Consider the following 113,014-nt stretch of genomic DNA (forward strand, 5'->3'; position numbering starts at 1 on the left):
CTATGCTCTTTTTTTTTTTTACAGTGTACAGCTCACAGTGCCCATGTGAATGATTTCTTAGGAACTTATGCTTGTCAAATGTATAAATTTATTTAATTACTTTTAAAGGAATGCACAACTTCATTATATGGTGTTTGTTTGAGATCCGCCTGACTTTTAGATTTAAAGCCACTTTTTGCCTTCGTTGTACAGTGGCGTTTCAGGCCTTTGTGTGGATTCTGGCTATAATTCATCAAATTCAATTAATCCTGAAGAGGCATATTAATGCACAATGTCTCTGAGGATGTTCTTCCAATTAGCAAATAATTAGCTGATGTGAGAATGTATTATTACATAAAATAGTCCACCCAGCACTTGGAGGTAATTGGGGCTCCAGGCGAGTCTCCTAAAATTGGATGGTCTAAAAAGGAAGCGGCCTTTTTTTTAATCGTACCGTTTTCAATAATCATTTTTGAATCCTAGCGTCCCTCTGTCATATGTGAGATCTATACAATGACCAACCTTTGTACAATTGAAAATTAGAATAATGTTTTTCCTAAAGTGTAAGATACTGTATATGCACATTTCCAGTAATGCTTTGATATGGGTGGGTTTCAGATGGACACTCGTTGCAACAAAGGACTTCATAAACCACAATGTATTGTTCACAAAGGACTTCAATGACGTCTTTGAAAACCCACTTGAGATAAATTAGCAGAGTAGAGTTGCGGTTAAACCGCCTCATGGATAATAGCAAGCTATTGGCCTTATATGCAGTGTGAAAATATTTGAAGTTTATGTCCTGTAAATCCATAGCTATTTTTCGGTATATCTGAGGTCATATCTCGCTATATACAGTTGTCTTAATGCTGAAATGTTATCTGCGTATATTTTGCTTTCCCTGTTCATCCCTCTCCATTTCCTTCATCGACATGCGAACAATATTATTAAATAAAACCTGTGTTCATTTTATACCTTATTTTAGGCTCAGTGACATCATCACTAGGTCTCTATGCTTTTCTATGGCAAATCATGGCTGGTAGGAGGGGCCTGCAGGGTGCTGTACATAGCATTTGGAAAACAGAAAGCTGTGTTAACCACTTGACCTCCGGAAGATTTACCCCCCTTCATGACCAGGCCATTATTTGCGATACGGCAGTGTGTTACTTTAACTGACAATTGCATGATCATGCAACACTGTACCTAAATAAAATTTAAGTCCTTTTTCCCCCACAAATAGAGCTTTCTTTTGGTGGTATTCGATCACCACTGCATTTTTAATTTATTGCGCTATAAACATAAAAAGACTGACTATTTTGAAAAAAAAAACTATATTTTTTTACTAAAAAATGTATTCTGCTACATATTTGTGATTTGTTTTTTATACTAGTATACTAGTATAACTATTTTTATACTAATAATGGCAGCGATCAGCGACTTATAGCAAGAGTGTGATATTGCGGCAGACAACTGGACACTAACTGACACTTTGTGGGAACCAGTGACACTAATAGTGATCAGTGCTAAAAAAATATGCACTGTCACTGTACTATTGACTCAGAATACCTAATTAATCCCAAAGGGAAATTATTGCAACACATACCACACTCAACAAAGATAACACAAGATCACAAGACTACCACCTCTTTACCCACTGATAGACCCCCGCTCCCAATTACAGACCCCCCCCAACTACCACCCCTCCACCAACTAACAGACCACCAACAACAACTATTGCCCCCTCCCCCACTGACAGACCCCTCACCCAATTACAGACCCCACTCCCCCAACTACCACCCCCTCCTCCCACTGACAAACCCCCGCTTTCATTTACAGACCCACCCCTCCCCCAACTAACAGACCACCCCCCCCAACTATTGCCTCCTTTCCTCACTGACAGACTCCCCCCAACTACCACTGACAGATCCCCCACACTAGCACCCCTTCCTCACACTGACAAACCCCCGCTCCCAATTACAGATCCCCCCCCCCAACTACCAATCCTCCACCAACTAATAGACTACCAACCCCAACTATTACCCCCTCACCCAATTATAGACCCCCACCCCCCAACTACTACTTCCTTCTCCAACTAGGAAACCTCAACCCCAAACTACCGCCCCCAATTACAGACCCTCTCCTCTCCAACTACCACCCTCTGCCCCAACTAACAGACCACCAACCACAACTATTGCCCCCTCCCCCACTGACAGACCCCTCACCCAATTACAGACCCCCTTCCCCCCAACTACCGCCCCCTCCTCCCACTGACAAACCCCTGCTTCCATTTACAGACCCCCCCAACTACCACCCCTCCCTCAACTGACAGACCACCACCCTCCAACTATTGTCTCCTTTCCTCACTGACAGCCTCCCCCCAACTACCACTGACAGATCCCCCATACTACCACCCCTTCCCCACACTGACAAACCCTGGCTCCCAATTACAGATCTGCACCCCCCAACTACCACCCCTCCACCAACTAATAGACCACCAACCCCAACTATTGCCCCCTCCCCCAATTACAGACCCCCACCCCCCCAACTACCACCTCCTTCTCCAATTAGGAAACCCCAACCCCCAACTACTGCCCCCTCCTCCTGCTCCCAATTACAGACCCTCACCTCTCTAACTACCACCCTCTGCCCCAACTAGCTCCCCCTCCTCTCACTGACAGACCTCCACTTTCAATCACAGACCCCCCACCCCGCCAACTACCACCCCCTGTCCCAACTATCTCCCCCTCTTCTCACTGACAGATGCCCCTAACTACCACCACTTTCCCCCTGACAGAACCCTGCTCCCAATTTCAGACCCGACCCTCCTAACTACCACCCCTTCACCAACTAACAGACCACCAACCCCAACTATTGCCCCCTCCCCCACTGACAGACCCCTCACCGAATTACAGACCCCCAACTACCACCTCCCCAACTAGGAGACCCCAAGCCCCAACTACCAACCCTCCTCCCACTGGCAAACCCCCGCTTCCAATTACAGCCCCCCCAACTACCACCCCTCCCCCAACTAACAGACCACCCCCCCAACTATTGCCCCCTTTCCTCGCTGACAGCCTCCCCCCAACTACCACTCACAGATCCCCCACACTACCACCCCTTCACCCCACTGACAGACCCCCCGCTCCTAATTACAGACCCCCCCAACTACCACCCCTCCACCAAATAACAGACCACCAACCCCAGCTTCCGCTCCCTCCCCCACTGACAAACCCCCCACCCAATTACAGACCCCCCACCCCCCCAAACTACCACCTCCTTCCTAAACTAGGAGACCCCCAACTACCGCCCCCTCCTCCCACTGACAGACCCCCACCTCTCCAACTACCACCCCCTGCCCCAACTAGATCCCCCCCACTGACAGACCCCCACTCCCATCTAGACCCCACCAACTAACAGGTCACCAACACCAACTATTGCCCCCTCCCCTACTGACAGACCCCTCATCCAAATTACAGAGACCCCCCCAACTATCACCTCCTTCCCCAACTATCGCCCCCTCCTCTGAGTGAGAGAGCCCCATCTCCCCCCCAAACTAACAGACCAACAACCCCCAACTATTGTCCCCTTCCCCACTGACAGCTCCCCCAACTGGCAGACACTTCTCCCAATTACAGCCCCCCAAAAACCAACCCTCCCCCCACCTATCAGACCACCACCCCCAACTACCGCCCAGGGGCGGATCCAGGGGGGGCAACGGGCAATTGCCCCCTCCGAGAAATGCGGGTGAGTCAGAGAGCCGGCGGGCGGCTCCGTAAGTGAGAGAGCCGCCGGGCGGCTCCATAGGTGAGAGAGCCGCCGGGCGGCTCCGCAGGAGAGAGACAGCGGGCTGGCCCGGCGGCTCAGTTGGTGAGATGTGCCGGCGCCGCTCGATGTGTTTGTTGGCTGCTGGCCAATCAGGGAGTCGGCGGGCGGGGGAGCAGAGAGATGACATCATCTCTCACCGCCCGGCGCCCGCCCTGCATCCCTGCAGTTCCCCCCTGACCATGCAGGCAGCTGCGGCAGCAGAGAGATTACATCATCTCTCTGCTGCCTGTCTTAGCAGGTGGCAAGTGACAATCTTCATCTGGTGACAAGCGACCTGGCAAGTGACAATCCGTAACATGTGGCAGGCGACGTAGCAAGCGACAATCTTCATCTGGTGACAGGCGACGTGGCAAGTGACAATCCGCAACATGTGGCAGGCGACTTGGCAAGTGACAATCTGCATCTGGTGACAAGCGACGTGGCAAGTGACAATCCGCAACATGTGGCAGGTGACGTGGCAAGTGACAATCTGCATCTGGTGACAAGCGACGTGGCAAGTGACACACTTGGGGCTCCCACTGATTCTGCATTATGGTGAGTTAAACTATTTCATTTTTTATAACAATGTAATAATAGTAATAATGCGCTTCAATCATCCTGACACCATAACAACCATGGTGCCGTGATGATTGAAGCACCAACACCAGCCATTTCCCCAATAGATGTACCCCAAAAAAATATATTTTCTGGCAGTGCCCCTTCCGAGACTAGACTCTGGATCCGCCCCTGCTACCCGCCCCTCCCTTCACTGAAAGCCCCCCCCCCCCCCCCCCCGAAAAAAAACTAGGGCCCTGTTTCGTCAGATCAGGCCACCTGTCACATTTTGTAACAGAAGTGATGTTACATCATGGCCATCTTGCTGCACTCATCCACAGTAATGATACAGTGAGAAGGCGGCAAGCGGACCTCTTGTTACACCCACCGGAGTCTGGCATTTCACACTTATTTTTAACAGTAAACAGAGCTTATATAGTGAAATACAGTATTTAAAAATCTGTCTGACTGTTTAGATGTTGAATTTTAAAAGCTGCGGCAAGCCTGCTGATCTAACAGGTTTGCTAATATGACAGAACACCGTTGCTTTGAAAAATACTGTGTTGTTGTCCAGTGATCTAAAATTTTTCTTGACTTATAAAAAACCTTGACCGCGTCACTTTTCAGGGTCCAGAAAAATGTTAGACTCGAGCGGCGTGCAGCCACGCCCCCTAGGTGGATCTGCTAACCTCTACAGAAGGAAAGTGGGAGGGGGAGATAGAGCGGTGCTATAGCAGCAGTGGGAGGAGTGGAGGTTGAGAAAAATTAGAGAACACAACAGGTCCAGTCACAATCAGCTGGCGTGTATGCACAGATAGGTAATAGGCAGAATTATTATTATTTTTAGAACACCGCAGCCCTGTAAATACATGCTGAGAGCTTGGCGGGACACGCATGCACAGGCTAGAGCAGATGACACACAGGCGGAATTAACCACACGAATGCCGAATATTGAGTACTTAATCCCGGGGATTTCAGTGGCGGGGCAGTAGTTGGGAGTGATGGGTGTCTGGCAGTAAGCAGCAGTAGCTGGGAGTGGTGGGGTTCTGGCAGGGGGGAGCAGTAGTTGGGGGTGGTGGGGGTCTGGGAGTGGGGAGCAGTAGTTGGGAGTGGTGGGAGTCTGGCAGTGGGGAGCAGTTACTACTGCTCCCCACTGCCAGACTCCCACCACAGGGAGTGGTGGGAGTCTGGCAATGGAAAGCAGTAGTTGGGAATGGTGGGAGCAGTAATTGGGGGTGGTGGGAGTCTGGCAGTGGGGAGCAGTAGCTGGGAGTGGTGGGAGCTGATATTTGTGCTGTCCAACTACTGCTCCCCACTGCCAGACTCCCACCACCAACCACCACTCCCCACTAGGGATGAGCCACCGAACACCCCCCCCCGTTTTTTTTTTAAATGGTGTAGGGGTCCCCTCCAAAATCCATACCAGACTCAAAAGGGCCTGGTATAGACGGGGAAACCATGCCCTTTTTTTCTTAATTCTGTCATAGGGCTCCCCTTAACTACTTCAATACACTATATTATATATTGTACACTGCACTATATACCTTGCACTGTATTATATATACACATTACACTGACTGCACTATATACACTGCTGAAAATTTGGGCCTTAGGTGTTGGCAGAACACGGTAACCCTTCACAGTTACTCTTGTTGGGCGCAGGAATGGGCCCTGCTGTTAAATATTTTTTCAAAAATTGTAATTACATGCCCCTGTTAAACAGGGGCAGAAAAATTGGGCCTTGGGTGGTGGTGGTGCCCTAAACCAAAAATATTGTTGGAAGCTAGCATCACCATGATTGAGAATGAATAGGATAGGCAGCATAGGCAGTCTTCAAGGGATCCCAGATCCATAGCAAATTCAATCAGTTACATCAGCATCAGGTGCTTGATTAGCTGCTGATCCAGGACTGATTCATTTTTATGAATGTGAGCCTATCAACAGAGTCTGTGGACAGGCGAACTCTTTGATCCATTACAAACCCTCCTGCAGCACTGAATGTGCGTTCAGAAAGCATGCTGGATGCAGGACAGGCCAGTATCTCAATTGCATATTGAGCAAGTTCTGGCCAGTGGTCCAACCTCAAGACCCTGTAACTCAGTGGATGCTCTGTTGGAAAGGTTTTCAAGTCTGCTCTTGCCCCTAGATATTCCTGCACCATATAATGCAGATGCTGGCGATGGTTGCTGGAACCTATCAGACCTTGGGGCCGAGGACTGAAAAATTGTTTAAAGGCATCGGTCAGCTGGCCACCTTCTCCACCATTCTTCCTCTGACCGAACAAAGCCTCAGAAACACATTGTCCAGCACCAGGAAATGGTAACCTCCCATGATCTGGAAGTGCATTACACAAACTTTTCTTTAAGGCCTCCTGAAGATGTTTCATCCTCTGCTCCCTCTGCGAAGGCAGAATGAGTTCTGCAACCTTACCCTTGTAACGTGGATCAAGAAGGGTTGCCATCCAGTAATGATCCCTCTCCTTAATACCATGAATCCTAGGGTCTTTTCACAGACTTTGCAGAATCAGGGAGGCCATGCAGCATAAGTTTGCAGAGGCATTTGATTCTGAGTCCTCTGGGTCACTAAGGATCACATAATCCATAACTACCACCTCCCAGCCACGTAAAACTCCTCGGGTTTCTGGGGACTGAAAACCATCCCTTGAAGACTGCTGTGTGTTATCCTCGACATCCATTCTGACACAATCCTTCTCCTCCTCTTCTTTCTGTGTGTTTGGCGGACCCGCGGGAATGATATCTGGATAAAGGGGGCCTTGAGAGGAAAGGAAGACCTCCTCTTCCTCCTGCTGATCTGCCTCAATGGCCCTGTCCATGATTCCACGAAGCGTGTGCTCCAGCAGGAAGACTAGAGGGACAGTGTCACTGATGCATGCACTGTCACTGCTCACCATCCTTGTGGCCTCCTCAAATGGTGACAGGACAGTGCAGGAATCCTTGATCAGTAGCCAAAGCGAAAAGAAGCCAAGCTCCCCTGATCCTGTCCTGGTGCCATACTCGCATAGGTACTCATTAAAGGCCCTCTGCTGTGTGAGCAGCCTCTGCAGCATTGCCAATGTTGAGTTTCACCTGGTGGGCATGTCACAAATGAGGCGGTTGATGGGTGAGGTTGCATTCCCTTTGAATGTCAGCCAGCCGAGCACTGGCATTATATGACCGGCGGAAATGACCACAGACTTTTTTGGCCTGCCTCAGGAGATCTTGTAAACCTGGGTGCCTGTTCAAGAAACGTGCACCACCAAATTCAGGAGGTGTGCTAAACATGGAACACGGGTCAAGTGTCCCCGTCGAAGGGCGGAGAGAAGGTTGGTGAAGCTGGCGTGGCGTCAACCACCATTGAGCCTGCCCTTGCAGAGCTGACAGAAGCTCTGTCCCAATGTGGCTTCTGTCCCCTAGGCAGACCAACTCAAGCAACACATGACATCTTTTTGCCTGACCGCTTGCGTAGCCCCTTGAGCGTTTAGGGAGCACTGCTGGTTTAGAGGACAATTCTGCAGAAGAGGCCATAGAGGAAGAAGAAGAGGAGGGAGGGGAGCATACAGATGTTGTGGCAGAATCGCCACTAGCTTTTTGGAGGAGTGGTAGCGGAACAAGCTCCAATACTGAACCCTGTCCTACATCCTTCCCAGCTGCCAGCAGAGTTACCCAGTACACCGTTGAGGAAAGGTTCTAAAAAAAAAAAAATCCCTCTATCACCTATCTGCGCATGTACGCCAGCTGGTCGTGAACACCATGCTCTATGATTTTTCTCGACCTCCGCTCCCCCCACTACTGCTAAAGAAAAAGGGGGGCTGTGTGAAAACACAGGTGGGACTTTGAATGAGGCACATGCCCTGTGTGCCTCCATCCCTGGTACAAAATAGTAGAAAAGGGGATTTGGGACTTTGAATGAGGTTCTAGACATGGTGGGGGTGTGTTTAAAAGAACCACAAGTTTATTAACATGGAAGATAAATAAGTATAAATATCTGGGTCATAGGATTGCACATGAAAATACATATATATCATGGACATCAGAGACATACAATCATATCAACTTGGAAACTCATGACAATATGGCGAATACATATATATAACATGGTACATCAAGGATACAAAAGGGTATTACCTTAGAAGCACGTCAGTAACGAAAATCGGTGAGCAATTCCCATGAATCCATATATGTACACGGTTCTTAAGGCGGCACAGTGCAATAAGTGGCATAGTGTAGATGGATAAAATCACGATTGCTTTTGGGACGATAGACTTAATTGGTTCTGATCATGGTGTGTGTTGGCATCCTAGATTGCCCAATGCGCTTCGTGTTTGCACACTCATCAGGGGCGGATGCTCCCAAATATCTAAAAGGATTGGAATGTATTAAGTCTAATGTATTACTAAGAATATCAGGAAGAGGCATATATGCCAGTCCTGGGTACTTACATGTAAAAAGTAGATGATGGGGGTGTGTTGGATGTGGGACCAGGGCCAACAAGAAGGTGTCCATCCCGGAAGCTGGGGTATAGTGGAGCCGTGTAACTGGGGCGCACTGCACAGAGTTTCCCAAAGAGAAAGTAGCCACTCTAAATCATGCGCCACAATGATAGGGGGATGATGAGAACTGCCACAAGATCTAAAATAAATAGATAAAATCTATATTAAAGAGGAGTTCCACCCAGGGGGTCCAGTAAAAAAAATAAAAAATTAAAAGTCAGCAGCTACAAATACTGCAGCTGCTGACTTTTACTTACTTACTTACCTGTCCCTGGGTCCAGCGATGCGGGGGATCAAAGCCCCGCTCGTCTCCCCCTCCGTTCAGCGGCGCCGGCATTGCAACTGTGGGCGCCGGGCTGTGGCTTCACAGCCTGGCACCCACTGCGCATGCGCGAGCGGCGCTGCGCGCCGTGATTGGCCGCTCGGTCACCTGGGACCTGTAATGGGTCCCAGATGATTGACAGGAGGGAGCAGAGCGGAGCCCTTCCTGTGCCGAGGGGGAAGTGATGTCACCAGCCCAGGCACTGGAAGGGGCAGACAACGAGGGACCCCTTAGCAACAGGCATTTAGAGGTAATTTAAAAAAAATATATCCAAATGTTTTTTTTTGTTTGTTTTTTTTAGGATTTTTCATGTATTTTTGTGGTTTTGGGTGGAACCCCACTTTAAGTATTTGTCAGAAACCATGAATCAGACCGAGACAGAAGTACAGTTTATCACACTTGTTTAATAATAATAAAAAGGTAAACAGAGTAAGCATAGTCAATACATAGCCAGAGTTCAGTAACCAGATCAGGTAGTCAGCCAATGCCAATATCAGAGAGCCAGAGATCAACGTAGTAGTACAGCAAGCAGGATCAGGAGCCAGAAGGGACGTCAGCCGAGCAAGTCTTCAACAGGAACGCAGGAGAAGTCTCTGAAATGTGACCAAAGGCGAAGGCAGAGATGAAGTGAGCTGGACGGCTTTAAGCAGCCAGGACTGACGAGCAGATCATCAACAGCTGAGTCACTGTGGAGAGAAAGGAGCTGGCAATTAGCTGACAGCTGAGCGGCCAGCTCAGAGAAGGAAGGGCTAAGCCCAGACCTGACAGTACCTCGGACCGTACCCCTTCCAATGCACTAGGTACTATATGCGCCCACGGGAACCTACGGGAGTCAACAATGGATTGTACTTCATACTCCTCATGGTTCTCAACCTGTATAGGGTGAGGACGTGGCACAGAGGTGGTAAAGTGGTTGCAGACCAAAGGTTTCAATAAGGAGACATGAAACACATTAGAGATGCGCATACTAGGAGGAAGGTCCAACCCGTAAGCCACTGGGTTAATCCTGCGAAGGATACAGAAAGGCCCAATAAACCGAGGTGCGAACTTCAAAGAAGGAACACGAAGTCGGAGGTTGCGAGACGATAGCCAGACTCTGTCCCCAACCTGGTAGGAAGGCGCAGGCAGGCGTCTGCGGTCAGCACGGAGTCTGTACCTATTGTTAGCATGTCGCAAAGCCTCCTGGACTTGGGTGGAACGAAGGCCACGGAGATGCTCCTCTAACGCAGGAATACTCTGCGGAACAAACGAGGCAGGCAACGCGAAAGGTTGGAAACCATAGTTTGCCATAAACGGGGACAAACGGGAAGCTGAATTCAAGGCACTATTGTGAGCAAACTCCGCCCATGGTAAGAGGTCTGACCAGTTGTTATGTTGATGGTCAGAAATATAGCAACATAGGAATTGCTCCAAAGACTGATTGGCTCGTTCTGCGGCCCCATTAGACTGCAGGTGATACGCAGAGGAGAAAGCAAGCTGAATACCCAACTGTGCACAAAAGGCTTGCTGGAACCAGGACACAAACTGACTACCCCTGTCTGAGACAATCACCTTGGGTAGGCCATGTAAGCGGAAGATCTCCCGAGCAAAAATAAAAGCCAGTTCCTTAGAAGTAAGCAACTTCCTGAGTGGAATACAATGCGACATTTTCGAGAACCGGTCAACCACCATAAGGATAACCGTGTTGCCCTGGGAGTTGGGTAACTCCACAATGAAATCCATAGACAGGTGGGTCCAGGGCCTCTCTTCATTGGGTATGGGTTGTAGGAGGCCCACAGGAAGGTGTCGTGGAGTCTTACTCTGAGCAGGCAGCTACGAAGGCGGTTACATCAGCATGTAGACTAGACCACCAGAATTGTTAGGAAATGGCCCAAAAGAGTTGATTCTTCCCAGGGTGGCCAGCAGCCTTGGGAGAATGTTAAGTCTGGAGCACAACAGTACGGAGACTCTCAGGAACAAAGCAGCGGTCACAAGGTTTCTCAGGAGGAGCATCGTCCTGAGCAGCAAGAATTTTGTCACCCAAAGGAGAAGACTGGTGCGAACCGTAGCCAGAATACGATCAGGAGGAATCACAGGAACCGGAAACCGACTCCATCTTGGAAGTGGAGGAAAATTGTCGTGACAAGGCATCAGCCCTTACATTCTTAGTACTGGGTAAGAATGAGACAATGTAATTAAAACTCAACAAGAAAAGAGCCCATCGTGCCTTTCTGGGAGAGAGGCGCTTAGCCTCAGGCAAGAATGTGAGATTCTTATGGTCAGTAAGAATGAGAACTGGCACAGTGGTGCCTTCAAGGAGATGTCTCCATTCTTTCAGGGCTAAAATGATCGCCAACAGCTCTCTGTCACCAATCTCGTAATTGCACTCTGCCGGTGACAATCTCTTGGAAAAGTAGCCACACGGATGCATAGCGCACTCAGAGTTAGGACGTTGAGACAGAAGGGCGCCAACTCCAGTCTCAGAAGCATTAACTTCTAGGATAAAAGGCAATGTAGGATCAGGGTGTGCCAACACAGGAGCAAAAACAAAGGCAACCTTGAGACTCTCAAAGACCTTAATGGACTCCGGAGACCAACTCTGTGGGTTGCCGTCTTTCCTGGTCATATTAGTCAGGGGCTTGACCAGAGACGAGAAGTTACGAATAAACTTCCGATAATAGTTGGCAAAGCCAAGAAAACGCTGCAGAGGACGTAAACGCACGGGTTGAGGCCACTGTAGGACTGCTGAAAGTTTCTCTGGGTTCATCGAAAAACCAGCAGTGGAAATGACATAGCCCAGGAATTTAACCTGTTCACAATGAAATTCGCACTTTTCCAATTTACAATAGAGATTGTTCTCTCTTAGTCTCTGAAGCACACGACAGACATCTGTGTGGTGGCTCTCCAGGGACTTGGAAAATATGAGGATATCGTTGAGATAAACCACCACACATAACTGCAACAAATCTCGGAGGACATCGTTAATGAACTCCTGGAAAACTGCCAGAGCGTTACAAAGGCCAAAAAGCATTATGAGATACTCATAATGACCTGATCTGGTATTAAGCGCAGTTTTCCACTCATCGTCCTCCTTAATCCTGAGGAGATTGTATGCCCCTCTCAAATCAAGCTTCCTGAAAACCGTTGCTCCCTTGAGGCGGTCAAATAACTCTGTAATCAACGGAATTGGATAGGCATTCTTAATCGTGAAACGATTGAGACTCATTGACATGAGGGAACAAGTCCATGACCTAAGTCTACAAATGTCTACAAAAGCCCCCCCATGTCTACAAATGTGCACACTGAGAAAGTTGTATGAATTGCTTACATTTTATTTGCAGTTTATTAATATGTTATTTCTATTGCAGACAAAATCTTATGGCGGTGCAAGCTTCCGTGCCGGCCAGTGGGACATTATCACCGCCACCTTTGTAAAAGAACAATTATACGCAGGGTGTATATGGAAAGACATTTATTGTTGTGTGAAGTATCTGCAGTGCCGAAATGAGCACTCCCTTTACCCTCTCCAGTGCTGATCCCATCATCCACTGCACCCTCTCTAGTACTGATCCCATCATCCACTGCACCCTCTCCAGTGCCGATCCCATCATCCACTGCACCCTCTCCAGTGCCGATCCTATCATCCACTGCACACTCTCCAGTACTGATCCCATTATCCACTGCACAATCTCCAGTACTGATCCCATTATCCACTGCACCCTCTCCAGTGCCGATCCCATCATCCACTGCACCCTCTCCAGTGCCGATCCTATCATCCACTGCACCCTCTCCAGTACTGATCCCATCATCCACTACACACTCCCCAAGAACTGATCGCTTCATCCACTGCACCCTCTCCAGTGCCGATCCCATCATCCACTGCACCCTCTCCAGTACCGATCCCATCATCCACTGCACCCTCTCCAGTACCGATCCCATCATCCACTGCACCCTCTCCAGTACCGATCCCATCATCCACTGTACCCTCTCTAGTACCGATCCCATCATCCACTGCACCCTCTCCAGTGGCGATCCTATCATCCACTGCACCCTCTCCAGTACCGATCCCATCATCCACTGCACCCTCTCCAGTGCCGATCCCTTCATCTGCTGCACCCTCTCCAGTGCCGAACCCATCATCCGCTGCACCCTCTCCAGTGCCAAACCCATCATCCGCTGCACCCTCTCCAGTGCCGATCCCATCATCTACTGCACCCTCTCCAGTGCTGATACCACCACCCGCAGCACCCTCTCCAGTGCCGAAACCACCATCCACAGCACCCTCTCTAGTGCTGATATCACCATCCGCAGCACCCTCTCCAGTGCTGATACCACCGCAAGCAGCACCCTCCCCAGTGCCGAAAACCATCACCCGCAGCACCCTCTCCAGTGCCGATACCACCACCCGCAGCACCCTCTCCAGTGCCGATACCACCACCCGAGGCACCCTCTCCAGTGCTGATACCACCACCTCCACTGTCCTCCACATCTTTGCTAGAACACACATATATACACTATGAGGAAAAACAGAAAAACACTGCGCTAAAATAAATACATAGAGCAGCTACATACGATGTGACAAACAACAATAAATAATGTGAATATAAAATGTAGCGCATAAACGTGATAAATGTTCTCCACAAAACACCTCAATGGTGAAAATCGTGTGTGATTAATATCAAAGGCAAACAAAAAAATATAAGTGAAGAAAAAGTCCATATAAATGAACTTAGAACACATAAATGTCTCTGCAGATGTGTATAAACAGAATTGCTGGCTGTGAGAAAGTTTGTGATTTAAATAAAAAACTGGGTGGGTCAACACATGGATGCGACTTCCGTCTAGTAGAAGACCTATGGGTCGAAACATGTCGGGCTTTTTTACCTTCTCTTAGGTTGCCCCATATATATATTTTTTATTCAGTGATCACTTTGTTTTTATGTATCTTGTTTTATTACAATAAAAAGATACCGTTTTATCTGCACTATGGAGAAGCTCTTTTTTTCTTTCCACATATGATTGGGAGAGGATTAATATAGCCCATCATGGCTATACATTATACACTTCAGTCGCCAGAACTTCGCTTATATCCACTACAAGGATTCGTTTGATGATCCCGTGAGAACCTGGGGAATCGACACTGATGACCCTTGCTGATCCGGATATCGATCTACAGGCCTGGTGTGGTGAAACGCTTACATGACCCCATGTCATACGACAGGGGAGTCCACAAGAGTCCAGCATATATACACTACCATCTGTACCGGCCACAGTCGAAGTATATGAGAAATTTGTGAAATACCCTCAGTGTAGCCTTCGTCTTCTCAGGAAAAACTTGAAAGTACACACGTTGTGAAAGCAAGCATGCAGATGTGGCACAAGATATTACCCAGGCCTGTCATTTACAGAGTGTAAATGTTGATGAGACAGATGGCATATTTGCTGTGCAGAGAAGTAAGCATGGATTTTTTGTGCCAATACATGTGCAGAGGAAGAACTGGGGGAAGACTCATGTAGTCCAATGTGAGTTGCAGGAATGTCTGCAAAATCAGTTGTTGGCTCAGCTGAGGTCAGCTCAGCTCAGCTGTCTGACCTACAGTTTGTGAGCAGTCACCTCCGCTTACAAGATTACTGTACAGGAACTGTTGCAGAGGTATTCCTTCAAGAAGATATCCTGGGGGAAAAGATGCTCCTCAAATTCTTTGGAGAGGCAAAGGCTGTAATGCCCCGTACACACGGTCGGACTTTGTTCGGACATTCCGACAACAAAATCCTAGGATTTTTTCCGACGGATGTTGGCTCAAACTTGTCTTGCATACACACGGTCACACAAAGTTGTCGGAAAATCCGATCGTTCTGAACGCGGTGACGTAAAACACGTACATCGGGACTATAAACGGGGCAGTGGCCAATAGCTTTCATCTCTTTATTTATTCTGAGCATGCGTGGCACTTTGTCCGTCGGATTTGTGTACACACGATAGGAATTTCCGACAACGGATTTTGTTGTCGGAAAATTTTATCTCCTGCTCTCCAAATTTGTGTGTCGGAAAATCCGATGGAAAATGTCCGATGGAGCCCACACACGGTCGGAATTTCCGACAACACGCTCCGATCGGACATTTTCCATCGGAAAATCCGACCGTGTGTACGGGGCATTACATGTGTAAAGAGGCAAAAAGCGGCTCAGGTGGGACATGTTCCACTTTGTGTGATTGTGGATTTTGGTGGCTCACCATTACAGATGCGTCTCTCCATTCATGAGCCTGAAATACACAGTTTTTGCCATCTTGGCAGAATAGTTGTGACCTACAATAGACAAAAGAACACCTGGCAATGTGCCTGTGCAAAAATGAGAAAATCATGTCCTCACAAAAATATTTCAAAATGGCATATATTTCAAAGAGAGATGTCCTCAAGGGTATCTGGCTACTGACTGGAGCTCCACTCTCAACAGGAAACATGACTTCCACTCACACAACTCGAGGACGTGGAAGTCAAATGTTTCCTGTCTAGAGTGGAGCTCCAGTAGTTCCAATCTGTGACATGGGCATAACTGGCACATTCTTTCAAGAGGAATGAACTGTTTCCATGTTTACTTCTCTGCACAGCAAATATGCCATTTGTCTCATCAACATTTACACTCTGTAAATGACAGGCCTGGGTAATATCTTGTGCCACATCTGCATGCTTTCTCAACATGTGTATTTCAAGTTTTTCCTGAGAAGACTTAGGCTACACTGAGGGCATTTCACAAATTTCCCATATACTTTGACTGTGGCCGGTACAGATGGCAGTGTATATATGTGTGCTCTAGCAAAGATGTGGAGGACAGTGGACTTGACACTGGACAGGATGCAGAAGGTGGTTGTATCGGCACTGGAGAGGGTGCTGTGGGTGGTGGTATCGGCACTGGAGAGGGTGCAGTGGATGATGGGATCCGCACTGGAGAGGGTGCCGTGGATGATGGGATCCGCACTGGAGAGGGTGCAGTGGTTGATGGGATCTGCACTGGAGAGGGTGCCGTGGATGATGGGATCCGCACTGGAGAGGGTGCAGTGGTTGATGGGATCTGCACTGGAGAGGGTGCAGGGGGTGGTGATTTCGGCACTGCAGAAACTTTACACAACAATAAATGTCTTTCCATATCCACCCTGCATATAATTGTTCTTGTCCCACTGGCTGACACGGAAGGCTTCACCGGCATAAGATTTTGTCTGTAATAGAAATAACATATTAATAAACTGCAAGTAAAAAATATAAGAAATTCATACAACTTTCTCAGTGTGCACATTTGTAGACTTAAACCTTAAAATCTTCCTCACTATCTCTTGTGAAAAAAACAAAAACCTTTCTGCTAAAAAACATAACAAAAAAAAATGTATTCATAAATATTGTCCTAAATATATTCTGCTACATGTTTTTGATACAGAAAGAAAAATTCCCAGTAAGTGTATTGGTTTGCTTGAAAGTTATAGTATCTACAAACTATGGAATATGTACCCGATGTTTTATTTGTTTTGTACTACAAATAGCGGAGATAAACGACTTATAGTGGGACTGTGATAGTGCAATCTGACACTGACTGCCGCTGGGGGGAACTGACATCACCAGTGACACTAATACAGTGATCAGTGCTAGAAATATGACACTGGCTGGGAAGAGGTTAAATATGTTCCTTACCTAGGTGTAATATGTGCACAGTGTACAGAGCTCTATGTTGAATTTCAACACAGAGCTCTGGGCTGTGATTGGACACAGCCGATCTGCAGGTCCCGGGTGTGAATCATTGGCTGGGATGCTGTGTACAATCACAGCCGCAGCAGGGTAGGGCGGGGAACATGCATGCGTCCTAAACCTGGGAGTAGGCAGATTCGTACCAGCACATCGCTTTGCCTACAGCGCCCCCCCCGTCCTCAGTACAATGTGGACAGGCGGTCGTTAAGTGGATAATATTTGCACCAGAACATGTATGATTATCAAGATGAGGTTAAATACCGACATTCCATTGTACCGTAAAACATTTTTTACATGGAGATCAATGTGTGTCTCATTCTTGGCCCTGTTAGTTGTCATGAAGGTGGGGCAAAAAAGGACAATGAGGTTGTGATTAGACATGGATTGTATTCTTCTTCCAACATAAACATGAACTTCCATCATTACAAAAAAAATAATTGGTAAATAATAAACTATTGCATTTACAAGGAGAACACTTTAACAGAAAGTACAAAACCTACCAAAAATATCTTCTTGTATTTGTGCAAATCTCAGGCTTTGTTAATAGTAACAACAGAATGGCTCAGTATGTGCTGCAGACTGCAGTCACTGGAGCTCCACTCTACACAAGAATCATGTGTCCTCCGCTTCCTGTAGTGGAGCTCCAGCTGCAGATATTCGCAATAAAGTTCAGAAAAAAATGTAAAAAAGAAGTGGAGTGGAGGCCACGTGCTTCCTGTCATCTGTGGAGCTCCACTCTGCAGCCAGACCCCTCTCAGAAAAACATGTATGCTTTCAGGGAAGTCTTCCGCTCGAGTTCGGCGCTCGGCTTATTTCCCTAAGAACTTCACGTCTGCGCATGCGCACTTTCAGCAGGGGAATTTAATTGGAAGCCGAATTTCATGCTACACCGGGAATAGCTACGGTTCGCTTTTAAAACTGCCCATGTGCAATTCCGAAGCCGGTAGAATTCTCCACTATTGACAAGTTCCAACTTCTACTCCTCTCGCCCCGCCCAGGTGCCAACGGCGCGGAGCTCGAGTGTGCTGGTAGTGGAGAATGGAGTCTTATTCTTCGGACTGGACTGTAGACTGGACTGTAGACTGGCCTGTTCCTGATTCCCGGACAGAGATTAGGACGGCCACACCCCATAGGTGAGGACCCGCTCCCTGGTGTATCCGTGTTATCATCCCGGGGGAGGGGGCCTCCCAGACCGGCTGTCCATTTCATGGTATAGGAACAAAGGACTTCCCTACTGCTATTGGGGAACTACAACACCCAGCATTGTCATAGTCATTACTCCCACTCACCATACCCATCATCATCCCCCCCACCATACCAGTCATTACTCCCACTCATCATACACATCATCACCAGCCCACCACCACCATACCCATCATCACCCCCCCCCACCATACCAGTCATTACTCCCACCCACCATACCCATCATCACCCCCCTACCAGTCATTACTCCCACCCACCATACAGTTCATCACCAGCCCCCCTCCCCCACAACCATACCCATCATCACCCCCTACCATACCAGTCATTACTCCCACCCACCATACAGTTCATCACCAGCCCCCCTCCCCCACAACTATACCCATCATCACCCCCCCACCATACCAGTCATTACTCCCACCCACCATACAGTTCATCACCTGCCCCCTCCCCCACCATACCCATCATCACCCCCCCCCCACCATACCAGTCATTACTCCCACTCACCATACCCATCATCACCAGCCCACCATACCAGTCATTACTCCCAATCACCATACCCATCATCACCCCCCTACCATGCATTACTCCCACCCACCATACAGTTCATCACCAGCCCCCCTCCCCCACAACCATACCCATCATCACCCCCCACCATACCAGTCATTACTCCCACCCACCATACAGTTCATCACCAGCCCCCCTCCCCCACAACCATACCCATCATCACCCCCCCACCATACCAGTCATTACTCCCACCCACCATACCCATCATCACCCCCCTACCATACCAGTCATTACTCCCACCCACCATACCCATCATCACCCCCCTACCATACCAGTCATTACTCCCACCCACCATACCCATCATCACCCCCCTACCATACCAGTCATTACTCCCACCCACCATACCCATCATCACCCCCCTACCATACCAGTCATTACTCCCACCCACCATACCCATCATCACCCCCCTACCATACCAGTCATTACTCCCACCCACCATACCCATCATCACCCCCCTACCATACCAGTCATTACTCCCACCCACCATACAGTTCATCACCTGCCCCCTCCCCCACCATACCCATCATCTCCCCCCACCATACCAGTCATTACTCCCACCCACCATACAGTTCATCACCAGCCCCCCTCCCCCACAACCATACCCGTCATTACTCCCACCCACCATACAGTTCATCACCTGCCCCCTCCCCCACCATACCCATCATCACCCCACTACCATACCAGTCATTACTCCCACCCACCATACCCATCATTACCCCCCTACCATACCAGTCATTACTCCCACCCACCATACAGTTCATCACCAACCCCCCTCCCCCACAACCATACCCATCATCACCCCCCCCCCCCACCATACCAGTCATTACTCCCACTCACCATACCCATCATCACCAGCCCACTATACCAGTCATTACTCCCAATCACCATACCCATCATCACCCCCCTACCATACATTACTCCCACCCACCATACAGTTCATCACCAGCCCCCCTCCCCCACAACCATACACATCATCACCCCCCTACCATACCAGTCATTACTCCCACCCACCATACCCATCATCACCCCCCTACCATACCAGTCATTACTCCCACCCACCATACAGTTCATCACCTGCCCCCTCCCCCACCATACCCATCATCACCCCCCCACCATACCAGTCATTCCTCCCACCCACCATACAGTTCATCACCTGCCCCCTCCCCCACCATACCCATCATCTCCCCCCACCATACCAGTCATTACTCCCACCCACCATACAGTTCATCATCAGCCCCCCTCCCCCACAACCATACCCATCATCACCCCCCCACCATACCAGTCATTGCTCCCACCCACCATACAGTTCATCACCTGCCCCCTCCCCCACCATACCCATCATCACCCCACTACCATACCAGTCATTACTCCCACCCACCATACAGTTCATCACCAGCCCTCCTCCCCCACAACTATACCCATCATCACCCCCCCACCATACCAGTCATTACTCCCACCCACCATACCCATCATCATCCCCCTACCATACCAGTCATTACTCCCACCCACCATACAGTTCATCACCAGCCCTCCTCCCCCACAACTATACCCATCATCACCCCCCCACCATACCAGTCATTACTCCCACCCACCATACCCATCATCACCCCCCTACCATACCAGTCATTACTCCCACCCACCATACAGTTCATCACCAGCCCCCCTCCCCCACAACTATACCCATCATCACCCCCCCACCATACCAGTCATTACTCCCACCCACCATACAGTTCATCACCAGCCCCCCTCCCCCACAACTATACCCATCATCACCCCCCCACCATACCAGTCATTACTCCCACCCGCCATACTCATCATCACCCCCCTCTACCATACCTGTCATTACTCCCACCCATCATCACCCCCCTACCATACCAGTCATTACTCCCACCCACCATACAGTTCATCACCAGCCCCCCTCCCCCACCATACCCATCATCACCCCCCACCATACCAGTCATTACTCCCACCCACCATACCCATCATCACACCCCTACCATACCAGTCATTACTCCCACCATACAGTTCATCACCAGCCCCCCTCCCCCACCATACCCATCATCACCCCCCACCATACCAGTCATTACTCCCACCCACCATACAGTTCGTCACCAGCCCCCCTCCCCCACAACTATACCCATCATCACCCCCACACCATACCAGTCATTACTCCCACCCACCATACAGTTCATCACCAGCCCCCCTCCCCCACCATACCCATCATCACCCCCCCACCATACCAGTCATTACTCCCACCCGCCATACCCATCATCACCCCCCTTACCATACCTGTCATTACTCCCACCCACCATACAGTTCATCACCTGCCCCCCTCCCCCACCATACCAGTCATTACTCCCACCCACCATACCTATCATCACCCCCCCACCACCACCACCACCATACCAGTCATTACTCACTGCCACCATACAGTTCATCAACACCCCCATAATACCGGTCATCACTACTCCCCCTCCCCACCATACAGGTCAGTCATCATCACTCCCCCCACCATACAGGTCTGCATCCCTCCACCATACCAGTCATTACTCCCACTCACCATACAGTTCATCCCCCACTATACCGGTAATCACCCCCCCCCTCCACCATACCGCTCATTACCACCACATCCCCACCATACCGCTCATCCCCCCCACCATACAGGTCAGTCATCATCACCCCCCCACCATACCCATCATCACCCCCCTCACCATGACCATACCGGTCATCATCATCCCCCCTCCGCCATACAGGTCATACCCCCCCCCCACCACCACCATACTGGTCGCTATCACCCCCCACCATACCAGTCATCTCACAGCCAGTGTTCCTTCATACTATATTATCCATGACCTAAAACACGGATTATCCCAATTATGGGTGGAGGGGATTGTAGCTACGAAAATACAAACGACTAGTGTCCAAGGAAACGCCAAACAATAGTACAGATGTGAGTTGTGGTAGTTGCGTGCTATTACAGTTGTGGTAATATGGATTAATAAATTTATTTACTGATAAACTTCTATGAATAACACCTTGTGATAATAAACTTTGCAATACAGAAGAATTCCTGTGTACAAAATACTGCATCTGCTACTATTGTGCTCCCACAACAATCAATGTAAACTGGTATAAGGTGTAGCAGCGCTGTATAAATAATATATGTGAACACAAATAAATATATCAAAAAATGTCCAAAAAAGCATGAAACAAAATGTATTCCACGTTGTGCAAAAGATGAATTGTGTGGTGAATCTTCAAAACAAACTCCGAGGAAAAAGTGATCCCACCACCACATAAATTGCTTGCTCACCTCCTTGAAGTGACCCAAAAAGGGTCAAACACGCCTTGCACTCTGCGTACATCCCCCTCAAGGGATCGTCATAACAAAGGGGAATCAACAGCAGGCATGTACTCCTTCCGCAATAATAACTCCAAACTTTAGATCCTCAGTGACTACCGGCAATGCAGCAATACATGTCAAATACAAAAAGAAAGTGCCTCCTATAGTGCAGCATCCGAGGGATTAACAATAAACCACTCTGCCCCAAGCTAGCATTAAACTCACATTTATTAAGGATAATATAGGCATATATAAGACATGACAGTCTCACTCAATAGTAGGGAATCCACCGCCAGGCTCCACATCGATCAGTTTCGCAACCTTCTCACGTGGCTGCCTCCTTATTGCAGAAGGAGTACATACCTGCTGTTGATTCCCCTTTGTTCTGACGATCCCTTGGAGGAGATGTACGCACAGAGTGCAAGGTGTGTTTGACCTTTTAGGGTCACTACAAGGAGATGAGCGAGCAATTTATGTGGTGATGGGATCACTTTTTCCTCAGAGTTTGTTTTGAAGATTCACCACACAAGTTATCTTTTGCACAACGTGGAATACATTTGTTTCATGCTTTTTTGGACTTTTATTTTATGATATTTTAATTGATATATTTATTTGTGTTCACGTATATTATTTATACAGCTCTGCTACACCTTATACCAGTTGCCAAACAATAGTAGATATCATAAAATGCATCAATTATCAATTGAGTTATATAGTTACGTTGAAAAAAAAGACACCAGTCTATCTAGTTCAACCATAAAAATAAATCAAATAAAAAATATCATACAATACTATATACACAATCCTATACTTACAGTTGATCCAGAGAGAGGCAAAAAATCCCAGCAAAGCATGAACCAATTGCTACAGCAGGGGAAAAAACTCCTTCCTGATCCCCCGAGAGATTCGGATTCTCCTTGGATCAACTTTACCTATAAATGTTAGTACCCAGTTATATTATGTACATTTAGGAAAGAACCAGGCTTTTCCTAAAGCAATCTACTGAGCTGGCCAGAACCACCTCTGGAGGGAATCTATTTCACATGTTCACAGCTCTTACTGTGAAGAAACCTTTCCGTATTTGGAGATGAAATCTCTTTTCCTCTAGGCCAGTGGTTCTCAACTCCTGTCATCAGGACCCACCAACAGGCCAGGTTTGCAAGATAACAGATATACATCACAGGTGAGATCATTTGCTGCTCAGTGATTGCAGTTTTCTAGTCTGCATCTCCCCAAGATAATACTTAAAATCTGGCCTGTTAGTGGGTCCTGAGGACAGGAGTTGAGAACCACTGCTCTAGGCGTAAAGAGTGTCCCCTTGTCCTCTGTGTTGACTGTAAAGTGAATAACTCAACACCAACTTCACTATATGGACCCCTTATATATTTGTACACGTTGATCATATCCCCCCTTAATCTCCTCTTCTCAAGAGAGAATAAATCCAGTTCCTCTAATCTTTCCTCATAGCTGAGCTCCTCCATCCCTCTTATCAGTTTGGTTTCTCTGCACTTTCTCCAGTTCCCCGATATCCTTTTTGTGAACTGGTGCCCAAAACTGAACTGCATATTCCAGATGAGGTCTTACTAATGATTTGTACGGGGCAAAATGATATCTCTCTCTCTGGAGTCCATACCTCTCTTAATACAAGAGAGGATTTTGCTCGCTTTGGAAACTGCAGCTTGGCATTACATGCTATTATTGAGCTTATGATCTACCAAAACCCCCAGATCCTTCTCCACCACAGATCCCCCCAGTTGTACTCCCCCTAGTATGTATGATGCATGCATAGTCTTGCCCCCAAGTGCGTAATTTACATTTATCAACATTTAACCCCTTCCTGCCGAGCGTACGCAGATGTGCGTACTTGGCTTTCGGGGGTTATACCAGGATGATGCCTGCAGCTGCATCCGGGTACTGTTTTTTTTTTTTTTTTAGAGCCGGTGATCGGCTTTCCAGGTATAACAACCGATGCAGCTAAAAGCCGCCCGGCTGTCATACCGGAGGAGCGGGATGGCACGTCATCCCCCCCCCCCCCCCCCCCGCCGCTCTTACGGGGCCTCCCGATCACCAATCCGCCGCCTCCGCGGCTAGTGACAGTCCGGCACGAAGCCGTAAGTGACTTCGTTCCAGCCTCCTAATCGTAAACACGGAAGTGACGTCATGACGTCACTTCCCGTTTACTCGGCTGCCAATGGTGCCAGTTTAAAAAAAATATACAGTATTCAGAATCGCCAAAAATGGCGATCTGAATACTTTGAAGTGCAAAGGATGAGTTTACCACAAAATGTAAATATTGCAGAATATACAGCTTCATGCTACATAACTAAGCTCCATTTCATGCTGAATAAACTCAATTATTAATGTATCTTAAATAGATGCAATGTTCCAGGTTGCCAGTAAAAAAATGTGCTGTCAGTAAATTCTTCATGTTTTGTCAAAAAGGCGCTGAGGGTTGGCAACCCTGGATATGAGGAATGGTGTCCCGACAGGGCAGCGCTTTAATCCTGCTGGGAGCTACTGCACAGCCGTTAGTCCCGACAATGAGCGACAACAGCACCAAGCCCCCGGACAGCATGAAAAATCCGGGCTGAGGGAGGGGATGAGGCAGAGTTTTGGGGAAGGAGAGAGGGCAAAACACTGGGGATGAGTGGGGAGAGGAAGAGGTACTAGAGCAGGGGTCTCAAACTGGCGGCCCTCCAGCTGTTGCAAAACTACAAGTCCCATGAGGCATTGCAAGACTTGGTAGTTACAGGCATGATGGGACTTGTAGTTCCGCAACAACTGGAGGGCCACCAGTTTGAGATCCCTGTGTAACTAGAGGAATGTGAGTGGTAATGGGGTGGATGGAAGTGGCGAATGGTGCACAGAGTCTGGGACATGGAGCGCCTGGATCTGTCTGCACAGGGAAAAGTGTATTTTACTTCCCACGTGCCTGCCCTATGCTGGCACCAGCTCTGGGCTTGTGCTGGACAGGGGCGAGGACCTGTTGTTGCACAAGTCTCCACCCGTCTAGTCGCATACTTCTAACACACTACAGAGGCTGTAATGGGTGCTAGAGCAATTGCGGCAAGCCACTGAGCTGAACTCATCAACGCATCAAACCCAGAGGAAGAATGCCAGGAGGCAGCCGCCTAATGTCATCCATAGCTCTCCACTCTGGCTGGCAGTTTAAGATTCTTTGTGTTCTGTTTTTTCAGCTCTCAGAGTGGACTCGTGGACTTAGGCAACAGTTCTGATAAGCCGGTGTTGCTAGGAGATGAAAAAGGGGACAGCTCCACAGATGATGAGGATGTCGAATATGCTGCAGAGCCAGGTATATCTGAGCAGATTGCCCATTTTTTAGCTGAATCACAACCCAATTAAGCCAGCCATAGATGGTTCATATTTTGGTCAGTTCAGCAGGGACCAGCCGAGATTCAAGCCATGTATGGGCAGGCTGATTGTCGATCGATTAACTTGAGTGCAACCAGCATTTTAGATTTTTCAAGTGATTATAGCCAGTGCCTATAGCAGCTAGCAATAATCCTGTGTTCTTCCAGCAGAGACGGCTCCCCGCACCTTCTCCCCCGCCAATAACTCCATGGGAGGGATTCATAATAGCTCCCTTGGTTACAGGAAAGAAAATCACACCATCTATGGCCAGCTTTATTCTCTTGATGATAAATCCAATAAGTGAATACCACCTTTTTGTCTATGCCTTCACCAATTGCTTACCGCGCACTGTAGCTTTACTGCTACAGTGCGGGCCAGCTGTGCAGAATCACGTATATTTACGTGATTCTGCATTTCTGGGGATAGGTGCTGCCAGTGGCTCCAGCACAAGCCTATCAGTGGGTCCCAGACAATAATTCATGGTGGAGCGGGTGTCAGGAGAGAGCTCTGTGTATGTAAACAACACAGAGCTCTCTACTGACAGCATAGATGTGGCGGTTTTTGTTTCCCTGCAAAGGGAATAAAACCGCCACATCCCTTTATTAAAAGCAGCACACAGTACACATGTTACACAATACTAGGCACACCGTTAACCCTTTAATTGCCCCAGATGTTAACTCCTCAGCCAGTGTCATTAGTGTCAGTGTATATTGTTAGCACTGATCACTGTATTAGTGGCTGTATTAGTGGCAGTTAGCCAGTCTCTTTCATGTGTATTCAAGAAGAATAAACGCTGCAACACCCTGTGACAGGTCTTCAATAGGCAAGGGACACTGTGAATCCACCACCACACAGAATGAAGGCTTACCAGCTATACAAGCTGTAATGGCTTGTCACTTATACCCAGCCTGGGTTATTATGATCCTCCCACCGCAGCAAATGGCTAGCAAGCCTTGCGTTCCTGGAGATCCAGCCTGGGTCCTCTGATCATCCCAAAGTGTCAGAAATGGCTAAACGCGGATGTTACTGGAGACTTGATGTTAAATCAGCAAGGAAAAGTGGCAGGGGAGATGGCCTCAATGGATGGATGTGACCAAAGGAAGAAAGCAAAAAAAGGCCACAATCGGTAAAACCAGATAATTTATTGTAAAAAATGTCTAAACTACCATCTGACTCAAAGCATCATTAAGAACAAACAAAAGCCGGCCGGCAAATATTAAAAAGCACGCCCGTGTAAGGCGGAACGTGGAAAAAGCGCGATGACGGCAGCACGTCACTCAGCCTACGCGTTTCGTCACACAAAGGACGTCTTGGGGCACAAGAGACTACGTCCTTTGTGTGATGAAACGCGTAGAGTAAGCGACGTGCTAACATCACTGCGCTTTTTCCACATTCGGCTTTACACGGGAGTGCTTTTTACTATTTGCCGGACGGCTTTTGTTTGTTCTTAACCACTTGCCGACCGCCTCACGCATATATACGTGAGCAGAGCGGCACGGGCAGGCAAAATCACGTACCTGGTACGTGATTGCCTTCCCGCGGGCGGGGGGTCCGATCGGACCCCCCCCCCGGTGCCATCGGCGGTCGGCATTTGGCTGGGAGAGTTGAGAGACGAGGGGGAGACCATCCGATCGTGGCCCCCCCCCCTCGCGATCGCTCCCAGCCAATGAGAAACATCCCCTGCCTCTGTATAGTACACAGAGGCAGAGGATGTGATGTCATCTCTCCTCGGCTGGCCAGTTTCCGTTCCAGCACCGAGGAGAGAAGACATGTAAGTGCACAACACACACACACAACACAGTAGAACATGCCAGGCACACTAAACACCCCCGATCCCCCCCCGATCGCCCCCCGATCCCCCCCCAATCACCCCTCCCCCCCCCCCTGTCACAAACTGACACCAAGCAGGTTTTTTTGTTTTGTTTTGTTTTTTTCCTGATTACTGCATGGTGTCAGTTTGTGACAGTTAGCAGTGGTAGGACAGTTAGTATTAGCCCCCTGTAGGTCTAGGGTACCCCCCTAACCCCCCCTAATAAAGTTTTAACCCCTTGATCACCCCCTGTCACCAGTGTCGCTAAGCGATCATTTTTCTGATCGCTGTATTAGTGTCGCTGGTAACGCTAGTTAGGAACGTAAATATTTAGGTTCGCTGTCAGGGTTTTATAGAGTCAGGGACCCCCATATACTATCTAATAAATGTTTTAACCCCTTGATTGCCCCCTAGTTAACCCTTTCACCACTGATCACCGTATAACTGTTACGGGTGACGCTGGTTAGTTCGTTTATTTTTTTTAGTGTCAGGGCACCCGCCGTTTATTACCGAATAAAGGTTTAGCCCCCTGATCGCCCGGCGGTGATATGCGTCGCCCCAGGCAGCGTCAGATTAGCGCCAGTACCGCGAACACCCACGCACGCACCGTACACGCACCGTACACCTCCCTTAGTGGTATAGTATCTGAACACATCAATATCTGATCCGATCAGATCTATACTAGCGTCCCCAGCAGTTTAGGGTTCCCAAAAACGCAGTGTTAGCGGGATCAGCCCAGATACCTGCTAGCACCTGCGTTTTGCCCCTCCGCCCAGCCCACCCAAGTGCAGTATCGATCGATCACTGTCACTTACAAAACACTAAACGCATAACTGCAGCGTTCGCAGAGTCAGGCCTGATCCCTGCGATCGCTAACAGTTTTTTTGGTAGCATTTTGGTGAACTGGCAAGCACCAGCCCCAAGCAGCGTCAGATTAGCGCCAGTACCACTAACACCCACGCATGCAGCATACGCCTCCCTTAGTGGTATAGTATCTGATCGGATCAATATCTGATCCGATCAGATCTATACTAGCGTCCCCAGCAGTTTAGGGTTCCCAAAAACGCAGTGTTAGTGGGATCAGCCCAGATACCTGCTAGCACCTGTGTTTTGCCCCTCCGCCCGGCCCGGCCCAGCCCACCCAAGTGCAGTATCGATCGATCACTGTCACTTTTTTTTGTAGCGTTTTGGTGAACTGGCAAGCACCAGCGGCCTAGTACACCCCGGTCGTAGTCATACCAGCACTGCAGTAACACTTGGTGACGTGGCGAGTCCCATAAGTGCAGTTCAAGCTGGTGAGGTGGCAAGCACAAGTAGTGTCCCGCTGCCACCAAAAAGACAAACACAGGCCCGTCGTGCCCATAATGCCCTTCCAGCTGCATTCGCCAATCCTAATTGGGAACCCACCACTTCTGCAGCGCCCGTACTTCCCCCATTCACATCCCCAACCAAATGCAGTCGGCTGCATGAGAGGCATTTTCTTTATGTCCTCCCGAGTACCCCTACCCAACGAACCCCCCCAAAAAAGATGTGTCTGCAGCAAGCGCGTATATAGACGTGACACCCGCTATTATTGTCCCGCCTGTCCTGATAATCCTGGTCTTTGCATTGGTGAATGTTTTGAACGCTACCATTCACTAGTTGAGTATTAGCGTAGGGTACAGCATTGCACAGACTAGGCACACTTTCACAGGGTCTCCCAAGATGCCATCGCATTTTGAGAGACCCGAACCTGGAACCGGTTACAGTTATAAAAGTTAGTTACAAAAAAAAAGTGTAAAAAAAAAAAAAAAAACACAAACAAAAATAAAAAAAAATAGTTGTCGTTTTATTGTTCTCTCTCTCTCTATTCTCTCTCTGGTGTTCTGCTCTTTTTTACTGTATTCTATTCTGCAATGTTTTATTGTTATTATGTTTTATCATGTTTGCTTTTCAGGTATGCAATTTTTTATACTTTACCGTTTACTGTGCTTTATTGTTAACCATTTTTTTGTCTTCAGGTACGCCATTCACGACTTTGAGTGGTTATACCAGAATGATGCCTGCAGGTTTAGGTATCATCTTGGTATCATTCTTTTCAGCCAGCGGTCGGCTTTCATGTAAAAGCAATCCTAGTGGCTAATTAGCCTCTAGACTGCTTTTACAAGCAGTGGGAGGGAATGCCCCCCCCCCCCCACCGTCTTCCGTGTTTTTCTCTGGCTCTCCTGTCTCAACAGGGAACCTGAGAATGCAGCCGGTGATTCAGCCAGCTGACCATAGAGCTGATCAGAGACCAGAGTGGCTCCAAACATCTCTATGGCCTAAGAAACCGGAAGCTACGAGCATTTTAGGACTTAGATTTCGCCGGATGTAAACAGCGCCATTGGGAAATTGGGAAAGCATTTTATCACACCGATCTTGGTGTGGTCAGATGCTTTGAGGGCAGAGGAGAAATCTAGGGTCTAATAGACCCCAATTTTTTCAAAAAAGAGTACCTGTCACTACCTATTGCTATCATAGGGGATATTTACATTCCCTGAGATAACAATAAAAATGATTTAAAAAAAAATATGAAAGGAACAGTTTAAAAATAAGATAAAAAAGCAAAAAAATAATAAAGAAAAAAAAAAAAAAAAAAAAAAAAAAAAGCACCCCTGTCCCCCCTGCTCTCGCGCTAAGGCGAACGCAAGCGTCGGTCTGGCGTCAAATGTAAACAGCAATTGCACCATGCATGTGAGGTATCACCGCGAAGGTCAGATCGAGGGCAGTAATTTTAGCAGTAGACCTCCTCTGTAAATCTAAAGTGGTAACCTGTAAAGGCTTTTAAAGGCTTTTAAAAATGTATTAATTTTGTTGCCACTGCACGTTTGTGCGCAATTGTAAAGCATGTCATGTTTGGTATCCATGTACTCGGCCTAAGATCATCTTTTTTATTTCATCAAACATTTGGGCAATATAGTGTGTTTTAGTGCATTAAAATTTAAAAAAGTGTGTTTTTTCCACAAAAAATGCGTTTTGAAAAATCGCTGCGCAATTACTGTGTGAAAAAAAAAAATGAAACACCCACCATTTTAATCTGTAGGGCATTTGCTTTAAAATAATATATAATGTTTGGGGGTTCAAAGTAATTTTCTTGCAAAAAAAAATAATTTTTTCATGTAATCAAAAAGTGTCAGAAAGGGCTTTGTCTTCAAGTGGTTAGAAGAGTGGGTGATGTGTGACATAAGCTTCTAAATGTTGTGCATAAAATGCCAGGACAGTTCAAACCCCCCCAAATGACCCCATTTTGGAAAGTAGACACCCCAAGCTATTTGCTGAGAGGCATGTCGAGTCCATGGAATATTTTATATTGTGACACAAGTTGCGGGAAAGAGACAAATTTTTTTTTTTGTTTTTTTTTTTTTTTTTTTGCACAAAGTTGTCACTAAATGTTATATTGCTCAAACATGCCATGGGGATTTGTGAAATTACACCCCAAAATAAATTCTGTTGCTTCTCCTGAGTACGGGGATACCACATGTGTGAGACTTTTTGGGAGCCTAGCCGCGTACGGGACCCCGAAAACCAAGAACCGCCTTCAGGCTTTCTAAGGCCGTAAATTTTTGATTTCACTCTTCACTGCCTATCACAGTTTCGGAGGCCATGGAATGCCCAGGTGGCACAAAACCCCCCCAAATGACCCAATTTTGGAAAGTAGACACCCCAAGCTATTTGCTGAGAGGTATAGTGAGTATTTTGCAGACCTCACTTTTTGTCACAAGGTTTTGAAAATTGAAAAAAGAAAAAAAAAAATTTTTTTTCTGGTCTTTCTTCATTTTCAAAAACAAATGAGAGCTGCAAAATACTCACCATGCCTCTCAGCAAATAGCTTGGGGTGTCTACTTTCCAAAATGGGGTCATTTGGGGGGGGGTTGTGCCATCTTGGCATTTTATGGCCTTCAAAACTGTGATAGGTAGTGAGGAGTGAAATCAAAAATGTATGCCCTTAGAAATCCTGAAGGTGGTGCTGGGTTTTCGGGGCCCCGTACGCGGCTAGGCTCCCAAAAAGTGCCACACATGTGGTATCCCCATACTCAGGAGAAGCAGCTGAATGTATTTTGGGGTGCAATTCCACATATGCCCATGGCCTATGTGAGCAATATATCATTTAGTGACAACTTTTTGTAAATTTTTTTTTTTTTTTTTTTTTTTTGTCATTATTCAATCACTTGGGACAAAAAAAATAAATATTCAATGGGTTCAACATGCCTCTCAGCAATTTCCTTGGGGTGTCTACTTTCCAAAATGGGGTCATTTGGGGGGGGTTTGTACTGCCCTGCCATTTTAGCACCTCAAGAAATGACATAGGCAGTCATAAACTAAAAGCTGTGTAAATTCCAGAAAATGTACCCTAGTTTGTAGACGCTATAACTTTTGCGCAAACCAATAAATATATACGCTTATTGACATTTTTTTTACCAAAGACATGTGGCCGAATACATTTTGGCCTAAATGTATGACTAAAATTTAGTTTATTGGATTTTTTTTATAACAAAAAGTAGAAAATATCATTTTTTTTCAAAATTTTCAGTCTTTTTCCGTTTATAGCGCAAAAAATAAAAACGGCAGAGGTGATCAAATACCATCAAAAGAAAGCTCTATTTGTGGGAAGAAAAGGACGCAAATTTCGTTTGGGTAGAGCATTGCATGACCGCGCAATTAGCAGTTAAAGCGACGCAGTGCCGAATTGTAAAAAGTGCTCTGGTCAGGAAGGGGGTAAATCCTTCCGGGGCTGAAGTGGTTAATGATGCTTTGAGTCTGATGGTAGTACAGACCTTTTTTACAATAAATTATCATCTGGTTTTACTGATGACAGCCTTTTTTTGCTTTCTTACCTTGGTCACATCCATCCATTGAGGCCATCTTCGCTGTCACTTTTCTTTGCTGGTTTAACATCAAGTCTCCAGTAACATCCGTTTCTGACACTTTGGGACGAGCAGAGGACCCAGTCTGGAGCTCCAGGAACGCAAGGCTTGCTAGCCATTTGCTGGGGTGGGAGGATCGTAACAACCCAGGCTGGGTATAAGCGACAAGCCATTACAGCTTGTATAGCTGGTAAGCCTTCATTCTGTGTGGTGGTGGATTCACAGTGTCCCTTGCCTATTGAAGACCTGTCACAGGGTGTTGCAGCGTTTATTCTTTTTGAATACACATGAAAGAGACTTTTTTTGTTATTTTGTATCCGTTATGTTTATTACACTAATTTATTATCTAGTTGTTTTATTTCACTTGTGAACACATTTGATGATTCATTGAAGACCTGTCACAGGGTGTTGTAGAATTTGTTCTTCTTGAATACACATGAAAGAGACTTTTTTTTGTTATTTTTTATTTGTTGTGTTTATCACATTAATTCATTAATATTATCTAGTTGTTTATTTCACTTGTAAACACATTCTATGATTTATTATTAGCGCAGCTTCTTATGTTATTATTTCTGTCAGTGTGTATATCACTTTTGGGTTGCAGCTTGTTTTTTTTTTTAGGCGAAATAGCGCAGTTTTTCTTTTAACATTTCCCTGTTCTGCCCAGCAACATGACAGGGATCTACTGCACCTTGTCATCGAGACATGAGACCATTCCCTAGGGCACACTTAACCCCTTGATCGCCCCCTAGTGTTAACCCCTTCCCTGCCAGTGTCATTTACACAGTAATCAGTGCATTTTTATAGCACTGATCGCTGTATAAATGACAATGGTCCCAAAATAGTGTCAAAAGTGTCCGATGTGTCTGCTGCAATGTCGCAGTTACAATAAAAATTGCAGATCGCCGCCATTACTAACAAAAAAATTAAGAATAAAAATGCCATCAATCTATCCCCTATTTTGTAGACGCTATAACTTTTGCGCAAACCAATCAATATATGCATATTGCGATTTTTTTTTTTTTTCTTTTACCAAAAATACGTAGAAGAATACATATTGGCCTAAACTGAGGAAAAAATTCATTTTTTTATATTTTTTTGGGATGTTTATTAGAGCAAAAAGTAAAAAATATTGCTTTTTTTTCAAAATTGTCGCTCTTTTTTTGTTTATAGTGCAAAAAATAAAAACCGCAGAGATGATCAAATAACACCAAAAGAAAGCTCTATTTGTGGGAAAAATAAGGACGTCAATTTTGTTTGGGTGCAACGTCGCACGACCGCGCAATTGTCAGTTAAAACGACGCAGTCCTGTATCGCAAAAACTGCTCTGGTCAGGAAGAGGGTAAATCCTTCCGGGGCTGAAGTGGTTAAATAAATAATTATGGGTTTTATCCAGTTAATCCTATGTTATATCTGCCATTGCTGCCTTCCTGTCCCCTCCCCTTCTCCCTCCCTTGTCCCATCCCAATTTTCCATTTTTTCTTTTTTTCCTTGCGACTAATTTCTTAATTTTAATGTTGATATTGCAATGTTTGTTGCACTACAATATAGTTGTCCCCATTTATAATTTTATGATTGTTGGCTTGTTTAAGACTTAATCTCAAACTCAAGCTTTGTTTAATAATCCAAAAAGTACTGCTTGTTTACTATGTATTATCTACCTGATTTATTTTTTTGTCTGTTTTTTTGCCCGCCGTGCTCATTGTATCACCCGCAGCCCTTTTTTGGATTTCCCATAGTGCTTCTGTTACATGCAGGTACTTTGGAGGTTTGGCTTCTTTGGGTTATCACACATATGTCCTTCTTTATGTATTTCTCTTTTTTATCTTTTCCCACTATTGAGTGGACTCTCATTGTCATTTGCATCTTCTGCTCGGTGGTCTGTGTGGAGCCAATAGACGCACGCCCACTGATTGGGGTATGTCAGCTCCCGCTGAGTCATCTCCTCCGCTGGGCCGCAGTGCATTATGGATCTTGTAGTATATGGAGCTTCATGCATGCGCAGTAACCTCCGCACGTCCTTACTCGCCCTGTGACGTTAGACGCCGGCCGAGCGCCGTGTCTTTATAAAAAGATCACTCATGAAAGCAATTGTGATTCATCAAGGGTGACCATAATTTGCTGGAGAATTATATTAGGTAAAACTTTACCACAAAGCAAGCTGTTATTTTACTTCAGTACTTCCCATGTTCTTTTGAACTTTATAGCATTCCTTAGTTATAATCTCTTCTGATTGTCACTTGCTGCCATCTTTTCAATCTCCTCTATTTGTAGGAGACAGATGATTTGCAGCAGTCATTTTATCTGTGGGTATTTGTCAACTTACAGACTTATAGATATTCCTTTAATTGCTTAGTTCTCTATACATCTATATTTATTTGTAGTTCTCTAGTAATATTTTTCACTGCAGAAACCATAATCAAGCTTTATTTACATCAAGCTTGTATCAATTCTATTGTCATTTATTTTTCAATGCTTTTTCAGCCCCTTTTTCCATCTGCTTTATATTTCACAATCAGTGGTTTCTAAACACCACACCACACCCTTGACTTGTCTGCACATCAACAGCTTGTGCAGTGAGTATACTTTTTGCTCCTTATGTGTCTTCTTAAATACCTAGATACTTTTTATATGTTTTTATTCGTCCATCATTGTTCACCATCCCTAGGTTAGTTGAACATATAACTAATTGCAGCTTTATTAACCTTGTAGTTTGGTACACTTGGGCCTCTTTTGGCTGCTCTGTGTGCGCCCCCTGGAGCTTACCACTTTGGCCTTGGCCAACACTTGGAGCCTCTGGGAGCTGGAACTGGGTAAGTGGTGGCCAGTTGAGTATGGCGGGCAGTGTTCTGATTCTCTAAATCATGTCTGTTATTTTAGTATTATTTGTAAACATGTCTTAAACGTTTTCTGTTCTATATCTAGTGACGTATACCATGTTATTAAATATATCCCCTGAGGAAGCCCATGGTGGCGAAACATGTCAGGATAACTCCAATATTGTCACCTTCTACACGATAAGATACTCCCATACTACCGTTAAATTCTTAAACAGGTTGTACTGATGTCAATGTTTGTTTACTAAGAACAAACTTTTTATTCATTATCTCTGTTTATTAATAAAAACTATCTATTTTTTTAATCAACTTTTGTCTTCAATATCTCAGCACCTGAAAAATCCCAAATCATCAAAAAACCTCTCTGTATCTACTGTCTATTCAGGGATGTTGATGCTTGCTTTGAATTTGTTACCAACCCATATCACCACCCTTTCGTTATATATATATATATATATATTATTTTTTTTTAATTTTCAGTCTTTTTTTCATTTGCAAAAATTTAAAAACACAGTGGTGATCAAATACCACCAAAAGAAAGCTCTATTTGTGGGATAAAATGATATAAATTTTGTTTGAGTACAGTGTTGCATGACCGCGCAATTGCCAGTTAAAGAAGCGCAGTGCCAAATAGCAAAAAATACCCAGGTGATTAATTGGGTAAAACCTTCCAGAGGGCAAGTGGTTAAACAAGCCTTTCTGGATCCCTTATAATGAGATTATTAAACAAATAATAAAAGCAATGCTAATAAATATAGATCTAATGTATTCAAAACAGAAAGGAATGTTTGTTCTTAATCAAGTATAACAAAAATAAAGTAAATCATATAACTTAAAATTAATTAAATTTACAAATGGAAATACCATATGTTACTAATGGAAAGGAACAGTTAGAGGAAAAGAAAGTTACAAACAAAGGTAACTAAATAATGGTGTTACTTTATGCTGACATCCTTATGTTTCATTATGTGCCCAGAGAGAGAGGATAGAGTTGTGTCATAATTATATATACACTTTGAGATACCACCACTTAATCTCACCCATCCAGGTAGAGACACACGATTTACCAACCTCATATATACTGCGCAAAATTACGTACCTGTGCGTGATTTTGTGCACGTGGTGTAGGGGGCGCACGTGCGCCGCTGGAGCACCGCTCCCGCTCTGATTGGACACAGCGGGAGCCAATCAGCGGGTCCGGCAGCCACGACCCGCCGATCGTTCAGTGGAGAGTCGGAGCAGTGGTCTGCCTATGTAAACAAGGCAAATCTCTGATCTGTCATGGAGTAAAAGGGAGATCTTGTGTTTCAGCTAAGCTGAAACACCGATCTCTCTTTTGCTCCAGTGTATTCGTCCCTCACACAGTAAGTACCTCACAGGGACACACTTAACCCTTTGATCGCCCCTGGTGTTAACCTCTTCCCTGCCAGTGTCATTTATACTGTCACTGGTCCCCAAAAAGTGTCACTTATTGTCCAATTTCTCCTCCGCAAAGTCGCAGTCCCGCAAAAAAAAAACGCTGAACGCCGCTATTACTAGTAAAAACAATAAAAAGTCCCTAAATCTATTCCATAGTTTGCGGAAGCTATAACTTTTGCGCAAACCAATCAATATACACTTATTGGGATGTTTTTTTACCAAAAATATGTAGCAGAATACATATTGGCCTAAATTGATAAAGATTTTTTTTTTTTTTTTATTGGGAATGTTTTATAGCAGAAAGTAAAAAATATTGTTTTTTTATTCAAAATTGACGGTCTTTTTTTGTTTATAGCGCAAAAAATAAAATCCACAGGTGATCAAATGCCACCAAAAGAAAGCTCTATTTGTGGGGGGGGGGGACATCAATTTTGTTTGGGTACAGCATCGCACAACTGCGCAATTGTCAGTTAAAGCAACACAGTGCCGTATTGCAAAAAATGGCCTGGTCAGGAAGTGGGTTAACCTGATTTGGGTGCTCGTCAGGAAAGGGGAATCTCAGGCTGTCTTAACGCTCAGCAGAAGCACATCTGCTGAGTGAGTAAATGAGGTGCCGGCTCCAATGAGAGAAAAACTGTTTTCCTTCAGGTTACCCTCACACACGGAAGCACTTGTGTGCTCAGAACAAGTGCATGCTGAGCAGCCAAATCAAGCTCCGCTGTCTGTTCCAGTAAAGGTTAAGTTCACCTTTTAAAAAAAATGAAATATGCACATTTTCTTTTTTTGCAGTTAAAAAATGTGCATTTACTATTTTTATTTTTTTTTTAGTATCACTCCATCGGTCCAGGGATTTGAAACGCCAGCTCATCTTCTCTGTCTGCACTTGTCTAGAATGGACCAGTTAGTTTCTGATTAGTCAGCACCAATTAGATTCCATTTTGTCCACCCTGAATGCACAGACAGATAAAAGGAAGAACAGCAGTGATTTCAAAATCCCTTCACTGATGCAGTGAGTGTAGGGGGTGCTGACAACTCTGCTACCCCAGAGGTAAGTGCAACAGGAACCAGGTGGGAGAGGTAAAGGGTGTCTGGTGTTGTTATATCTTTTATATTGTGTGTGTGTGTGTGTGTGTGTGTGTGTGTGTGTGTGTGTGTGTGTGTGTGTATATATATATATATATATATATATATATATATATATAATTTTATTTTTTTTTTATTTTTTGAAGTAACATTTTAAATGCCCTCTCGATCGATATCTCTCGGTAACTTTCTCTTCCTCCCTAATCTCTATCTCATTGTAGGTAATTGCCTGAAATTGTTTTTTTTTTTTTTTTTTCTTTTTTTTTTTGTGAATGGTGATTTCATTTAAAATATTACAGTAATCATCATAAAAATTAACATATAAATAAACGATATTGGTTTAACAAAGTATTGTGTGTTTTTTATCTATATATTTATATATCTATTTACTCTAGGGTTTTTGTGAAAATGGGTATGACTAAATCAATAAAGATGTGTACTTATTTAGCAGGGAAATTAAAGATATCTGCTCACCCAGTTCTTCAGAAGTACATGAGCAGATTTCAACATAAGCAACACCCTATGGTGTGGATTTACTAAAGACAAATACTCTGCAAAATGCTGTTGCACTTATTTTCCTTAATAAGTGTAAATGTTGTAAAGCTTCAGTTTTTAACCACTTGAGCTCCAGAAGGTTTACCCCCCTTTATGACCAGGCCATTTTTGCGATATAGCACTTTATAGTTATTTTAACTGACAATTGCGTGGTTGTGGGACGCTGTAACCAAATAAAATTTGTGTCCCTTTTTTCCCACAAATAGAGCTTTCTTTTGGCGGTATTTGATCACCTCTGCAGTTTTTAATTTTTGCGCTATAAGCAAAAAAAAAGACAGAGAATTAAAAAAAAAAACAATATTACTTTCAGCAATAAAACACATCCAATAAAAGAATGGAAAAAAAAATCAAATTTCTTCATCAATTTAGGCCAATATGCATTCTGCTACATATTTTTAGTAAGAAAAAAAAATCCCAATAAGTGTATATTGATTGGTTATAGCGTCTACAAACTATGGAATAAACTTATGTAATAATATATATATTTTTTTACTAGTAATGGTGGCGATCACCGACTTAGACTGGCACTGCGATATTGCGGCGGACAAATCGGACACTAAGTGACACTTTTTAGGTACCAGTGAAACTAATACAGTGCACTGTCACTGTACTAATGACATTGGCAGGGAAGGGGTTAACATCGGGGATGATTAAAGAGTTAACTGCCTTACCTGTGCTTGTACTATGGGAGGGCAGTAATCTATGTTCATGCTTCGCAGGAACACAAGATCACAGCCTTCCCTTTTCACAGAACGGCAATCTGCCTTGTTTACACGGGCAGACTGCTGTTCTGCCTATGTCCCAAAAGATTGGCGGGTCACGGTGGACATTGCACCTGCTGATTGGCTCCCACGGTGTCCAATCACAGCGGGAGCGGGTCGCTGGTGGCACACGTGCACGCCCCAGACCTAGGAGTGCAGGATCACGTATTAGGTATGTGATCCTGCCCAGGAGAGCCGCCTTGCCACCGTATATATACTGTATACAGTATACGGTCAGCAAGCAGTTAAAGAATACCCAATCAAGTACAAGGAAAAAACTTGCGTGCGCATTATGAAAAGACCTTAAGCCCTGGTTCACACTGCTGCGATTTGACATGTCAAATCGGCCGGAATTGCCGGCAATGACACCGTCCTAATCAGTGCGAAACCTGCACACATGTCTCTGTAATCGCGGCCGAAATCGGGACTGCCCACAGCCCAGTGTGAATCTGGGCTAACTCCAAGGAAAGTGAGTGCAACTGCAACTATACTGAACCCTGCACTTTGTGCATATAGCATTAATGAACCCTGCAGTCTCTACGTAAAGCTATACTGTATCCGGTAATCTTTGCAGTAAAATACTTAAACATGCACTCTGTGCCTAAAGCTTAACTGGACCCTGCACTCTGTCCGTAAAGCTCTGTAAAATCCTGCAGTGTGTGCAAAGCTGTACTGAACTTTGCACTCTGTGCATAAAGCTATCCTGAACACTGCAGTGTGTGCGTAAAGCTGTACTGAACATTACACTCTGTGTGTTGCACACTCCAGAACCCTGCCACCCTGTTTGAAAAGCAAAAGAAAATACGCACAATCTGCCTAATGAAGTCCTGAAAATTACAATATGTGCGCAAGGCCCCTCTAAGAGTCTCACACTGTTAGTATACTTTATTATCTTGTTCTGTATATATGTTATTTATCCCTTTATATTAATAAAACAATATAAATACATTTTTTGTAATTAAATATTTTCAAATTTAATTCATTGACATAAACACTTTTAAATGAATAAAACCAAAACATTATATTACACAAAAGAGCTAGAAAACAATATTGTTGGTAGGCGGAATAGAGCAGTCAGGGCTTTATTTGCCCACAGTTAAAATGGCTGTATACAAGTAAGAAAAAAAGGCAATTTTTTACCTGAAAAAGAGTAAAGTTTATTAGCAAGAAGCTGCATGCTATTACCTGGTTGCAGTTCCTGGGTTCACCTACCTGCTCATGGGGCTCATATTGAAGCAGTAGGCTGACTGAAGAGAGGTTAGCCAAATAGTCATTGTGCTACCTAACCACTTGACCTCTGGAAGATTTTACCCCCTTCACGAACAGAGCATTTTTTTGTTATTCAGCACTGTGCTACTTTAAAGTGTTACTAAACCCACAACAGTAAAATCTGTCTGTATATGCAGCATACCATGCTTGTTATACTCACTGTGGTACTTTAATCCTCTGCATTGTGTAAAAAGGCTCTTTTATCATGTATGCACAGATCCTTCCCTTCTTGCATTGTCAATCTTGGGAAGGCCAGTAGCCAACCTGCACATGCTCAGTTGTGTCTTTTTATGCTGGTGAGAACAGTTACATATTCTTTACCTATTCTCAGAGATAGCCAGGTCACATGATATTGGCATCACACATGTGGGCGTGTATACAGGCTGCAGTGTAAATCTCCTCCTTCCTGAACTCTCAGCACTGGTGAAACTGTGCAGTTTTTCACTGACGGTGATATACAGATCAGCCAAAAAGGTAAATATTTAATGTAAAAAGAGGGGGGGAGGGCAGATGAACTATTTTTTTGTATTGCTGGGTTTAGTAACACTTTAACTGGCAATTGCACTGTCATGCAACACTGTACGCAAATAACATTTTTATATATCTTTTATTTTTTTACACAAAAAGCTTTCTTTTTGGTGGTATTTATTCGCCACAGTTTTTTTTTTTATTCTCTTATTATATAACAAAAAAATTATAGAACATTTTGAAAAACAAATATTTTCTACTCCCTGTTATAAAACATATCCTATAAAAAAAAAATCAAATGTCTTCATAAATTTAGGCCAAAATGTATTCTGCTACATGTCTTTGGTTAAAAAAAAAAAAAAAATCCCCATAAGTGTATTAATTGGTTTGTGTGAAAGTTAAAGCATCTACAAACTATGGTATATGTACTGGAATGTACACAGCTATGATGCTATACTGGCAATGGCGGTGATGAGCAACTTATAGTAGAGCTGTGATATGGTGGTGGACAATCTGGCACTAACTGACACTAATACTGTGATCAGTGATAATATTGTACACTGACACTGCACTAATGACACTGGCTGGGAACGGTTAACATCTAGGGGTAATCAAGCAGTTAACTGTGTGCCTAGCAATGCTGTTTTTTCTCCCTGCTTTTCAGGAAGGAGAAACACACAGAACTCTGTGTGATTGGACCCAGAAGCAAGCTAACAACATACAGGTACGCTGTCTGGCCTGCCTGTGCCGCTCGCCCGCAGTAAAACTACTGTGGGAGGGTGGCAAGCAGTTAAAGTAATTAAAGACAAGAATATTAAACAAAAAGAAAAGAGAGAGAAGGATAATAAAAACAAGCCAGAATAAAAGGGTACGGATTTAATGCTGCTTTAACTATAATTTTTTGGCTTGCACATTTCACTTTAAGTTGTAAAAGAGCATTGGATCTGTATTCAGTTTAAAAAAAAAAAAAAAAACAATACATAGTTTCTCAGAAAACTGGGCAACTTTTCAGTGCTTTAGAAAAAAAAAACATTACAGCTGCTGCAGGGCATCTCCTCTCCCACACTAAAGATGGACAGGTGAATAAATCCCTTTATGATTTAAGTCAGGTAAACAAATATTAACCATGTCCCGCCCAAGGCCATCATATGACATCCTGGTCTTTGAGTGGTGATATCTGAATAATGACTGCAGCTACAGGCATCATTCATATCTTCTTTTTTTTCTACGCGCGATTACCTGAACCGTAAGAGCAATCGTAGCGACTGTTCAGCCGCCTGATTGTTTTTACAGTCTGCAGGAGGGTGCGTCCCCCCCTCCCGCTGCCCTCCCGCTGCCCTCCGGTGCTTCTACCGGCTTGCCCGTGCGATCAGCGAGCCATAGAAGGAATCTGGCGGCCGCAGAAGTTTATCATAGAGAATCTCTATGACCTTCGGAGGCTCGGGCGTGACGTTATGACGTGATGGCCGGCCTGGCAGATGCAAACACTTCTGTGTACTTGACTGAAAAAGCTGAGAATTGTATGCACTTTTTTTTTTTTTTATCTTGGTCTTTCCAGGCTAGAGGAGCAATGTGGGGTCTTATAGACCCCAGATCTCTCCATAAAGAGGACCTTTCATGCCTTATTCCTTTTACAAGGGATGTTTACATTCCTTGTAATGGGAATAAAAGTGATAAAATAAGTTTAAAGGTAAGGTGTATAAATAAAATAAACAAAAATTTTTTTAAAGCGCCACCTTCCCCGTGTGCTCGCATGCAGAAGCGAACACATATGTACATTGTGCCCACATTTGTAAATGGCGTTCAAACTACACATGTGAGGTATAACGTTCAAGCAAGAGCAACAATTCTAGCCCAAGACCTCTTCTGTAACGCTAAACTGGTAACCTGTAAACATTTTTAAAGTGTCGCCTATGGAGATTTTCAGGTACCGAAGTTTGGCGCCATTCCACGAGTGTGCACAATTTTAAAGTGTGACATGTTAGGTATCTATTTACTTGGCGTAACATCACATTATACAAAAAAACTGGGCTAACTTTAGTGGGTTTTTTTTTATTCATGAAACAGTTTTTTTCCACATAAAAAGTTGCAATGGCGGCCATTTTATTCCCCAGGGTCTCTGCTAAAAACAAATATATATATCTATATATTTATATAGATATATAAATATATAGATATATATAATATTTGGGGGTTCTGAGTAATTTAGTAATTTTCTAGCAAAAAAATTATGATTTTTACATGTAGTGCCAGAATAGGCCTGGTATGGAAGTAGTTAAAAAGGAAAGAGTAATAAACTGTTATCTTAAAACTTTTAGAATTTAGTTAAACCTGACTGCACTTCAGAGGCCTCTCCCTAAAACAAAACAGAAATCAAAACTATAACTTAATTTTCCTCTAACTTTATATCATTTAGGGTTCACTTTTTTTTTTTTTTTTGTTTACATTACAATTGGTGTCAAGGGGGAGGATTGATCGTTTTTAAAGACTTTTGGTCATGCATCTTAGTGAACACAACATACAGGGATATGGGAACTTATTATCGACATTGACACACATACACCTACACATGTTGAACTGGATGGACATATCCGTGCCGTTCCTTCAGAGCCCTGTGCCATAAACAGTGACAGCATCATGGCTCAGCCATTCATATCGCCAAAGTCCACAAACCTGGAATAAAGAACTGGTGAAGATAGAAGTGCCTACAGTGGTGACAGCGTGCAGCTGGAGGGCCTCATTTTCAGGTAAGGCTGCCATTCTGCATTTCACTACCGCTTTAAGACCAGGCCTTTTCTGACACCTTTCATTTACATGTAGAAATCAGTATTTTTTTTTTCTAACGCCCGAACATAATAAATATATATATATATATATATATTTAGTATCTGACAAAAGTGAGTACACCCCTTACATTTTTGTAAATATTTTATTATATCTTTTCATGTGACAACACTGAAGAAATTACACTTTGCTACAATGTAAAGTAGTGAGTGTACAGCTTGTATAACTGTAAAATTGCTGTCCCCTCAAAATAACTCAACACACAGCCATGATGTCCTAAACTGCTGGCAACAAAAGTGAGTACACCCCTAAGTGATAATGCCCAATTAGCCCTTTTCCCTCCCCGGTATCATGTGACTCATTAGTGTTACAAGGTCTCAGGTGTAAATAGGGAGCGGGTGTGTTAAATTTGGTGTTATCACTTTCACTCTCTCATAATGGTCACTGGAAGTTCAACATGGCACCTCATGACAAAGAACTCTTGGAGGATCTGAAAAAAAGAGTTGTTGCTCTACATAAAGATAGCCTAGGCCAGGGATATGCAATTAGCAGACCTCCAGCTGTTGCAAAACTACAAGTCCCATCATGCCTCTGACTCTGGGTGTCATGCTTGTGGCTGTCAGTCTTGCTATGCCTCATGGGACTTGTAGTTCTGCTACAGCTGGAGGTTCGCTAATTGCATACCCCTGGCCTAGGCTATAAGATAATTGCCAAGACCATACAGCGGAAGAAGAAAGAAGTTGCGTGCACATGCTCAGCGTCATATCCAGAGGTTGTCTTTGGGAAATAGACGTATGAGTGCTGCCAGCATTGCTGCTGAGATTGAAGGGGTGGGGGGGGGGGGGTCAGCCTGTCAGTGCTTAGACCATACGCCGCACACTGCATCAAATTGGTCTGCATGGCTGTCCTCCCAGAAGGAAGCTTCTTCTAAAGATGGTGCACTAGAAAGCCCGCAAACACTTTGCTGGAGACAAGCAGACTAAAGCATCATACACACAATCGGATTATCCGACGGGAATTGTGTGATGACAGGCTGTTGGCGGAAAATCCGACCGTTTGCATGCTCCATCAGACAATTGTTGTCGGATTTTCCATGGACAAATGTGGGATAGCATGCTTTAAAATTTTCCACCAACAATTGTGTGTTGTCGGATTTTTGGAGCGTGTGCACACAAGTCCGTCAGACAAAACTCCAAAGTACAAACGCATGCTTGGAAGCAATGCTCACCATAACACAACATTAGCAGAAGTTGCCCAAAGGATGGCGCTAAAGAACTGAAAAACCACATAGTTTCGTGTTTGTTGGCCGACAATTCTTTGCCGTTTGTATGCAAGACAAGTTCCTGGCCAACGCTCTTTGGACAAAAGTCCTACGCTTTGTCCAATGAAAATCTGATCGTGTGTATGAGGCTTAAGGACATGGATTACTGGAACCATGTCCTGTGGTTTGTTGAGACCAAGATAAACTTATTTGGTTCAGATGGTGTCAAGTGTGTGTGGCGGCAACCAGGTGAGGAGTACAAAGACGAGTGTGTCTTGCCTACAGTCAAGCATGGTGGTGGTAATGTCATGGTCTGGGGCTGCATGAGTGCTGCCGGCACTGGGAGCTACAGTTCATTTGAGGGAACCATGAATGCCAACATGTACTGTGACATACTGATGCAGGGCATGATCCGCCTCCCTTTGGAGACTGGGCCGCAGGGCAGTATTCCAACATGATGATGACCAAAAACACACCTCCAAGACAACCACTGCCTTGCTAAAGAAGCTGAGGGTAAAGGTGATGAACTGGCCAAGCATGTCTCCAGACCTAAACCCTATTGAGCATCTGTGGGGCATCCTCAAATGTAAGGTGGAGGATCGCAAGGTCTCTAACATCCACCAGCTCCGTGATGTCATTATGGAGGAGTGGAAGAGGACTCCAGTGGCAACCTATGAAGCTTTGGTGAACTCTATGACCAAGAGTATTAAGGCAGTGCTGGAAAATTAATGGTGGACACACAAATTGACACTTTGGGCACAATTTGGACATTTTCACCTAGGGGTGTACTCAGTTTTGTTGCCAGCGGTTTAGACATTAATAGCTGTGTGTTGAGTTATTTTGGGGGGACAGCAACTTTACACTGTTATACAAGCTATACATTACTTTACATTATAGCAAAGTGTCATTTCTTCAGTGTTGTCACATGAAAAGATTTAATAAAATATTTACAAAAATGTGAGGGGTGTCTCACTTTTGTGAGGTACTGTATATGTGTGTGTGTGTGTGTGTGTGTATATATATATATATATATATATATATATACATACACACACACACACAGTGCTCAGCATGAGTATACCCCTTTTGAAGAGTAAGATTTTAACCACTTAAGGACCAGGCCATTTTTTGCGATACGGCACTGCGTCGCCTTAACTGACATTTGCGCGAACGTGCAATGTTATACCCAAATAAAAGTTATGTCCTTTTTTCCCCACAAATAGAGCTTTCTTTTGGTGGTATTTGATCACCTCTGCAGTTTTTATTTTGTTGCGCTATAAACAAAAAAAATCGACAATTTAAAAAAAAAAACAATATGTTTTACTTTTTGCTATAATAAATATCCCCCCCCCCCAAAAAAAAATTTTTTCCTCAGTTTAGGCCGATATGTATACGTGGTGCGATCGCTGTTACGTATGACCAATAAATGCCTTTGCGTATGAGCACAGGGGACGGTGCGCTTTAATTTTTATTTTATTTTATTATTTGTTTCATATTTTTTTTAATTTTTACATTGTTTCTAGAGCCTAGAGAAGCAGCAGTGAGGGAGGTGTGACCCCATCCAACAACTGTAAAAGCTATCCAGAGGCTAATTAGCTGCTAGGATGGCTTTTACAAAAAAGCTGATTGCCTCCTGAAAGAAACAGTACTGGTATGATGCCTGTAGCTGCAGGCTCCTGGTATACCACTTGAAATCTGCAACGTATTTGTACGTTAGGTGGTCTTCAGGAGGTTAATATTTTGGAATGGGACCCACCATCTAGACTTTTGCTATTACACCTGCGCCACGTTCCCCGGTGTGGTGAGTACACCTCCATATCACATCAAATTGTTCTGTATGGATTTTGTTTCACTACCTTTCCACCAGAAGAGGGCAAACCAAATCTTGCAATGTGGCCAAATAATCCACGTGTAACATTTTAACTTTTCTAAAGTGGTACAGCATCTCTTCACAAAAGGCTTTGTTTTAGATTGAGAATATTCAATGGCTAAACTTGATTAGCAACTTTTTCTGGCAGCTTACGAAATAAAGTTTTACAATTGCTCCGACTTTCCAATGATGCATTTATACTGGCACAAATACTAGAAGTGGATGATTTACCACTAAATTTTGAAATGCCCAAATCAGTTGCATTAATATCTACTCTATGTGGAAAATTGGCAATCTTCTTCTGGCAAGATACAGACCATTATCGTTTAACTACATTCTCTATATTTTTCAACCTTTGCATAAGATGATCAGTCTCTTTCTGTAATCTTATGTTTCTCCCTTGTTAGCTGCTAGTGGTTAGCATCAGAATTTGTCACAAACTTTTAAACTACTTATTTTGTTATTGCAAGTGCCTCCTTTAGGGATTCATTTTGCAACTTTAAGGCCTCATGCACACGGGATGTTAAAATAACGTTATGAAAACGCCAGTATCTTTGCAGTGATTTTTTTTAAACTTTTTTCAACGTTTTTGCAATAGGGTTTTTTAACGTTTATTAGCGTTTTTCTGCGTTAGTGTTTTTTAGCGTTTTTTTTTTTTTTTTTTTTTCAATGGATCAAAAACCTTAAAAAACGTTGGTGAACGACGTTTTTGAGGGTATATCAGCATTAAAGCGTTTTAACAGCTGAAAAGCGTCTCTCAGAACCCACTGGTCCTGGGTTTTTTTTACAGCTTAAAAACGCCTATGCCATTTGCAGCTTAAAAACGCCTGTGTGGGCATGAAGCCATAGACTAACATAGACAGGCGTTTTTAAGCTGCAAAAAACGCTCAAAAAAGCGGCTGTAAAAACGTCCTTGTGCATGAGGCCTTAGTGTTCATATTGCTTAGCCATCCAACAGGCAGCAAAAGATTAGCAGAGTCTTTCCCTGAAATTGCCCACTAAGCTTATATTTCATATCATTGGTACTTGGGAGACTTTTCTCTCTTAAAGTGGATGTAAACCCAATGTCATCCTTTCTAAACTACTGCCATAGGGGTTATCTATAAGGATATACATGCCTCCTGTATGTATCTTTACCTGTCAAATGTCTCCCCTCTGTCTGTTATGAGAGCCGAAAAACTGCATATTCTGTGGGTGGGTCTGTTGTCTGGAGCTCGGTGGGTGGAGTTGTGATGTCACTAGACTCCCCGCCCACCTCTACACTCCCCTTGTCAATACAGTATGCATTTCTAACACTGAACTTCTGCTATGATCTCTAACATCCAGTGAAAAGACAGGAAAGTAACCACATGACTTCAGCATGCCAAATCATGCTGAGGTGTGGAACAGCCAATCCTTGCAGAGCTGCTGAAGAAAGGAGTGGGGGAGGGAATTAAAAAATAATGCATGTCTTAGGCTAGTGCATGAGATGTAAATCACCTGTCACTCACGGCAAGGGGGAGTATTTGACAAAGTTTTTCTCAGTTTGTCAAGATTTATCTCACTGAACAATAAAAGAGGATTGCTCAGAGATGGGTTAACTCTGTGTGGCAAGACTGGGCTCAAATGGTAGGAAATCTTATACTCTACAGTATGATAAAAAAAAAAAAAATTGGGTTTACATCCACTTTAACTCAAACATGACCTTTCCCTGCCTTTCTGCTCTCCCTCTCTCTCCTTTTGTTCTTGTGCCTCTGTGATTCATCTGGGGTTTTAACTGGAGTATCAAAATTGGCAGCATTTTGTGACCTTCCTTTTTGTCAGCTGCTGAAAGCTGAAAATTTGTTTGAGTTTTTCGCCAAGGGCTGAGCGACTGCATAAGGCTCCAATCCTGATAATTCCTCATCATCCCCTTGCAACTTCTGTGGGGTTTTGACTCTTATGGCTGTTCTCATTTGTCTCTATAGCTAAGTGTCGTTTGGACTGATTTTTCCTGAGCCCCGAATTTCCGTGGGCACCCCCCCCGTCGCTCTCTCCACGGGTTCCCGGCTCTTGAATGGATAATTGATAGCAGCAAATCCATTGGCTCCCGCTGCTGTCAATCAAATCCAATGACCCGGGGCCGGGGGCGAGTCATACATTCGGCATCCATAGCCGCCGAATGTATGATTTGCCCCCGGCCCCGAATGACTCAGGAGCGCACCTGCAGGGTAACCCCCTCGGGAGAGCACTTCCCAGAGGGGGTTATCTAATGTGGGGAGGAGCCGCGAGAGCCACCGTGTGACCCCAGAACAGGTGGATCTGGGCCACTCTGTGCAAAACGAACTGCACAGTGGAGGTAAGTATGACATGTTTGTTATTTAAAAAAAAAAAAAAAAGAACCTTTAGTGTCACTTTAACCACTTCCGGACCGCCGCACGACGATGTACGTCCAAACTTTGAAGGGGGATACCGTTGTTATGGCAGCAGCTAGCTGCCATAACCCCGGTATCCCCGTTTTCATGCGGCGGCCGACTTTCTGATAAAAGTGGTCCCTGTGGCGGATTCGCCACGAGATCACTTTTATCGGTGGCGGGAGAGGGCCCCCCCACCCACCGCGATCCGGTGCCCTCCGCCGCTTACCGGTGCTGTCGGTAGCGGCAGAGGCGATCGCATCCGTCTCCGTCCTGTGCCTGGAGACGAGTGAGGCTAAGATGGCACCCACTCGTCTCCATGACACTGCTGGGCGGAAGCGACGTCAAAACGTCACTTCCGCCCGCGGCTCTTAAAGGCATATTTTTTTAAATGTCATTTTTTTATGACTTTTTTTTTTTTTAATTGCATTTTAGTATAAATATGAGATCTGAGGCCTTTGTGACCCCTGATCTCATATTTAAGAGGACTCATCATGCTTTTTTCTATTACAAGGGATGTTTACATTCCTTGTAATAGGAATAAAAGTGACACAATTAAAAAAAAAAAAAATGTTTTTTTTGATTATTTATTTTACTTTTATTTTTTTTTACACTGTTTAAAAAAAAAAAAAAAAAAAAAAAAAAATGTGCCACTTTTATTCCTATTACAAGGAATGTAAACATCCCTTGTAATAGGAATAAAAGTGACACAATTTTTTTTTTTTTTTTTAAACAGTGTAAAAAAAATACAGTAAAATAAATAATCAAAAAAAATTATTTTTTTTTTTAAAAACCCCCCCGTCCCGACGAGCTCGCGCGCAGAAGCGAACGCATACGCGAGTAGCGCCCGCATATGAAAACGGTGGTCAAATCAAACATGTGAGGTATCGCCACGACTGGTAGAGGGAGAGCAATAATTCCAGCCCTAGACCTCCTCTGTAACGCAAAACATGCAACCTGTAGAATTTTTTAAACGTCGCCTATGGAGATTTTTGAGGGTAAAAGTTTGACGCCATTCCACAAGGGGGCGCAATTTTGAAGCATGACATGTTGGGTATCCATTTACTTGGCGTAACATTATATTTCACAAAATAAAAATTGGGCTAACTTTACTGTTGTCTTATTTTTTTATTCAAAAAAATGCATTTTTTCCAAAAAAAAGTGCGCTTATAAGACCGCTGCGCAAATACGGTGCAAAAAAAAAGTATTGCATTGACTGGCATTTTATTCTCTAGGGTGTTAGAAAAAAAAACAATATATAATGTTTGGGGGTTCGAAGTAATTTTCTAGCAAAAAAACCTGTTTTAAACATGTAAACACCTAAAATCCAAAACGAGGCTGGTCCTTAAGTGGTTAAGGATATCAGACCATGAAATAATTCCCCAACCATACGTGGTTGTCCCCAGCAGTAGCTAATCTCTGGCCAGTGATTGGGTTGACAGGTACTGCCCCTATCATCATTGACTGTTTTACTACATGTTAGAGCAAACTTTTCTTTCTTTCCTGTTCTGGCTATAGCCCTTCAAGCGGCCTAAGGATCTCCCAAACTTGAGTTCAAATCCCCCTCATGGGCTTTTCCGAGGTATTCTGCAAAACTGCTTAAAATAGAACTAATGCTCCTATTATTTCAAGAAGAATGAGGGCAAACTTAGATGATCAAAAATATGAGTGCATGGTGTCAAGCAGACAGTAGCAGCTACAATGTAACAAGTGTTCGCTGGTCTATACTACAAGCTTAACCACTTCAATACCAGGCATTTACACCCCCTTCCTGCCCAGGCCAATTTTTAGCTTTCAGCTCTGTCGCACTTTGAATGACATTTGCGAAATCATGCTACACTACCCAAACAAATTTTTTATAATTTTATCAAATAGAACTTTCTTTTGGTGGTATGTGATAACTGCTGGGGTTTTTATTTTTTGTGCAACAAATAAAAAAAAGACTGAAAATTTAGAAAAAAAATTTTTTTTGTTTGTTATAAAATTTTGTAAATAAGTACGTTTTCTCCTTCACTGATGGGCACTGATGAAGTGGCACTGGTATGCGGCACTGATAGGTGGCACTGGTATGTGGCACCGATGGGCACTTATAGGTGGCACTGATGGGCACTCCTAGGTGGCACTGATGGGAACTCATAGGCGGCACTGAAAGGCTGCACTGTTGATTACTTATGGGTGGCACTGATAGTCACTGATAGGTGGCACTGACAGGGAGACATCTGGCAGGCATTCACAGTGGGCATGAATGGCACCATTTGTGGGCACTGATTGCCATCTTTTAGGGCACTGACTGGCATCCCTGGTGGCCATGGGGGGCATACCTGCTCATCCATGTGTGGCTGTTATCCCTGGTGGTCCTGGCGGCATCCCTGGTGGTCCAGTGTGGGGATAAACAATCAGCACAGACCCCCCATGTCAGGAGAGCCGCCGATCGGCTCTCCTCTATTCGCGCCTGTCAGACACGAGTGAGGAAAAGCCGATAAATGGCTTTTCCTGTTCACACTGTGATCAGCTGTGATTGGACACGGCTGATCACGTGATAAAGAGCCTTTGTCAGAGGCTCTTTACCGAGATCAGTGTATTGGTGTATAAGACTGACACACCGCACCACCGATCGCCACGCTGCGTGCCCCCACGAGCGCGTGCGATCACGGCTTATTTTGCTGAACGTCATATGACGCCCAGTCAGGATAACCGAACCACTGCCTGGCTGTCATTTTGCTATAGGCCGGGCGGGAAGTGGTTAAACCCCATTAGTAAATTACAATGAGGACAGATCATACACAACTAGATTATTCAATGTGATTTAGGCCTACAGGTGCATTTCAATAACAAAGGAGTGTCTTGATCTAATCTAATTCAAGGGTTAATTGTTTTTTTTTTGTCAGATCTTATTTTTTTCACTGACTCCAGTCAGAGTCCCTTCATTCACACTCACACCCTGCTGCAATAACTGCAACCAAGCAGTTTGGTGTTTTACTGTACAGTCTGGAGGAAAGAAGGGAAAAGGGAGATATGATTGAAACTTGTAAATACATCAAGGAGGTATATAAGGTTCAGGAGGGCAGTTTTTTCAACATCAACAAACCAAAAGCAAGATCACGGAGACATGACCTTAAACTAAGTGGAGGAAAGTTGAAAACTAGTTTTAGAAAGCATTATTTTACTGAAAGGGCAGTTGATACATGGAATAAACTTCCAGCAGAGGTAGTAAGACAGTCAACAGTAAATGGCTTCCCAAATGCTTTGGACAAACATAGATTAACTTAAAAAACAAAAAAACAATAACCCCCCCCCCCCCCCCGAAAAAAAGGGCAGACTTGATGGACTACTGAGTCTTTTTTTTCCCTCTCTTTTCTATGTTTCTCATACACTCTCAGTATAATTTTATTTTAATACTCAGTCTCATCAAAGTATTAGTACAGACAAAAGGTTAAAAGAAGGTTCAAACAAAGCTTACTGGTCCAGAAAATCAGACAGATGAAAGCGAACAAAGAAGTAACGGTTTCTGTTTTTGGCATTAGGATTGTTTACTTCAGCTCTTTTTTCCGCACAAGAAGTAAAGCTGACCATATATGATACAATTTTCTTTCCTGAAACCTGTAATCACTGGATTCCCCCATCAACACAATCAGTGCTGATGGGGGGAATGTCTTCAGCAGAGCTATTGTGTTCACTCGCTGTCGCTGCTGGGAGAATACAGTGATTTTTGCAAACGACTATAGCCACTGGCAATAATTTCACCCTAAAAATCCGACATGCTGGTTGTACCCAAGTCAATTGATGGATTGAGTTTGGTACAATCAGCCTGCCTCTGCATGGTTCGAATCTCAGCTGGTCCCTGCTGCACAAGTCAAGATTTGAATAGTGTATGACTTGACTTAACATTCATCTAAACGGTCAGATTTCATCACAGAAGGGCCACAAAATGTTTTGGCTGAAATACAACCTCACTTATCATATTGATGATAAACCTAATACGCGAATACCACCTTTTGACTATGTCTTAAAAAGATTTGTAAAGATTTTTTTTTTTAAATAACAAACATATTATACTTCCCTGCTCTGTGCAAGGGTTTTGCACAGAGCAGCTCCGATCCTCTTCTTCTGGGGTGCCCAGATGGAGAGCCGTTTTCCATGGGGGCACTCGTGGACGCGCTCACGAGTCTCGCTGCTGCATCCTTTTTACTTAGACAGCAGGACTCAGCCCCACCCCGCACTCCTGTGTCACTGGATTTGATTGACAGCAACAGGAGCCAATGGCCCCTGCTGCTATCAATCTATCCAATGAGGATGGAGACAGCAGCTGGAGTCCTTGGGCTCGTGCACATCGCTGGAACGGACGGACTCGGGTAAGAAACAATGGGGGCTCTGGGGGCAGCTGCATAGAATGCATTAAGGTGAAAAACCTGGAGACTTTACAACCTCTTTAATCAAGCCTTTCTACATGCCTTATAATGAGATTATTAAAACAAATGATCAAAACAGTTCTAATAAATATAGATCTAATTTATTTAAAACAGAAAGGAATGTTTGCTCTTAATCAAGTATAACAAAAATAAAGTAAATGGTATAACTTAAAATGAATGAAATTTACAAATGGAAATACAAATGTTACTAATGGAGAGGGTCAGTTACAGGAAAAGAATGCTACAAAGTGAAAGAAATAATAGTTTGTTTCTCGAACATCACGGGACACAGAGCCACAGTAATAACTGATGGGTTATGTAGGTACCACTAGGTATTGGACACTGGTCACACCCTAAGCAGGAAGTTCAACCCCCTATATAATCCCTCCCCTTACAGGGATACCTCAGTTTTTACGCCAGTGTCTTAGGTGATGGACGTGTAAAGATGTCCTGTGCTGAAGCTCCAAAGGGAGTATCCTGATATCCTATACTGGGGCAAGCCAGGTGAACCGGATCCATTCAAAGTGTCTTTTCATGGCCGAATTGGATGGTACCTGGGCCTCGTGTCCGAAGAAACAAGGTTTTACCTGTAACGCTTCTCTTTTTACAGAGCTGGACCCCGCATATCAGAAAAGGGTCTTTAACACCTTATTTCTGGCTGGGTGCTTTACAGGGCCAGAACTGCAGGATCCCCCTATTCGTAGGGGGCCCCAGTCTCTGACGGTTTTTTCAAACGGAGACCACCATGAGAGGTGAAGATTGGGTCTGTGTATACAGAATCCTGCGGCTGGATAAGGCAAGAGGAGATTCCACAGAATTTTTGAATTCTAGTAGGTTTTCTCCTTTAAGGTAAATGCATGCTATGCCTATTGTGACCACCGGGGGCTGCCAAGAGCACATACCTTCTCATGCTGATCTGTCTCAGCGTTTGACGCTGCACAGCTCCTCCGGCCCGGCTCCAGGTAGGATGGGATGGGGGGTTTTCTCCTCTGGGATATTCCCCCCAGGCTAGGGGGAGGGTACAGATGGGCTGTAAGGCGGTTTTAAACCGCATGGTCACCGCCGCTGCCACCGCCGCCAGGCCGCCATTGCACATGCAGGCCCCATCACTGCTGGCCTCCTCCTTCTTCCTCCACCCCCAGCCTTCCTCCAGGCTTGTCCCGGAAGGGTCGGCTCGCGCGGGCAGCGCTCGTTTTTCAAAAACGAAGGGGGGGGGGCGGAGCGTCAGCACAGCGTCAGCGTGCTCAGACGCCCACAGTGCCAGAAGCATGGCTATTTAAAGCATACTTTACAGGTGCTCTGAGCCTTTGGAGGGACACAGAGCTGACGGTCGCATGTAAGGTGGGACACAGGCATTCTCCTAGGCTGCATTTACTAAGGGAACAACAGGCTGGGCATTTGGTAGCAAGGCTTTGCCGGACTACATCGCTCAGCAGTCAGTGTTCATTTTGGATACCTCACACCTTGTTCCTTTGCACTATGGGTAGAAGAGGTTCAAGTACCCCCAGAACCAGAGACACTAGGGGATCTCGTTCAGGTTTTGCGGACTCCTTGTCTGCTACATCCTCCCCCCCTGAGGGGCCAGGGACGGCTAGCCAGGGAGAGCCGTTGGGGTCAGGGGCTGTACCTGCTTCTGGCACTTCAGCCCCTGTATACATTACACAAGAGGTTTTTTCCTCAACCATTACTGGGTTAGAGGAAAGATTAATGGCCGTGATTACATCTTCACTCAGTGGAAGAAAACGTACCAGGCCTTCCTCTGTTTCCCAAGACCCTCAGGCAGAGGAGCTCTGGGATAAAGGAGATGAATCCCTTTCAGAGGATCAGGATGGGACAGATGATTCCTCTTCTGAGGAATCAGGGGGAGAGGGACCCTCTTCGGCTTCCCAAGAGGAGAAAGTCTTAGTACAGATCCTTACTGGATTGGTCCGCTCCACATTTAAGTTGCCCGTACCTGAATCTGTTAAGGAATCCTCTTATTCTTTGGGGTCGCTGAAACCTTCTCAAACAGCACATGCTTTTCCTGTTCATAATTTGCTTGAAAAGCTCCTTTATTCTGAGTGGGATCACCCAGATAAGCGATTTCTTCCGCTGAAAAAGTTTTCAACACTTTATCCTACGGAAGAAAAATTTATTAAGATGTGGGGAATGCCGGCCATTGATGCGGCCATTTCCCCTGTAAATAATAGTCTGACTTGTCCTGTAGACAACACTCAGATGCTCAGGGATCCTGTGGATAAAAAGATGGAATCCTTATTAAAGGATGTTTTTTCCTTGGCAGGATCAGTGGCTCAACCTGCAGTAGCAGCGATTGGAGTCTGTCAATACTTAAGAGACCATGTTAAGCAGGTCATCAAAGTTCTACCTGAACAGCAGGCCCAGGGGTTCGCTAACCTTCCAGCGGCCTTATGTTATGTTGTTGACGCCATCAGAGATTCTATCATGCAAACCTCTCGTCTTTCACTTGGGTTGGTGCATATGCGTAGAATCTTATGGTTGAAAAATTGGTCAGCCGAAGCACCATGTAAGAAACTGTTGGCTGGGTTTCCTTTTCGTGGTGCAAGGTTGTTTGGAGAAGACTTGGATAACTATATCAAGAGAATCTCTTGTGGGAAAAGCACTTTCTTACCTGTTAAGAAGAAGAGTAAGGGTCCCTCTTTCAAACGGACTCTTTCCCCAGCACCAGGGGCTTCAGCCTCCAGGCAGTCACGGCGGCTGCTCCGTCTGGGGCAAGAAACAAGAGTCAACCCCAGGGACAAAAGAAGTCCTGGGGGAAGAAGTCTTCTAGACAAGACACTAAGGCCTCTTCATGAAGGGGCGCCCCCGCTCGCTCGAGTGGGGGGAAGACTGTTACAGTTCTCAAAGCTCTGGCAGGAGGACTTCCAGGACAGATGGGTAATCTCCATGGTAACCTTAGGGTACAAGCTGGAGTTCCAAGAATTTCCCTCTCCTCGTTTCCTCAGATCAAGTGTCCCCAGAGACCCAGAGAAGAAGCAGTCGCTCCTTCTAGCGTTAGAGCGACTTTTGTCGCAAGAGGTCATTATGGTGGTTCCCACAAAGGATCAAGAATTGGGCTTCTATTCCAACCTTTTTACGGTCCAAAAACCAAATGGGGATGTCAGACCCATTCTGGATTTAAGAGATCTGAATCAATTCCTAGGGATACAGTCCTTCCGCATGGAATCAATTCGGACAGTAGTCTCCATCCTGCAGGGAGGAGAATTTTTGGAATCGATAGACATCAGAGATGCATACCTACATGTGCCCATTTTTCCAGCTCATCAGAAGTTTCTGCGCTTCGAGATAGGAGGGCGCCATTTCCAGTTTGTGGCTCTGCCTTTCGGGATAGCCACTGCACCTCGAGTGTTCACAAAGATCTTGGCTCCTCCTCTGGTCAGATTAAGGGCTCAGGGTATAACTGTCATACCTGGACGACCTGCTCTTGATAGACCGGTCGGTAGCTTCCTTGAACGGGAACTTGAGGACCACGATCAAGTATCTGGAACATCTAGGTTGGATCCTCAACCTAGAAAAATCTTTCCTAAAACCAGTAAGAAGATTGGAGTATTTGGGTCTGATCATAGATACAAGCCAGGAGAAAGTACTTCTTCCTTAGGCAAAGATCACTGCTTTAAGTGAGCTGATTCTGACAGTCAGGACCAAGAAGGGTCCTTCTGTCTGCCTTTGTATGAGGCTGCTGGGAAAGATGGTGTCTTCATTCGAAGCAGTTCCCTATGCTCAGTTCCATTCAAGACTACTGCAACACAGTATTCTGTCGGCCTGGAACAAGAAGGTTCAGGCATTAGACTTTCCGATGCACCTGTCGCATGCGGTGCGTCAGAGCCTCAATTGGTGGCTCATACCCAAAATCCTGCAGAAGGGGAAATCCTTTCTACCGGTTACCTGGACGGTGGTAACAACAGATGCCAGTCTGTCAGGTTGGGGAGCAGTTCTGGAACAGTCTGTGATCCAGGGGCTATGGTCCAAGACCGAGAGGACCTTACCCATCAACATTCTGGAGATCCGGGCGGTATACCTAGCCCTAAAAGCCTGGACTATCAGGCTACAGGGTTGCCCGGTCAGGATCCAGTCCGACAATGCCACAGCAGTGGCTAATGTCAATCATCAGGGAGGCACCCGGAGCCGAGCTGCTCAAAAGGAGGTGAACCAGATCCTAGTCTGGGCAGAGATGCATGTGCCATGCATATCGGCAGTTTTCATTCCAGGGATAGAGAACTGGCAGGCGGACTATCTAAGTCGCCAGCAGTTACTCCCAGGGGAATGGTCTCTGCATCCCGACATCTTTTGGGCCATATGCCAAAGATGGGGGGTCCCAGATGTAGATCTCTTTGCATCCCGATTCAACAAAAAGATAGACAGATTTGTGGCAAGGACAAGGGATCCTCTTGCATGCGGGACGGATGCGTTGGTGATTCCGTGGCATCGGTTCTCACTGATTTATGCATTCCCGCATATTCTGCTACTGCCACGACTCCTTTGCAGGATCAGGCAGGAAAGGAAGTCAGTACTTCTGGTGGCCCCCGCTTGTCCCAGAAGGACTTGGTATACAGAAATAGTAAGGATGACGGTGGGTTCCCCGTGGACCCTACCGGTACGCCCAGACCTGTTATCTCAAGGTCCAGTGTTCCATCCTGCCTTACAAACGCTAAATTTGACGGTTTGGCTATTGAGACCCACGTTCTGAAGAGTCATGGGCTTTCAGGTCCTGTCATATCTACCTTGATCAATGCAAGGAAGCCAGCTTCCAGAATGATTTATCATAGAGTCTGGAAAGCTTATGTATCCTGTTGTGAATCCAGGGGTTGGCATCCCAGAAAATACGTGATAGGTAGAATTCTTGATTTTCTACAATTAGGATTAGAGATGAAGCTGGCCTTGAGTACCATCAAGGGCCAGGTCTCGGCCTTATCAGTATTGTTTCAACGGCCACTTGCTTCGCATTCTTTGGTCCGAAACTTTATGCAGGGGGTGATGCATCTTAATCCTCCCGTTAAGGCGCCCCTAAACCCCTGGGACTTGAACTTGGTTCTGTCGGTGTTACAGAAACAGCCTTTTGAACCAATACGTCAGATTCCTTTGGTCTTGCTGACAAGGAAACTAATTTTTCTGGTAGCCATCTCTTCTGCTAGAAGAGTATCAGAATTAGCAGCTCTTTCCTGTAAAGAGCCTTATTTGATTGTACACAAGGATAGAGTGGTATTGCGCCCTCATCCTAGTTTTTTACCGAAGGTGGTTTCAGATTTTCATCTAAACCAAGACATTGTTCTGCCTTCCTTTTTTCCAGATCCCTGCTCTCCGGAAGAGAGGTCACTACATTCTTTGAATGTAGTAAGAGCAGTCAAGACCTATCTGGAAGCATCTGCTCAAATTCGCAAAACGGATGTTTTGTTCGTGCTGCCAGAGGGTCCCAGTAGAGGACAGGCAGCGTCAAAAGCTACCATTTCTAAATGGATTTGACAATTGATTATTCAAGCTTACGGTTTGAAACAGAAGATTCCTCCGTTTCAGATCAAGGCACATTCCACAAGGGCTATTAGCGCTTCTTGGGCAGTGCATCACCAGGCCTCTATGGCTCAGATCTGCAAGGCCGCAACCTGGTCTTCAGTTCATACATTCACCAGATTTTATCAGGTGGATGTGAGGAGGCATGAGGATATCGCCTTTGGGCGTAGTGTGCTGCAGGCAGAGGTACAGGGTCCTCAGGTCTGATTGCACCCTACTTGGTTGTGATCCACCCCCCCCCCCCCCTCAGTTGGCATTGCTTTGGGACATTTTAACAGCTTACCTGTAAAATCCTTTTCTTTCGATGGACATCACGGGACATGGAGGTTCCGCCCCTCTTCTAATACACTTATATTGCTTTGCTACAAAACTGAGGTATCCCTGTAAGGGGAGGGATTATATAGGGGGTTGAACTTCCTGGTTAGGGTGTGACCAGTGTCCAATACCTAGTGGTACCTACATAACCCATCAGTTATTACTGTGGCTCTGTGTCCCGTGATGTCCATCGAAAGAAAAGGATTTTACAGGTAAGCTGTTATAAAAAATCCTATTTTTACTTTACGCTGACATCCTTATGTTCCATTGTGCGCCCAGAGATAGAGAGAGATAAAGCTGTGTCCTGATTGTATATACACTTTGAGATGCCACCACTTCATCCCACCCGTCCAGGTAGAGACATACCCTTTAAAAGTTTCAGTAATCTTAAGATTTAGCATTTTTCATTTAACGGATGGCACTGTTGGACTGTGGCCAAATCTTAAGATTCTGGACTGAAACATATATAGCCCTATGTCAAAAGTTCACTATTTAATAATGTCTATCATTAACCACTTGCCTACTGGGCACTTTTACCCCCTTCCTGCCCAGGCCAATTTTCAACTTTCAGCGCTGTCGCATTTTAAATGACAATTGTGCGGTCATGTAACACTGTGATATTTAATCATTTATTTTTCGCTAAATAAATGAAAAAAGACTGAAAATATTGAAAAAAAACGTTTTCATAGTTTGTTATAAAAATTAGCAAACAGGTAATTTTTCTCTTTCACTGATGTGTGCTGATGAGGCTGCTGCACTGATGGGTGTAGATGTCCCTTTTAGAGAAGCCGGTTATCGTCTCTCTTCTCCTCTCATGCTGTCAGCATGCGGAAAGGAGTGCCAATAACCGGCAATCCTTTACCTCCATGATCAGCTTTGATTGGACACTGATCATGTGGTAAAGAGCTGCTGATTGGCTCTTTACCTCAACCTGTGATCAGCAGTGTCCAGAGGACGCAATCCCGTGATGGCGTCCCAGAGCTAGACGCCTGCACTGTAACCGTCATTCGGCTATAGCGCGGTCGAGAAGTGGTTAATGTTGTCCATGAAGCTAAAAATCATTGTAGGTCTATACTTCAATTTCCAATGTTTATAGACATCAAATTCGTTTTGCTTCATAGATTCTCTTGATTATATACATAATATACATATGCTTTTCTGTTTTTAGAAAACAATATGTATTGCACCTTTCAGGAAATATACACATGCAATGACGTTGGAGAGAATAAACTTTACCATCTTCCTGTGTGTGTGTGTGTATATATATATATATATATATATATATATATATATATAATATATGTATATGTATGTTGTGTGTTTCACTTTAGAATGTGCTGTGTGTGAACAAAGCTTGTGCCGAAATGCATCTGTGTGTTTTTTTAACATAGTCGTATGAAAATAAAGATACAAGACTGAATTTCCAGTGGTGCCGGCTCGTCAGTGTTTATTTATATTTCCATTTCACCTCCTAGTGTTCTCATGCGATAACCAATCCTAGAGAGTGCAGCTGTCATAAACCCCGGCCTCTGGTTTAGGGCCCATTTACACCAGAACCTGAACCTCTACTGTGCATTTTTTTCTTGTGCATTTACATGCATTTGATGCATATTTTTATGTGCGTTTACATGCAGTTGACATGTGTTTTTTTATCTGCGTGAGGTCACTTTTTTCTTTCTTTGAGCTTTTATGTGCACTGCAATGGATGTAATGTAAATGCGTTTGTGCGTGTTTTTGTGTGTTTGCAGTGCAGAAAAATGCAGCATGCTGAAGTTTTTTTGCACTGCACTGCACTGGTGTGAACTATGCCCATAGGATAACCAGGATATTGGACTGTCAATGCAGTTGGATTGCAGTCAAAAATGCTTCAAATTGTAACTAACTGCATCTGGTGTGAATTAGCCCTTATTCACGATGGTTCCAGTTTCCAATTAGTATCCTTGGACTGTACTTCCTTGATATTGCTGCATCTGAGAAGCCCAATTGTTGTATTGTTTTTAATCCAGTTTTCATCCCATCTCAGTGCTGTTGTTGATTTCCTGCATCCCTTTTCAGCCACTTCCTGTCCACATGCACTCACTCAAGGGTCGCCTTCACTCATTTCATCTTCTTGGTGTGGACAATGATGGACCACGTCTGCACAGTGTGTGCTGGCAAGGCTGATTGCAGTTTCTCACACAAGGAAATATAACAACGCAGGAGCAAAATTGGGAGATGGGTACAGAGTAGAGCTGGGGAAAAAATCGATTTAAATCTTGAATCGAGTTGAGTCAAATCTATTAAAAATGTAAGCAAATCGATTTTTTTAGATTTTTTTATTTTTTTTTTTTTCACTGAGCCGGTCCTGAGGAGCTGCAAGCAGGAGTTTTTAGGCGAAGCCGTGGCTTCGGCCTAGTCCGCGAAGCCGGATGCCGTGGACTAGGCCGAAGCCGCGGCCTCGCCTAAAACCTCCTGCCTGCAGCTCCCCAGGACCGGCGCTGACACCCCGCCAGTCCTGAGGAGCTGCGGGCAGGAGTTTTTAGGTGAGGCCGCGGCTTCGACCTAGTCCGCGAGGCCAGACGCCTGCAGACTAGGCCGAAGCCGCGGCCTCACCTAAAAACTCCTGCCCACAGCTCCTCAGGACCGGTGTCCTAAAAAAAAAAAAAAAAATTGTTTTGAATCGTGAATCAAGTTTTTTTTTTTTTTTTTTTTTTTTTTAAAGATCGCAGATTTTTTTTTTTTTTTTTTGAGATTTTTGAGATCTCCCAGCCCTTGTACAGAGCATTCTCCTAATACAGGAATTGCCTGAGCAAGGACCCTAATAGCAGGATCCCCAGGGATTATTGTAAATGAAAGCTGCAGAATGAACTAGATTAAAACCAATTGTAGAGATGGAATCTCTGAAGTTTGTATTCGATTTCGGTGATTGGGTTTACATGTAATTTAACCACCTGCCAACCGCTCCACTTTACATATACTGCCGGGAAGGCGGCTCCTACAGGTGAAAGCACGTACAGGTATGTGATCGCCTCTTCCGGGTCTGGGATGCGCACGTGCGCCACCGGTGACCAGCTCCAGTTGTAATTGGACACAGCTGGAGCCAATCAGCAGGTCAGGCGGACCCCCCGATCATTCCCGACATAAGCAGAACAGTGGTTTGCCTATGTAAACAAGGCAGATCGCCGTTCTGTCAGGCAGAGGTCTCGTGGTTCTGCTAAGCAGGAATAGAGATGAGCTCGGGCGTGTTCAAAATCCCACATGCCCGATCCCGCCAGGAAGCTCATACTCCACAGCGCTAATCGCAGACATTTCCCGATCTGTGCAGCTGCGAACCGGGAAATGTCTCACTGCTTGTGATTAGCGCTGTGGAGTGTCGGCTTCCTGGCGGGATCGGGCATGTGGGATTTCGAACATGCCCGAGCCCATCTCCTAAGCAAGAACACGGATCTCTGTCTTCTAACAGTACAAGCACATTCCCCACAGTTAGCAAGCACTCCTTAGCAACACATTTAACCCTTTGATTGCCCCTGTTAACCCCTTCCCTGCCAGTGTCATTAGTACAGTGACAGTGCATATTTTTTAGCACTGATCACTGTATTGGTGTCACTGGTCCCCAAAAAGTGTCACTTACTGTCAGATATGTCGCCCCCATTACTAGTAAAAAAAAAAAAAATCCCATAACTCTATCCCGTAGTTTGTAGACGCTATAACTTTTGTGCGAAAAAATCAATATACGCTTATTGGGGGGTTTTTTACCAAAAATATGTAGCAGAATACATATCGGCCTAAACTGATGAAGAAATTAGATTTTTTTTACATTTTTTTTGGATATGTTTTATAGCAGAATGTAAGAAATATTGTTTTTTTTTTTTTTCAAAATTGTCAGACTTTTTTTGTTTGTAGCGCAAAAAATAAAAACCGCAAAGGTGATCACATACCACCAAAAGAAAGCTCTATTTGTGGGGAAAAAAGGACATAAATCATATTTTTATGTACAGAGTTGCACGACCGCACAATTGTCAGTTAAAGTAATGTAGTGTCGTAACGCAAAAAATGGCTTGGTCATCAAGAGGGGTAAAACTTTCTGAGCTGAAGTGGTTAAACCTTTGGTATATCTAAAAACAGCAAAGTGATAGACTGTTATTTAACCTGTGTCATTTACAAACGGCACTGGATAAAGCAACATTGGGCTGCCATTCCACCCATTAATGCCCATAAAATGAACTGTTCTCATAGTCATGGCCGACATAAACCATGTAGTGTTTACATCTGTGAACCTGCTCCCTTTCTCCATTGTGGGACATGAGAATGAATGAATAATTCTTTAGTTCATGAGCACTGTACCGATCATGGCAGTAGCAACAAATAAAGTTTAACTGTTCACCCCTTTGCTATCAAATTTGTTTGGGTACGGTGTTGCATGACAAAGTAATTATTAAATAAGTGTAAATACCGTGCTCGGACTATACAACTCCTAAAAACCAAAGCCGCAACAATAAACCGTCTAATATCTAAGGGTAATAATTTAAAATAATATATAATTGATAGCACCCCTTTGCTATCAAATTTGTTTGGGTACGGTGTTGCATGACAAAGTAATTGTCAGTCAAAGTATCACAGCACTGAAAAAATTGCCTGGACAAGACGGCAGCTTATAAGGTGGCCAAGCAAGTGTAGAAATGCAGTGGGTGTCCCACAGTTGTGACATTGCAGAATACTGTATGTAAAGCTGTTAATTTCGTTGACTAAAACGAATACTATTTTAGTCGATTAAGATATGACTAAAACGAAAACAATTGAGATTACTAAAATACAACTAAAATGGCATTTTAGTCAAAAGACTAAGACTAAAACTAAATTGAAATTTGACTTCAAAATGAACACTGGTCTGTAGTGCATGTTCATACCTCAATACCATAAATAATAACATTCGATTTTTCACTCCAGCAGTATATAATGAGTTTGGAAATTGTAGAGATGTTAACTATTGCATTACAATTTAATTACACTCATTAGATTTTATACGACTAAAATGAGTTTTAGTCGACTAAAATGAACTGGAGATTTAGTCGACTAAATACGACTAAAGCAATTGCAGAAGACTAAAATGGGACTAAAACTAAAATGCCATTTTAGTCCCTAAGACTAAAACTAAATCGAAATTTGCTGCCAAAATTAACACTGATGTAAAGGATGGCCTGTTTATGATCCAGTGTCCCATTGGGAATATGGTGTGGTCTCTTGGGAGATGTTGCCATGGTGTCACTTTCATCCCTCCGATGGTCCAGACTCACTCAATTGTAGACCTCTGCTAGGTTACTTTCCTCCAGCTGTCTTTGCAGGTTGTCACATTTATGGATCCTGTTATGTTTTTGATTTGTAGATGCAAGAGCCGCAGCGACATCGTCATCGCAACGCCTAACCCAACAGGTGACTGACAGTCCACAGTGAGTCTATGAGGAGTTGTAACAAGTTCCTCACATTGTACTTCTCTAAGATAGGAAAGAGGTGCATCTGGTGATCAAGAGAATACCAAAAGAAAGATTTCTGGGACATTAAAGCTGAACACCGGGATATAAAATCCATTAGTCCTGTGCATTCTTCTTGAATCACAGTGTTCTTTGTATATTTCTTCCAGGTCTGTGCAGTAATCCAGTGTGAGACTTCCTGTAATAAAGACTGCTCACTGCTGCTCTCTCCTTGTGCAGGGTGACTGGTCTTGTCTCCACCCCTCCTGTAGTTTTCTACAGACATCCTTTAGTGGGAGGAGCCTGTTGGGTCTCTCCCACAGCATTGCACTGGCTATGTTTATTACAGTGATGGTGTCACTTCTACTTTTATAAGGTAATATCTGGGTTTTCAGTGGCATTAGTTAATGTGTATCCGTTCTAATATCCAGGAATATATTTTGATTTTTGTGCCCGGATTTTGGCTTCAAATCTAAATAAGAGCTAAAGGAGTGACAATTGTAGGAAGAGAGAGGGGAGGGAGGGAATTACATTTGTTTACAATAGCCAATTTTTTTGGGTTTTTCACAGTAGAATGAAGGAAATGTGAGCTGCCAGGAGGCTTTGTTTTTCTCTATTATAAACAAAGCCTGTAAGGATGCTAGAGCTCCCAGCAGTTTGCAGATAGTTTGATTTAGTTCAGGACCAGTCAGTAGCAGTTCCCTTCCTCAATGTTCCCTCTGTAGTTTAGAGTTCTGTAACCAAAGAGGAAATAATAGTTCTGTGTCTTCTGCAGCGATCACCTGTAAAGCCTGCAGGGGGCGCTCTGGCAATAGAAGAGGAGGACACTTGCCCCATCTGCTTAGAGCAGTGGACCAATGCTGGCCAGCACCTCCTGTCCGCATTACGATGCAGACATCTTTTTGGCTTTAAGCCCAGGTTCACACTTGACAGCAGGATTGAAATCGCAGAAGTTCAGCTGAACTCGCACAATTTCATACCCGCATGTCAGTCCGACTTCGGGGGTGATTTCAGAGACATCTGTCCGGGTTCCTGCGCACCTCGAAGTCACCAAAGGTAGCACAGAAACTACTTTTGGGAATCAGTGCGACGTCGCAAAGTTGGCGTCACACAGATTCGGACGGTGCCATTTCCGGCAATAGCCACCAATTTGGCATGCGATTGGACATGTCCAATCGCATGCCAAATTGCATCAATGTGAACCTTGGCTCAAGTATTATATTCACACTTTACGAAAAATAATAAATGCACATTTTTTTGCAGGTTGAAAAAAAAAATGTGCATTTTTATTATTTTTTTACACGGCAGTCTGTAAGGCACTGCACCCGCAATCAGCGGATGTCTGGATCCTGCAGACACTCGGTAAGCTGTCTGCCTGTACCTTGTACCTCGCAGCAACTGAATGGCAGGAAGAATCATTGGACTATGAGAGCACTCGCCAACGCCCTTGAAGTCCATTGAGAACTACAAGCCACCATCAGCAATGGCAGATAGGACTTGCAGGCATTCATTTACAAGAAAACATTTATTTTTTTAATTGTGACAGCGGGTGTGGGGAGAGGATCCCTGGCCTGCTGTCACAGGGAGGGGGGATCAGGGGGGAGAGAAGGCAGGAGCTTGATCATGTTACATGTTCCAAAGGTGAAGTATCCTTTAGGCCCAGTTCACACTGATGCGAGTTCATAATGAATGCGATGCGTCAAAAACACTTTAAATTCGCATGTCATCCCTAAAGTCATTGTTTTCAATGACGGTCGTTCACATACATGCGTTGCGATTCCTCTACGAATGCGATGCGATAAAAAAAGGGTCTTGTGCGAGTTTACTGCGTTGCGAATTTAGTCTCCATAGACATCAATGTAAATTGTTCTTGAATCGCATTGATGCTTCACATATGTGCGAATTCCACCACACTACTCTCCACAAAAAACAGGAAGTACACAGGAAGTTAACACCTTTTTTTTTTTTACATTATGATTCCATTGGCTAGAATATCAATCGCAGCTATGTCCAAGTCCTGAAATTTGTGGTAAAATCGCGGTAAATTTTCGGTAAATTCGCACCTCACACAGGACAAAAAAACGGAACAAATTCACAGCGCAGCAGTGTGAACCGAACCTTAAGTGCATTGATCAGTGGCTGAAAAAAAGACTGAACAAGTGTCCACATGTAAACACTCACCGTGTGGGGCCATATTTGTCCTCTGGGTTCCCTTTTTCTTGCTGCTGGAAATGAAATGTCCCCGCTAGATCTTCAGCTTGATCTGCAGCCACATTATAACACACAGTATCATCTAGCTCTTTCCTCCCCAGCCTGACTGTCCCTGGCCCACCTCTTTCATTTATTTGACCTAGGGCAGATTGCATGCAAATAGAGCCTGCTCAGGAACATCCACTTCTCCAGACTGACACCCACCCATCAAGGCATTTTAATATTTGCATAACTCCTCACAAGGGCCAGCCCACTGCTTGCATCAGGGCTTATGAGAGGAGTACTGAGGCAGTGTGCTGTAATGTTTTTAGGAAGCTATGGCACCCTGCCGGTCCTTCCCTCCAGCCATGATCTCTTGGCATTGCATCGAGAAACACAGAGGCCTAGTGATAACACCACTGAGTATAATACAAAATATCTAATAAAATGAAAAGGTCTTATTTAAAAATGTCATTAGCATGTTGGGGAGGGTGGATCCAGGGAAGAAAAAATAAATATAGGCAGATTAAATACCTCACGCCCACGGTACGTCATTGACTTTGAGTGGGGATATCTGAATGATTCTTGCAGCTACAGGCATCATCCAGATAGCGTCGTTTTCAGCCAGTGATTCTGTGCACCGTAAGAACAATCATAGCGCATGTTCTTACAGGCGGCGGGAGGGGCCTTTCCGCCGCCCTCCGGTGCTTCTCTGGGCTCTCCCGTGTGATCGGTGAACTGGAGAAGGAATGCGCCGGAAGGATGTCATAAAGAAATCCGAGGGACAGATGGTCCCCAGCAATGTCTATGACTCTCAGAGGCCTGGGCGCAACTTTATGACGTCACGTCCTGGCCGGCGGAAGTAATGCCGGGAACTCAGCAGGAGAACCTGTGATCATTTATTTTTATTTATTTTTTGATCTTGGCCTTTCCTGCCTGGAGGAGAGATGTGGGGACTTATAGACCCCACATCTCTCCATAAAGAGGACCTGTCGCGCAATATTCCTGTTACAAGGGATGTTTACATTCCTTGTAATAGGAATAAAAGTGATCATTTTTTTTTTTTTTTAAGAGGGAAGTATAAAAAAAAAAAAAATGTAAATAAAATAAACAATAATAAAAAAAAAAAATAAAGCGTCCCCTCCCCCGCAGAAGAGAACGCATACGTATATCGCGTCGGCAAATGTAAATTACGTTCAAATCACACATGTGAGGTATCAGCGCAAACGCTAGAGCGAGAGTAATAATTCTATAACAAGTTCTCCTCTGTAACTCTAAACAGGTAACCTGTAAAAAAAATTAAAGCGCCGCCTATGAAGATTTTTAAGTACCAAAGTTTGGCGCCATTCCATAAACGTGCGCAATTTTAAAGCGTGACATGTTAGGTACCTGTTTACTCGGCGTAACATCGTCTTTCAGATTATACAAAAAAAATTGGGCTATCTTTACTATTTTTTTACTTATTTATTTTTTTAAGTCATTAAACAGTTCCCCCCCCCCCAAAAAAAAAACACAGTTGAAAAATCGCTGCGCAAAGACCGTGTGCCATAAAAAGTTGCAACAACTGCCATTGTATTTCCTTGTTAAAAAAGCATATATAATGTTTGGGGGTTCTGAGTAATTTTCTAGAAAAAAAATTATGATCTTTACCTGTAGGAGTGAAGTGTCAGAATTGGCTTGGGCCCAAAGTGGTTAACCTTCATATTTATACTGTGTGCAGATTCAAAGAAGACTTATTTTATTAGCTGTACTCTTTGAACCATCACTTGCTGCATATCTAAAATGCCCCACATTATAAAATGTTTTTAGACTCTAAGGGGGTTAGTTACTAAAACTGCAAGGTGCAAAATCTGATGCAGCTCTGCATAGAAACCAATCAGCTTCCAGGTTTTATTGTCAAAGCTTAATTGAACAATCTGAAGTTAGAAGCTGATTGGCTACCATGCACATCTGCAGCAGATTCTAAGTGCTCCAGTTTTAGCAAATCTTCCCCTAAAAGTCAGTCATTGAGAGGCTTGCTTATGACAGTTCACAGACCAGTCACTTGCAGAAATCTGTTCATTTTACTAGCTATCAGCTGTTAGTCTTCTAGGAAGCTGAATAGCCAGACTGTAGCAAGGTCATTGATGAATGTTGGGGCGTAATTTTTGTGTCCATGTATAGTTTGCAATAATATATGTACATGTGGGGGGAAGTGATAGGGTTATTACATATTCAGGGCACCGCTTCCTTCTTTGAAGTGCTGTGTATACAGTACACTAGATCTTTCTGTGGTCCGTATAACCTTGCTTTATCCATCTCATGTTTGATGTCTGTGTCTCTACCCTGCTCATGTCTGGTGCCTGTGTTGCTCCCCCCCCGCTCTGTATCTGGTGTCCGTGTTGCTCCCACCACTATTGTTTGGTGCCCATGTCACTCACACCTGAGTTTCTTTTCTTCATAAGGAACTAAAGATGTTGCTTGCTCAGTATGGCACCAGCTCTTCCCAACCGTCCTCCAGCCTAATTCCACAAAAGTACAACTTTCAGAAGGCTATGTTTCAGATGGAGAACTGCCATGTCATGGCCTGCTCTGAGTGGTTGGGCTGCCTCATGGTGTCACAACAGCCCGCTCCCGGAGCCGTCCTTTCTGGTAAGTCATTTAAAAGGGAAAAAAAATCTACAGGTGTGCATGCCATCTGTCACTATACAACTGTACTACATTTTGGGAGGAGGTCACATGCTCCCCCCCACACCCAGAAGCACTGGTTTGAGGACTCTCATCCAAGTCATGTAGCCAGCAATGCAAAGTATATAGGCTATTAGAAGGCTTACTGTTACTATTTGGAAATACATATAGACATGGGGCAACCATATTGATATATTCCATACAAAGACTCTGCTTACTGATGAGTACTGCTCACCTGTGGTCATCCCTCTGTAAAGACTTTTTGGAGCACTAACTGGTTTTATCTCACTTGGTATTTGTTCTCTCCTTAATAAACTGTAATTAGAAGGGGACTCCCCTCTATGAACATGATACATATTTTCTTTATAAATCTAACACCCAAATAGTAATAATAGATAATAATGAAATGCAGATAAACAAATAAAATACACTTTGTGGCCATGGTGCTGCCATTGCTCCCCTGTAAATCTTCCATCTCTCTCTTTTTCATTTCTCTTCTGTAAATCTCCCTGGGCTCTCTCTCTCTCATTCCTCCATTGTAAATCTCCCTGGGCTCTCTCTCTCTCATTCCTCCATTGTAAATCTCCCTGGGCTCTCTCTCTCTCATTCCTCCATTGTAAATCTCCCTGGGCTCTCTCTCTCTCATTCCTCCATTGTAAATCTCCCTGGGCTCTCTCTCTCTCATTCCTCCATTGTAAATCTCCCTGGGCTCTCTCTCTCTCATTCCTCCATTGTAAATCTCCCTGGACTCTCTCTCTCTCATTCCTCCTGTCAGGACTATTGGGATTTAAAAGAATATAGAAGGCCCTTATATTATATATATTTTCATATATATGCTATGAGCAAACCCGAAGCCATCTTGTTTGAAAATATATATATCTTTTTAAAGAGGTTAAGTTAAGATTACTGTCTTTAGAGATTTTTTTTTTACTCCTTACACATCAGTTTAAGTCGTAAATTTAAGGTCTGGACACTTTGTAAAATAAACAAGATGAGGAGTTGTCTCAGATATCACCACTAACCCTAAGGCCCCTTTCACACTGGGGCGGTAGGGGGCGTCAGCGGTAAAACAGCGCTATATTTAGCGCTGTTTTACCGCGGTATTCGGCCGCTAGCGGTGCGGTTTTAACCCCCCGCTGGCGGCCGAAAAAGGGTTAAAACCCCTCATATAGCGCGGCTATAGCCGCGGTATTACCGCGGTATAGCCGCGCTGTCCCATTGATTTCAATGGGCAGGAGCGGTGAATACACCGCTCCTTCACCGCTCCAAAGAAGCGGCTGACAGGAGATTTTTTCTTCTCCTGCCAGCGCACCACTTCAGTGTGAAAGCCCTCGGGCTTTCACACTGAACAAACAGCGGAGGCTGTTTGCGCCTGCAAACCGCCCCAGTGTGAAAGGGGTCTTAAGGACATTTTTTTTATTCTTCTTAAACTGAAGTAAGGAAAGAGATGTATTTAAACAGTGATTAAAAAGTGTCTTGTATACTCAAGTACAAGTAATCATATTACCCAAAGTTACATGGTATTATTATATTGAAGTACTTATATATAGTATATATATATATATATATTTTTTTTTTTAAGCGAATAATGTCACATATATTGGTTTATGTATTTTAATAATAATTTTTCTTTCATAATATTTTTATAATGTATTGTGTGAGTATTCATAAACCATTAATACATATATATTATTATAATAAGGGTTACAAATATGAGATCCTATGAAAAGTTTGAAAGTATTAGAAGTTGTATTTGTGAAATCATACACAGGGTTAAATTCCAATGATCTGAGTCTTAAGGAATTTAGAACACTAGTTTAATTGTGTGGGGATATTATCTCTAATAAATATATTTCAAGAGGAGCGGAGATGGCTAGAGAGAATGGCAGATTTTAGACAGTTTTTGATATTATTTTAAACTGAATTTTTAGTTAATAAAATATATATTTTTAGCATATCATTGTTGTCACTTGTCCTCAAAATAGCACGGATAAACGAACTTGAATTACTTGATTGTATTTGTGGAAAAATGTAAAAATCTCCTGAAACATAGATGTTTGCATAATTCCATAAATATTATATTATTTTAATATTTCAGTATAAACATTCTGACACTTATAAATCTCCCTGGCTCGCTCTCTCTCTCTCTCTCTCTCTCTCTCTCTCTCTCTCTTTCTCTCTCTCTCTCTCTCTCTCTCTCTTTCCTCCCTTGTAAATCTCTCTCTCTCTCCCCTCCTTTGTAAATCTCCCTGGGCTCTCTCTCCTTAATTCCTCCCTTGTAAATCTCCCTGGGCTCTCTCCCTCTCATTCCTCCCTTGTAAATTTCCCTGGACTCTCTCCCTCATTCCTCCTCTGTAAATCTCATGTCTCTTTTTCATTGCTTCCCTGTAAATCTCCCAGGGCGCGCTCGCTCTCTCTCTCTCTCTCTCTCTCTCTCTCTCTCTCTCTCTCTCTCTCTCGTTGCTCCCCCTTAAATCTTCTGAATTTTTGTGATTGATCTTCTGTAAATCTCATCTCTCTCCCTCCCTCCTTTTTTTCTCTTTTTCTCTCTCATTGCTCCCCTCTTAATCTCCAAGTTCCTTCCCTCATTTCTCCCCTATAAGTCTTCTGGTTCTCTCTTTCCAGGGTGTGGTGTGAATAAGCTAAATGTGGCCACTATGGAGAGCGGGCAATACATTCCCATCCATTCCAAACAGATCCGTGGTCTGGCCTTCAACTCGCGCTCTGACGGCCTCCTCCTCTCCGCTTCTATGGACTGCACATTGAAACTGACCAGGTGAGTGCTGCATGTTCCTGAATATAAATGCCCTAGTAGATTGGAGTCTCTTCAGTCTGTTCCAGAGAGAGTAGCAGATTTGCCTCACTGACATGCATTTGTTTTTTTAGCCTCGATCTGTAACTGAGTAGCTTTAGTATATCTGCTGCTGGACATGGTTGACAAGGTTGCCGTTAACAATAAGTAGTAAAGGGTTTGGGCTGGACATCACTTTACCGGTTACTTATTGGTAGCTGTTGGGGAATGTATTATTTAAGAAGAGCACGATGGGAGCTTAAACCCCCTCTGACATTGTCTGTCCCTCTTGCAGCCTTCTATCGAACTCCGTGGTGCAGACCTGCAAAGCCGAGCAGCCGTTATGGAGCTGCTGCTGGTGCTCTGATGACTTCAACTATGTTTATGCCGGTCTGATTAACGGCTCGGTGCTGGTTTACGACCTGAGGAACACAAGCAAATACGTGCAAAAACTGAGGCTGTGGGACTTTCGGTGAGTGCATAAAAAAAAACCTCTTTTGCATAAATAAACATATAGCAGGAGGAAGAGATAAAGGTAGACAAGGAACTTTTATTACTTGAGGAGCCTTGTAAAAGTGGGAGATGTCAAGATTACAGAGGACCTGTCACTTATCAAATATGACTATAAAAATGTCTAATGCATAGTCTATTGGCCATGTAGCTATTTTCAGAACAGTCTGTTTCTACGCACATAGATATGTTGACAACTAGAAGACAATTTAGTGAATGTAATGAAGAGTAACTGTCAGGACAGCTGTTACCACCTGACACAGCCAGGGGCTCTATCCAGCAGGGGATAGGCTGCCATTGGCAGGATGTGGTGCTAAGGTATGGAATGGGGATGCACCGTGTCTTAGAACACAACAATACTTAGAAGGAAGCACACCCAAGTTTCATGAATGCCAATTGTGTATCCAGGTCAAGGATGTATACATTATAGATGTTTGTCAGTAATCAATAGAACAAATGCACAGAGCAAAAAGCATTACAGTATATACATCTGTAATTAACATATAAAAGATGACCCAAAGTATAGCATTCAGCTGTGTAATGACCTCTTATGACCCAATATTTCAGGGTACAAAATTACCCCTTTCCCAAGGAGGACTTGGCCCGCTGCTGTGCTTTTGGTATAACTTTTGAAACCTTTTATATTACTTGTGGAGGTATATGATGTAATCTATTTTTACTTTTTACAGTAACTCTGCATCTTTTGATTGCTGACAAATTTATACTCTGTATTAATCTTTGAATTGTATGTAAAACGTACACTAATGAATTTTGGGTTTTCCTGCCTCTTTACATCAGTGTCCTCAGTCCCTCCTCCTTAATCACACCACAGCCCCACCACATCACATTCCCCCTTTACATCAAGTGTCCCAAGTTACCCCCTTGCCCCCTACACACCACACATTACCCCTCTTACGTCACTTTTTCCCTCTGTCATATCACAGTGTGTGATTGGTTGCTGGGACCTCCCCACATCATCCACTTGTTAACTTGAAAAGTTGGGTAGCTCCCATCGTCTGTCCAGAATTCCCACCCTCTGCCCTGCTGTGCAGGTGTGGGGGAAGGGGTCATTCGGATAGTAATTGGGATAGGAGGACTGTCAGTGATGGGTCTGGATAGGCCTGCCATTTAGTGATCTCTGATCTAAGATATCATGAAAACCTCAACGTTATAGCTGGAAAACCAACTTGTGTGGGAAAATGTAAATTTTACCAAAAAGAAGAAAGTAGACTTCCCCCCCAACTGTTGCTGTTACTCTCTCCCACTAAGCAAAGAAAAAAGTTGTGGCTGGAGTTGCACCCTAATGATGTGCATGATGCTTGCTTCCAATCTGGTGTTATCTATCCTCTGTGACCCTCACTGCACACACCCTGTTGACAGGGAACACCAGTTGATGTTTATGGGAGCAATGTGTAGTTTAGGGTTTGCTTGCTTCCCCTCCATCTATGAATCTTAGGAGAATCTCTGTAATTTGAAGCTACTAATTTATTTCTTCTTCCCGATGAGCATATGCATATGTGGCCTCACGGAATTGGGTCTATATCCTTGAGGTCTCATATATGCGCTACTGCAGTGTTTCTCAACTCCAGTCCTCAAGGCGCCCCAACAGGTCATGTTTTCAGGATTTCCCTCAGATAAAACAGCTGTGGTAGTTACTAAGGCAGTGAAACTGATCAAATCACCTGTGCAAAATAATGGAAAGCCTGAAAACACGACCTGTTGGGGCGCCTTGAGGACTGGAGTTGAGAAACACTGCGCTACTGAGCTTGTTCTGAGAGGGCAGTACACAGCGCACTTATAGCAAAATAACCTAGCTGTCGCTAAGAGCTCTAGGTCTCACACGAACAATTGGGAATCAGTGCATGATCGCTGTTAGAGCCTATGATTGACGATCAGAGTGATCAGTCACTGTACAGCCTACCCCTGTGTTGTTTTATTCTCTTGAATGGAGAAAAAGATACATTGTATACTAGAGGAGAGAATTGATCTAGGTTAGTGTTTGACCAGTGTATTTTAGGTAGGATTAAAGAAAAAGCATTTTTTTAGTGGTACGTAAAACATACCAACTCTAAGGCCCCTTTCACACATTCGGACCATTTGTCTGTTTTTCATCCATCTATTAAAAGATGAAAGAAAGGACATCAGTGCATCTCTATGGAAAAAAGGATGTAGAACGGATTACCATCCATTTACATCACTTTATATCCACTTCTGTCAACATCAGTTTTTTGGAAAGAATCAAAGCCTTATTTTTCTTCCATTAAAAAATTGGTTTGGATGAAAAATAGATGTAAACAGACAAACGGTCAATTTTTGCATTAAAAAAATGGCTCCCGGACTCATGTAGTTAAGGACTCCAGCTGGCGGATATAAAAAATGGATGAAAATAATACAAATAAGATTATGAAAGCTGCAAAACAATGGACTCTTCACAGCAATGTCCCTTTGGCTCAATCGTGGTAACATGTGGCTGCAAAGCGAGGTCTATATAACTCTCTGTAGCAACAGAATCTAACTAAAAATCAATAATTCACAAAAAAAGCACAAAACACAACTACTTGTACTTAAACTTGTTAACCAGTTCCAGACCAGGCCAATTCTGAAATTGCTCTCCTAGATGTAAAAATCAGCAAATTTTTTTTTGCTAGAAAACGACTTATAACCCCCCAAAATATATATATATTTTTTTAAGCAGAGGCCCTAGAGCAGGGGGTCCTCAAACTACGGCCCGTGGGCCGAATCCGGCCCTCCAGCGTTTTTTATCCGGCCCGCGGACTGCCCCTTTAACACTGCAGCACTCCCCCTGCCATCTGCTCCCTCCATCACACACGACGGGAAACATGACAGGCCCGGACAAAGGACCTTCTGTGCTAAGAAGCAGGTGATTGGTTACTAGGCATCGGGGCGGTCCCAGGAACCAATCACCTGCCCCTCACTTCCAAAGTCCCGCTTTCCGTCCAGATCTACCATGCCTCGCGTCCTGCGTGATACAGGTAAGTGTTGAGTGGGAGTGCTGTGATATTATAGGGGGCGGCAGTGTAATATTGATATGGGGAGTCTGTTATATGGGGGGATCTGTGATGGGGGATCTGTGATATGGGGGGATCTGTGATATGGGGGGATCTGTGATATAGGGGGGATCTGTGATATGGGGGGGATCTGTGATATGGGGGGGATCTGTGAGATGTGGAGTCTGTGATGGGGGATCTGTGATATGGGGGGATCTTTGATATGGGGGGATCTGTGATATGGGGGGATCTGTGATATGGGGGGATCTGTGTTATGGGGGGATCTGTGTTATGGGGGGATCTGTGATATGGGGGGATCTGTGATGGGGGGATCTGTGATGGGGAGTCTGTTATGGGGGGATCTGTGATGGGGAGATCTGTGATATGGGGGAGTCTGTGATATGGGGGGATCTGTGATGGGGAGTCTGTTATGGGGGGATCTGTGATATGGGGGAGTCTGTTATGGGGGAGTCTGTTATGGGGGAGTCTGTTATGGGGGAGTCTGTGATATGGGGAGATCTGTGATATGGGGGATCTGTGATATGGGGGATCTGTGATATGGGGGATCTGTGATATGGGGGAGTCTGTTATGGGGGAGATCTGTGATATGGGGGATCTGTGATGGGGAGTCTGTTATGGGGGGAATCTGTGATATGGGGAGATCTGTGATATGGGGGATCTGTGATATGGGGGATCTGTGATGGGGGAGATCTGTGATATGGGGGGATCTGTGATATGGGGGAGTCTGTTATGGGGAGTCTGTTATGGGGGATCTGTGATGGGGGAGTCTGTTATGGGGGAGTTTGTGATATGGGCAGATCTGTGATGGGGGAGTCTGTGATATGGGGAGTCTGTTATGGGGGAGATCTGTGATATGGGGGGATCTGTGATATGGGGGGATCTGTGATATGGGGGAGTCTGTTATGGGGGAGTCTGTTATGGGGAGATTTGTGATATGGGGGGATCTGTGCTGGGGAGTCTGTTATGGGGGATCTGTGATGGGGGAGTCTGTTATGGGGGAGTCTGTTATGGGGGAGTCTGTGATATGGGGAGTCTGTGATAATGGGAGATCTGTGATATGGGGGGATCTGTGATAGGGAGTCTGTTATGGGGGGATCTGTGATGGCAGAGTCTGTCATGGGGGATCTGTGATATGGGGGGATCTGTGATGGGGGAGTCTGTGCTATGGGGGGGACTGATATGGGGGGGATCTGTGATGGGGGAGTCTGTTATGGGGGGATCTGTGATGGCGGAGTCTGTTATGGGGAAAGTCTGTGATGGGGGAAGTATGTGATATGGGGGAGTCTGTTATGGGGGGAATCTGTTATGTGGGGCTTTGTGATGGAGAGGAGTTTGTGTTGGGGGGGCTTTGTGATGGGGGGATCTGTCATGGTGGGGCTTTGTTATGGGGTGAGTCTGTGATGGGGAGGGGGGTCTGTGATTGGGAGTGGTTCTGTAATGAGGGGAGTCTGTGAAATACTGATAAGTTCATATTGATTACAATTGTTCTTTATTTTAAATATTGTACTGTTTTTTTCCTGTTTTTTTTTTTTTTTTTTGCACTACAAATAAGATGTGTGCATAGGAATTAGTTCATATTTTTTTTAAACTATAGTGCGGCCCCCCAACAGTCTGAGGGACCGTGAATTGGCCCCCTGTCTAAAAAGTTTGAGGACCCCTGCCCTAGAGAATAGAATGGTTGGTGTTGCATATTTTATGTGGCACAATATTTGTGCAGCGGTTTTTCAAACCCAATTTTTTTTGAAAAAATACACTTTAACCACTTGCGAACCGCCCGCCGCAGTTGTTCATCAGCTGTTTGAAGGGGAATACTGTTGTTATAGCAGCAGCTAGCTGCCATAACCCCGGTATCCTTCTCAACAGCGGGCGGTCTGCTTTCAGATAAAAGTAGCCTCAGGGGCAGATTCGCCGCAAGATCACTTTTATCGGAGGCGAGAGAGGTGCCCCTCCCGCCGCACTCTGGTCGTCTCTGCCGCTTAAGGGAGCCATCGGTATCGACGGAGACGATCGTGCCCTCTCCCCTCACAGGCTGGATGCTGATTGAGGAATAGATGGCCTCGCTCGGCTCCACACCATTTGATGGCGGAAGCGACGTCACTTCCGCCCAATGGTCTTAAAGGGGATATTTTTGTTTTGCATTTTTTTTTTTTTTTTTAATGCATTTTCGTGTAAATGTGACATCTGAGGTCTTTTCTATTATAAGGAATAAGTGACCCATTTTTAAAAAAAAAAGACTGTGTAAAAATAAAAAGTAAAATAAATAAGAAAAAAAAGAAAAAATGTAAAGCACTCCGTCCCGCTGAGCTCGCGTGCAGAAGCGAACGCATATGAAAATGGTGTTCAAACCACACATGTGAGGTATTGCCGCGATCGTTAGAGCGAGAGCAATAGTTCTAGCACTAGACCTTCTCTGTAACTTAAGCTGGAGCAATTTTGAAGCTTGACATGTTGGGTATCAATTTACTCGGCGTAACTTTATCTTTCACAATATAAAAAAAAATTGGGCTACCTTTTAGGGTTGTCTTATTTTTTAATTTAAAAAAGTGTATTTTTTTTCCCCAAAAAATTGCACTTGTAAGACCGCTGCGGAAATACGGCATGACATGAAGTATTGCAATGACCGTCATTTTGTTCTCTAGGAAGAATTGGATATAGAGGGCGCTCTGACACCAAGTAGAATTACTACTGTGCAATAATGAGGTGCCAGGGGCGTAACTACCACCATAGCGACCCATGCGGGCGCTATGGGGCCCGCAGCCGAGTGGGGCCCAGTGAGGATAAGAGCACCGCCGGCACAGTCTCCCAGCCAGGGGAACAGAGAGGAAAGGAAGAGGCGAGCTGTCCGTATCAGCAGAGAGCTGAATTGCCCGATGTAAGAGCTTTGATTAGAACTTCCAGTGTTCCCGGGGCTCACGTCACATAGCTCCACCTTTTGGCCCGGTGCCTTTGATAGACAGAACGCCGATCCAATGCGGGACATGTGACGTCATCAAAGGCATCGGGCCAAGAGGTGGGGCTATGTGACGATGAGCCCCGGGAACACAGGAAATTCAAATGAAAGCTATTACAGCGGGCAATCCCGCTCTCTGCTGACCTGGGTGGCTTGCCTCTTCCTCTGCATAAGTGGGGCTGTATGGGGCACAGGCAGACCAGGCTGTATTGGGCACAGGTCACGCTGTATGGGGCACAGGTCACGATGTATTGGGCACAGGTCACGCTGCGTCAGGGGCGGATCCGGGGGGGAACGGGGAAATTTGTGACAGACCAGTCAGCGGATGGATGAGTGAGCAGGCGGGAGGCCGAGTGTGCCGGTTAATGAGCAGGCGGGCCAGGTGAGAGAGAGCCTGAGCGGGCAGGTCGGCGCCGGCGGACGAGTGAGGGGGGGGGTCGCCAGCCGAGTGTGCATGTTAACGAGTGGGCAGGTCGGCGTCGGCGGGCGAGTGAGGGGGGGGGTCGCCAGCTGAGTGTACGGGCGTGCAGGGCAGACATTGAGTGAGGGGGCAGGCCGGTCCACAGGTGAGCGGAGAGACTGGCCAGTCAGTGAGCCGGCGGGCGGGGAGCAGAGAGATGACATCATCTCTCACCTCCCGCCCTGCATCACTGCAGTTCCGCCCTCACTGTACAGCCGTGGGCAGCAGAGAGATTACATCATCTCTCTGCTGCCTGCCTTCACTCTGACAATCTGCACCTTAGCAGGCCAACAACAATGAGCAACATGTGGCAGGTGACGTGGCAAGTGTAATCCGCAATGTGTGGCAGGTGACGTGGCAAGTAAAAATCAGCAACATGTGGCAGGTGACGTGGCAAGTAACAATCAGCAACATGTGGCAAGTGTAATCCGCAATGTGTGGCAAGTGACGTGGCAAGTAACAATCAGCAACATGTGGCAGGTGACGTGGCAAGTAACAATCAGCAACTTGTGGCAGGTGACGTCTCAAATAACAATCAGCAACATGTGGCAGGTGACGTGGCAAGTGTAATCCGCAATGTGTGACAGGTGACGTGGCAAATGACAATCAGCAGCATGTGGCAGGTGACGTGGCAAGTGACAATCAGTATCTGGTGGCAGGCAAGTGACAATCCGCAGCTTGTGGCAGGGACTTGGCAAGTGACAAGCTGCATCTGAAGGCAGGTCGACGTGGAAAGTGACACACTCTGGGCTCCCACAGATTCTGCATTATGGTGAGTTGAACCATTTCATTTTAAATTACAATGTAATAATATAAATAATGCTCTTCAATCATCCTGACACCATAACAACCATGGTGCAGTGATGATTAAAGCGCTAACACCAGCCATTGCCTCGATAAATTGCCTGCAAAAAAACATATTTTCTGGCAGTGCCCCTCCCGAGACTAGACTCTGGATCCGCCCCCGCGCTGCATTGGGCACAGGTCACGCTGTATGTGGCACAGGTCACGCTGCATTGACACTAGGGCAGCTGTGGGGGGGGGCTGTTTGCAGGGGGGCCCCATACAACATTTTGCTATGGGGCCCTGCTATTTCTAGTTAAGCCCCTGTGAGGTGCCTAAGGAAACAAACTTAAGTACTCATATTAAAGTGCAAAGTGACACATACAACTTAAATAGATGTGAATTGCGAAGATTTGATAATCAATCAAAGTCCTAGCAGTTGTGACTCTTCTGTGCTGAAAAATCTTCTGAATACTGTCAACAATGAGTTATCCTTCACCAGCTGAGCAAATTACACCCAAAGTGCTCCATAAGTGGGTTCTGCTAACCAGATGATGGTGAGCCCTTTACTTAAAAAGCAGGTCAAAGATGCTTTTGGCAAGATAATACTTGCTATACTGGTGGAGACTGTAGAAGCATAAAAACCCCTTCCTCCGACAAAGATCATAGATGCAAATAGGGATAATTACCGTATTTATCGGCGTATAACACGCACATTCATTTTAAGAGGGAAGTTTCAGGAAAAAAACTTTTTAAATAAGGAACTTTGAAGCAAAATAAGGGTCATTGCCCATCTGAAGCCTCACCATTGCCATCAATGCAGCCTGATCAGTGCCCATCTGCAGCCTCACCATTGTCATCAATGCAGCAGCCTCACCATTGCCATCAATGCAGCCTGATCGATGCCCATCTGCAGCCTAGAGGGGACAGGGAGGGGGGCAGGAGGAGCGCCGACAGATTACATACAGTGTGAATCTCCTATGATAGACAGAACAGTGGTCCAATGGCGGCCCAAGAGATGGGACTTCCCATTACAGAGGCCACCAAGTAAACAGGAGATTCTCACTGTATGTAATCTGCCGGCGCTCATCCTGCCCCCCTCCATGTCCCCAACAAGGCAGCTAAAATTGAAGTATTGGCGTATAACACGCACATACTATTTGCAGCCGATTTTCATGGTGAAAAAGTGAGTGTTATACGCCAATAAATACAGTATATTTAGCGGAACAAAGAGGATAATAATGAAAATGGGAGAAGAAAGGATAGTTGCAGTAAACCAAAAAAATAAATATTAGATATACGTGGGCCGTTTATCTGCTAATTTATGTAAACCGGCACTGTGGCTGTTCATTTTTAAATCTCCTCCCCCCAAAAGGGGGAACGTACTCACACCATATAAACACATGCCCCTATTGACCAAGAACACTTCCTGGTGACGTAAAATCTACGAAACATACGTTGAAGCGAGTCTTGGTCACGTCACTTCTGGTCCCTTTAGTTGTTCGCATTGGACGGTGGAACACACGCCAGCTACGAGTGAGAGCCGCGGCACACCATTTGACTACCCGACATGCATATAGCCTCAGTGTCGAGCTAAGGCACCACACATGTAAGCAGCCATTCAGCATTGTTTTTATTGCTTTTTTTAAATGAACAGGATTACACTATTGGTTCCTTTTATACTCTTTTCACATATCCCATCTATGATCTTTGTCAGAGGAAGGGGTTTTTATGCTTCTACAGTCTCCACCATTATAGCAAGTATTATCTTGCCAAAAGCGTCTTTGACCTGCTTTTTAAGTAAAGGGGTCACCATCATCTGGTAAGCAGAACCCATTTATGGAACACTTAGGGTGTAATTTGCTCAGCTGGTGAAGGATAGCTCACTGTTGACAGTATTCAGAAGATTTCACAGCACAGAAGAGTCACCACTGCTAGGACTTTGATTGATTATCAAATCTTCGCGATTCATATATTGTTTTACCCAGTGTTTTCACACAAGTCACATCTATTTAAGTTGTATGTGTCACTTTGCACTTTAACCACTGCAGCCCCGGAGGATTAGGCTGCTGAATGACCAGACCACTTTTTTACAATTTGGCACTGCGCTGCTTTAACTGGTAATTGCGCGGTCATGCAATGTTGTACCCAAACAAAATTTGCATCCTTTTTTTCCCACAAATAGAGCTTTCTTTTGATGGTATTTGATTGCCTCTGCAATTTTTATTTTTTGCTATATAAATGGAAAGAAACTGAAAATTTTGAAAAAAAATGATATTTTCTACTTTTTGTTATAAGAAATACCCAATAAACTCAATTTTAGTCATACATTTAGGCCAAAATGTATTCAGCCACATGTTGGTAAAAAAAAATGTCAATAAGCGTATATTTATTGGTTTGCGCAAAAGTTATTGCGTCAACAAACTAGGGTACATTTTCTGGAATTTACGCAGCTTTTAGTTTATGACGGCCTATGTCATTTCTTGAGGTGCTAAAATGGCAGGGCAGTACAACCCCGCCCCCCAAATGGAAAGTAGACACCCCAAGGAAATTGCTGAGAGGCATGTTGAGCTCATTGAATATTAATTTTTTTGTCCCAAGTGATTGAAAAATGACAAGAAAAAAATAAAAAAATTTACTAAAAGTTGTCACTAAATTATATATTGCTCACACATGCCATGGTTATATGTGGAATTATACCCCAAATACATTCTGCTGCTTCTCCTGAGTACGGAGATACATTATCTGTGGGACTTTTTGGGAGCCTAGCCGCATACAGGACCCCGAAAACCAATCACCGCCTTCAGGATTTCTGAGGGTGTAAATTTTTGATTTCACTCTTCACTACCTATCACAGTTTCGAAGGCCATAAAATGCCAAGATAGTACAACCCCCCCCCCCCCCCCCCAAATGACCCCATTTTGGAAAGTAGACACCCCAAGCTATTTGCTGAGAGGCATGTTGAGTCCATGGAATATTTTATATTTTGCCACAAGTTGCGGGAAATGACAAACTTTTTTTTTTTTTTTTCACAAAGTTGTCACTAAATGATATATTGCTCAAACATGCCATGGGCTTATGTGGAATTTTGCTGCTTCTCCTGAGTACGGGGATACCACATGTGTGAGACTTTTTGGGAGCCTAGCCATGTACAGGACCCCGAAAACCAAGCACCGCCTTCAGGCTTTCTAAGGGTATAAAATGGTGATTTAACTCCTCACTACTGTTACCCGTTTATTATATTTAAGATTTAATATCTTAAAGATATGATGTGGGTTAAATGAGAGTTCTTTTGACCAAGAGTGAAAGCATTAAAGCTTTGAGCATTGAGCATTGAGAGCATAGTTGATAATATCTAATACACAACCATCTATCTATAGTCTACAACAAGGGAGGAAATATTAGGTTAAAATAAAAGAATTATATGAAGAAATACAGAGTATATTCCTTAAACCATTAATCTACAAACATATTCAGTTACAAGTTAAAAGGCAGACCTTTCCCATATTTACCCTTTGGTTCCATTCTGATTGCTGCTTTCCCATAAAGTGAAAAGATTTCCCTCACCTCTAGTCCGTGTATATCATTACAGGCTAATGCCTCATTGGTTGGCATAGCTTGGCTCTTGATTGGAGGGCTTCCCTATTCCTAGATAAGGACTGGCTAGATCTCCAATTCCTATACTTTGCATAAGTCAGCCCCCTTTAATGCAAATCCTTATGACTATTCTGGGCAGGAGATTTGATTGAATTTTCCCGGGAAGTAAAGTATTGATTACGGGTTGGCCTCCCTTCACTGCATATCCCAGCATAGGATCCTTTGAAGTGAGTGTGTGTACAACAATGAGGTTTGGATCTCCATTGTTTGTATACACAAGCCTAGGCACCGTCTTGTCTGCTTAACCTTGATTTCTTGGACGCGCTGTTACATAGATACAAAGCTAAATTAAGTATATTCACAATTATAATATTTTACAGCTATTAATGGAGATTTCACATAAACTTATAAGGCAACACTACCTATCACAGTTACGGAGGCCCTGAAATGTCCAGATAGCACAAACCCCACAAATGAGCACAAATGACCCCATTTTAGAAAGCAGACACCCCAAGGTATTTGCTGAGAGGCATGGTGAGTATTTTGCAGCTCTCATTTGTTTTTGAAAATGAAGAAAGAAAAGAAAAAATGTATTTTTTTTTCTTTTTTCAATTTTCAAAACTTTGCGACAAAAAGCGAGATCAGCAAAATACTCAACATACCTCTCAGCAAATAGCTTGTGGTGTCTACTTTCCAAAATGGGGTAATTTGGGGGGGGGGGGGGGTTGTGCCATCTGGGCATTCCATGGCCTCCGAAACTGTGATAGGCAGTGAGGAGTGAAATCAAAAATTTACACCCTTAGACCCCTTTCACACTGGGGCGTTTTTCAGGCACTTTAGCGTTAATGTAAAGCGCCTGAAAGAAGCCTCATCTGCAATCCCAATGTGAAAGCCTGAGTGCTTTCACACTGAGACCCCTTTCACACTGGGGCGTTTTTCAGGCGCTTTAGCGTTAAAAAAATCGCCTGAAGAAAGAAGCCTCATCTGCAATCTTAATGTGAAAGCCCAAGTGCTTTCACACGGGGCGCTGCGCTGGCAGGGCGTCAAAAAGAGTCCTGCAAGCAGCTTCTTTGCAGCGCTTTCGTGTTTTGGCCCCGGGGCTGGGTGCGCAGATGGCCCGACCCCTTTAACACTGCCAGCGCCTGAAAAACGCCTGAAATACGCCCCAGTGTGAAAGAGGTCTTAAGCGGCGCTTTACCATCTATTTCGGGCGCTGGCAGTGTGAAAGGGCTCGGGTTTTTACATTGGGATTGCAGATGAGGCTTCTTTCAGGCGCTTTACAGGCTTTTTTTTAACGCTAAAGTACCTGAAATACGCCCGAAAAACGCCCCAGTGTGAAAGAGGTCTTAGAAAGCCTGAAGGCGGTGATTGGTTTTCGGGGTCCCGTACGTGGCTAGGCTCCCAAAAAGTCTCACACATGTGGTATCCCTGTACTCAGGAGAAGCAGCAGAATGCATTTTGGGGTGTAATTCCACATATGCCCATGGCATGTTTGAGCAATATATCATTTAGTGACAACTTTGTGCAAAAAAAAAATAAATAAAATTGTATTCCTGCAACTTGTGTCAAAATATAAAATATTTCATGGACTCGACATGCCTCTCAGCAAATAGCTTGGGGTGTCTACTTTCCAAAATGGGGTCATTGGGGGGGGGGTTGAACTGTCCTGGCATTTTATGCACAACATTTAGAAGCCTATGTCACACATCACCCACTCTTCTAACCACTTGAAGACAAAGCCCTTTCTGACACTTTTTGTTTACATAAAAAAATATTTTTTTTTGCAAGAAAATTACTTTGAACCCCCAAACATTATATATTTTTTTAAAGCAAAGGCCCTACATATTAAAATGGTGGGTGTTGCATTTTTTTTTCACACAGTATTTGCGCAGCGATTTTTCAAACACATTTTTTTTGGAAAAAACACACTTTTTTTAATTTTAATGCACTAAAACACACTATATTGCCCAAATGTTTGATGAAGTAAAAAGATGATCTTAGGCCGAGTACATGGATCCCAAATACGACATGCTTTAAAATTGCGCAACAAATGTGCAGCGGCGACAAACTACATACATTTTTAAAAGCCTTTAAAAGCCTTTACAGGTTACCATTTTAGATTTACAGAGGAGGCTAAAATTACTGCCCTCGATCTGACCTTCGTGGTGATACCTCACATGCATGGTGCAATTGCTGTTTACATATGACTCCAGACTGATGCTTGAGTTTGCTTTTGCGCGAGAGCAGGAGGGGACAGGGATGCTTTTTTTTTAAAATTATTTATTTTGCTTTTTTATTTAATTTTTACACTGTTCCTTTCATATTTTTTTTTTATCATTTTTATTGTTATCTCAGGGAATGTAAATATCCCCTATGATAGCAATAGGTAGTGACAGGTACTCTTTTTAGAAAAAATTGGGGTCTATTAGACCCTAGATCTCTCCTCTGCCCTCAAAGCATCTGAGCACACCAAGATCAGTGTAATAAAATGCTTTCCCAATTTCCCAATGGCACTGTTTATATGCAGCGAAATCTAAGTCATGAATTGCTCGTAGCTCCTGGTTTCTTAGGCCATAGAGATGATTGGAGCCATTCTGGTCTCTGATCAGCTCTATGGTCAGCTGGCGAAACCACCGTCTGCAGTCTCAGGTTCCCTGTTAGGACAGGAGAGCCAGAGAAAACCATGGAAGATGGTGGTGAGGGGGGGACGTTCCCTCCCACTGCTTGTAAAAGCAGTCTAGAGGCTAATTAGCCGATAGGGATTGCTTTTTACATGAAAGCCGACCGCTGGCTAAAAAGAATGATACCTAAACCCGCAGGCATCATTCTGGTATAACCACTCAAAGTCCAGCAACATACCAGTACGTTGCTGGTCTTTGTTGGGCATATATTGTAATCTTTTTTTCATGCAGCCTGTGGGCTGAACGAAAAAAAGAGATTGATCGGTGGGTATGCCCACCATTAGAATATCTCCCTTCATCCACCCACTTTTAATGATGGGCATACATGCACCATTTTGTTTTTAACTGTGGTGGTAAAATCACCTCCTACAGCGCTGAAGTCGCTGATTTATGTATCGTGGGAGCAAACGCTGTTGCTGTCAAGATAAATAAATCAGTGCTGCAGCTGAATGGCGTGCCTGCTAAGCAAATGATGGTTAACAATAAAACAAAGTTACATTACAGTATAACAGTAAGACATACCATACCTGCAAAGCAAATACAAAAAAAACATAGTAAAAAATAAAACATTTTTTAACACAGTCTGTGCCTAAAATTTAGGAGCAAATCGCTCCTCCACCCCTGCCCCCATGCTTCGGCATATATGCTCTTTTTTTTTTTAACTGTGATGGTGAAATCACCTTCTACAGCACCGGAGTCACGTGTATGTATCCTGGGAGCAAATGCTGTTGCTGTTGCATTGCAGTTAAGCAAAGAATACAGTAAAAAAGAGCGGAACAATAGAAAAGAGAATGGTGTGTTTTTTTTTTTTTTTTTTCCTTTTTCTTCTTTTTACACTTTTATTTGTAACTGTAACGGTTCGGGTCTCTCAAAATGCAATGGCATCTTGGGAGACCCTGTGTAAGGGTGTCTAGGACTATTTAGTGTTGTACCCTACGCTAGTACTCCACTAGTGTATGGTAGCGTTCAAAACATTCACCAATGCAAAGACCAGGAGGAGGGACAATAATAGTGGGTGTCACGCCTATATCCGCGCTTGCTACAGACACAACATCTTCTTTGGGGGGCTTGTTGGGTAGGGGTACCAGGGAGGACATACAGAAAATGCCTCTCATGCAGCCGGCTTACTGCATTTGCGTTGGGAAGGTGGGGTGCAGCACCGTCTGGAAACAGAAGGGCTCTGACGATCTCTTCCTGGAATTTAAGGAAGGATCCAGTCCATCCTGAAGCTCTGTAAAGCACATGAGTGTTCAGCAAAGCCAATTGAAATAAGTATACGAACACTTTTTTGTACCAGCATCTGGCCTTACGGGCAACTAGGTACGGCGCCAACAATTGGCCGTTGAGGTCCACCCCTCCCATATTAAGGTTATATTGGTGGACACAGAGGGGTTTCTCCACAACACCAGTCGCTGTAGGAATTTGGACCGTCATGTCTGCGTGAAGGGAGGACAGAACGAAAAATTCTTATTATCCCTCCACTTCACAGTAAGCAAATTATTACACTTCAAGCAGGCTCTCTCCCCCAGCCTAAGACGGGAATCTACAAGCCGCTGGGGTAAGCCCCGGTGATTGGATCGCACGGTGCCACATGCGCCAATTTGATGATCAAACAAGTGACTAAAAAGTGGCACGCTCATGTAATAATTGACCACATACAAGTGGTACCCCTTTCTGAATAAGGGTGACACCAAGTCCCACACAATCTTGCCAGCGCTCCCTATGTAGTCTGGGCAGTTCTCCGGCTCTACGCAACTATCTCTTCCCTCCTAAACCATAAAACTCCATGTATAGCCTGTTGCCCTGTCACAGAGTTTATACATCTTGACCCCATATCTGGCACGCTTGCTGGGAAGATATTTTTTGAAAGACAAGCGGCCAGAAAATTTAATCAGGGACTCATCAAGGCAGACAACTTGATCGGGAGTAAACAAGGCTGCAAAACATTCGTTGAAGTGGTTTACGAGGGGCTGAATTTTGTAGAGCCGATCGTATCCAGGGTCTCCCCGAGGACGACAGAGTTCATTGTCGTTGAAGTGCATAAACCGTAAGATCTGCTTATATCGTGCCCTGGCCATGGAGGCAGAGAACAGGGGCATATGGTGAATTGGGTCAGTGGACCAATATGACCGCATTTCAACCTTTTTAGTTATGCCCATGAGGAGGGATAGGCCCAGAAAGGTCTTAAATTCGGAAACCGTAATTTGTTTCCAATCTCTGGCAAGGGAGGACAACTGGGGATTAGCGGCGATGAATTAACCAGCATACAAATTGCTTTGGTCCACAATAGATCTATAGAGATCTTCTGTGAAAAACAGCGAATAAAATTCAAGTGACGTAAAATCAACTGTTTCCACCTGAATTCTGGGTTGGCCAGTGAATGGGGGAAGTACGGGTGCTGCAGAAGTGGTGGGCTCCCAATTAGGATTGGCAAATTCTGCGAGAAAGGGCACTATGGGCATGATAGGCCTGTCTTTGTCTTCTTGGCGGCAGCGGGACACTAGATGTGCTAGCCACCTCACCAACTTGAACTGCACTTATGGGACTCGCCACGTCACCACGTGATACTGCAGTGCTGGTTTGACTACGACCAGGGTGTACTAGGCCGCTGGTGCTTGCCAGTTCACCAGAAGGATGAGCGGCACTAGTACTGGCTCTCTGCTCCATACGAGAGCCCCGCCATTCTTGCACCTCAACAGCAGAAGAAGATTGGGGTCGAGTACGCCTGACCTTGGCAGGGAACACAACTCCGTCGTCAGAGCTATCTGTCAGGGAGCTGCTACCTTGTACAGGGTCGTATTCTGAGCCTGAATCTGACAGATGAGTGACTTCCTCTTCACTATCTGTCATGCTCAGAAACGTGTAGGCCTCTTCACTAGTGTACCTTTGATTTGCCATTTTGGTCTCTAAATTTACTGGTACACTAGTGAGACTCACAGGAAAAAAAGCTCCCAACTGTCAGCAACTGTATCAAACGCTACCAGAAAAACTGTTAGCGATCGCAGGGATCAGGCCTGACTCTGCGAATGCTGCAGTTATGTGTTTAGTGTTTTGTGACAGTGATCGATCGATACTGCACTTGGGTGGGCTGGGCGGAGGGGCAAAACGCAGGTGCTAGCAGGTATCTGGGCTGATCCCGCTAACACTGCGTTTTTGGGAATCCTAAACTGCTGGAGACGCTAGTATAGATCTGATCAGATATTGATCCGTTCAGATACTATACTACTAAGGGAGGTGTATGGTGCCTGCGTGGGTGTTAGCGCTACTTGCACTAATCTAACGTTGCCTGGGATGACGCAGACCCTAACTGACCCTAAAACCTAACTGATATCACCCCCTGGGTGATCAGGGGGTTAAACCTTCATTGGGTAATAAACGGCGGGTGCCCTGACGCTATAAAAAAATAAACTAACCAGCGCCACCGTTAAAACTTATACGGTGATCACTGGTGACAGGGGGTGAAAGGGTTAACTAGGGGGCAATCAGGGGGTTAAAACCTTTATCTGGTAGTATATGGGGATACCTATCGCTATAAAAACCTGACGGTGAACCTAAATAACTAACAGGCTAACTAGCGTCACCCGTGACACCAATACGGCGATCAGAAAAAAGATCTATTAGTGACACTGGCAACGGGGTAAAAGGGTTAACTAGGGGGCGATCAAGGGGTGAAACCTTTATTAGGGGGGTACCCTAGACCTAACAGGGCCTACCACTAATTCCCCTAACACTTTTTACAGTCACGAATGACACCATTGCAGTGATCAGTAAAAAAAATTAACACTGCAATTGGTGACACTGTGACAGGGAGTGCAGGGGTTAACTGGGGGGGGGGGTGACCGGGGGGTGAAATGTGTGCCTATGTGTACTAGTGTCAGTGTACTTTTGGTGCTTACTATTAGATGTCTTGCTCTTCTCGGTCTGCAACAAAAAGGCAGCACGAGGAGCGGTGACATCACTTCCCTTGTCTGTGTTTACAGTTCACAGATAAGGGAAGTATTCCATTGGTCAGGAGCGATCGTGAGGGGCAGGCCATGAATCGGTGGCCTCCCCCTCAGGCCGGATCGCTCCTGAACCGAAGCTGACCGCCTCAGGCTCCGGGGGCGGGGGGGGGGGGATGGCGTGATCGCGCCCCCGCCCGGTAATGTATATATACGTTACTCTGCCTGCCCGTGCCAATCTGCCGACGTATATCGTTGTGAGGTGGTCAGCAAGTGGTTAATGTGAGTACTTAAGTGTGTTTCCTTAGGCACCTCATTATTCATTATTGCACAGTAGTAATTCTACTTGGTGTCAGAGCGCCCTCTATATCCAATTCACATATACCCAAAGTAGCATACTTACCTTAGTTAGGGGCAGTAGCTGTTTTTATATATTATTTACTTTTTGTAGTCTACATCAATTTTACCAATATAGATAGGCATGAAGTACATATATATTTTTCACTTTTTATTCTCTAGGGTGTCTGGAAAAAAATATAATGTTTGGAGCTTCTAAGTAATTTTCTAGCAAAAAAAAAATGATTTCAACTTGTAAACACCAAGTCTGAAAAATAGGCCCGGTCCTTAACTAGTTAATGAATCTTAATGTTGATGGATGAAAAACTGACATCAATGAAAAGGGATATAAATGGACATCCGTTTACTTCCACTCCCGTCAATGTCCGTTTTATGGAATGGATTAAAACCCTATTTTTCTTCCGTTAAGAAAGTGGATGGAACAAAAAATGAATGTAAATGGACAAACGGTCCGTTTTTACATGAAAAAATGGCTCTGGGACTCACGTGGTTAAGGACTCGAGCTGGCGGGATGTAAAAAATGGATGACAAACTGATGAAAAACTGATGTAAACTTCATCTGTTATTTTCTTTGAAAAAATGTGACTGAACTGATGAAACGGTCTGCATGTGTAAAAGGGGCCTAAGTAGCAGTGATGAAATGTACAGTTTTACTAACACATGCCGATGTTGGAAAACTGCGTCCAAGTGTTAGGATTAGTTTTACCTTTGTCATGAAGGGGTAAAGAATTTGATATGAAAATGCTCTTGCTCAGAGTACAGACTTGCTTGTTTTGTCATACCTGTAATCTCTGATCTGTCATCTCTCCCTCAAGCGCTCCGGTGATTACTCTCTCCTACATGCCTCGTGCCACCTCTGACGCCTTCCCCTGTGGAGGATTGTTGGTGGGGAACCTAAAAGGAGTGTGTTTTTGGGAGATGAAGGATGCCAAGTACAATGCACATGTACTGCCCCTGGATTCCGGTGGATGTACTGACATCCAGACAGAGAGCAACACGAGGCAATGCCTGGTCACTTACCGGCCAGGTGAGTACATGGCTGTTTCAAATGTAGCACCCAGATGACCTTTCTATCTAAATCTGGTGCACTTTACCAATTTGTAAACTAGCTGTTGGTTTGCAGCTTTTAACTAATGCATATGAATTTCCAAATGACACTCTGTGACCTGGAATTGTGTTGTTTCTTCTTTCCTTATTGTACTGCTTGTGAAAGTGCATGTAAACCAATTAGAACTGCCTACTGCATATTATTGTTAAATAAGGTCCTAACAATAACTGTATATAAATTGCATAATTTCACTAAGCTATGATACTTTTTTTTGTTCAGATTTTTGTTTTGCTAAGTGTCTCCCATTAGGGAGATTTCCTTTCACTTTCTGACCCATAGCCAAACAGGAAGTGAAAGAAACTCCCTCTAAAAAACTCCCTGAGGGAATCTCAGGGTGTCACCAGAAGTAGCGTCCCCATGGGAAGATTTCCCTTCTATTACTGTTCTGTTCTGTTTTGTGTCAACCCAAAATTTAAGATTTTCTTTCACTTGCTGATAACGGTAAGCAGGACAAATGGAGAGAGTGAATTTCCTAATGGGGGCAAAGACAGCAATAAAAGCTGACGCAATCTAATCCCTCTCCACTAAATCCAAAACAAATAAAATAAAATCAAATAAAAGTTTTGCCTGTAGTTGCACTTTAAATTTACCAAATGTAATTGTACCAAAACCATGCACTACATTTCAAGACAATCAAACAGGACTTTGTACTTCTTGTTGGTAGACCTAAAGTAGGTAGTACAATCAGATTGTAGAGTGTGTGGCTTGTTTTAGGAAAGGAGAGTAAATTGACCAAGTATGATTGGAAAAAGGAGAGCTTTTGTTTTTTAATTTTTATCCTCTGTGACTTGTACATGCTCTATTGACAGATCATACCCGTAACTACGTGCTCTGTGTGATGACGAAACTCACCAAAAACAGCCTGCCAGATTCTGCAGATAAGTACAAATGTTCCTGTTGCCAAGTACAGACCTTCAAGGGGGGGACCACCTGTAGACTTCTGACCAAGAACGCCATATTCCAGAATCCAGACCTTGGCTGCGATATACTGGTGTGTATTGGAGACGAATCCACCAACTCTGCCATGGTAAGAAATGTGCAACCCTTCTAGCTACATGCAACTTTACTATATATAGGAAACCTCATAGGTGACCCGTGATATCACCAAAGTGCCACAGTTTAGATCTACATTTAGAATATGTAACACTAGAGAAGATTGTCAGATATTGTGAACTTGTTGCAAGTGTAGGTGGAGGCTGTGCATGTGTTGCAGGTGTAAGAGGTTGGAGACGTGTTAAAAGAGACTGCTAATAGGGATGCACCAATACCAATACCAATACCAATTTTCTTTATCTTACATCACGGGACACAGAGCAGCCATTATAACTAACTGGGTTATACGCCACTTATAGGTGAATGAACACTGGCAAACCAAAAAAGAAAGACAGGAAGTCCTCCCATATATAACCCCTCCTACACAGGAAGTACCTCAGTTTTTTCACCAGTGTCTTGTAAAGGTGATGGTCATGGTCTGGAGAAGCTCTCCATGAGCTAGCTAAGAAGATAGTCCTGGAACAGATCCTGAAGGATTTAAAGGACTATATAATCGGATCCATCCAAATAGTGATACACTAAAATGGATGATACCCGAACCTCGTTCATGCAAGAGGATTACGAGGAATTGCCTTTAATGTGACCCTTTGGGGACTGGACCCTGGGAAATCCAGACCCTTGGTAAGATTGAAAGACTCCTAAGGAGATCCGGCAGGGTGCTTTACAGTTCCAGGGGAGTGGCCCCATATTAAGGGGACCCGATCCTTAAAGGTCCAAGGGACAGAGACCCGCCGTGATGGGAGAAGATTGGAATCTTGCTTTTTAGCAGAATCCTGCTGCGGGACTGGTAAGTGTTTTAAAGATTTTTTGCACTTGTTAAAAACCGTACGATGTACTTACAGTCTCTTACCTGTGGGGGTTTTTTGTTGCCAGGTGCCATAATTGTTTTTTCCACCAGGAGCAGTGGTGCTGTGGATGGCGGCACTGCTCTGTGGAACTGCCAGCAGAGCTGTTTCAAGCAGAGGGTGGACAGTTCTCCAGGTCCTCCCGCCTCCGTGCACTAGTCCCTATGTCGGCGCCTTCGGTGGCCCCCTCCTGCCGCTGTTTATGTGGTCAGGGGACCCGCATGGGCGTGTGCACGAGAATGGCGCGAAAGTGCGCGGACGACGAACGCACACGTGGGATGAACGCGCACAGGAAGCTACGAGTGTGCACGTGGGACAAACATGCGCAGGACGCTATGAGTGTGCACGTGGGACAAACGCGCGCAGGATGCTATGTGCATGTACATGGAGCGTGCACGCTGGACATGCGCAATAGTGGCGGAAGCAGCTATATTAGGAGCCAGTTCAGCCTAAGCTTCTGTAAGCAGGCTGATGGGGACACAGTAGCGGCGTCTGCTGGGCACGTGAGTCACTGTGGGTGGATGGACCAAGGCACTACAGGTCCTGTAAGAGCTGGGTACTGCAAAGGCTGATATAGTGTTATGCAGAGCGGTGAAGTACAGAAAGGTGGGTTTTTCGTTACTACAAGTTTGTCTCAGGCATGTCTTCCCGGAGGAGGAGTGGGGGAGGCACAGCAGGAAAGGGTGCAAATGCACCGCCATATGTATTAGAGGATGCTAGTCTTACATCTGCTGTGTTTAACTCTCCTGAAAGACCTGGGGCAACTGGCCAGTCTGAGCCATTACGGTTGTCAGGCATTGTAGCAACCACCAATGCTTCTGTCTCAACCTACGTTTCTACCAGTCAAGAAGAGGAGCAGACGACCTTTCTTTAAGGGGTCTAGTGCTTCAGTACCCAGTACTTATAATTTCAGGCAGTGTCGACGGCCTCAGCTTTTCTGCCCCTGGCCACAAGGCCAGGGGCAGAAAAAACCTTGGTTCCAGAGACCCCCTAAAAAGGTCAGTCCCAAGCCTTCCTTATAAAGGGGCGCCCCCACTCATACGAGTGGGGGGAGGCTATTCGAAATTTTCAAGCGCCTGGGAAGAAGTGATCCGCGACAGGTGGGTTATTTCTTCCGTGTCTCAGGGGTACAAAATAGAATTCCGGGGGCTTCCCCCCTCTCGATTCTTAAGGTCCAAAGTCCCCACAGACCCAGTAAGGAAGAGGTCTTTTCTTCAGGCAATAAATCCACTAAAGTCACAAGGAGTGATTTCAGAAATTCCAAGCATCAAAAGATTTGAGAGGTTTTACTCAAATCTTTTTATAATCCCAAAGTCAAATGGGGATGTAAGGCCTATTCTGGACCTCAAGGCTCTGAATCCATTTCTGATCATTCGTTCGTTCCGAATGGAAACAATTCATTCAGTGGTAGCTTCCTTACACAGAAAGGAATTCTTGGCGTCCATAGACATCAAGAGCAAAATATTACAGCGCACACATGCAAAAAAGACATTTACCTCCAGCAGGGCTAGTTTAAAACACCTAGACAATCTGTTTGTTCATAGACATCAAGGACGCGTAACTACACGTGCCAATATACAGGTCCCATCAAAGATTTCTGTGGGCGATCAACATTTTCAGTTTGTAGCACTGCCCTTCGGGTTAGCCACGGCGCCTCAGGTGTTCACAAAGATATTAGCTCCGGTATTGGCAGTTCTCAGGGGATATCAGTGGCAGGATACCTGGACGATCTACTTTTGTTAGATCAAACGATTCCAGACCTGTAGCTTGGGAGGTTAAATTCTTGGAGCGCCTGGGTCGGGTTCTGAATTGGTCAAAATCGGCCCTGCAGCTGGTTCAGCAACTAGAGTATCTAGGACTAATACTAGACAAAGTCAAAGCAAAGGTATATTTGCCACCAGAGAAGGTCAGAAGCATGAAAAACCTTGTCCAGGTCAAAAAGAGGAAAAGCTATCCCTCCATTCGCCTATGTATGAAGCTACTGGGAAAGATAGTATCTTCATTCGAAGCAGTCCCTTATGCACAGTTCCACTCCAGTCCCGTCCATAACAACATTCTGTCTGTCCGGAACAAGACGGTCCAGGCCCTGGACTGGCACGTCTCTTTGGTTGAAGGCGCGTCAGAGTCTCAGTTGGTGGATAACCAAGAATCTGGTAAAAGGAAAATGCTTTTTGCCTGTGGTCTGGAGGGTGGTAACGACAGATGCCAGTTTTTCTGGATGGGGGGCATTCCTGGAGGAGTGCAGGGATATCCTGTGAGGGTCCAGTCGGACAGTGCCATGGCTGTGGCATACATCAATCACCAGGGAGGTACCAGGAGTCAGACAGCCCAGAAGAAAGTGGATCGCATTCCGACCTGGGCAGAAAAAATTGTTCCATTCCTATCAGCGGTGTGTTCCTTCCTGTTCCATTCCTATCAGCGGTGTTTATTCTGGGAGTAGAGAATTGGCAGGAAGACTTTTTGAGTCGCCAGCAGATGTTACCAGGGGAATGGTCCATAAATTCCTGAGATTTTTGCATCAATCTGCCGCCGATGGGGACCTTTTGGCATCCAGGTTCAACAGGAAGCTAGACAGCTTTGTGTCCAGAAACTTTCATTAGGGGCAGATGCTCTGATAATCCGGTGGGATCAGTTTTCCCTGCGATCCGGCTGTTACCAAGACTACTATGCAGGATCCGGGTGGAGAGAAGACTGGTAATCCTAGTGGCTCCGGCCTGGCCCAGAAGGACTTGGTATGCACAGATTGTAAGACTAGTGGTGAGAGAATCCTGGGTTCTTCCGCTCCATCCGGATCTGCTCTCACAGGGTCCAATATTCCACCCTGCTTTACGGTCTCTAGGTTTAACGGTTTGGCTGTTGAAACCAGGATCTTAAAGGACCGAGGTATTTCTGGCTCAGTATTGTCTACCATGTTGAATGCTAGAAAGCCAGTTTCTAGAAATATCTACTATAGAGTCTGGAGATCCTATATTGCCTGGTGTGAGGCCAGGAGCTGGCACCCCCGAAGGTATGTCATCAGGAGAGTTTTGGCTTTTCTGCAAAAAGGGGTAGATATGAATCTGGCCTTAAGCACAATTAAGGGTCAAATTTAGGGTCGCGTCTTAGTACGAACTTTCCTACTGGGGATGATTTGGGTGCTTCCGCCAGTCAGGCCACCTCTGTGTCCTTGGGATTTAAATTTAGTCCTGGTAGGCAGCCTTTTGAGCCTATCCGGCAGATTCCTCTGGTCCTCCTGACAAGAAAGTTAGTTTTCTTGGTGGCAGCGACATCGGCCAGGAGGGTGTCAGAGTTGGCAGCTTTGTCTTGTAAAGAACCTTATCTGATCTTACACCAGGATAGGGCGGTTTTGTGACCGAAACCAGAATTTTTACCCAAGGTAGTGTCCAGTTTTCATCTGAATCAGGATATTATCCTACCTTCCTTTTTTCAAATCCACAGTCTGCAGAGAAAAGATTATTTAGTTCTCTTGACGTAGTACGGGATATCAGAATCTATCCAAGAATGACGGCTCAGATGCGGAAGACTGATGTCTTGTTTATATTACCAGAAGGTCCCAAGAGGGGACAGGCAGCATCTAAGTCAACTATTATACACCTTCCAAATGGTCCCAATAGAGATCCCCCCTATATTTTTTGCTAAACTGCAGTCTTTAATTTTAAGATTTATATGGGCTCGTAGGCACCCTAGGGTAGCATACGACACTTTGTCGAAGGATAAAAAATTGGGAGGGTTAGGTGCACCGGATTTCAAAAAGTATTATCAGTCGGCTGTTATCTCCAGGATAATTGACTGGCTACACAGTAAACAGGAGAAAAGTTGGGTGAATATTGAAGCAACACTGAGTGGGGTGGATATAGAAAAATTAATATGGATTCCACCACAATATAGGGATTTGGGAAATAGAGTTAATTTTTTGACTAAGAACACTTTTAGAATCTGGGATAGGGTAGGCAAGAGCTGCCATTGGGAATTCAATTCACCATTATTATCACTATTAAACACGGATTATTTTTTACCTGGGAAGGAGGAATACCTATATTTCACAAGATGGGCAAAAAAAGATGTAATACAACTACAAGATGTGATGAAAGGAAATAGATTGTACACTTACACTGAAATCACACAGGCCTGGGGGAACAAACCACTAGACAAGTGGAGGTACGCCCAGTTACAGCACTTTACACGTTCACTGCCACAACCACTAAGAGGAAAAGACCAGTTAAGGGATATTGAAAAACTGTTAAATACCCCCACGTGTGTGAAAGGAAGTATTTCAAAATTATATAGCGTCCTAAGGGGGGAAGCTAGTAAAGGATTCCCCACTTTTTTGGAAAAGTGGGAACAGAAAATAGGAGGCTTAGAAGGTGAAGCACATAGAAGTAAGATTTTAAAGATGGTTCATTTAACGGCAAGAGACTCCCGGACACATGAAATGGCCTACAAAGCGATAGCAAGATGGCATAGGACGCCCCGGAAGGTACATGAATATGATGCTGAGACCCCCCCAACTTGCTGGAGAGGATGTGGAAAAATTGGCACTCTTGCCCATCTATGGTGGGAGTGCTCTAAAATCCAGAAATATTGGGGAGAAGTCCTGAGCAAAATACAACAGATAACGGGGGAGCAGGTTAATAAAAATCCTTGGACGTGTCTGTTCCATGACACGGAAAGAGAGATCTCCCAATACACCAAGTCCCATTCCTCTTAAATGCGGCTAAAGCACTGATCCCGTGTCACTGGAAAGGGGTAGAAGCCCCAAGGATGAAGGACTGGATAATAAGGGTAGAATGGGTTAGAGGAATGGAAGAAGCAAAACACTCGATGGAAGGCCGGCGAGATAAATACACTAAGACGTGGGCAAGATGGCATGAGTATAGGAACACAGAAAGGTACATGACATCTATAGATGCTTGAGGACCGTGGGGGGGAGAGGGAGGGGAAGGATGGGGAGTTTTTTTTTTTTTTGTTTTTTTTTTTCGGGGGGGGTGGGGGGAGGGGGAGAGAAAAATAAAAATAGATAAGTAAATATTGGTATTTTTAGTGGATAAAAGGGAAAGGGAAAATCGATTAAAAGTTTTTGTATTAAAGAGATTACAATTTTCCTTAATCCACAATGATGCGAAAAAGAGAGGGGGCGCAGTGTAAATGACGCAGCTGACTTAAAATCTCTCTAAAAGTTTGCTGATGTGGAAAAGAAAAAAAAAAAAAAAAAAAGCATCTAAGTCAACTATTTCTCAATGGATCTCCCAGGTGATTGTTCAGGCGTATGGATTAAAGGACAAAGTTTCGCCTTTCCAAGTAAGGGCACACTCTACCAGAAGAATGAGGGCTTCATGGGCAGTTCATCTTCAAGCTTCGATGACTCAGATTTGCAAGGCTGCTACGTCTTCGGTGCATACATTCACTAGATTTTATCAAGTTCTTTGGTCATAATGAGTTCCCTCCCCTCAAAAAGCACTACTTGGGGACATCCCAGTTAGTTATTATTGCTGCTCTGTGTCCCGTGATGTACAATAAAGAAAATAGGATTTTTTCTACAGCTTACCTGTAAAATCCTTTTCTTGGAGTACATCATGGGACACAGAGATCCCTCCCCTCTTATCTGGGAAGTCTATTGCTTGCTACAAAACTGAGGTACTTCCTGTGTAGGAGGGGTTATATAGGGGAGAACTTCCTGTCTTTCTTTTTTTGGTTTGCCAGTGCCCATTCACCTATAGGTGGCGTATAACCCAGTTAGTTATTATGGCTGCTCTGTGTCCCGTGATGTACTCCAAGAAAAGGATTTTACAGGTAAGCTGTAGAAAAAATCCTATTTTTTAAGGCCATGTAAAAGTACAGATTATTTTTCTCAAGTATTCGTTGATACCAGTTACTCTATTTTTAGTGTTGTGACAGTTTTTTTTTTTAGGGCTCGTTCAGTTCACCCCATATATACATGCATGAAAACTGATAGGAAAACTGCACAGGTTTCATTTGCAGAGACATCAGTTTCACATTAGTTTCCATGTGCATTTCAGTGAGTTTTTTTTACAGCCTGTTCACATATGTGTGGTCCGGTCACAGTGCGATTTGAAAAAGAGTCCTGTGCAATTTCAGTCCAGTTCAAGTGCAGTTTCTAATCTCATACAGTTAGCACTGGAATCGCACCTGAACCGCTGAACAAAATCACACCGGACTGGACTTTGAAGTCGCACTGCAAACCAACCCACAAGGTTTTAGTATCGGCACATTTTCACAAGTATAAGTACTCATGCAAATATTTAGTATCGGCATTGATACCAGTATTGGTGCAACACTAAGGGCTCGTTTACACTTGCTTCAAAACATGGCTTCGGACACGCTTTTTTAAAGCTCTCTGAGTCAAACCTCCTGCAACAAATTAAAATGGTTAGCTTACAATCCTGTTTATACCTTGCGTTTGCTTTGCTTCGCCTCAAAAATTATACCCCATGTCTCTTTAATGGTGCTTCAAAGCATATTTAAAATGTCTTCAAAGCCTCTATAGAAGTCTTTGACAAAGCTCGGTTGAAGCACCTAAAGCTTTTGAGAGGCTTTTATTCAGTTTTAGCTTCGTTTTGTTTTGGAGAAACTGCAGGTATGAGATATCCACACACACACAGGGCATCTGCTAAGCTTCAAAAAAGCACCACCGAAGCATCATCGAAGCACCACCGAATCATAGCAGAAGCATCAAAAACACATATAAAAAGCATGTTGAAGTGGTAGGCACTTTAATGTGTGTTGAAGTCGAAGCAAGTGTAAATGAGCCCTAACTGCTAGAAATTACTGCCATTACATCATTTTATAGATCAACGCCCCCACATTTGTGCCTCCTCATGGGAATACCTGTAGCTGTTCTTGTAGTTCACATACAGTGCAATAGTGAGCACTTTCTCCACCACTTTATTAGAGGAAACGCACAGGTGTTCAAGGCTTTCATGAAGTCACACGATGCAGAGCCATAGTCAGGAACCCTTCTCTTCCTGTATGCAAAAGGAAGAGGTACCACTTAGGGTGAACTTTAAACTCCACCTCCTCCTGCAGGTGCCAAGACTACAGGGGACCCATCCTCGTCCCAAATGCATAAACTGAAAGAAGCTGCACCACTGCCAAATCCTTATTTTCTTTTTCAATACACTTTATCATATAGGGAACCATGCATTACAAATAACACAGTTCAGTAGACCCTGCTCCAGTGTGTTCACCCAAGGAGAAACTTAATCTTGAAGGTCCGAAATTAAGCCCCTCCATGTTAAAGGAGCAGGGTTTGGTGGATGGCATTTGTTTGCAATGCACAGTTCCCTATGGAATAACGTTTGATGAAGAGAAGGATTAGACAGTGGTGCTGCTTCGTTTGCTTTGGATTTAAGCACTTCTTTTTATGCTGTTCAGGTGATGTGATGCTCAAGTGTGAGTAGGACCTTTGACAGCAAACACACTGACTGTTGTGGTGTGAGGGCCATAGGTTAGGCACCAGGGGTCAATGCTGTAAAGTTGGATTAAGCAGACTGTGGGCTCTGAATGACCGGTGAGCTGTGAGCTGGGATTTGATAAGGTAGTTCATTTTACAAGTGGGGAAAGGTGATCTGTACCAATGGTTCTCCGTGTGATATGAAGCTGCTATTTTCATTGTACAAGCCCCAGATTCATAAAACATCGAAATGCCTACCAATCCCTGCATTTGTCTCTTCTTCATTCCAGCTCTGGCATGCCAAGAGTGGCAGTCTTATTCAGAAACTACCAGCTGACCAACCGGTGTTGGACATCTGCCCTATGAAGGTGAACCAGACCAACCTGCTGGCCACCCTGACAGAAAAGAAGGTGAAAATCTACAGATGGGAGTGACTGACAGACGGACAGATTCACCATGGTGCCCTATGTCCACAATAAGCTGCATTCACTAATGTGACTGGAATAAACATTTTTTAGTATTTTTGAGTTCCTATAGAGAACCTGCAGTGTGGGAAGATTATTATTTTTCATCATTTTATTTCTGTTTAGTAGATGGAAACCGTTTAAGGACAACCACCGGGGAGGACGGGCCGAACACCTCATGTGGGCTCTGTGGACATCTGTGTTCATCTCATCGTATGAGGGATCTGTCTATGAGGAGATTTCCTCTCACGCCTGCTTTCGTCTCTAGGACAGGAAGTGTAGCGAAATCTCCCCAGTGGCACACAGATATAAAATAAACCCTGACAGGGACGTTGACCCTCCCCCTGCCTCATACAAAACAATTCAAACTTTATTCTTCACAAACACGTTTCTTCTGTGATATTGTATGGCGTCTCTCTGAGGTGAACCCAGACAGACCGTAATGGTGGATGAGGGCAGTGGCCGGCAGCTGTGATGATTTAGCCGGGTCGATGTGGTGATGCGCACGCTCCAGTTTTCCCCAGGCCCACCATGACTGCTTCTCTCCAAGATGGCAGCTAGAGGACATGTACGGCTCCTGTGTTGCCTGCTGGCGGGCCTGACTGCTGTTCTGGGGGGGCCCAAGCGGGGGACCCCCATAATGCCACCTCTGCTGCCCACACATCTCCAGCCCGCAGACTGCCCCGCCTCTGCCTGATTGAGGGGGAGGCCTGCTGGGAGAGCATCAGCTACCTGTGCCCAAAGAGCACCTGGACCAACAACTTGGCTTTTCTGGAGTGCCTGTAGGATGTCTGGGAGGTGAGACATTCCATAATATCTGTATAATACGATGCATACCCCTAGTATACAATACATCCTATATACTATACATCTCATAAGGCCTCGTTCAAACCATACATACATAAAAACTAATGGAAAAACCATGCAGATTTCATTTGCAGAGACAGACTTTAAATCAGTTACTTCTTCCTCATCTGTGCCACCATCTGTTCTGCCATTCTTTGCTCCTCATCTTTGCCACCATTCTGTCCTACACCATCAGTGCCCAACAACATTCCCCCTTGCACTAGACATACCTGGCAGTGTTATCCCAGCCAAGATCCGATTTGTGGGAAAGTAGGTTAGAGTATAGACACAGACCACCGCTCCACTGTTCCTCCCATTTTCTGTCACACGGGTCATGCAGAGTGGGGCTGTCCATTTTGTCTGTGTTGCAGTGTCGAGCTGTGAGGAAAAATGCAGACACGCTGAATAATCACACCTGCGTTTTGACGTGAACAAGACACATAGAAAACATTCGTTTTTGTGTGTCCTGCAGAGTCCTACAGGTCTCTGCAGATGGTGGGAGAAAGCCCTTAGTCGTGCATCTAAATCTCCCTTGCCTCTGAAGCCTAATCCGCGTTAGGATTGCGCACCAGAGGCTACTGACAGGGCGGTGAGGAAGCGATGCAATGCTTTCTCGCCACCTGTTTTAACCCCATTTTTTACAACAAACATGTTTTTATGATCAGCCGAGTCGGAGAGATGAAAGCCCCACATCACATAGTATTGTACATGGTAATATACTGTATCTATAGATCATAATATACCCTGAATAATACAACCTATATACTAAATTATATCATATAGTATACAACCTACATAAGGCAATAAGTCCCATAATATACAACCTATGTACTCTGATACAAATATGGTGAAATACCTCCAGGCTCCCCATAGGTGTGTGAAGCGGTAATGTTGTCACATCGCTCTCTGCGTTTGATGGAACGCTCCTCTTCTCTTCACCTTACAGTCAGTGTGGGGAGACTGGTCCCTGGGCAAATAATGATCAGGCAGATACAGCCGTACCCCTGGACAGGAAATGATGACCCTGTGGCCTGGAGATAGGATATGGCTCCATGTGTCACAATTGGTGGAATACACATCAGCATGAGTACATCAATGAACCATACACAGAGATAGCTTTTAACCCTTTCACTGCCAGAGCCCTTTTTTTTGCACAGGTTTAAAAAAAACATTTTAGGCCTGAGGACTACATAGAACCTCCAAACGACATCTATTTTGTGAGAGCAGAGATCTTGGAGAATAAAATTGTGGTAGTTTCAATTTTTTATATTACACAGTATTAACTTTATATAATAGTTTATCAAGGGCAAACTTTCAGTAAAAAATTACACAATCTTTAGAAAGATATAAATAAATACCCAACGTGTCAAACCCTAAAGTTGCATGCTTTCGTGAAACAATTACATTTTGGTACCCTACATTTTCCATAGGCAATGCTATAAACACCCCCCCCCCCACAGGTCATCAATGTAGAGCCAACTGGGAATTACTATTTTCACTCAGTTCTCTCTCTCTCTCTTTTTAAGTATAAAATATTGTGGATAAATAAAAATAGGATATTATTTAGACAGACAGGGAAAAAATGAACCATAGTGTAGTAGTGTATTGTATAAATAAATTGTGTATGTTAAACGTGAATGTGAAAGATGTATAAAAAAATATTTTTTGAATAAAAATTGCATGATTAAAAAAAAAAGATAGTTTTGGCCCTACTTGGGTGTATCTGGCCCTGAAGCCCTACATGTTTTTTTTTTTTTTTTTTCCGTCTACACACATTGGGTTGCGCCCCCATCTGTGCTGAGTGCTCCTCTGGGCAGAGGTCAATCGTGTCTCTTGGCCCTGAGAATGGGAGATACTCCTGACTGATGGTCCTGTAGGCCTATGTATTTCAGTAGATAATAGATGAGTCTGCAGCGGACTGACCATTCAGGCACTGCCCGAGGGCCCCATGCCACTAAGGGGCCCCATCAGGGTTGCCAGCCTCAATAAAACCAGGGACAGTATGTAAAAATGTGTGTGTATGTGTATTCTGTGTGTGTATACTGTGTGTGTATATTGTGTGTCTGTGTGTGTATACTGTATATGTGTGTGTGTGTGTATATACTGTGTGGCCCCATAATCTTCTATTGCCCGGGGGCCCCATAATCTTCTATTGCCTGGGGGACCCATGAGTTGTCAGTCCGCCCCTGGTCTGCAGGGTTCTCCTGGATCAGACTATGACTGGAATGTCAATGTGTGATATCCTTTCTTGCCAGGCACTCTCTCAGTAGACTTTGGTGGTGGGAACAGCAACTCTAAATCACATACATTGGTTATCAATAGCTGGATTCTGATAATTGAATTTCTTTCCAGCAGTGTCACTTAATATTCTGCACAGGAAGTGACAGACATGAGGTGATGATCTCTATCTGTCCCATCATTCCTTGCAGAAAGTAGTTGACTGAGCAGATTCTTTCTGAGAATTCTGGAACTGGGAGTGTCTGTTTCCTGTCCCATTTTGTATAAATTAGAACAGCTTTGAGCACCATCTGTGTCCCTTCCCTCCAATCAGCTCTCTCCTCAATGAGATCCTGCTGAGTGTAACTTCAGCTCCTTGCCCCCTGTTTTCTGAAAGCGCAGACACGCTGTATAATTTCTGGACTTTAAATGGTTGTAGAGAAGAGATGGCTGCAGATAAGCAGGTACAACTTATGTAGGAGGATTTGTTTCATCTCTGTGTATCATCTGATGCTTGTCACTTCACTGTGTATATCGCAGGGCTTACAACCACTTTAAGCTTCCAAGCAATTCTGTCCTCAGTGTTTCTCCAGCCAACAATAAATAAACCAAGATTACCTCTAATAATCATAGATACCATGGCCATGTGTTACCTCCATTCATCTCCCTGTGTAGTTACCTGTTGATGTCAGTTTTCATTTGTGTGTTACATTTCCAGTGGAGGGCTGACAATGCTTTCCACCTTGTTCTGTGCCAAGTGAAGACAAGCCCATACAGCCTGTCCTATTTGACTTGCGTTGATGGTTGCTTCCACAATAGGTAAATATGTTTTGCCATCGTTCACGTTCCTGTCTACCTCAGCGTTGTCAGCACTTACCTCATTCATTGCAATGATTCAAGCCTCCACCTACCTCAGTGTTGTCCATGCTTCCCTCATCTCTTTATTTTTACCAGACGATCCAGCCTGGAACTCACTTCCTGTCTTAGGGTGACTCCTCTATCTGTGGAGGAGCAGCGGAGACACCCCTGAACACCAGCACTCATTGAGGGTGGTGTTAGATGACTAGTAGGTTTAGATGAACTTTACCAAGTGTAGCGCACAACCAGGCACATCAAATGTTCACAGGCACTTCAGAGTCAGAGAACAGTCTGTGACTTTGTTTTGTTATTTATTTATTAGTGGTTAATAACTTGGATAGGGATGGGAGATTATGGGATGCCCACTTGAATTCAGCAAAACTTTGGCAACAACTTCAGGGACATCCTCCTTTACACTCCTCCTACACATACTTGCTTGCCAATCCCAGCTAAATCACTGTTAGTTGATCTGACAGGCTCTCAGTCAGATCTAACAATGGCCCCTTACAGACATTGACTCAAAGCCCCTTGCTGTGTAGCAGATGTCAGTTAACCACTTGACCACTGGGCACTTAAACCCCCTTAATAACCAGACCAATTTTCAGCTTTTGGTGCTCTCACAATTTGAATGACAATTACTCAGTCATGCAACACTGTATCTATATGAAATTTTTGTCCTTTTTTTTCACACAAATAGAGCTTTCTTTTGGTGGTATTTAATCACCGCTGGGTTCTTTATTTTTTACGCTATAAAAGAAAAAAGACCGAAAAATCTGTAAAAAATGCACTTTTCTTCGTTTCTGTTATAAAATTTTGCAAATTAGTAATTTTTCTTCATATATTTTGGCCAAATATTATACCGCTACAAATCTTTGGTAAAAATAACCCAAATTGGTGGATATTATTTGGTCTTTGTGAAAGTTATAGAGTCCAAAAGCTATGGTGCCAATATCTGAAAATTGATCACACCTGAAGTACTGACGGCCTATCTATATTCTTGAGACCCTAACATGCCAGAAAAGTACAAATACCCCCCAAATGACCCCTTTTTGGAAAGAAGACATTCCAAGGTATTTAGAAAGATGCATGGTGAATTTTTTGAAGTTGTCATTTTTTCACACAATTCTTTGCAAAATCAAGTTTTTTTTTTTTCACAAAATTGTCATATTAGCAGGTTATTTCTCACACACAGCATATGCATACCACAAATTACACCCCAAAACACATTCTGCTATTACTCCTGAGTATGGCGATACCACATGTGTGAGACTTTTACACAGCGTGGCCACATACAGAGGCCCAACATGCACGGAGCACCTTCAGGTGTTCTGGAGTGCCCAGGCCAATTCTGACATTTCTCTCCTACATGTAAAAGTCATCATTTATTTGCTAGAAAATTACATAGAACCCCAAAACATTATATATATTTTTTTAGCAAAGACCCTAGAGAATACAATGGCGGTCATTGCAACTTATCTAACTTATCTCGCACGGTATTTGCGCAGCAATTTTTCGAACGCATTTTTTTGGGGAAAAAAAACAGTTTTGTGTTTTAAAAAACCAAAACAGTAAAGTTAGCCCAATGTTTTTGCATAATGTGAAAGATGAAGTTATGCCGAGTAAATAGATACCCAACATGTCACCTTTCAAAATTGCACGCACTTGTGGAATGGCGCCAAACTTCGCTACTTAAAAATCCCCATAGGCGACGCTTTAAAAAATGTTACTGGTTATATGTTTTGAGTTACAGAGGAGGTCTAGGGCCAAAATCATTGCTCTTGCACTACCGATCGCAGTGATACCTCACATGTGTGGTTTGAACACCGTTTTCATGTGTGGGCGGGACTTACGTATGCGTTCGCTTCTGCATGCGAGCACACAGGGACAGGGGCGCTTTAAAAACATTTTTTTTTATTGTTCATTTTACTTTATTTATTTTAGTTTGACGCTTTTTTCCAAAAAAAAAAAAAAATTTGACCACTTTTATTCCTATTACAAGGAATGTAAACATCCCTTGTAATAGGAATATGGCATGACAGGTCCTCTTTAAAGTGAGATATGGGGTCAATAAGACCCCACATCTCACCTGTAGGCTGGGAAGCCTGAAAAAAAAAAAAAAAAAAGATCCTGGCTTCGATCGTAGCAGTGAGTCGGTAGAAGCACCGGAGGGTGGCGGGAGGGGGGGTGTCCCCTCTCGCCTCCCGTGAGAACGATCAAGCAGTGGAACAGCCGCTATGATCATTCTTATGGTGTAGGGAATCGCCAGCTAAAAAAAGTTGATATCTGAATGATGCCTGTAGCTGCAGGCATCATTCAGATATCCCCGCACAAAGTCAAAGACGTCGTATGACAGCCGGCGGGCGGGAAGTGGTTAAAACGCATTTCTTTTTTAACACAAAGTTGTCCATTTATACAATATTTCTAACACATAGCATGTATATATCAAAAATGACACCCCAAAATAGATTCTCCTACTCCTCCTGAGTACGGCGATACCACATGTGTGAGACTTCCACAGCCTGGCCACATATAGTGGCCGAGTACAGCTGAGCATGGCTGAGCATGGCAGAGTATGGCCGAGCATGGCAGGGTATGGCCGAGCATGGCTGGATATGGCAGAGTATGGCGGGGTATCGCCGAGTATGGCAGGGTATCGCCGAGTATGGCATGGTATTGCAGGGTATCGCCGAGTATGACTGGGTATGGCTGGATATCACCGAGTATTGCAGAGTATGGCAGGGTATTGCGGGGTATTGCAAAGTATTGCAGGGTATTGCACAGTATTGTGGGGTATTGCGGGGTATTGCAGGGTATTGCACAGTGTTGTGGGGTATTGCACAGTGTTGTGGGGTATTGCAGGGTATTGCACAGTATTGTGGGGTATTGCAGAGTATTGCAGGGTATTGCAGAGTATTGCAGTGTTGTGGGTATTGCAGAGTATTGCACAGTGTTGTGGGGTATTGCAGAGTATTGCACAGTATTGTGGGGTATTGCAGAGTATTGCGGGGTATTGCACAGTATTGCGGGGTATTGCACAGTATTGTGGGGTATTGCAGAGTATTGTGGGGTATTGCAGAGTATTTCGGGGTATTGCAGAGTATTTCAGGGTATTGCAGAGTATTGCACAGTGTTGTGGGGTATTGCAGAGTATTGCGGGGTATTGCAAAGTATTTCAGGGTATTAAAACCTCACCGTGCCTCTTTCTAAATACCTTGGAATGTCTATTTTCCACAAAGGGGTCACTTGGGAGGTATTTGTACTTTCCTGGCTCGTTAGGGTCTCAAGAAATTAGATAGGCCGTCAGTAATTTTCAGAGATTGGCACCATAGCTTGTGGACTCAATAACTTTCTCACCGACCAAATAATATACACCAATTTTGATTATTTTTACCAAAGATATGTAGCAGTATAAATTTTTGCCAAAATTTATGAAGAAAAATGATAATTTGCTTTTTTTTTTAATTCTTTATTTTATTTTATAAAAAATGTCATAGTAAAATAATATAAAACACATATTTACTGGCGCCTTTAATTTAACATAGCATTTTTCATAGTTCTGACCCCTCCCTGCCCACCCACACCCTACCTCATGCTTAGGGAACAGACAAGTTAACTTTTATTTTCACCCATTTTAACCATTTACCCCCTTCTACTATTGGGTTATTACTTCGACGTATCTCCACGTCTTTTTAAATGCTTTCCAACTTATAATTTGCAAAATTTTAACAGAAACAAAGAATTTTTTTTTTTAAAGAATTTTCAGTATTTTTTGATTTATAGCTTAAAAAATAAAAAACCCAGCAATGATTAAATACCACCAAAAGAAAGCTTTATTTTGTGTGAAAAAAAGGACAAAAATTTCATATGGGTACAGTGTTGCATGACTGAGTAATTGTCATTCAAAGTGTGAGAGCGCTGAAAGCTGAAAATTGGTCTGGTTAGGAAGGGGGTTTAAGTGCCCAGTGGTCAAGTGATTAAAAGAGCTGACGTACACCTACATCGATTTGCGGGAACGTGACAACCTGCCGCCAATTGGCAAGTGGTTAAGGGCTCATGGATCCTGCTAGCCTAACATAATTGCCATTCATTTCAGAATGATCTGGATTCCACAGTAGAACTGGATTTCAAAAGCCAGCTGTGTGAAGCCTCTATATCTCACGACTACAAAACGTTCCACTAACCCTCTACCTGCCATACTTGAAGCCACTGGGCTCTTTAGAAGCTTCACGGCGATGACTAACTTCTGGCAATGAATAAGGGATGAAACAAATTGAATAAAATGTCAATTTGACGTATTCCAAAATGGATTAAATTCATTATTTTCAATACCCCATAATGTCAACATGAAAAAAATGTTTTGAAATATTTGCAAATTTATTAAAAATAAAACTAAAAAAAAATCACATGTACATAAATACCCTCAGTCTTTGCCATGACACTCAAAATTGAGCTCAGGTTCATCCTGTTTCCACTGATCATCCTTGAGATGTTTCTACAACTTAAAAGGAGTCCACCTGTGGTAAATTCAGTTGATTGGACATGATTTGGAAAGACACACAACTGTCTAAGATCCCACAGTTAACAGTGCATGTCAGAGCACAAACCAAGCCACAAAGTCCAAAGAATTGTCTTTAGACCTCTGAGACAGGATTGTATTGAGGCACAGATCTGAGAAAGAGTACAGAAAAATTAAAAATTTCTGCAGCATTAAAGGTCCCAATGAGCACCAGGACTCTTCCCAAAAGCAGACGGACCAACTAAACTGAGCAATTGGAGGAGAAGGGCCTAAGTCAGGGAGGTGACCAAGAACCCGATGGTCACTCTGACAACCAGCGTTTCTCTGTGGAGAGAGGAGAACCTTCCAGTAGAACAACCATCTCTGCAGCACTCCACCAATCAGGCCTGCATGGTAGTATGGAGTGGCCAGATGGAAGCCACTCCTCAGTAAAAGGCACATGGCAGCCTGCCTGGAGTTTGCTAAAAGGCACCTGAAGGACTCTCAGACCATGAGAAACATAACATCTCTGGTCTGATGAAACAAAGTTTGAACTCTTTGGCCTGAATGGCAAGCGGCATATCGGGAGGAAACCAGGTACCGCTCATCACCTGGCCAATACCATTCCTACTGTGAAGCATGGTGGTGGCAGCATCATGCTGTGGGGATATTTTTCAGCCGCAGAAACTGGGAGACTAGTCAGGATCAAGGGAAAGATGAATGCAGCAATAGACTAAGACATCCTTGATGAAAACTTGCTCCAAAGCACTCTGGGCCTCAGACTGGGGTGAAGGTTCATCTTCAAAAAGGTCAACGAACCTAAGCACACAGCCAAGATAACAAAGAAGTGGCTATGAGACAACTCTGTGAATGCACTTGAGTGGTTCAGCCAGAGCCCAGACTTGAACCTGATTAAATATCAACCCGATGGAGCTTAAGAGGTCCTGCAAAGAAGAATGGGAGAAACTGACCAAAAATAAGTGTGACAAGCTTGTAGCATCATACTTAAAAAGACTTGAGGCTGTAATTGGTGCCAAAGGTGCTTCAACAAAGTATTGCGCAAAGGCTGTGAATACTTATATACAGTACATTTGATTTTTTGTTTTTGATTTTTTAAAAATTTGCAAATATTTCAAACAAACTTCTTTCATGTTATCATTATGGGGTATGGTTTGTAGAATTTGGAGGAAAACAATGAATTTAATTTATTTTGGAATAAGGCTGTAACATAACAAAATGTGGAAAAAGTGAAGCGCTGTGAATACTTTCCGGATGCACTGTATATTGTGTTCACTGGTCAATTGTGATCTAAGATAGAAATTGCTGTTTTGGGAAATTAAAGTCTTTAGTTTGTAAAGAGGATGCTTGATTTTACGTGCCAGTGCTTGAATATTGGCAATAAATTGGTATATACTATAAAATGTAGAATCTTTATGCTACAGCTAAAAAAAAACAAGAGTGTTTACATCATTGTTAATCTTCAAGTGTGTTGTGTTTTATAGATTTCTTTTCTAGCTGTAAGACTGAAGTGCAAAGGGCGACCCTCAAGCTTCATGTTCACCTTGAATAAAAGATTCATCCATCAACTAATATAACTATTTCATGCCTGAATTTTAATGGCAGCTAAGCCACTGAGAATGGTAATATGGTATGAGCATTATGGAACATCGCAGTCTACAACTTAAGGAGTTGTAAATCCTTGCGGTTTTTCACCTCGGGTCCTGATTGGAACGATTGATAGCAGCGCAGCCATTGATTGGGTCCTGATTGGAATTATTGATAGCAGCGCAGCCATTGGCTCCCGCTGCTGTCAATCAAATCCAATGATGCGGGGCCGAGTCCTGCTGTCTGTGTCAATGGACGCGGCAGCAGGGCACGGGTGTCCCGAGGGGGAGAGCTTCTTCGACGGGGTACTCGAGAAGAGGAGGAGCCAGCAGCGCCGCTTAGGGACTTAGGAGGATCAGGGCCACTCTGTGCAAAACCAACTGCACAGAGGAGGTAAGTATGACATGTTTGTTTTTTTAAAAGAAAAAAAAGCGAACCTTTAGTATCCCTTTAACTCTACAAATGTGAAATATTGTATACCTATATTCTGTGTTTGCATATGCAACCAGCAGATGGCACTCTCCTTTAGTTTTCACATGTTTACCAAACTCTTTTTTTCTACTTTATTGAGTCTGTTTGTAGAGCTCTTAAAAGAGAAGTTTGAGTTTCCAAAAAAAAAAGATATTCACCTAGGTGGATGCAGCATAGATCTAATGCTGCGTCTGCCCCCCGCTGCCTCTACTAAACTGAGTAATCAAACACTGCTGATCGCTCAATTCTCCCCTCCGCTCTTTGTAGAGAGTGGTGACTATCAGTCACTGGCTTTCTGCTGTGCCCCTCCAGTGCTCACTGGAGCTCCAGGCTGTGAAGGGTGAAGAGCGGGTTGTTGAGAGGCTGAGCCAGCTGCTGGTCCAGGCTTCTGGGTGGATCCCGACTGTAAAGTCGGAATCCATCCAGAGCCTGGACCGAGTCAGTGACAACAACGGACTTTAGCCCACTGTTCGCTGGAAATGGGTCACAGGAGTGCAGAAAGAACTGCAGTCCTATGATCCATAGGAGAAATAAAGCCAAAAAAGCTTTCATTCATTACTGCGAATTGGCAGGAGATTGTGACTGGCTCTCTATGGAGCCAGTTCACACATCTCTGCAGCGGCTCCGAGGCAAATTGCAGAGGAGCCCTGTGCATCTTTTGGTCCATTTCAGGTCAGAATTCAGCCCAAAATTTAGGGTGAAATCTGACCTTAAATGGTGAATGGAGATGCACCGGACTCCTGCTGTGAGCCGCTGCATTCTCCAGTGTGAACCCAGCCTTAAGGTTTTTCACCTTAATGCATTCTATGACTCTTAAAAAATTAAGAGTCAGCAGCTACAAATACTGTAGCTGCTGACCTTTAATATAAGGACACTTACCTGTCCAGGGAGCCCGCGATGTTGGCACCGCAGCCAATCTACGGATCGACTCCCAGGTGCTGCCGCCACTATTCCTGGTAAGGGAACCAGGCAGTGAAGACTTTCGGCTTCACTCCTGGTTCCCTACTGCGCATGCACGAGTCTGATTAGTCACTGCTGTCTCCGGGACCATGTGCATCTCCCAGAAGACAACGGGGGGGGGGGGGATTTGCCGGACATTCCCAGAAGTGGGAGAAAAATACCTGGATTTGACAGGTATCTGCTCCCCCCTGAAAGGTGCCAAATGTGACACCGGAGGGGGGGAGGAATCCGAACAGCGGAAGTTCCATTTTTGGGTGGAACTCAGCTTTAAACCTTGTATCTGTGTATAGGTGTAAATGGTAAATTTAGAATG

The 113,014-nt window shown here is 44.3% G+C and overlaps 1 protein-coding gene across 2 annotated transcripts; it reads left to right on the plus strand.

Moving 5' to 3' along the window:
* Nucleotides 1-17,624: 17,624 nt before the first annotated feature.
* Nucleotides 17,625-103,766, plus strand: LOC141132632 (E3 ubiquitin-protein ligase rfwd3.S-like). Of its 2 annotated transcripts, XM_073621242.1 has the most exons (9): nt 17,625-17,997; nt 25,172-25,287; nt 64,328-64,374; nt 69,047-69,233; nt 71,895-72,045; nt 72,356-72,532; nt 91,184-91,395; nt 92,286-92,503; nt 101,076-103,766. In XM_073621242.1, the coding sequence occupies exons 1-9, from the start codon at nt 17,903-17,905 to the stop codon at nt 101,217-101,219; spliced, it is 1,347 nt and encodes a 448-aa protein (XP_073477343.1). In that variant the 5' UTR covers nt 17,625-17,902; the 3' UTR covers nt 101,220-103,766. The 2 variants fall into 2 exon arrangements, with proteins under 2 accessions (XP_073477343.1, XP_073477344.1); XM_073621243.1 differs by lacking the exon at nt 17,625-17,997 and having other exon boundaries at nt 25,228-25,287; nt 64,328-64,391.
* The last annotated feature ends 9,248 nt before the right edge of the window (nt 103,767-113,014 follow it).

The sequence above is a fragment of the Aquarana catesbeiana genome, linkage group LG03 (genome assembly GCF_042186555.1).
Source record: "Aquarana catesbeiana isolate 2022-GZ linkage group LG03, ASM4218655v1, whole genome shotgun sequence".
NCBI classification, from domain to species: domain Eukaryota; kingdom Metazoa; phylum Chordata; class Amphibia; order Anura; family Ranidae; genus Aquarana; species Aquarana catesbeiana.

Excerpts from the sequence above, each read along its gene's own strand:
- LOC141132632 (XM_073621242.1), top strand. The coding sequence starts at position 17,903 with ATGGAGTCTTATTCTTCGGACTGGACTGTAGACTGGACTGTAGACTGG. Across the intron at positions 25,288-64,327 it reads CGAATATGCTGCAGAGCCAG|ATGCAAGAGCCGCAGCGACA; the intron begins GTATATCTGAGC and ends TTTGATTTGTAG. Across the intron at positions 92,504-101,075 it reads AATCCACCAACTCTGCCATG|CTCTGGCATGCCAAGAGTGG; the intron begins GTAAGAAATGTG and ends TCTTCATTCCAG.